Raw genomic sequence first — 131,292 nt, 5'->3', positions numbered from 1 at the left:
CCGTGGACCTGCTCGTTCGGGTGTTCATAGGACTGTGTACACAGGACACAGTTACTCTTTCGTGGAGAAAAACCGCCCAATTCACACATAAGACAGGCTTTTAACTTCACCCACACAAAGTTATAATTAATACTCTGCCATCAAGAGTGAATATTTTCATGCCTTTTTAAAAAAAAAATCTCACATTGATTTATCCTTTCTTTCCAAGGAAGTTTAGAAGTTGTGGGAAAGGCTTTACGTCTGCTTGCTTTAAGTTCACATGTAATAACTGGGGGTGTCCCTAGTATGGTATACCTTGGGACCTCACGGGAATCCTGAAAGGAGAACTTAGCCAGCAACCAAACACCTTCTAGCTATGGACACTGGAACCCCTTTTCTGGCAGACAACTATTTCCTGATGTCTGCAACACCAACATGCAATTTCAGTCCCATACACTCCAAGTCCATGTCATTGGAGGGAAAAAGGTGCAGGGTGAATTACACAGACAACTTCACAAGGCTACAGGATGACACCTCTCCAACGTACCCGCTCTCTTTGCCATGGTCAGAGGATTACTGTGGGCATTGAAGGAGACTTGACTCCTTACCTAATCACTGATATCTAAAGTTCCTATGTCCTGTTCTGCCAGCTGAAGCTGAGGTTCCATTTCCTCTGAGGGAGCCATGGCAAAAGTGACAAACCTTTCATGTTCATGATGACCTGCATCCTTGAATATTGCTTTGATATGGCCATTCCTCTCTTCTAGGGGAAACAGTGAGGGGTAACATCCTCTGCAGGTTAAAACAGCAGCCTAGAAATCTTGTGGAAAAAACTCTCTCAAATGAATCTGAGCATTTTATAACACTGTTTTTACACCATTTACCTCATTTTGTTAAATTACATACTCCATTCATCAGAGAGAAATTGTCTTGGTCCTCTCTGATTAATTAGCTCATTTTGGTGAGTATCCAAAAGCTGTGTTTTATGAACCAGTGCTGCATGAGACTTACAAGTATCTAATGGAATTGGATCAAAACAGGGTAATGCACTCACTATGTGTGTCATGATAAGATGAGAATTGGAAATTGGAACTGCAGTTACCTTAGCATTTCCTATTTTTTTAATATTTTCCAATCTTCCATTCAAGCTTTTGCTTTTGTCCCCATTTATAAAAAGAAAGCTTAAGTTTATGGAAGCATAACTGCCTGTGAAATTCACATGATACAAAATTTTGTATATTGCTTTTGTTCATAAGGTCTTCCCACTTCATTCATGCTCTTTGCAGAACAGTCTTCTAGGAGAGAGAGGGTTTTAGTCCCATTTCTCCAGTACCCTGAGACATTTTCCCTGGCAGATAGCAAGTTAACCCAGTTTTCTGCTCATATTTGGGTTTTTGTAACTGCAGTTCCTTCATCTGAAATTACCACTGTTCTTCCAAATGGATTACATGCTTCTTTTTCTGAAGTGGGGCAGACAGTTGTGGTTCTCCTTTCTCTGCCAAAAAGAGAAGGAAGCCCTGTCCTCAGTTCAAGTCAAGGGTAAAAGTCCCATGGATTTGAGTAAGGCCCAGATCTCATGCAAACTATTTAATAATGTCGCTATTGAATTAAGCATTTTTTCTACAGACAGTTCCATCTAGAACCTCTCCACCATCACTGTCTCCTAGTTTGTGTATAGTTCCCATTGATTTACATTATTTTTGTGTAATTTGGTATTCCAGTTGTTTAAGCTATTTTCAGTTCCCTGTAAATGAGAGCTATAAATATGCTATCACAATAATCAGTTCTCGAGCTTCATATGTGACATGATCTTTCATTTCCGAGCTGGCTGAGGCACAGGATGTGTAAGGGAGGGTAATTCAGTGCTCATGTAGTATTCACAAGTGTGCCCGTGTTGCTGTGGCACACTTAGGAACACTCAAAATACTGAAGGCACAGGATCCCTTGGTAGGATTCAAGCTGAGCAATAAAAATATCCACATTCTGCAAATGGGTCTAGCTTCTTTAGATGAGAAATTTCTTCTGTTCCCACAGGTCTCCTAAAGATACAATTTTTTGATTCCTAGATACAGGGTGGATATCCTTTTCAGAAAGCTGATCTAACAATCACGACTATGTACCTGGCATTCTGAAAAGCAAAGAGCTCGCTGGGCTCTTCCTCTCTCTCAGTGTTTCTGTTCTCTCCTTTTGTTTGGTTTTCACTATTGTTGTCTTCTGACACTCTATTTTATTTTAGATATAATTTTATTGCAGAAAACCTGCCGTTCCATCTTTTAAAACTATTATACTTCAAGGTAGTTTTCTCTCTATTTCCCATGGCAGATAGTATTAAATAAAATATTCAGTACTGTGATTTTCTCTTTTTTCCAAGTAGAGATGAAATCTGCATTTTTTTACTCCAACAGAACTGTGCCATTTCCCTTATTTTCCCCATTTGACAAATAACCAACCAGTTTCTAGCTTTAAATGTTATCCAGGAGTTTAACCAAAAGAAGCTTGGGGGAATTCTTGGTTTTTACACTTGAAACAGAGAATTAGTTTTTAAATCTCCTGACAAATCGAGATCTAATGTAATTATAATATCACTGGATATAAAATGTTAAAGGTGAGCAACTGAGAAAAGACAGGATTTAAAATAATTTTGTCAAACAAATCCTGATTGACAGTATTTGTTTTTAAAAGCTACTTAATCTGATATCTAATAAATAATTAGGACAAAAGATCTATTTGCTTAAGATAATGAACAATCTTGTCCTTTCAATTAAAATGTCAGAGCTCACAATAAACATGAGACCTTCAACAAGTCCTCCAGCAAGACATCTGATTTCTAAGAAAGAAAAACCCAGTTTTCCTCTCCAGTCTCCTTCAGAAATAAGCCAAAATGATAGGATTGCTTTCTGTGTCTTTAAAACAAAAAACCAAAAAAAACCCAAACCAAACAAACCAACCAACCAAACAAAAAACCCCACAAAAACAAAAACAAAAAAAAAAAAAAAAAAAAAAAAAAAAAAAAAAAAAAAAAAAAGTGGGTGGGGGAGAAAGTAATTTAGAAGCAAATTATCAATCTGTTTTAAAATGGGGTGCATGTTCTCTTATTATTCTTTGCAGTTTGTTCTTTTATTTACTTAGTGCAAGGAAGCAGCTGTCTATACTGGAGTTATAGAAGGTTCATGCCCAATTTCTACCTCACTTTTTAAAGAGTTGTCCTGTGAAATATGTGAGTACCAAATCAAAGCAGATGTTTATGTAAATGCAAAGAGCTGTCACTGTCACACTGTGGTATATGTTGCCTTCTCAATAAAGACAAATGTAGCCCAACCAAAAATAATTTTAAATAAGACCTTAGAGAGAGAAGACCAGGACACATAAAGATAACCAGCCAAACCAGAACAACGCCCTACAGTCACCACAGGACTCCAGCCTGGATGTGAGTACCCAGCAAGGTGTTGAAGGGTACAAAATCGTGAGAGGCTGATAGAATGTGAGATGCTGACCACTGGCAGAGTCAGAGAGCATCTGTCAGAGTTAATACACAATAGGACAGATGCTCTGGGCATCCTTTGTACTTTGGTCTGCTAGAAATCCAGCTTGGCACACACCTAGGAGTGCACACTAATCCTGAACATTTGTAGGGGTGGTCCCACACTAGGAGCAAACCTTGTTCCCTTATCAGACATTTTTCTTTGTATTTACTAGGTAAGACAAACAGATAATGCTAATTCTCCTTCTTAATGTTTTCATTGATGTAGACACTCTGATTATGTCCACTCCACTGTAAAGGAAAATAAAATTGGTCACCTGACAGCTTTTTTCTGTATGTAGTGGGTTTTGCTGCCCTGCTCTGGAATCATGCTATTTAAACTGGTTTGGCACTGGACAGGCTGGGACTCTGCAGAGTAGATGAGGAGTGCTGCATGTGAGTGTCCTTAAGCTTGTATTTGAGTTTATTTACTCGTTCATATGCACCAAATAAATACTGCTTTTTTGAGCACACATGCATGAATGAAGGTCTTCATAAAGCTGCTCAAAGGCTTTTACAGGTCTCCCAGATGATGAGATGGATCCTGACTTGCTCCTCAAAGATGTGCCAAATATGTTCAATTTTTCCCTTCCAATATGCAGTGCTTTGCATTTCATATGGTACTTTAGAAGTTATCAGCTTTTTCACTCAAAATTTATTTTGGGGGTTTTCTTTTTAAATCCCTAGAGAAGAAAAAAAGGTTCCATTTCATCTGCAAATACAGATTTTGACTATGGTTTCCTTCCAGGCATATATCATAAAACTCCTTTTATTTGCATTTTATAAAATGAAAGTTAGGGCAATCAGGCACCGATTATGCAAACAGGGTAGATTAATTTTCTTTTAAACTAATTCAGAACAAAATTGTTGGTCCTGGCAGGCCAAATTATACAAGAGAAAGGAGAAGGAAAGAACTATATGTCTTGTCTGTTAGAAACAGGAATCTCATATTGCGACTTGGCTGTCACAATCATGGTGACAGCCAAGGCTGCAGCAGAGAAGCAGATAATAGGAAAGGGAAAAGATATTCACATTTTTGGTGAAAAAAGCTTAATTTTCAAACATGCAGAATTGTATGACCATACATTTCAGCAAAACATTTTGCTCACATGTAAATTTTCTTGTAGCTCTGGAGTTTTTTAATTCTCAGGCCCTTTCTACCATCTGTAACTCAATCTCTATTTTTTAAAGAAATTGCAGACATCTGTTTAAATACCCATCTCTTCCGTCAGATGGAATTTTGGATTCAAAAAATCTAAGCTCAAAAATAATACCAAAGTTGGATTTCATTTCCAAGCAACCACAGAGTGGCATTTTCAATGCTGCCTTCCCAATGAGCCCCCTGTGCTGTGCTGGCTGTGTGGGGCTCTCCAGGACAGCAGCAGTGCCTACTGTGGGTCTGAGCTGGCCGAGGGGGTCCTGCTGCAGGGGGCAGAAAGAGGAGGGGAGCTGGAAAATGTCCCCCCAGGCTCATTGCATCTCCTCTGGAGGGCAGAGCAGCAATAGCCAGGGGAGCAAATGACAAGGAAATGTGGGATGATCTTGGAGACTGTAGTCAGAAATGTGTTTTTTTCTTTTTTTCAGCCTGTCCTTGCCCTTCTCCCAGGGTCTGTGTGCCAGCAGGCAGCTCTTTGTCCCCCAGCTACCTCTTGAAGGGTCACTCATCACTGTGTCCCTATTGTCTCAAGAAAACACTATAGAGAAAGAGAGGCTGATGCCAGACATTTCAGAGTATTTTAGTTTGCTGCCTTGCCTGCTTGTGGGAATTTGTACCTCAGGCTGGTGCAAAATACCTCATTTTTTGTGTTTCTTTGGGACTCATTCATTGGTGGACTTCAGCCCATAATCAGCTCCTTGCTGGCCCAAATGGAAAGGGAAGACACCCCTTTCCTGGGCACACCAGAGGTCTCATTCATTTCCAGGAATGCCCAAAGGCTCATGTATTTCCCTCTGGGCTGAGGTGTGCGGATCCTTTGCCTGGATGAATTCCCCAAGGACTGAGCAGCACTGACAGTGCCAGGTGGGAATGAAGGCACACAGGATTTCAAGCCTATTTACTGAACCTGATGGTTGAGGTGTAGTGGTCAGTACCTCAAACAAATCACCTGAGTTCTTAAAGACACAAGTAGAACCACAGCACAAGGTTTTTTTTTCCTCCAGTTGTGAAAAATACCTTGACTTCAGAGAAGTCAGACCTGGCTTAGAGACTGGAAGTTGGCAGGGCCCAGGACATCAGCTATGGGTAGTTTTCACAGCCAGGGATAATTTTCATTTGTGAAGAAAATCGTTTGTCACCACAAAAGCTATATTTTGCACCATTCTCAGAAAAAAAGTGTTGAGCTTTTCACCTTGAAGACTGTCCTATGGAAAGAAATTGAGATGCATTTAGGAAGTAGGATAATGTCATTATGCTTCCAAAATGCATTAGAAATGAAAACCAAGAAAAACCAAACCAAATAATCCCCACAAACACAAACAAACCAACCAACCCTACTGTCCTTAATTTATATCACTTTCAAATAAAGTTAAAGAAAAGTTAAAGACATTGACTTATACCAGTCTTTCTGTCTAAGTCTTGCTAAACTACAATAATTAATCAATGATAAAAGTGAAGCCAGAGGGCCATAAATCATACTGGTTTTACTACACTAAAAACTCAGATCTCTAAAAGTAAAAAAAATAGCTATTTGACAATAGAATAACAAGATTACAGCTCCTGTAAAGAAAGGTGCCAGGAATACCTTGATGAGAAAATGCATTTTAAAGCCCTCAATTGGGTTGCCAGTTGGGCTGGGTATCTTCTTGAATAGTTCAAGGAGAGTTTCTGCATTCCTAATTCTCCCCAATGTTAGTTTGTTCTGCAACAATACCTGGACAACAAAATCAATAAATGCTACCAATCAGTTAAATAAACATAATTGGTTTTTTTCTTTTTTTAACTCAGAATTTTTCTTAGAAAGAAGAAACCACTGCTACCACTCTTAAATTCAATCTTGCAAAATTCTATAATAACAGAAATTATAAAGTTCTTGTATCTAATGGTAAACACAGATTCCACTTTTCTTGGGAAATGTCATGGTCCTTGAGGGGATGTAAAAATCCATACTCTGAAAAATCAGAGCAAAACTTAAATAAATGGAAATATTTTTTAAAAACCCCGAAGATTTTAGAGCCGTGTTTGCAGCTCAAGCACCCAGAGGAGTACTCTCTAGATCCAGAGTCCTCATCGGGGTTTAGAAGAAAAAGGATGTGAGGCAGCAGCAGCCATGAGTAATATTAAATCAAGTTTTTCTTCCACAGTTCTGTTGGGCTTTGGAGCCAGGGGAGGGGTCACTGTGTACTGCTACAGGAGATGACACCAAACAATGCAGGTTAACACCGTGGGACTTGAGCAAAGTGGAGCAGAGCACTTACAACTTCCAGAAAAGCTGTTAACTGTGTTTTGCTTTAATTTAGTCTTTAGCCAACAGAGAAATATTAATATACACACATCAAAACCTTTTCTGCGTACTTGAGAAAATGAAGTCAACACTACAAAGTATGGATGACACATCTCCTCTATTTTTCATTTACTGTTTCTCTGCAGAAGAGCACATGATTTATGTTGTGAATGTACCAACATTTTTCTAAGTTTAATTTGATAGTTTTCTTGCAGGAATAGGCTAATCTTCATCCGTACCCACCTTTAATAATATTTATTACTGTTCTTCTCCTCCTCTGTTTGTGACTGAATATTCTCTCTACGTCCATCTGGTGAGTACGCTTTTCCCAAAATAGTTCATGACCACTCTTTCCTATATTTGCACAAGAGATGTACTATTATTATATTTGCATGGAAGAAGTTAGGTGATCCTCCAAAAATGTTTTTCAGTGATATCATTTGTCCAACTTGTAAGTGGATTTACAGTTCTAAATGTGACATCATAAGTGGCATGTGACAGAAGATCTAAGCAAAAAATGTTTTGCAGTCTCCTAGAAATCTAGCCAGAATTGCTCTTTTTTAGATCCTGTTTGTTTGCCCAAAATAATTAACACTTGGTCATAGAGAATAACCTGCAGCCATTGTTGTTCAGTATTCAATGTTTTCCCAATATTTAAAGCTGAACTGTTGCTGGATTTAAGAACATGGCTTTTGAGATACAATTCCACAGCATAAACTGTTCTGGGAAAGAGCAGAAGCCAGCCCTGGAAGCATTACAAAGTATGTTTTGAATGCACAGGACATGCAAAGCCACAAATGCCAGGCAGCACCACATGCTTAAAGCCACATTCAGCAGACCAGATTTTCCTTGAGTACAATGCCTGCTGTGCCAAATAACTAAACTCTTGAGGAAATAGCTGTTAAAATGCATTCTGCTCTCCAGCTAAAGGAATTCTCACTACACAGACACCTTCAACAAGGTGATGCTTTGCATTTTCCTTTGTATTTACCTGCAGGCGTCTCAAAGAAATAGCATCCACACAGAAGCCAGCCCCATGATAACCATGGAAAGAAACCCTGCTTTTGACTTCACTGGGATGATGATTTGATCATAATTGATTAATCCTCATTCCATTCCTGTGACACAAGGAGGGATACAAAGACGTCACACATCAGTGCAGCACGGTGTTTCTGGAAAATATCAGCTGTTCCAAAAGACAGGAGCCCAGCATGCGGTTTGAAACAGGATGCAACACTATCTCCATCTGGAACAATACAGGAAATGCTGAGTGGCACCACTTATAATAGATTTTGGCCAGCACACAGGGATTAAGAGACTTAATTTTCAAAAGATGCACTGGGACCTTAAATAACCATAAATAGTCAGGACTTTGTATTGATGCCTCACTGGGAGAGTGGCAGCATACGCAGTGTGGTGGTTCCTCATGCCATGGGAACACATTGCTTCCTTGCTGGATCATCTGCAGTTTGAACAGGACCAACGGGGCTCCCACGTCCAACAGAGCCACTGCAAAGTCCTGACCCTGCGGAAGGCAAAATCCCAACAGTACTTGGAACCAGTGGAACAAGGATTTCACTCCCTGGAAATAGTCTGTGAGATCTGGCAGCAACGTTTCCCATCAGATAGCAACCATGAGATCTTTGATATCTTATATAACTGCTATCCTTAAATAAATCATATATCTAGTTCATCGTCTTTTTCCCTGATTTAATTAGAATCGTGCTTAGTTCTTCAGGTTGGTGAAGTCTTATCTTGCAATATGCTGCAGATGCTACTGCTTGGAGATTAATGTTTGCTTTTTAATTAAAGTTTTTACTTGGGAGGTTTGTGATATCCCCACACTACCATTTAAGACCAAGAAAATAACTGTGTATTATTCTTAAAATGGGCAGCCGTAGCATAATGACAAACAATCATATCCAGCATATCAGCAAGATCTACTATGTGGTTTTCATTTATATGTGAGAGTTTCTTAGCTTGTTTTTAATGAGCCTCCATCAGAAGCTCCATCAGAACTATGAATTTTCCATGATAATATCTCTATATTTTTTTAAGTTTAGCCTGCCAATTAGTCAGCAAGATCTGCAGCAGCTCCCCACCAGCATCAGGAAGTTGAGCTGAGCACTGCCATGCTAAGCAGCTGATTGCCCCCACAGCAGAGCTCTGCAGGTGGAGTGGGGACAGGGAAGAAACACCTACAGCTCAAGAAAGCAGGAAAGGGAGACCTGAAATGTGGAGGGTGAGCAGGACCACAGGAACAACAGCACTGTGAAAAGGTTCCAGGAGAGGAAACTGCTGCACAAGTCTGGGGCAAAGAGGGAGAAGGAATTACAGCAGAACTAAGGGAGGTAAGGATGCTGTGCCTCGACATCTGAGGCAGAGGGGTGCCCTGGGAGGGCAGGAAGGGATGCAGAGGGGTGGCAGCCAATACATAATCTCCTGAAAGATTAGGAACTCTTGTTTGCTGGAAAGAATGATCTCAAGTCCTAATTTAGTAACAGGAGGGAGAATTATTACTGCTTTGAGCAGTGTTGGCCCAGACCCCCAGAAAAGCACCAAGCACCACACAGCACAGACATAAAATGAAAAGATAGTCCCTTGTCAAAGAGTTTCCAGGTTTTGTGCCAGGGCAAGGCACAATGCAGGGATGCACAGAGGAGTGCTTCCAACAGGGAGCAGACTGCTCATTGCAGCTTTGCAAAATCCTGCAGGGTCTCTGCAGCTCACTAATTCACTTATACCTTATTTCACAGTAGAACAGTGTGGTCTCAGTGCTGATTGGTATGTCTGGAAAATTCAGATTTTCAACTTTTAATAACAGTTACTTAACACTAAAAAGACACTATCAATTTGAGTTAGTACAAAGCTGGCCTGTAGTTCAGCCCTTGCTTTCTCTAATGGCCCTTAAACTTCAGAGGAGCTGCAAAGAGCATTCAGGAACTCTCCTTACCCGTGAAGATGAGAAAGAAGCAAGACCAACTCCTGTGCTAACAGCTTCTTGGTAAAGCCATTTGGGAAGAGCCATGTTTAGCATCTGATGCAGGGAGCATTACTTACACCAGTTCCACTGACCTCAGCCTTGAGAGGGAACAAGACCCTGAAATGCTGTTCTATTTCAGTGCCTTTAGCAGAATGTGAGCCCATGCTCATGCACTGCACACAGGATGACAGGTGGGAGCAGGGGCTTCATGGCCCATCTACCAGCAGGTTTTAGACCTGGGCCTCAGAGTGAGCACGGGAGCCTCAGGGCAATGCTCCAGTCCCCAGGGAATGTCACCCTTCTGAGAAGAGAGACTCTGGGAGTACGACAAGAGACCTAGGTATCATCTTTAGAGGTTGAATATTTGACTTTGTATCCGAGGCAACTGATTGGAGTGCAACAGGCAAACTGCATCAAGTGTCCAACTCAGGAGAAACACTAGACCTTTGCTGAAAGGCATAACCACTTCCCCCCTGCTAGATCCTGGGCTTTGCAAGGATCTGAGTTTCTGATTTAAACACAGCAGCAATTGCTACCAGATGTGCATGTCAGGGCCCTGAATGCACTGACAGCCCCCTGCCCCAGGCGTGGGGGCCCTCGGTCCCTGCCCAGCTCTGCTGGGCTGCACATCCAGCCCTGCTGTGCCTGTTCATCTGGGCAGTGACCCACGTGCTGACCTGAATTTCTGCCTTGCCTTGGACTTGTCTCATCCCTGTGAACTTGTCTGCCCCACGGAGCTCCGTCGGCCCCCAACCCTGGCCAGCCCTGCTTGGGGGCTGTGGGATGGGCCCCTGCTGTGCTGCCCATGCTACCCTCCTGTCCCTCTCTGCTCCCTGACAGCAAAGAGGAACGCTCTAAATTCCCCTTACAAACTCACATGGGTGCTACTGATTTGTATTTGACTTACAAGCTGGTGTTTCCATACTGCAGAGGATTTGAACGTTTTAGACTGGATATGGAGAAACAAGACAAAACTGCAATTAAATATCCAACTGTAAAAGAAAACCGAGTATGAATAAAATCTACTGCTAGAAACTTCTGCAAGTACCTACTTTATGTTTTGCAACTGTCTTAACAATAGGTAATCCATGGTAGCACTGATTCACACATCCCCACTTGCAGAATTACTTGACATCTAAAAAGCATCTGAGTTGGAGTTGAGACAGCCTGACGATCATGATGAGTTTGATATCTAAGCATTTGGCTACTCCACTTTCAAGCAGTTCCACAGAAGTACACATAAAGTGCCTGAATATTCCTCCCACTTTTTCTCTTATTCTTATTTCTTTTTCCCTTCCAATTTGTACAGTACCTCCATCTAGGAAATGACATAACCTGTGCACCAGATGTGCTGTGTAAAACTTCTGCCTGCCCCCCAGCCCCAGCATGTGTGCCCCACAGGGTCTAACCCACCTCCACCCCAAATGAGGAACATATGGAGCACCATGAATGGCAGAAACAAGATTTTGCTTTGAACTACATTCCTCCTATCAAAGGGTCCTCTGTCTTGCCTTCTTCTTCTCCATTCCTCTGGGTAATCATGAGGAAAGAACCGAACATTCAGAAAAGCCTCCTGGGGAAAAATTCATTGCTAGCGTAACTCTGCTGAAGTTAATGGTGTTGCACCTTGGATTAAAATGGCACCATAATATTAAAAACCAGAGACAGCATACTACCCTGTAATTACTGTCTAAGACAGAAAAAAAATAATAAAAATGATTCATTCTTATAGACCCCAAAGGGCACAGCTGGCTCAGTCAGTTTAAAAGGTGAAAATAAAAGAAGACAGCTAGAATGTAGTGATTTTAAATTTGTATATATGTATATAAATAAGGATAAATGACAGTCAGATTTTAAGAACAATATGCTAGAAGTATAATTTAATGTGACTGAGTTTTAAAAGACAGACAACAGAAGTAACTCTTAGGAAAATTAAAGGCCTTTCATACCAGCATAAATGAATACATTCCTTTTAATCAAGCATTACACTATTGTAAACTTAATGCAAAGGAATTGGGCCCCACAGCACCAAAATTGTTATTCTGTAGCACAATCAAGCACCAGGAGTTGCATTTTCCCCCTTTTAAAAAAGGACAATGTTATTTTTTTAGCCAGTTAACATTTAAAGGTCATTGTTACGGGAAGGAAACATTTCTTGTATTAAGTTTAGTGAAGTAGTTAGAAACACGCAGTCTGTTCCTTTATGGACTTCACTTTACAACACCATATGGAGGTGTGTGAAAAATACTCTGAAGCTCAGTGGTACTGTACAGTGCAACAGCAAAGGCAAGGCAGAAATCTGACAGAAGAGCTGCACGGGCTTCAGAGGCATTTGTCAGCAGCAGCTGTTGTATCTCTGTCTTTCTTGTTATCTAAGTAAGGTTCATCTAGGCAATAATCCTTTCCAGCCAAAGGAATAAAATCCCATGATGAGAGCTCATCTTCTGAGCACAGGAGGTCCTAGAGAAAGAGCACAACCCCCAGTATTTCTGCAGATTGGCTGAACAGTATCTCTGCTTACCTGCCTCCCAGTGCAATGAATGATCGAGCAAACACTTGGCGCTCATTATTGCTCAGATGTCCCCTGGTGGTCTTACAGCCTCTCGTGGCCACAGAAACACAGCTTTCCTTTATGTGTAATCAATAACAAGGCTGCCACGCATGCCCTTTGTACCTGCTGGAGCCAGAACACAAAGTCTTGCTCTCCCTAGCCGTGCCAGACATCACCATTTCCTAGAATAAATTACCTGGGGAAATCAGGTTTCCTTGTACAAACAAACCAGGCTTCCACTTACACAGTAACTGAGACATTTAAAAAAAAAACCCAAAAAACCGGGGGGAGAGGGAAATTGTCTGACAGGAAGCCACTGAGGAGTTTCAGCACGCTAAGAAAAAAAGGAGAGTTTTGAAGACAAATTTTCACCAAAATATTTTCCTATATGTTACTTTGTTATTAAAAATCCCCAGCAGGATCCATTACCATCTATGGGGGTTTTGCTGCTTATTCCTTTCTAGACAAACATTCCCTCAAACAGACAGGCACCAATTACAAGTGATGTTAGTTTCTTAGCTGATTTCTCAAAGTAGATATTAACACTAGAGGAAAATAATTCCTCCTGTTTAAAGATACAGAAATGCCCAAGAAAAAAAAAAGTAGTTCTCCTTTTCCCTTGCTACTGAGATAGACACATGCTGACTTTTCATTAAAAATGTCACAGCTGTCAAGTTCTGCTGAGACAGAGCAATGAACACAGTCTTAAAGACAACAGAAAATTGCAAAATATATATGATTTTAAATAAATAAAATTTGAACATTTTCCTTTTGCTCCTTGGAACAGGCTGGTTATCTTGTAGAGCAGATTTACCTCTTTACCCAAGAAATATCAGTAATAGGAAGGGCTAGGGACTAATTTTCCAATGGAAGTTGAGTATAATAAAAATACATGAGTCCAGAAGCTGGGGATTTAGGCAAAATATCAAATACAAAGTCCTGGGACAGAACAACAAGAGTTATCAAGGCTAAATAGCTATAAAAACCCCTGTAATTTTCATTGTTTCAAGGCAAACAAGACTTTGCTAGTTTTAGCACATCCTCCTTTGTTCAGCCAGGAAGATCCATTCTACAAAAGCTTAATTAATTTCCAATAGGCTACAAGGAAAAAGTCTTAGTTTAAAATTTAGAAGATAAGACTTTATCTAACAGCACATTATTTAACATAATGAAATTAACAGGAAAAAAGCGAACCCTTTGAGGTTTTATCACACCGCAGTAGACTTCAGAGATGCTGATTATGAGATTGTGTTCACACAAAAACAACACATTAATTACCCAGAGAGCCTTGAAGTGAGCAGAAAGATTGTAAGAGTGGCTTATCAATTTCTCTGTCTTAACAACACTTGGAGCTTGACCTTTTAAGCACTCAGGCACCTAGTCTGTAGGTATGTGCTACGTGAGGCATTTAGTGGGTGTTGAAAGTTCTGCGCGGTGACAATACTCTTTTCTGAGTGCCTTTATTCCTTTAAAAATCATCTGTCACTTCAGGGTTTTTATATGCAGTTTGAATTTCAGAATAACATCTATGAGAAATCTTAGAATATTGCCTGGATCATGATCTTCTTCTTGATATAACCCAAAGCAGGCATAAAGACATGATGAAAAAGAACCAAAGTGAAAGTATAATGTATATATATATATTAAATATAATTTAATATGTAAACTCTGGTTTAGCCATTTTAATATGCCACTCTGGTTTAGCCATTCCCTGGTAATGTTTTTCTATGCAAAATATGCTGATGAGAGCACCTTTCCAAAACTGTATAAGCTTATAGTATTACAAGGGGCCCATGACATCAACAGAACTTATATTTATGCCTAAATTATGTACATGCTTAACTGTATGGATGACTTGAGTCTATAATTAAAGGTTTAATATTAAGTTTGATCTTTTAATGAAAAATGTCACCCATGAAACAGCAGTCTAGAGCCTCAAAATAAAGAAGTGTGTACCTTTTATTAAGAATCATCTCCTTAACTGTATGCATTAAATCCTCTGTAGACACACTTGAAACTGCAATATCCAGTGATCAAAATGAAACATGTCTGGAGAAGAAATAAAATCCTACTTACTTCTGCCCATTTCAAAGAGACAGTCAGTAGGAGAGAGATTATAAGGGGAAAACTTAGGCAAAAAGATATTATTTCTCAGCCTCAGTGACAATTAGTTCGGCTTAGAACTAGCTATCCAGGCTAAGGTGTTTGCATTATGCTATTTGGATTGAGGTCATAGTTTCCTATTCTGCAAGTGACAATACACACCTGCTGTAGATCACACAGGAGAGCAGATCGCAATTATTGCTGTTCATATCAAACAAAGGGCACTTATTCGTTCTAATATTTTTAGAGAGTTGGATGCTATTGCTGTTGCTGGGGGATTTTGTTTCAAGTGATCTACCTGATTATCAGTCTCTAGGCTTTGCTAGTGCCTACGAGCAATAGATTCTCTAGCAGAGCTTGTAAAAACCAATGTTTTCTGAAAGGGTCCTATAAAACCCCCATTTCTTATACCCAGCACAAGAGACCGTGTAAAAATCATTGGCTGAAGTGTTGTGGAAATTGGCCAGCACGGCAAAGAGGTCGGCGCTGTGGGGACCAGGGACACCGGCACCATTCCTGCTGCGGGAAGGTCCTGATGCCACCAGCCCGAACCTCACCCGTATTAAAGGTGACAAGCCTGAAGTTCTGAGGCTCTGACATAACCTCATCTGTACTAAGGGTGACAAGACTGACCGCTACCTACAGCACCGGCACCATACATGTGTTGCTGGAGCAGGCACCAGCACAGCATTCATTCTGGTTTACACGGAGTTATTTCCCTGCCAAAAAAGCTTCACATCATCTTACCTTCCTCACGTAGCAGCCAACACATCCCGAAGCTTTTTTATACCAGAAATACACTTAAATGGCATTATAGGCAGCCACGCCATGCTGATTTCACCTTTTTTTATTTGCGCCTTTCGGTTAAACCCCAAAAATTTGAGATGTCGCCTCCTCAAAACCAGCGTGGCAGCCAAGAAAAGCGCCACACAAGCCTCAAACTACTCCGGCCGACGCGCTTTGTATACAACCCTAACCCGAGGGAAGGAGCTTCCATCCCTGCCCGTCCCTGAGTCCTGTGTCCCTCCCCGGTGTGTCCCTCCCCGGTGTGTCCCTCCCCGGTGTGTCCCTCCCCGGTGTGTCCCTCCCCGGTGTGTCCCTCCCCGGTGTGTGTCCTGTCCCTCCCCGATGTGTCCCTCCCCGGTGTGTCCCTCCCCGGTGTGTCCCTCCCCGGTGTGTCCCTCCCCGGTGTGTCCCTCCCCGGTGTGTGTTTCCCCTGTCCCTCCCCGGTGTGTCCCTCCCCGGTGTGTCCCTCCCCGGTGTGTCCCTCCCCGGTGTGTCCCTCCCCGGTGTGTGTCCTGTCCCTCCCCGATGTGTCCCTCCCCGGTGTGTCCCTCCCCGGTGTGTCCCTCCCCGGTGTGTCCCTCCCCGGTGTGTCCCTCCCCGGTGTGTGTTTCCCCTGTCCCTCCCCGGTGTGTCCCTCCCCGGTGTGTGTCCTGTCCCTCCCCGGTGTGTCCCTCCCCGGTGTGTCCCTCCCCGGTGTGTCCCTCCCCGCTGTCCCTGGCCCGCCCGCGGGAAGCGGCGGGGCCGGGCCCGGAAGAGGCGGGATCGCGGCGGTGTGTGCGGCGGCGGAGGCGCGGTGAGGGGCGCTGAGGGGCGCTGAGGGGCGCTGAGGGGCGGCGGGCTGAGGCCGTGAGGGCGGAGGGACGGGAGCGGGCCCCGCGTCCTGCCCGGGCTCCGTCCGGCCCGCTGTGAGAGGAGGGGGCTCCGGCCCCTCCGTCGCTCTCTGCCTGGCCTTGGGGGCAGGAGGGTGCCGGTGCGGGCCCCCGCGGGGGGAATGTGGCATTAGCAGGATAAACTGCGATGGGAGCACCTCCAGCTGCTCGGGAGAAGCTGTAGCGGCGCGTCCCCAGGGCAGTGCTGCCCCCGCCGCCCTCGCCCCGACTGCCTTAGACTTGAGGAGCGAAGTTCCTTGGAGACCGCCCGTAATAAAAAACTAACGAGGTTAGCTCCTGGCAGAGGAAAGGACGAGTTATTCCTGCATCCTGCAGGGATAACTCCTACAGCTGCCTCAGGGAGCCGTGCGCTGTATCACAGGCGGGGGAAAGGCGGCTCTGGAGGCAGCAGAATGAATGTCGGAGGCTGCCGCAGGGAGCCGGGGCCGCGGGAGCCCTGCGAGGATTCCCCGGGAACACCTCACTTAGCTGAGGCCCAGGCTGCTCATGTACAGCGGCCTCGGTCACTGAGAGTGTATATTTTGTATATTTCGTATGTTTTAGCTCTTGGGGTCCTGCCAGCAAATCTTTGGGATACAGCAGAAGGGCTTGTTCTGGAAGTCCAGAGGCAGATACTCTAAGTGCTCTAAATTATGTGGGGCAGATACCGTAAATGCCCTAAATTATGTGTTAAATATGTTTTAACAATAAAACGTAATATGTTTTATTGTTAAAACAGTGGGCTTAGAGCCTTTCTGATTTGCTGTTAAGACCTGATTTTGCTGATGGACAGTACCAGTTAACATCAACATCTGAATGGCAAATGCAAATACAAAAATAAGGAAATTAAGGCCTTAAACACAAATGCCATCAGACAGGCATATTATGAAGCAATTTAGCATCCTCTTAGGTGCTGACCTTTCCCTCAATCAAGTTATTAACACATAAATTACTGTGAATAAATCTGATTATTTTGCCTGTCTTGGTGGTTATGTGTATCTGTAGGCTTTGCATGATATTCTATCTGAGCAAACTTTTGAAGTTAATTATAGGAATTTTTCTCCTGTCAAAAGTCAGTATCAGGAGTAGATGGGGGCATGTTCTGAAATACCTTTTTCTATGAGGCATCTATGCTGTCTTCCCACAACCCAACAGCTGTGTTGATCTGCGTGTAACTTTTCCTTGTGCTTCATTTTCACTACATGGATTTTGGCAGCTGTTACGATGAGTGTCTTCATACGTTGCTAAAGCCACTTTTGTTGTGTTCATGTTTCAAGTTTTCAGAATGGCCTCCTTGGCTGACATGCCCCCAAATTATGAAGAGATGTTTGCTCATCGATTCACATCGGATGATGGAGAATACCAGGAATATCTAAAACGCCCTGCAGATCCCCCTCCTATAGTTGAAGAATGGAGAAACAGATCTGGTGGCAACCAGAGAAACAGAGATCGGTACTGCTTTTTCTTTTTAATCGTGGTCAGTTCACAAATACAGTTAAATGATAATTGATTTCAGAAGAAGTGTAGGAGTCTGTTCTGTTCAGTCAGTCTGTTCTTGTTACTTTGTAGATAACTATGTTTAAGAGAAATATAGTCTTCTCGAAAAAGTAATGACTTTTTACATTTTTTCTGTATTGATTGGCAAAGGTTTTGTATTGTGTATACAAGTACTAAATTACTTGCTTTTTAGTAAAGGATGAGCTGGAACCACTGAACCCATTGTCCTGGGGTTTGTTATTGCTCAGCCAGAAACATTTTTCCAAAGGGGAAAGATGAGATTTCTGCAAAACTAAGCAGCCTATCTTATGTTGGATGATAACTGGCAGGAAGATGTGCAAAGGAACAAGCTACTAGTGTGATTATTTGTTACTAGCTGTCCAGAAAACATTCATTTGTAAGCTAAGTATTTGCTGTACTTTTTAAGATTACCCTGTATTTCTTTTATTCAGTAGAAGTGACTGTAAAATCAATCATCCAGTCTATCTGGCAAGTACAGTGTTACCTGCCAAAGCAAAATACTTTGAATTATTTCTTCAAGATGTAATTGCAGCTTTTTACTGAATTTTGGACAGATTTTTGTGTGACTGAAAAACAACAATTACAGCATATAGTACATTTGGGAATACTAACATCAGCCTTTAATACAAAGTAGTTAAACTCAGTCCAGCCAACAATTGGGAAACCTCTATAGCTAAAAAATCTAAGTAGGATTTGTGCCTTATCTGAAGAAAAAGAGGACAATAACTTTTTCTCGCCTTAGAAGCTTGTCATTAAATTAAACACAGAATCACAGATTAAAAACAGGTGATTGTTTAAGATGTTCTTAAAAACTTTGTGGCTCTTTGAACTGATGAACTCTTACACCTACACTATGGTCACAGAGTGAACTTTTTGCAAATGTTGTGTGTTTGCACCACACTATTTAGAAACAAAATTACTATGAGGAAGCTCAAGCATTGATAGAAATTGAGATAGGTCTGAAAGGACAAAATTTAGACTGAACAATGGCTAAATACCACTGATAAGGTACAGTGTCTTGCATGTACCTTAGCAGGCTTTTAGCAGTAGCATGTATTTTAGGGAATACTCAAATTCCAGGACTCAGTGCTGTTAGGTAGCTGTATCTGTACTGAAGCCTGCTTTGCCAAGGCTTTTCACCATGAAGCTGCTGCATGGAACCTGGCTTTGATGCACTACAGATGTGCCTTGGAGTTGACTTTTAGATTTATGGTCTGTCCAAGTCTCTCTTAAAACTTCCAGCAGTTTACCTAATGCCCGGGAATACTTTGTTAGGAAACAGACTGTCCAAATGTTGTGTTGGGTAAGAAATTAATGAGTGATCTCAGATGACTGCAGGTATGTTTTCATAAGTTTGTCATATAAACATATAAATATTTGAGTGAATTAACAATTACATGACAGTTTTCATGAAAACTGCCAAATATAAGAGTTCATTATACTTTATTATTTTAGACTTGATATAATTTATGTCAGACTTTGGTGTATCTTCTTGTTGCAGGTTTCAAGATGGCAGATACTTCAGAGGGGACAGATACAACTGGCAAGGTGACTACAGATCTAATCAGAGGCCAGATAGAGGCTGGGGTAACAACTACCAGCAGCACAGACAAGGACAATCCTACTCATCCCACTACGGACAATATGGCTACAACTCCTACAGCCCGGGGCCTCGGTACCATCCCTACTGATATCCTTGTAGGCTGAAAGTCCAGTGATGCTGTGTCACAAATTCAGTTAGCTTTTAGTTTTCTTATTTTTTCCACTGTTTTATAGGTAACTGAAGAATCAGTGTTACAGTCCAGTGCTTTTTTTGTGTAGTGTGAAGTGAAAAAGGGAACTCCTTTTACGAAAAATAAAAGCATATTATGTGGAGTTTGTTTAGAGTCTGTAGATTTTAGATTAAATTTTTATCTCCTTCTTTTGTCTGAGTATGTATTGTGCACATTTTTTCTTCCATCACTGAGATTTCTCTGTGTTAGATTTTAGAAACTAAAACAGGTGAGGGGAGGATAGGATAGCTGTGGTTTGTATGCAGCCTGTAGCAGTGGCACATCGCCTTAAGACAGCCCTTTTTGAAAATAATACACTGTGTCTTTCTGTGGAGAGAATGTCTTAGTTTGGCTTTTGACAGTGAGAAGCTCAGTTTGGTTTGAATTTCAGATGCCTTAAAACTGAGAAGAGAGATCCTATTACTGAAATATTTTATGGGGTCCACATAGTGTCTGCTGACTCAATAGCTTCAATATATTTGCAGTATTCCTCTTAAAACGTGGTCTGAAAGTTGGATTAAAAAAAAAAAAAAAGTAGTTAAATATCTATCTTCTTGTAGGAGTTAAGTGATATATAAGTTTTACCTGAGAAGTAATATCAAACTTAAGATTAATCTGTGTCATCTTCAAACAAAGTCAGTGTGTGCGTAATAAATTTTGGAATTCCCATTTCAATGAAGCTGTAAAACTTCGATGCTATTGTAGTTCGTTTGAAATAATTTGTGCATGTTATAGAAAAAAATACCTATGATCAGTACTGGTCTGTACTTTTTTCTGTATGGGAAAATAGCATAAAAAATGCAGAGTGTTACTCAGTTCTTAGAATTTAAGATATATGGGGTTTTTTAAGCATTCACACAATAAAAGTATAGTTAACATGTAAGGATGTTTCTGAGTATTTCTGAAACCTACTTTGGAGACATTCAGGATTGCAGCAATGTCTCCTCAGCCAACAGCTGGCCAAGGATCTGGACTGACAGATAAGTGCTAATACTGAACAGCTATGGGCTTAAGTTGGAGGAATGGCCTACTCAGCTCCAATCAGAAGGATGAGACACATTGTGATTAATTAGAAGTCTGAAGTATTAATCCACAATCCACATTCTGCTCTAATGGGGTCAGAGTTCCCTGTTTCCCCATTTACGTGATCAGCTAATTTGTATCAAGGGAGCAGTGCGTGTCTTTGTACTTGACATTTTCTTCAGCTGCTGTGCAGAAACAGGGCCCCATCCCTGCTGACTGCTGTAAAAGTCATGGCATTATGTGATAAGGAGCACAAATTAGTGCATCGTGATTTAAAGACAAAGTACAGAAGTCAAAAGCAGAATCGCCCGGCTCATCAGGTAATTTTAGGAGCTAAAGGGTGTGTTTACACAGGATCAGTCCCTATGCAGCTTTACATAGGCTGTGATACACAGGGGTCTTTGCCTACCTGCTTAAGTATTTGTTTTCTGCTTTTCATATAATACTGTTAGCTCTGATACAGGTTTTGATATCCTACTCCCTGAAGTATTTGCCTCAAATTCAGTTAGAAATCTTTTCACTAGAGGTGTGTTTTTCCTCTAAGGAGTTCTACTGGATGAAATGCACCCCTTTGAACCCTCACTAATAAGTGGAGCCTTTACAAAGGGAGATACAAGATCATGCAAAGTTCTTACATCTGCTCTGTGGAGAACCTGCAAGTCAGTACCCTTGGTGTAATTCCCATTTAATTCAGAATCATGTGCTAAGTGCCAAATACCCCAGGCTCCCCCTCCAAGAAGGGAGTGCATCTCTTCCTGCAAAGAGCTGACACTGCCAGCTATGCCACGGAAGTCAGGCTGTGCCAGGATGTTCTTCCACACCATCTGGAGTAGCATCTCAGGTTGAAATGAAACCCAGCAGAAAGAACAGATCTGCTTCATCTGTTGCCTTTCCTCAAGCTCAATAACTATTTCATTATTTTGATTATCTTTCAGCGAGTGAATGGAGTCCTAGAAGGGTCTAGTGGAAAAGGGACCTCAAAGCTCATTTAGTTCCAACCCCTGCCATATCTTCCATCAGACAGGTTGCTCAAAGTCAAACTTGGCCTTGAACACTTCCAGGGATGGGGCATCCAGTTTCTCTGGGCCATGTATGCCAGTGTCTCACCACCCCTGCAGGAAAGAATTTCTTCCCAATATCATCTAAAGCTGCCCTCTTTCAGTTTGAAGCCATTCCCCCTTGTCCTGTCACTACATGTATTTGTTAAACTCCTTCTCCAGTACTCTAAAGTCTCTTAGGAAGAGAAGAGCACCTCTTCTAAGGAAGGTGTTTCAAGGTGTCCCCAAATTCTTTCCCAGCTCTCTCCCTGTCTTCATGACAGAATCATGAATCGCACTTTGCTGGCTGTGCAGCAAAGCGTGCCCAGAAAATGCCAGGTGGTGTAGTATTCCAGAACATGGCAAATCCAATCTACAGCATTGTGGGTGAACTGCAGAAGCACATAGATCAGGATGATCTAGGAAATTATGGATTATGAAATTATGGATTAGAATCACACATTTCATGGTCTTGGCTCTCTTATTCTGCATTTCTTGATTGAGATCGGGAGAGAGACAGGCCAGTGCAGCTTCCAAGTTTGTGTTTTTATATTCATGATTCCCATATGCTTTACCAGCAGAGCTCTCAATTCAACTTTAAGGGTTTGTATTATTTACAAAACTTTTCCTTGGAACAATTATGGCAAGAGTCTAATTTGGGGAGGGGAGGGGGAGGTAATACATTGCTAAATACATGCACCAGACAGCAAGATAAATAAAATTCAAAATATATAACCTAATCTTCCACTTAGATTAATTGTATGATGATAAAGTCCAGTTTACTGCCTCTGTCAAGCTAAATAAAACCAGTTGAGTATTGCCTGCAATTACAGTTTGTGCATTACAGTCTGTTACAGGTGATAAAACTGAAGCTGGGTAAGTTTAATATTTGCAACTTCAAACATTACAGAAATTGTTTGCTTTAACTATGCTGGAGATTGCAGTGTAAACATTAGAATTCAGTGTCTCTGGATTCTGACTTTAGGAGATCTCTTCCATCTGACATTTTCTCAGACATCGTTATTATCATGAATAAAACAAAGGTGTTAGGTATTAAAAATGACTGCCATGTTACCAAAAGTGTGAATGCAAAGTTCTGAATAGGGCTTTGCAGTAGTTCTAAATCCATTCCTGAACACATACAATGATTTTGCATCGATTGTTAATTGATACTGAAGAATAATCATGCTTAATTACAGGTACTGTGGCAAATAACTAAGAAAAATCAATCGATTTGATAAATCAAAAGATCAACCTTTGATATAATTTCATAACCAGCATTTTAAAAAATGCTAGAAGCTTTCAAATCACAGCTAAGCCCTAGAAACTTGAATGCAAAAGAATGTGCACAGTAAAAAAAATCTCACAGTGATTAGTGAGATCCAGTTTTACAAGTTTTCAGTGCTATTCAAAATCTATTTTATTCTGTCTGTGCAGCTGGGAACAGAAATTTGCAGATGTGCTTTGAAAGGTTACTTAGAAGCTGAACTACTTTCAAGAATCTCTCTAGTAGAGATTTCAGACTGGGTATACAAATGTCATTTGCAATATAAATATAATCAACATTCAACTCCTGGAACAAGGAAGATATTTAACCTACTGTTTAAATATATTTTAATATATTGTAGCAGTTTTACACTGGAATATATTTAAACTCATACTATTAATTTGCTAATCAATATTCTGCTTAATCAAGGAACAAGTCCACATTTGCTTCATACTGAGATGTTGGAAGGGAAAAGCTTTTGGTGTCAAATTAAAGAGGTTTTATCTGCCACCACCCCTATTCCTTAGGTGAAACAAAAATCTCTGAATTACACAACACAGGGAATTTTTCTGGCTGGTAAAACTGTGCTGTCACACCTTCTCTAACATTCAAAAAAGAGGAGTATGAACATCAGGCAAGGAGGAAGGGAAAACAGGACTGCTCCCCACTGCAGGTGCTGACCACCATGGGAGCAATTTGGCAAAACTGCATCTCCTTTGCCTTTCATTTGCCAATGAGGAAAAATTGCTATAATCTGTCCCCTTGTCCCTGAATGTTAGAAGAGAGCTACATAACCCTGCTTGAATTATGCACAGCACTGATGCTCTAATGCCCAGAAGCTAAGCAAGATTATAGGGCAGATAAGGTTTTCCTGAAAGCACCTAGGAAAAATGCAGCCTGATTCGAGAAACACAGAGGTAAATCTAGAGATCAAAACTGAGTCCAGTGGCTCCAGCACTGCCAGGAGAGTCAGTGGCATCTGTGCTGTGGTGGTGTACAGTGATCTTGCCTCTCAAGAGGCTTATTTTTCGATTAGGCCCTGCAGGCTGGATTGTATTTTTGTGTTTACCATGGCCTATATTTTTCTTCAGAAAGCCTGGACTGCACTTAGTGGTTGTCAGTCCTCATTTGCTTGTGTGAAACAGCGATGCCAAAGTGTTATTTCTGTACAGCTCACCCCTGACTAAGTACCCTGCCCCATTAAAATGCACATTTACTACAAGAGATGGTGGAAATTGCTAATACCTGTGTTTTACTCCAAGTCTAATAAACACACAACAGGAAAATCATATCACCATCCTCAATGCATAACTTCTGTGTTATCTGTGACTAGCATGAAAATGAATGAAGTTGTCTTTATCCTAGCACAGAGATGCCTTTTTTAAAATCAAATCTTACTTCAGCAGCTGGATTTTACTCCCCAAATATGGGCTCCCTTTTTATTTTTGTTGTGTATTGTATAATTCTAACTTTGCTTCATTAATAAAAGGCATCTCAGTTACAAGGATCAAAACTGCTTCTGCTCATTGCTTGAAGAAAAAACCTTACCTATTCAAGAAATGAGATAAAGTAAGGAAAATAACTTCATTATTTCTTACAGAACTACAAAAAATAATGAACACTCAATGCCATCCATGAAATAAACAATCTTCAAGGATTCAAGCAGAATTTTCAGTTGGAAACATTTTACATGTTAGAAGAATGATTAAGACACTAAGCTTTTTCTTGCTTTTGTTCTGTGTGAGGAAAGGCAATATGGTATTTATATATCCACATAAATTAAATATTTAGGATTAAAATCAGGATTGCTGAGGCAAAAGTTAAAAGCCCAACTATATAGTAAAGACATTTTACACAGCTTTTGGCCAGGTTTAGCATGATCAGAAAGTGGATGCCTTTTGTCCAGAGTAATGCCTGAAGCTTGTTTCTGAAGAAATCATTGAAATTATACATTTTTCTATTGAAAATGTGCTCAAGAAAAACAAAATTACAGTAATAATTGCCAAAAGCAACCAGCCCCAAATGATTACATATTCTTTTTACGTAAGAAGAAAATTATTTTTTCCACAGCAAAGGCCTGGTTTTCAGTCATCATGTCATCTTGATTTATGAAGGCCACTGAGACCTAAACCAAAGTACATTTAAGAATACTGCTTCAGTGGTTTTAATGGTATAAGCATTTAAATACAGCATAAAAAACCTCTGGAGTTTAGATCTGTTTAGTGCAAGAGCTCTATGGGGACACACATTCTCCTCAGATCAAGCTCACATTACTCATTTACAAGCCACACACTTGAAACACAAGCTCTGAAGTGAGCTGAGGGAGCATCAAGCCTGGGGTACACATATGCTCCTCTAAACCCCAGCTAAACTCCTGTAAGAATGGAAAGGAGCTTTACCTTAAATTGCCAACATAGGCAAATCCTATTTCTCCAGGCTTGTGGCTCAGAGGACACTTCCATCAGAAGGAGTAATTTACTTTTATGTTCTCAGAGAAAATGGGAGTGGAGAGGTGTTGTTACAGGGCTGGCAATGAAGGGAAGGAGCACGGCTGGGCTAAAGGATTCTTTCATGGCTCTTTCCCCACGTATCCTGCAAAGGAGAGTAAGTGCTAAGATTTGGCTGCTGGTCATCAAGTGACTTTATGGCCACATCACAGCCTGGAGGGTGGGAAACAAAAACCAAAACCCAACCAAATTAAAAAAAACCCCAACAACAAAACAAATTCTTTCCTCCACAGCCTCCAGGGATCTTCCTGTCATAGAACAAGCTGGCAGAATGCAGAATCTGGAAGCAGTTAAGCAGCTGCTCATTACACTGGCATGGCTTAAGTCCTTAAGTAAGGTGGACAGATCCAGGGGACAATAAACAAATCACTGTTTATTACATATCCTGCAGTCTGGGTAAATCCAATTGAAGAAGCTCTTGAGACCCCACCCAGTAGGATTTTAGTTTTAGAGACAAAATGGATTTAGTGCTAGATAATAAAAGCTAAGCCTAATCTTACTTCTCTCCACACCTGCACTAGACATATTCTTACTACTGACCTAAAAATGTTTTTCAAATCTGATACTGTTTTAACTCTTGCCTTCCTATCCCTGTGAGTTCCTGACACCAGGCCACTTATTTCAGATATAGCTGTTTTACTAGCTTCTCATATTCTGAGCACTTCTGAAGACAAAAACTCTTCAAGCTACTTTAAAATTCTAAAAAGACAATTTTGCCACAGTTCCAGTCATTCTTCCAGAACTAAAAAGAAAGTGAAAAGGATGCTTTCAAAAATAGAACCAGACATGTGCGTTATATACTCAGTTACAAATCACATTTAATGCTTTTGTGTCTCAGCTTCCATCTGTAAAACTGTGGTTCTTTGCCCTGTTTTCCTCTTCTGTGCTCTGCATTTTGGCTACTAAAGCTACCAGGCAGCAGCTACTCCATATAAAGCATAGGTATGGTGTATAAATCTCAGCTGGGGTCTGTATGTGGCAACACAATGTATAAGAAACATTCTGGTGAACAAATTAATTTGTTGATTTTAAAATACTTCTTTAACTAAACTGAAAGGTACTATGAAGGCAGTGACTTGTCTTTATGTCACTTTATAGTTATATATATATATATATATATATATATATATATATATATATATGCACCCACCACACACACATATATATATATGGGATTCTGCAGCCTAGGAAGCTCTCAAAGCTAGACCTGCAGTAAGTGATTCTATTCCTGTGGGTAATAGTAGGCATTAAAATTTAAATAGCATAAAGACAGCCTCATCATAGCTAAGAGGTGTGAGTAGTCCAACTTGACAATTAACACTGAATTATAGAGGTGAATTAAAAACAAGGGGACAATCTACATTTCTACATTTCATATCAATAAAACTTGTGACAGTTACTGTATTGAATGTGCTATTCATGTATAATTGATTTTATAAACATTCTCACACACACCATACAGTGACAGCAAGGGTGACCAAAGTTCCAGCTTTAGAAGTATTACAGTGCTTGCTTTTTAAAAAAAACCCAAGTGGATGCAAAAATGTTAATACAAACCACTAAAATTACATAGTTAAACATCTGAGTTTCAAAAAACCTAAAAGGTAAAGCTGTTCTTTGCAGCTACAGGAAAAAAAATACAGTGGTGAGGGGAGGAATGGATGAGTCAGCCATGATGGAAGAGGGGATGTACTGGTGAACAAAAAGAGTGATAGATCAGCCATTGCAACAGAAGTCTTTTATGAGAAATAAAGTTTAATTCTAGAAGAATGTACTGAAAGGACAGTGTCCTTAGTAGCTGAGAAGATGAAGTCATATAACTGAAGGTAAAACAAAATCTATTTAAATGCCATCTGTAATTGATGAGAACTGGAAGACAAAGATGGCATCACAGACCACTGGCAAAAGAATTCCTCCATATGGCATCTATTTCTCATTAATGGTCTGGGGGAGGATCCTAGATATCCCAGCAGGTCCTGTCGTGACTTTGGATTCAAAGCTGTCCACACACTCAGCTGCTCTCTGGCTGAACTCCACTCTTGCTGCACATAATGCACACAGCAGTGCCAGGAACATGGGCTGATGAACAGCTCCTGTCTCTTTCCATCACACTTCCCATACTACGTTTGAAAAGGTGGAAACCTGTCCCTAACCATGCCAACCAAGGCATGGCTCAGAAAATCTTCCCAGATTCTTCACATTTTCTGCAGCTAGTATAGAAACCTTCAGGATTCCCTCTGCAAGCTGTTCTTTGAACCTCTGGAGCTCATTGCCAATTCCTTCTCTCAACAATAGCTTAAGCCTGAGAGCTCTTCACACACTACACTGTTTATCATCAGCTATGGATTGGTTATTTTGGGACAGCTTCATTGTGGAACAGTGTGTAGCAGTGACTTTGTTGTATTTTTGTCTGCACCACTTGGGATAAAAGCAGAGATCCCAGCTGAGTTCAGGATCCTTACAGCAGCTACCAACATCTCTATGCAGCACCCCTACCATTGCTTGTGAGAGACAAGTGGAGTTTAATCTGACAATCTCAGTAAATTACACAAGAGTGCCTCTGTTTCAAAAGCTGAGAGGAGGTTATTAAACAAAGAAAATTACTGTAGGTAATAAAAATCACTGACACCTCACTGGGAGTTACCTGGGTTAATACAGACAGAGTGGAGAACACTACAGACTTCAAATCGAGAAAAGGGTCCAAAGAGCAGAATTTATTTGAATTCCTATGGATTATGCTGCTAAACAAACCACTTTTTTTTTTTTTTTTTTTTTTTTTTTTTTAGCATAACAGATATAAATAATAGGGGCAGTCAGTCCACTGCAGCCTGCTGAGAGCCTAAACAAATGCTCTAACACATGAAGGATCTCGTGTGTGTAACATCTGCCCCCCGAGTGGGGTGGGGCAGTGCCACGCTGGGGACGCTGTGGCCCTGCCAGCCTGCAGGCAGAGCTGGCCCAGCACCCTTTGGGAACAGCAGCTGACAAACTGCAGATTCCCATGCAGTAACAGCAGGGCCTTCTGCTTTAACTAGCAAAACACTACAGCAGAATCACTGAACTGTAGTTACAATTTTATTTAATTCATTAAATGAAATCATAACTACAGATCAGTGTAAATCTGTGTCCACATCTTACTCCATTTCCAAGTCAAATTAACACAGCACTTTGGATTAGGATAAGCAATACATCCTGAATACTGATACAGGCCAGAATGTAATTTCACTTATCTAAGTTTATAAATCTTCTTAATTGACTCTTTGTCAGGAAACTTCGCTATGCACAGAAGGAAATAAAGGAAAAAAACCAAAGATGGTATACTGAAGAAACTAAAATGGGTATTTTAATTCACATTTGTAACTTTTGAAGAGCTTTCAAATTTACATGGCTTTAAATAATAATGATTTTGACAAAAAACATTATTTCCTCTGTGAAAGGTATTAACAAGAAATTAAAAAGCTCAAGGAAAATGAGGTTCCTTTTTTCACATTTGTGAGTGAGCCTACTCTTGACTGTGCAGTGGAAGAGGTATTTATCATGCATAGCCTGTCCTCCTCCTTGGATGCTGTCTTCCAGTTTGGACTGGAAGCACAGTGTGTTAGAGGATCATTAACCAGGGTCATGTATATCATCTCTCTCTCACAAATGAACACTGTCAACACTGCAACAGCCACAGAGACACTGTATAATCAGAGCCCAATGTACACATTGTGGCTCACACACGACAAAGCAGACAGACTAAACTACACAGAGGAAATCTGTTTTTTCCTGAAGCATGCCCACCCCAAAGCAAGTGCAAGGAAATGGCCTCATAGCTGCTGCAAGGCTCCTTGGAGCTGGTCTATCCTGCATGCAAAGCACAGAAACTACCCAGACACCTCTGGTCCTGAGGGATCCTGCCATCAAGAGTTGTCACAAAATTCTATTACCTGCCTTCCAGATGGACAGTGTCCTTATCCCTCGGATTACGCAAAGTTTCAAGCACGTGACAGGAGCTGTACACTGTGAACACATTATGAAGAAAGACTGGAGACAAATACCACCTTACACTGCCTTGTACAAATCATGGTGTAGTATTGTTTCATGGAGCAAAGATCTGGGTCATAGAGCCATAACACATACTCCTTTCACATCCACACACTCCAAGAAAACAGCAGCTACATAGATTTATAAAGCAATCAGATTGAATGGTGAGAGCTACAGAAGTATATGGAAGAATTGTTTTCTTCCTACTTACATTTCTGTCTCTGAGCATTGCTCAATTTACAGGAAACTAATCATTGAAACTGAATTAATTTTGTTAAGTTTTTCCCACACAATCCTGTCTCTTACACGGCACTCTTAACCTCTGCCATTCTGGAAATCATTTTAGGTTCCTCTTTTTGTCATAAAAGAGAGGAATGCAATGCAGTACTGAAGAAAACTGAGTAAGATTTTCATCTCCTTCCAGGAGTCTCATGATCCACTCTTAAATCTTTTTCCATTACTATTTAATGGTATTATAATTACTGTTATTCTCCAGTGTTCAGAATAATCACAAAACAAATACAACCTTGATTATGCTCATATTATTATTGGTACTACAGGGGCAACAAGAGATTTTGAGCTTTACCAAAGGAACAGAGGAATGTGCATCTCCAAGAACCCCCACCTAATCTAGAATGAGAATTTATAGGTTATTATAAGCAGAAAAGACTAGAAAAAAGGGGGAAAACACAGAGGTTGTTATACCTTATTTATATGCTCTTACTTTCTTACTTTAGAAGTCTGCCATTTTTCTTTTGAAAAGATTCGTTCCCTCATGTAAATGGACAAACAAGACATAAAGGATAACCAGCAGTCCTACTCCCTACAATTGGCTCAAACTTCATTGTTAAGGACAAATCCTTCTCTAAACCCCTTAAATGTAGTTATCTCCTCAGCTGCCAATCCAACATTGGCGACAGCCTTGATACTTATCCTCTGCTGCCAAACCTGCCTCCAGTCACTCTTTTTTGTTGCGACTAAGAAGTCACAGATTCATTTATCCTCGAAAACTGTGGGCTGTATTTATCCCGTAAAACTGAACAAGCATGTAGCAGTAGACCAAAGGCTCCTTTGTGGAGAAAGCATATCATCTGGAAGACAGACGGGTGTCTCCTCTGCTCGACACTGTTCACAGACAGCAGAGCAAAGTGTTTGATTCACTCTCTCATGCACTACACTATCAAGTGAGTCAGTTAATCAGAAAACCTGATTTAACCATTCTCAAGTGATTTCACTTAAACTGTGAAGTGTCATCCTCTTTTGGTGTTTGCACTTTTTCCAGCAGTGACAATCCGTGCAGCAGAAGGGCTAGGTCTGAAATTCAGAGATGAAAGATGCAAATGACGGGCATGAATTTTTCAAAGTTAAAATTTATCTTTAATTAGCATCTTAATACTGTCTTTTCTGACACAGAAGGGCATGTCTCATATTTTGAAACAATTTTTAATACGGTCCAGAGTTCTCTTCCCCTGCAGAGCCAGCTCACCATAGCCACTAACCTGCCGGAGCATTTCAGGCAGCAGCTCCTCCTGGTGCAAAAGGCTGGAGGCTGGGCTCCCAGGGCTGCCAATTCAGTGTCAGGTGAACCTGTGGGAGAACTGACAACAACCTGGACAAAGCTCAGCAGATAAGACAAGACCTGGGAGCTGCAGTTGGCCGACCCTGGTGCCAAGGAGATGTGCCAGTCTCTCACAGCAATTACAAAGTGTTAGCCCTGCCTTGCTGCGAGGGGTAATAGTTCAGTCACCAACACAAAAAAATATTGGCAAGATGTAGCTGCCTTTATAGAATCAATTTACCTAGCTAAGATGGGAAGGCAGAATAGATTAACTACTAATGAGCAGTTGATCAACTTTTTCATCTGAATTTGTATTTTGACCAACACAGCTCTCAACAACAAACACATCAATAGATGTTCTTTTTATATTTCACATCAATGGCCCTCACATGAACCTATCATTTCAGAAGATGAATCTTTTCCTGTAAGAAAATTTCAGATTGGCAGGACTCAGGAGTCACACTAAGAGGACCATAGGTAATATCCTTTTGCCACCTAGATTCACAGATTGCCAGTAAGAAATAACTGTGAAACTTATATTGCAAATAATTAGATTTACAGTCTTTGAAAAACTGACAGCTTTTTTCCCCATTCTGACTTGAGTGCAAAACAGCAGAGGAGGTGCTATAAAACATCAAGAGTCTATCACACCCTCTATTCTGTGTATCTTTAGAAGGACATGCAGGACAAGCCTGCAAAGCCCGTAAGCCAAGTAAAATTGGTTCTAGCCCAATAAATTATTCTTCAACAAAATTATTCCATGCCTCCCCAACATTTTTTTTTTTAATTTGAGAAATTAACCTATTACATAAACCCAGGAGTAACACAAATAAGGTCTGTTTCTTCAGATGGGCTGATCAAGGTAACATTGAATAATCACAGGGCAGAGACTAAAACCCAGCCTGAAAATCACTAAGTCCTGAAAATGAGCTAACAGGATTTGCTTATTTAAGTTTGGAACTCCAAGTGTGTAAAACCTGAGCACTTCACTAAATTCCTCTCCAGGTAAAAAGACCAAGTCAGTTCACTGAAGTGAGCAGGAATCATATGCAGCTGAGAAATCAAAGGTTTTCTATGGCTTTCCTGTGGAGGCGTACCTTACAGTAACATCAGTGAAAAAAAACCCTTTCTAATTCAGATTTGCAAAGCTGGCCCTATATTGGCAGAATGGCTTATGGCAAGCTCTGGTATTACACATTATTTTTGTCTTTAAGTGCATAAAATTCATACCAACACCTCCTCTGACAGGGTCACTTTACTTGTTTCTGTGTATTTAGGATTTATATACTTTTCAGACTACTCAAAGTAGTGTTTAATTAGATCTTACACCTTTTCTGCTTTTACACACACAGGTACTTGACTACTGAAAGACAGGCCTTGCCTCACATCCTCACGATTTAACAGCAGCTACTGTCAAATTAATGTTTTCAGATGTTCTATTTTTGTATTTATCTTCTGCCAGAAATATTGTCCAGCATGGTATTAAAAAATGGAAAAAAAAATTATTCTAGCTGACATGTCACAGCAATTACAGCAAACGGAAGTCATAGACTTTGAGAACATCATTATAAGCTGATCATCTTTAAAAATATTTAACAAAAAGCTGCTGGGTCTGCTTTAGCAGCTGAACCTGAACTCAGTGAGGAAGTGACTGAACAGAATCAGACATTCTCATTAAGTAAAATTAGCCAAGTGCAATTTGCCTGGCTGGTTCACTCTATGTATTAGCATTTATATTCAGTCAGTGATGAGCTTAATCAGGTTTTTCAAACAAAAAGGAACAATCTCCTCAAAACCCAGAAACCTATCAGGTTTATTAGTAACAGTATGCACTTCCATTGTAAAAAGGCAGTTAAGAAGCTGAAGAAAATTGCCTGCTCAGAAGTGTATCTGGGTAGCTACCAGCAATCTTTCCTCATAGCAGGGACATGACCTCACATACATGCTGCCTGATTGCTGTCAGATTTACTGAAGACAAAAGGAGACATTTCATTAAAGGGCAAATGCCAGGAGGCTACAGAGAGCTGCCATAGGGCCTCACTGGAAGGGACAGGTTTGTCCTCTGATTGCAAAGATTGTATCACAAGATCTTGTCCCTCCTTCCTCAATGAATGCATCTCTAAGGGCCGTCAGGCGGAAAAACCTGAAAAAACGAATGCAGTGGCATCTAAGGAGATAAGCATCAGCAGCAATGCTGATGTGACTAACAGAGAGCAGAAACAACCCCGGAGAGCCTGGTCCTGCTGGAGGGCACTTACCTGCAACAGCAGCAGCAAAACTGAAGGTGAGAGCCTGCAAGAGTGCCCAGATGTGGTAGGAAGGTGGCTGCTGGGGCTGACCACCCCAGTGGTGGTGATACCTCTGTATGCTGATGTCTCCACCCAATGTAACCCCCACAGACCTTCTGAACATCAGAGAGGAAGCAAAGAACTTAGTAGATTTTAAGCCAAGCTATGGAAAGTAGCACTGATGGAAAAAAATTGTTCCACACAAATAGATTTATAAAATTCAACTTGGCAATGCCCCTGTCAGACAGCTGGGCACAAAGTATGTCCTAACACATGTTGAGAGCTTTGAAATTTTTTATAAATTATGCCTCAGTGCATTTGCTAAGCATTACAGCAACAAAAGCTGGCCAAAGTGACAGCATTGCTGCAGCCCTTCCCTTGTGCACTGCACACCTACGAGGTATTAGGAAAAAAACAACTTAATGACAACCACCCCAGAATTATAATTTGTATGCCCGGTTATTCTCTTAAGGCAGACAACTGCTTTATTTAAGCAGCATGAAATGAGGTTTTGACCCTCTGTTCTTTTTTCCTTGGGTCCATGGCTAACTGCTCTCTTTACAGCACATTTCTATAGTGATCAACTGCTGAACTGATACTCAATATATTTCCCTTCTCATCTGCCATACTTCAGATTTGGAAACTCAGGATGTTATTTAAACAATATTCCAAAAACTTACCCTCAGGCTGTAGTAAGATGGCACAGTGGATACTTCATCACTCTAACTTCCCTAGCTCTCGAAAGAACAAATAAATGCAGCATTTATAGATGAAAGAAAATTTATCACAGCTCAGTAACAATTACTTGAGAAAACAATATATAAGGGACCAGGAAGAAACGAATTCCCCATATCTCAGAGAAGTACCTGACTCCTCCTTTCAGGCAAACATTTCATTTCATCAGCAGCTTTTTTACTGTGCATCAGTTTTATTAAGAGCACTTTGCCTCAAGTGCAGCCCCTTCCTAGGGAGTAACAACCAGGACAGGTTTTCCAGGAGGATAAAGCACTATGTTCCCCAAAGGAGACAGGGGAGCCCATTTTTAAAGCCATCAATATGGCAATGAATCATCCTCCCAAGATAAAGGCTAAAACATTAAGACGGGAATACAGTAGACAGAAATAATACAGAAAAAAATTTAAAAACTCAGCTGTTACAAGTCTTACACATGCAAATAAACATTATGAGAGGGGAAACAAGCATGAGATGTCAAGTACTGAGCAGGAAGATCAGGTGTATTTATCTTCCTGGAAGCTGGAAGCAGGAAGATATTAAACTATGCTTTCTGCTAAATTGCTGCTGCCAGTTATTGACAAAGTTGTCAATTATCCAGGATTATTTAGACTGATGATACCTGAAGAAATGAGGATTTAGAAACACTTGGGACTAAAAGGGGAGATAGGAATGTGCTGCAGATGATAAGTGGAGTGGATTGAAAGAAAAAGAGCAAAGAGGCAGTTTCAGAGGGTTTAATTAAATATTCTTAATTAGTATATTACACTACTACAATGAAACTGACTTTCAAAGCTGGATTTTAGAAAATAAATATAACTGAGTGGATGAAAGACTAAGACTCTTCTATGCCATAAGACTGGCATAGAATTTATTCAGATAACTTCTATTTTGCTAATGTTTAAATAACTTAATTATACCTAAAAATTGCACTGACTGTGCAGGTCTTCAAGCAGTCAGATATTAAATCACCATTAGATGGATTTTACTGAAATTGGTCAGACCATGCATTAGGGAAAGTGGACAATGTTTGATTTCAATAGTTGAGTAATCATGTATCTTAATGCACATGGATAAAGCAGGTACCAACAGGTAAAAATTATGCAGGAACTGGCACCACACTGTTTTTAAATTGGTCCAGGAATAAGAATTTATTTTGAGCAGGGATTTGTGAACTGTTTTGAAATTCTTGGAAGAAACTTCCCACAATGTCACAAAGCTCTGCTCTATTAAAATATGCCCTGCTGGAGTAAGGAATATTTGCTACCACAATTTTTTCAATAGAATGAAAGGCATTTTACTGTGTTCATGAAGAGACAGGTCAGGATTTCAATGCAAGGCTTGCAGGAGCCAGGCCTAAGTCACAGTTTTGGCATTGTTTGGTCACACACATTTCTTAGCTCTTCTCTACCTCTTTTGATATACAATGCACCAGCAGTTGCTCCCTCTCAGGCGTTCTACCAGGTTACAAAAACCCACAACCAAGGTATTAAGGATATAATTGGAAGACAGCACAAAAAGCATTGACAAAAGAAACGGTCAAGAAATTATTCTATATGGCAACACCCCAGTGTTACTTATACAACCATTCTAAAATCATTTTGGTTATTCATATGACATAAATTGTACATTCTCAACATGTAAAGGCTTTATTTGCTACACTATCAAGAATTCAAGTTACTTCATTGATCAAGAAGAAAAGATGCAGAATGGCAGCTGAAGGTGTTTAAGAAAGGTTATAGAAGCCAAGGCAGAGCCAGCAAAAGCTAGGCAGAACACCTTGACAAGACAGAGAGGGCACTGAAAAACTAAATTGCCAATTTTAGGTAATCAACACTGAAGATCAGTGTACTTCAGAGACTTTATCTGTATCCAATTCCATACGTAATTTATAAATACAGAATTTCTCAGTCTTTTCATTGCTGTTTTCTACTTATGATAAGAAGTTTAGGAAATAAAGAGGAAAGAACCCCAACAACAAACCACTAACGTTTTGTCTTGGTTTGCCTTGCCTTTATTTTTCTGTGAGACACTGCATCCCTCTGCTGGGCGAGAGCAGATCTAACAGCAGGGAGGGGTGAGCCAAAACTGATGGAACAGCAGAACAAAATCAGCCTGTGCAGACTGAAAAGTAAGGAAAGAGGACTGAGGCAATATATGGCTACCCAAATGCCTGAGAAAATAAGGGGCACAGGTACAAACCATTAAACAAACAGAATTCAGAATTTAGATTTATTTCTCCAGAAAATAGCATTTTTCATAATGTCTTTAAAATGAGCTACCTTGAAGGAACTGTCATATTTACAAACACCAGTTGTTTAATTCCAAAAGCAACGGTTGCAATATTTAGGAAAATAATACACTGAAAGAGTTCCCTAAAGCAAAAGATTGTTGCCCATGAAAAAGCTGAATTATGAGTGATAAAGCCTGTACTGCATCAATGTGGCAATGCATCTGCATAAATGCTTATGCATTCATAACACTGTTTTCCAGGAGAATTATGACAAACCTTAAGCAAACCTTCAGAATAGTTCATCGTTTTTCTTTTAGCCATTACTTTCTTTTTAACATGACAACCTTAGGACAAATACAGGACAATTTCATACACTAGCAGTGATGCAGAGAAAAAAACAAACTCCTCCCAAAAATGTGTAATATTACACACATTTTTGGGAAACGTCAGTTAAATCTTACTCTGACCTCTGAAGCATGATAAACAGAGAAGTTCAACCTTTTTCTCATAAGCCCTGAAACTGGAGTGTAGCTGCCCATTTTGTTTCAGACTTCTTGTTCTGTTCTACAAATGACTCTGCTCAGTTCTCTAGGGGTTGCACTACTATTCATCTTAAACCAAACAAAGACTGTAAAAAAAGGCTGTTTAAAAGTAGCATTCTATGAAGAGACTTCTAGGAAACATGCTTTTTCTTTGTTAAAAATATATAAACACAAAACAAAGTTTGATTCTATTTTTTGCCCCTTTTATTAAAAAGTCATTACAGGTGACATACAATTGGCAAAGATATATATGACCATATCTCTAATTTTAAGGAAACTATTTACAGACTTTTACCAAGTGACCCCAACTCTGCAATGACTGGGTTCTGCATTGGTTTTTCATATTGAAAACTTCTGGTTTTCTTTCAGTTGTTCAGGTGATTCTACTTTCAGTTTGCCTGTGTGATCAACAACAACACACTGGCTTCAAAGACATTTATTTTAGATATCTCTAAGTGCCCACAGTGAAAAGCTGCACACAGTACCTGCTGTGAGACATCAGAGAGAAGAGTCTCCTTTATGTCTCTGCCGTCCAGATCTGTCCTTTTCACTTCCCACATGGAAGGCTGTCACTCCAAGCCTCTCACTTTGTTTGCTTCACTAAGAAAACATTTCCTAAACCATTTGTTTAGGGACCAGGAAAGAGGACAAATCTTACTCACAGGAAACTCTCCAGAGCAGAAGGAAGTCTGTACTGACAGAAGCAGATACAGTGTCTCAGTTTTCTAACCAAACCTACAGGAAAACGTCAACCATGCAGCACCTATATTAACAAGGGGGGTTAAAGAAGTATCTTCCTATAGTCACTACCCATATTCTCCACAGCACCACATGAAGTGAGAAGGAATATCAGTCCATATACCAAGATGCTTTTTCCTGTTTCCTGCTCTTGTTTTAGGTCAGCTGGAAGCTTCTTTTTTCAGTTTTTCTAAAATCTCATCTGGTGTCGCTGATACCAAAATCTTCACCACTTTATCACGTGATTTACCCCCCTGGTTTAGACAAACACAGAAAGTGTAAGTTCTAGTACAGAGAAACTCAAGGCCCAGCTCCAACTCAAGTGCTTACATATGCTCTTGCTTATGTGTGACAGTTAAATGTCAGAATCTTTTGATTCAAATACAAAAGCTATTTTTTTAAAAAGTGAAAGTCACTAATAAAATGCACATTCTCAGCAAAACACATTTTGTGAACTCATTTGACATGAAAACGAGAATCTTTGAAGAACACAGAAAACATGAACTACAGGGATTTGCAGAACATTACCATAACTCTTCTGATTAAAAGATCTCAAGATCAGCCATAGTTCTTCCTACACTAAATTTGTTCTCAGTGAATCATTCCACTAACTCAACTAAACTTTTCGAAGAGTCAGATTCAACTTAGAGCAGCTCCCTATACTCAATGTGTAAGTGTCAAATCTTGACTTTCAGCTGCAGTGGGGAAAAACTGAAAGGAAAAAAGAAAGTACCTTCTCTAAAATAACCTCACTCTTCTTCACTTGGAGCACCTTAGAGAGGTAGCGACACAGCTCTGCATTTGCCTCCCCTTCTGATGGAGGTGCAGCAATAGCTACTCCTACTGCCTCAGCCGTCACATCTGTAACAAACAGTTGGAGGATTTTATGCTCAAAATATTCAAAACATCTAACCACAGTTGCCTAAAAATGCATATTTATCCTTTCTAAAGCATTTAAATTTAAAACCAAGTAAATGTATAGATTAGTAGGTGATGGCATTTTCACATTTCATAAATTCCCTTGACTGTAGGCCAGTACGATCAAATATAAACTCCTGACAATAAATGCAGTGAAGCCTTCATGCTGTAGCAGGGTGCAGTCACACACCCTTCAGCTGGTAATTGTTAATGACCAATAACAATCGCACAATTCTTGTGCAGGTGTTGTCCTATTCGGCACCATGTAACACGGGTCAAATCACGTTACCCCCAACCCCCCAAGCCGGTTGTTAGATCGGTCTGCTCAGAGAGTTAGGCTGTCAGTAAATTCCCTGTGTTACCCAAGGGGCCCGGGCACTGCCCCAGCCCGCGGGTCTCGCACACACGCGGGATGTGACAGCAGCCCCAGAGCGTGCAGGCGTAAGCCCAGGGCTGTCCAGGGAGAACACGTTTTATTAGATCCAACTTTTACAGCTCTAATTAAAACCGCACACACCCTTGAGATACGAAGAGCCCGCACGAAACCACAGATGCCAAACTGAAGGATTTCGGATCGGGATTTATCCTGTGCTCACCGCGCCACCCAGCGCTACACAGGGGGACGCGAACCAGCTACTCCCGGAGAGCCGAACTCGCTTTTCGTTTTCGGGTGGGATTTTCTGCGTTTCCTCCCTCCGCCCCTGTTCCTCAGAGTGCGGCGATGCAGCGCCCGGTGCCCGGCCCACAGACCCACCTGTGACGGCGCTGCAGCGGGCGCCGGGCTTGGCGCGCACCGCCACCCTCACGGAGCCGCCGCCCGCCGCCACCACCGGACCCGCGGCGGCGCCCGGCTCCGCGGGGCCCTTGGCGGCTGCTTTTCCCTGAAACAGAAACACAGGCACGGTCACCGCGGGCACCACCCGCCCCTGCGCCCCCTTCCCTCTCCTGGCCCTGCCCGCACCTTCCCGGGCATGGCCCGCACCGGAGCCGCCCGCACACGCAACAACCCGCCGAGGCTCGGCATGGCCGGGGCGGCCCTTCCGGCAACCGCGCCGGGCCCGCCCCGAGGCGCCTGCGCGCTCCGCTGGGCCCGGCCGGGACCGGCCCTGTGTCCGCACGGACCGGCTCTGGGCCCTCGCAGACCGGCCCTGTGTCCGCACACACCGGCTCTGGGCCCCCACAGACCGGCCCTGGGCCCGCACACACCGGCTCTGTGCCCGCAGCGGCTGTTCCCGCTCGGTCCTGGGCCCGCACGGACCGGCCCTGGGCCCGCAGAGACTGTGCCCGCCCCTGGGCCCGCACGGACCGGCTCTGGGCCCTCAGGGACCGGCCGTGGGCCCCCACGGACCGGCTCTGTGCCCGCAGCGGCTGTTCCCGCACACACCGGCTCTGTGCCCGCACGGCCCGGCTCTGTGCCCGCACCGCCCGGCCCTGGGCCCGCAGAGACTGTGCCTGCCCCTGGGCCCGCACCGCCCGGCCCTGGGCCCGCAGCAGTTTCTCCGGCAGAGCCTCAGGAGCGCTGAGTGCTAACAGGGAGCGCTGGCAGCGTGTGCACAGACCTGGATGTTTGACTGACACTTGTTCTACACATGGTCTTTGGACACCGCAAACCTACGTAACCCTCCCCCCCTTTTCCCCCTTAAGAAAGAAAATTTCCTTACTTTGTCTCCTGCATTCTCAAATTATTTCTTTAGTATAATTTGGGGGAGGATACAGGTCTTTGTGCACGAAGCCGTTCTGTTACTTACACGGTACATACTGCAAGACACTGAATACTATAGACATAGACCAATTGCATATAATTATTGTATGCAATCTCTAAAACTCGTTGCACACCAATAATCCTTAGGTGTATACTAATTTTTTTAGTACTAGAGTATCTAATGGTAAAATAACATCATTACAAGTCTCGTATTCTCATTTTCACATTATACATTTTTATAGGCACATATGTATATACAGTGGCTATTTGCATAACCGGTTCTAAATTCCAAAACAGCCCTTCTGAATTAAGAGAGATTCTAGAAAGATCTGTTTGTTGCTGAATTTGACTTAACATTTATTTCTTCAGTGCAGCTGCAGATGTTCCTTCTCTGCAGTGCAAAGTCCATTAATTCTTCATGGCTCTTGGAAAATGTCAAGATGATGGCAATATGAATGCAGCTTTGCTGATGTACTTCAAAAAATATAGTAGCAATCCATGTCCATATGGTCAATCCAAGGTCATTTTGGAAAGAAGTGCAAGATAGGACTACAGCAGCAGCTTTACTGTCTTTTAAGGACAGATCAGAGAAAACATACACAAGCTGTTCGTAACAAGTAAGGATTTTCCAGTTCAAAAAATAAAATTTACTACATGAGAAACAAAGGGGTGAGAACACAAAATAATTAACCACAAAGTACTACTTAAAACAAACTTTTCAATATACAGAGTACTTATTCCACTTAACATTTTGTTTAGAGGAAAAGCTAAATTACAATCTACCAATAACAATGCGGGAAAAAATAGCTTTTCTGGTACCCCTCAAACAAATTAGGGGTTTTTTTACACATTAAAGTAATTTAACAGAATTTTTTAACTGCTGCCAATAGTGAGCTGAAGTCCACTGAGACACCAATCTGCACATTCCAGATCATCATGTGAAACTAAGTATAAAATATTATTTCTGGTATCTGTCCGTCTTCTATTGATGTACCATTGTTGTTACCTGGTGAACTATAAAAGACAAAGCATGTTTTGCTAGCAGTAGGAGATTCGTGGATCACTTTCTTCAAACCTTTGGTTCCATAGTGGGAATCAGGACCCTGAAAAACATCACAGGAGATTAGCAACAGAATGGAAGTGGGCAAAACCCAGAAATGGCTGATGGTCAAACACAACTGACTTGGACTATTTTAGCAGTACAAAATTTCTGTACCCACATCATATAAATTCTATACAAAATCACAGGCAACAGAAGCAAGGACCCTATATATTTTGTCTAAATAACAAAATTATATATTTTGTCTAAATAACAAAAATATATTTCTCTGACAGCAGACTTAAACCAGTTGTTTTTAGCCAACTAGTAATGAATACTTTCTAGTATTTCTCCTTATCATACAGGTTGTCTGTATTGTTACCTTGTTCCCTGCCTTAGCTGCTTTTATTGTGCAGTATTTTTTCCAACCCACCAAACTCAAGATTTTTGTATTGGGAATTATATATATTTAGAAGAATATTAAAATTTTTTGAGAAATAAATCTGTCCACAACACTAAGGGGAGACTTTCTGAGAACAAGTAATTTTTGCCTATTTTTTCAGCACTAGTATATAAAAGGAGATGAAAAAAGACCTATTTGGTTGAATTTAGCTAGTGGTTAGAATATCCTTGATAAAAGAAATCAAACTTAAATTTTGATAGAGAGCTGCCAGATTACATTTTCTAGATATTGTTTTTTTTCCCACACAGTACCAGTGACTTTCATTAGAACTCATTCTAACTCCTACATCAAGCAAAAAAGTGGGAAGGCACAAAGGATCCAGTTATGAATTCCATGCTGTGGCACAGAAGAGATGCAACAGTCTTACAAATTACAGTGGAGTTTTAACCATGCCCCTCTTTAGCCCTAAACTTAAAATAAATTCAAGATCTAGAAGACACTTTCCCACCAGAAGACTGATAAAAGAATAACTCTTGCATCAAAGTAACACTTTCTTCTGTACTGTCAGACATTCTTACTTTCAACGTTGCACAAGCTGTGTAGCAAACGGTGGGCAGAATCTCTATGGGCTCTTTGAACATAACTCTGAAGGTACTGGCTGTTCCATCACAGCTGAATCCAGTGTCGTTCTGTCCCAGCGTCTGATTCTTCTCGTAATCAATTATCTGGACAAAAGCATGAACATTGTATTTTAATGTTTACAAGCGTGAGAAAGGTTCTGACTGTATGCACGTGAGAAGGTTACAAGCAAAACACTTGCCTACCCCACCCAGCCTAACTGCAAGGACAGTGCAATCTCGGCTGGGAAGGAGCTGTGATTTCCTGATAGCACTGGAGCTGACGCAGCAGCTTGGAACGACGGCTCGCGAGTTTTGCACGGGCTGTGGGCACTGCTCCAGCCAGGTTAAAGTCTGGGCTTGGGAGATGGAGAATAGCTCTCAGACCTTCAGCTTCTGACCTTCATATACAACATCTAATCCTGTGCTTAGATTTGCTGATCTCTGTACACCTTCACAGCCCACATGAGGGGATCTCATTTGCTGCCTTTGGCTAGATTAGAAAACAAGTTTTTACAGATAATGTAGGCAGTCAATGACACCTTCATAAAAGAAAACAAGAACTTGTGCTGTTATGTTTTATACAATTTATTTATAATCTTGATTCGGTATAAAAAGTCTACCTAGATGACACAATATTTATTTTGCCTTCAATTTCAGTGGTGAGTAAGAATCACTAGTTCCAATGTAATAATAGCAGATTCCTTCCCATGTTGGGTTGCAATCCTGCCCAATACCTCTTGCAGAAGTTGGGTATCAGAGCTTTGTGTCAGAGCACTTGTTGTCATTACTGCACTAAGAAGAATCCTATCTGTTTTTATAGTTTCTTATTAACTTGCCATATAATTTTTACTACTACCCATGCATAAGATGAAGCTTTATTCTAGGCAAAGAGTACTCTAGTTTTTTCCCCAGCCATCATCAATAGAAATATTAACAATTATAATGCTGAAGACTTAACCCCTTTTCACATAACAGATGTATTTGCAGTATAAATTATCACTATTTTATGGCAAGTTTTAAATGTTTAGCTCTCTGAAGCCCTGCTAGTACTGATGCAGAGCCAAAAAGAAGGTTAGGGTCACAAGACTTAAGTAACTGTCTGAAAAGGTTGTGACAAGAATGTTTCAGATTCATCATTTATTAGGGATACTTCCAGGATAAAGAGAACCTATATAACATGGATAGCCTTAATATGAACCATAAAGTTTTATTTAGCCTTTCAGTTTGAATTGGGAAGATCTTTTTCAAGTGAATCTTCCAATCATTCCCACTTAATATGCACTGGTTGGCATTGAAAAAATCTAAATTCTTTTCAGATTAAATAAATCCAGCAAACATCCTGAGGGAATACACCGAATGCTTGCATCTGCTAACAAGAATTCAGCTGAGAGGTTCAAAAAAGGGTTTATTGTGAAGTAAAAATCCCCAGGTATGTTTAGTATAGCTGCTAGGTTCCCAAAATCAACACTTTTGTTCTAAAGATTCTGTCTTAGTGCACTATGCTACTCATTTACATGGATGTACAGTTTGACAAAACCAAACTGAAGATACTTCAAATAGAAGAATTTGCAAGTGTGCTTTTAAAGTGAGGGATGTGGAAAAGCCAAATCCCTTCAAAACGTCATTCCAGATACATTCTGTTTGGAACATTATTAAGAGCAAAGGCACAACATTTTTTCCTTAGGAGACAGACATAACATCCCTATCCTTAAGCAGAGTAGTCAGATAATAATATCATCACATAGGAAGCAGAAGACAATTTGACATTTAAACAGAATGTCCACTAATGAACTGAAACAGCAATTCCAGCACATGCTAGAAGTCTAGAAAGATACAGACAATTGAATTTCTGCCCCTACATGAAGTCACAGACTATTTATTTAACAAAATTTCTCATGCACCTAATAAATCAATGTGACATTATAGTACCAGGATATGAAATACACAGCACAGGGTAAACCTGTTCCAGTCATGGAATTCTAGTATCTTGTTAGAAAGCTTTGAATCAAAGCAAAACTAATCTCTACAAGAAAAAGAATTCAAATAGACTGAAATTCCATACTCAAAAGGAAAAAAAAATACTGCTGGATCAATACTACTGAAAGACAACCCTGATCACAATATGCTACGGGATATAACAGGCTACAAGAGCAGGAAATACAATTTAATGGTGTCTTCAATTACCTACTGGGACCAGGCAAGGGTCACACCAGGATATGAAGCAGGGGGACATTTTTAGATGCTATCACTGGCCACTTCATAAGCCTGCTAACCAATTGCTCAGCAAGAAGAAATGCAACCCTTGATTTGGTACTGAGTGATGAGCAGGATCAGATTCAAAATTTCATAATGGAAACACTATGTAATAGTGTCCATAATATACTTCAGAGTCAGCACACCCACATGAACAACAAAAGCAAATCCCCCACAGCTGTGCTAAATTTCAGGAGGAGGAAAGCGAGAAAGCTTGTCCAAAAGAAACTAAAAGGAACAATTAACGAAATCAAATCTTTATAAGAAGCATGCAGGCTACTGAAGGACATAACATACCCAAGTACAATATCAGTACATATTTCCTATGAGGAAAGGCTTGAGAAAAGGGGAAAAAAAGCTGGATGTTGGGAAACACTGACACTGAAAATGACTGAAGGACAGAAGAATACAGCAGAAAGGGAGCAGAGTTCCACAGTGTTCTTCTTTTGCCCAATCACTCACTTACACCCACTTGTGACAAAACACACCTTAGACTCCTGGCCTATCAATTGCTCCCTCCCAAATACAGACCAAACTTTTTGCAAGTGCCACAAGCGTAGCTTCCTTTTGCAAACTCCTACAAGTGTACAAGCCTATTTAAACATAATATACTGTACCTGTATATTAACTTGATAGTCTGTGGGTCCATGAATAGATCCATATAATCCAAATCCCACTATAGAAATTCTTCTGTTAACTGTGAACCTGGTAAAACACAGAAAGGAATTCAAACAACTGTGGTGAGTGTGCTGCCTTATTTCAAGTAAGAAAAAGACTGCCACTGAAGAGCAGGGAATTAAACTGAGAATGGCATTGCATTTTTTAAAACCAGCATTTCTTTAACTCCTCAACACATTCAGTATAACTAAACAAAACACAACCAGATACTTAGTTTTCTGTATCTCCAAAGTAAAAACAGATCAAGACTTGGTATTTCAGAAAGAAATATACAGATAACACTCAATCATTCTAGAATGCACCCAATCCTCCCAAACCTTGTTCTTGTTTGTATTTTATGTATGCAATAGCCTAAGTTATTTTTAAAAAAAAAGGAAAGATCAAACCTGTGCAACAGAGCCAGCATGTTTGCTATTGTATGTTATACCAAAAAGTCAAAGTTGATTTGTTTCCTTTCTCCCCACACATTTCTGCTCTACTCAAACAGTTTCTGAAATCCTACCGAATCCGGTCGCTTGTTCCACTGTAGCCCCAGCGACTCTCCACCTGCTGGAACCTGTTAATGCTGCATTCTTTTCCTCTAAGGCAACACCTTGGTCGGTCAATATAATCCACTTTAGGTTTAGGATTGACAGTAAAGTGCAGAAAGAGATTTACTACTTCCCGATCCGACAAGATTCCAGATTGAGCAGGGCCTGTGAAAACATAAAAACTTCTAAGATGATTTGAAGGATTACTTCAGCTGTTGTATTTAAACCACACATATTTCACAAACTGAAGACAACAGTAATATTTTCTAATGGCCAGAGCATAATCTGCAGAATGTTTTGTTTTCATTTGTGCATCACAACTCTTATTAGTACAATATTAATAACAGAACAGAGTGCTAAACAACGCTGAGAGATGGTCTAACAGTAAGACAAAGAACTCCAAAACTCACCTGCTGCAAACTCTTCAATGGTCATTAATGGAAAACGGATTAAGGAAAGAGCTCTTCCAAGGACTTTTTGTTTGTTCCCGAATGTCACTGGCAGTTGTTGTCTTTGACATTCTGCTTCTGCCCAGCGAACAACAGCTCCAAAGAGCCTACTCTCTCGAATGCTCAGAGTGTCCCTTTCTAGAACTGCACATAGTGTGTCTAAAGAAAAAATGTTAGCTGCTTTAGATCAGTTTTCATCCAAGACAGTAACAGTGCTACATTATGTAAGCTTAAAATACTAATGACACACTAATAACATTCATAACGGGACTGTTAGCCTTGTCTTATTATTGTATGTTATATATATGTATATATATCGCAGATAATTTATCTTAGATAAAAAGTAACCTCTCAATGACACATAGATTTCAAACTAAAAATTAATTTTCCTACTATGAAGATAGGATATGAGTCCTTTCTTCTTGATTCCTAAGAGCGTAACTAATCTCTGTAGTGATAACAAATATCCTGAAGAATTTCCATTGCTAGGGCAAGATCAAAACTGAAAGTGACCAAACACTGAATGCACACTACTAAAAAACCAAGTTACTCATGATGACAGTGTCATATTCTCATCTGGGCAGCCACCTGCCCATCTGGATCAACTACAGCCACAAACAGGAGTGGTACACAAAAACCAGTTTAAAGATACATGAAAGTCATCTTAAGTACTGACATATTTGCTACCCAAAAAGCTGGAAGGTGGAACACATGATCTGAGGCAAGGTACAGGTTTAAAAAGCAACTTATCCTGTACTTATTACTCCTTCTGACCTTCTCTGAATAACAGGTATACACAAATTATCATAGAATACAAGTCAAAAAAGAAATGCTTTATACTATAAATCTTCTGTCTTTGGGAATTTTTATTTCACTTGAATTTAAGTAAGGCATGTTTGCAGTTATAGAAAATAGCATACTGGAAAGTCAAAACAGATTGAGACTTACCAATACTAAAGATCACTCACAGTCTGAGTACAAACCCTACTGAACACAAGTTAACAATGGCTTTAAGATTTCTTTATGCAGTAAAACACCTTCCTTTAGTCTGAATTTTTCCCACACTCTAGCTGAATTGGAGTAAAACCTTAGATACACATAGTAGCAATGAAATTGAGTAAGTAAATTTACAACTGCTAGCTTTTGATAAAAGATTAAACAGACAAACCTGCAGTGCATGTATTCATTTTTTAAAGCAGGTATCATTAATTGTACCTGATCTGTGCAACTTTGAATACATAAATACCAGTGTGGCTCCTGTTGCATATGAAAAGCAGCTATGGATGCCTCAGGGATGAGGCACAACCCTCACTGAGTGAAAGCTTTGGCTTCAGTGAGGTGTGGTGTCACCACAGTGGGACCCCTGGGACTCCACCACTACTCAAACAGGGACAAGGTGCAGTGGAACCAGCTCAGGAGTGCAGCTCAAAGGAAAGCACTGCAGGGGAGGATGGCCAAGAAAGGAAGAAGTACTTGGGACTCTGCATACTCAGATGGGGGAAGGAACTTTCCTGGGATACTGTCATTTCATGCTTAGGACACACAGTGACTTACCTATATCAATATCTGTAAAGCCTTCTGCACTTATGGCATCCATAGTGCTTTTGTCTATTGTGTCGAGACAAAGACTAGCAAGCTGAGGTTCATCAAACAAACGAGCCTGGAAAGATAAAGAAACACATCTTAAGCATAAAGCTGACAAACTGCTAATCTTAAAAAGCAAGCATTTTACCTCTAGTACAGACATAAATTAAAATAAGTTGGTTTGTCTAAGTACTCTTTGTGTTTATACCTTAAAGAGTACTTAAAATCTCAAAGGAGTACATAATTAAGGAGAATTAGTAATTCCCCTCCAATTAGGAATTCTCCTAGTAAATCAAAACTAAGCTTAAATTTACCTACTTGAGTAAGCAGCATAAAGGCATTATCTGCTCGGAGATGCTTTGTTAGGAAATCCACACAATGTGCTTCCAGGGCAGGGACTGCATACTTTTTAGCAGTGTATAAAGTAGTCATGACTGTTTCTGGACCAATTTGAACTTCATCTGAGTAAAGAAACCTATAAATCAATACACAAATACAGATCATAAAAACATATCTTTAGAGGGGCAGCCAAACACAACAATCTCTTTGCATTTAGAAAACAGGCCAAAGATTTGCACTGTGAACAGCGCAACAGCTGACCTCATTGGATTTTTATAAATAAAGAAGGTAAGTTAAAAGGTTCAAGAAAGACTATTATGTTAACCTAATGGCATACATTTGTTTTAAACATGTATTACTCCCTAGGACTGATCTGGCTGTCCTAGTTATACATAGCTCCCCAACTGTAAACAACAGCTGAGCTGAATTACTTAACCTACGAATGCATGCTCTCAGTTCATCAGGAAAACATCAATGCACAATCCTCTGTGGCTGTATTCCTGAAGTTCATTTACTGACAGTACACACTGGCTTCCCCTCCATGAATACTGAATAGTGACAAGGACTTTGATTGTGAGGAAGTCTTATGTCAAAGTTACCCCTCTGTAGTATTCAGAGAGGAAAGGGAGTACATTCTAGCAGATGACCTTGACTCTTCTATTCCTGCCACGGCAAAACACTCTTGCTTGTCTCCACTGCCTGAGGCAAGAGGATTGGTAGTGATTTTAGCATAAACTGTGAACCACAAGATAGGAGCCTCCACCAACATCAGGAAAAAAACCTCCTGTTTCCTAAGCAGTTCTTATTTAAGACTAGACAAGGTAAGATTTATTTTAAGGTTCTGTATAAAAAAAAAAAAAAAAAAAAAAAAAAAAAAAAAAAAAAAAAAAAAAAGACTTTTTAAAAATAATTTTTCTTACAGGTGACATTTAAGATAATTTTAGCAAAATTTCATCAGCCTTTCAGATAACAATCACAAATAGTCTGTGATTTACAAAAATATATTTGTCCCCAACACACATAGGTAATTTAACATAATAAACCAGGGCACATTAGCAAATGCAAGAATTCCACAATGAAAACCAAGTATTTCCTTTATATTTCTTAATATTTGTTTTCCAGAACATCCTGGAAATTAAAGAGGCACAGGCAGGCGTGTTCAGAAGGGTTTTCAAATGTAGCAATCAGCAGTTTGTATCTAACAAGAGAAACACGTGAAAATAACAGACTCCTTAAACTTCCTTGCAACATGGAGAATCGAAGTTTAAACCGAAGTTCTTCACTGTTTATATTTCCTACATTCCAAGAAAACTCAAATTCTCAGTAGTTGCTAACACACAGCTAAATACGGTGTTCAACATTAAATTTGCTGCCACAATACACCTGTATTACACCACAATACACCACATATTTATCATTAAAAGACTCCAGTCTACTCAAACAGCCAGCTTGCACATCACTTTGCAGATGTGAGAGATGCTCTAGATTATTTTTTAACTGGATTTAAACTGAACAACATTTAGGAAGAATTAATTTGATTAAATGATAACTTTTTTTTTTTAAAGTAAAAGTTTCCTACAGTTCAGTTAGAACTGATTTATGAAAGCTATGAACTATTATTACCTGTTGATGAAAACGATGGGCTGACTTGTTCATCCTAACTGCTGAAAAATGTACTTTTAAGAAATGAGTATTTCACACGTACACTTTTGCATACTAAATTGACAAGCTCTTCATCAAAGCACTAGAATAGTGCATCTACATTTAGGTTCTAAGATTTAAAATAATCAGTTTAAAATGGCGTAACTTCTGTTTATGACTTTATAGGAGCTTAGGGTCCAAATCACATGGAAGTTGATAAACAGGTTATAAAAAAACCCAATACTGCTATGCAAAATAGAGTATGCATTTTACCTAATAAAAAAAACAAATCCCAAGCTGGATTTGGTTTTATGCCTTAAGTGAATCCAATCTGAAGCCAATGAAGTGACACACCAGAGAGGCTCGTCTGGCTTGTGTTTTACTTTCTGTTGTACCTTCCAAAGAAACAGGGTGCAGTCCTGGGTGTGTCTTGCCAAGAGCTGTGTCTGTGATAACTCTCTCCTCTGTGGCACGCCTGAACTAGCACAGCTTTATGTTCACACCACTGCTCCTCCTCCACTTAACTCAGTGGGACTGACAATCACTTCTCTTCCCCTTTTCCTCTTCCCTTCTCTATTTCCCTTTGAGTCAGAAACAACCAAATTTTACTGGCATCCAGGATGAGGGATGAGCTGTTCCAGCTGGGGGGTGTATGTTCATAGTGGAAGAACATTTTTAGTGACCAGAACAAACAATTTTTCCAAGTGACCATTCAATTATTCACTCTATATTGGCCTCTCATACATTTTATGCTGCTTTTCTTTCCTCTCAGGTTAGCACTTAGTTCTCCCCTTGTGTGAGCATCCTCTCAGTAGCTGAAATGTTTTCACCATCGCAGAATCATACAGGAACCTTTTCTTCAAGTCAGTCATGATTACCCCTTTATTTACTGCTTGCCAAAATTCTCTGAAAAGATTTTTGGAAGATAGAATGCTAACTTATGCCATATCATCACTTTGCTTTATTTTGTGATCAAAGAACAAGTTAACTTACTGTAAAATATGAATGAAAATTAAAAAAAAAAAATCATCTTAGTAAAACCAGCAAAAAGAAACCATAAAGCAGAACCCTATTGAGACAGCTTGAATTTTCTTGATCATTGGTATTCAATTTGTAGTTAGAAACACACACACCAGTTGTTTCATTGGGAAATAGATTCAAACATTGTGACTTTGATATCATTTCAGCTCCTAAGGATTTATCTGTCAAACTACTTCATTTGTTTTCATCAAAAAAATCTTTTCCTTTAATTTACTAGTAGCATTTGTCAGTAGATCTGTATGAAACACATAAACTACAGACATGATTTAACAAACCACATGAGTAAATAAAAAGGAAATGAGCTGAGGAACATTAAATAATTAGTAAATTATACCTAGAAAGTTTTGCATTACTTAAACATTTCCTTTACTTGATGCTCATTTGCTATGCCTATTCAAAGATCCTGACTTAATTTCTAGCCAACATACCTCAAACTGGTATTTGCAAACATTAAAGAAATGTCCTGTGAAAGGTAACTATCATTATCTGACTGATTTACTAATGACAGAAAAAAGAGGCCAACAGTACAAGGTATCACTCCTGCCTCTTTCACTCAACACCAGGAAAAGACCCCATGCTGTTTCCAGTATGGAAAAAGTCCATTACTGGCACGTATTACAGAAGTTCTCCCTAGATATGCATTTAACAAGGTGTTGCAATGTATATTTATTTCAATATAAGCTCAAAGAAATATACACAGTACGGAAGAACGTCCTGAAGAGCTGGCACAGACAGCAAACCTGAGGTGTTTCAGCAGTCCACCAGTGTGGTGATACTCAGACAAGGTACAAGCAGGACACAGTCAGTTCACTGACGCAAGTCCCGTGGCCATTACGCACTGGCAGCCCTACCAACACAAGATCCTTTTGTTTGCTTCTAACAACATCTCTTCACTCGCTTCTACAGTGTTCAAGTACCATCCATCTTATCTTTACTTAGAAATCTCTGCTTCTGCGTTCTATTTTTACCCAGACAAACTTCTCTTATTATATCCACCTTTCACTGTCCAGCGTTTTTCCCACACAAATACAGACAAACACATATATGTGCAGCACTGTCATTTACTTTTAACCTTTGGAACCCATTTGCTTGAAACACACTTCCCACTACCTCTCAGTTCTGTGCACAAAAAATCCATGAAGAACAGTTTGCTAACAGCAACAGAAAGACATTGCTGCTGCATGGGGATTTGTTGGGTTTTGTGTTCATCACTTGCTTTAACTCCTGTGCCCCTGACTACCGTGACTCTTCTAATTGTTCCTCTCTTAGGCCTCACCAAGAGAAGGAAGTTGCCAAGATTTTGGAGTTTTTCCTGTTACAAAGAACTTCAAGACACTGCATATTTATTTCCAGGCAATAATATTGCTCGTTTCCTAAATGTTCATTACAGGAGAACTGTTTTATATATTTTATAGTTTTTATTTTTTGCCTTTCAGAGTGGTTTCTTTGATAAAAACCTGAACGTTATGTAGTTTAATTGTATTAACACACCACAGCCCAAGGCACAAATAAACCCTTAATAATTGTTTCTATCAACACCATAAATTTTATTTGCCACTACACTGAGTAAAGAGAAATGGTAGGTAAAGTCATCAGTTTTGTGAGCATGAGAACTAGCAGATCCTATTCTGCTCAAATTAGGAATCACTAACACACTTTATATCCTTTTTGCTATCACTGTGCTCCCAGTCTCCCACTCAGATGGTCTGGGAGTAAAACTCAGCTGGTTACTGCTTTCTGCTGCATGTTCCCTCTCTGCCCAAGCACCATTACAATGGGTGTTATTATGGCAAAAAGATGTTTTAAAGCTTATTATGAGCGCTGAGAAAGGAAAGTGAACAGGAAGATGACTAAGACTTCAAAGTAAGTATCGAATTTCAAGGTAAGTATCAAATGAAACTAAAAGCTTGGAACAACAGCCTCTGTCCCGTCTTAGTTACTATTAGAAGACCGAGCCATAGTTGCAGCACCAAGGGGACCCATGAAATCCCATTACTGTGCTTTAACAAACCGAAACACTGAATCCAAGAGCCCAACCAGACACCCACCGAGTGCTTCCCTAAACGGACAGTCAGCTGCCATGGAATTAGGGCACTTCTCTTGGGAAAACAGCGCAGGGTAAAGAGCAAGAAGGGACCAAAACACGTTGTAGGGGCGGTGTGACCTTGCGCGGAGCCCACACGGTATTTCCGCGCCTTCCCGCATCTCCCGGCAGGGCCGGGCGGCGGGGCCAGGGCTCTGCGGGACAGCAGCCGGAGGGGCCGCGCAGTGAGGGAAAGGCCCCGGCGGCCGAGCGGAGCCCCTCCTTCCTCAGCCGCCCCCGCCCCGCGCTGACCTGAGGAGCGCCAGGAAGGCGGCGGGCTCCACGTCGGGCAGCTCGATCTCGGCCGAGGTGGTGGCCATGCCGCCGTTGAACATCGCGTCGAACACGGCGCTGCCGGCCGCCAGCACGAACCGGTGGGCGGGGATGCGCTGCTGGCCGGGCCCGGGGGCCGCCGCCCCGCCGCCGCCGCCGCCGCGGGCGCTGCCCTTGCCCACCACGAAGTGCACGTCGCTGAGCAGCTCGTTGGAGAAGAGGAAGGCGAAGCGCTCCCGCAGCGAGCCCTTGGTGGCCTGCCAGTTGTACAGCGGCTCCCGCTGCAACACCGCGCCGGCCTCGGCGGCGGCGACACCCGCGGCGGTGGCGGGCGGCGTCTCCGCGGGCGCCCCCGGGCCGCCCCCCGCGGCCGCCATCGCCCTCGGGGCCGCGCCGCGCCGGGCCGCGCCGGCCGCTCCGTCAGCACCGCCCGCCGCCACCGCGGCCCCGCCCCGCGCACGCGCCGCTGCCCGCGCAGGCCCCGCGGGAACCGCCGCCCGGCCCGAGCCGGGATGTGCCCGGGGTGTGCCCGGGATGTGCCCGGGGTGTGCCCGGGATGTGCCCGGGATGTGCCCCGGGATGTGCCCCTGGATGTGCCCGGAGTGTGCCCGGGATGTGCCCGGGATGTGCCCGGGGTGTGCCACGGGATGTGCCCGGAGTGTGCCCGGGATGTGCCCGGGGTGTGCCACGGGATGTGCCCGGAGTGTGCCCGGGATGTGCCCGGGGTGTGCCCCGGGATGTACCCCGGGATGTGCCACGGGATGTGCCCGGAGTGTGCCCGGGATGTGCCCCGGGATGTGCCCCTGGATGTGCCCGGAGTGTGCCACGGGATGTACCCGGGGTGTGCCCGGGATGTGCCCCTGGATGTGCCCGGGATGTGCCCCGGGATGTACGGGGATGTGCCACGGGATGTGCCCGGGATGTACCACGGGATGTACCCGGGGATGTGCCACGGGATGTGCCCGGGTTGTGCTGCAGAGTGTGCTCCGGGATGTACCGGGGAATGTGCCACGGGATGTGCTCCGGGATGTGCCCCTGGATGTGCCCGGGATGTGTCCCGGGACGTGCCTGGGATGTGCCCGCGATGTGCTCCGGAATGTACCCTGGATGTTCCCCGGGACGTGCCCCGGGATGTGCCCTGGGATGTGCCCGGGATGTTCCCGGACCGTGCCCCTCGCCAGGCCCGCCAAGGCGTCCGGGGCCGGCCGTGCACAGGGAACGCGCTTCCAGAGCCGCGGCACCAGGGAACTGATAACGCTGCCCGTGGGAGCGAATAGATTGCAGCGATTGTGCTTAGGCACGTGAAATGCAAATTCATGTTCATAACGTTTCGCTGTGGTAACAGGGAGAACAAGGGCTGGTGGCCTGTTTTAAATATTTCTGAAGTGAAGTTGAAAAACCGGCGGCTTTTACACCTTGCAGTCCTTACGCACGTACTGCGTGTCTCGACATTCCGTGTTTTACCTTCCGAGGGGAGAAGTCAAAGCAGAGGCCGCTTGTGCCGCAGCAGCACTGGCACGATTCTCCCCTTGGAGCAGGGGCGCAGGCAGGTGGATTTACCTTGGCGGCTGTGCTTTTGGGGAGGAAAGAGGAAAGGAATGAGAGGTGTTTGCGTTTTGCCGGTGCTGTCAAACCGCTGCAGAACTGGGGCGATTCCTTTTGCCATCTGCTGGGGTTGTGCTGTAACCGCAGCGGCGATTTCCACGGCGGCGCTGAGAGCTGTTTGTCACCGCTCCCGACTTGTCAGCATTTATGGAAGCGTGCGGCTAAAAGAGGAATAGAACATGTCACCGCTCTGCATTCAGGTTTATAATTAGGACAAAACTGAGACCAAGCAAATGTGGTCCGTTTCGCAGAACAAGTTTTTGAGAACCTTTAGCGAGATGGAAGCAATTTCAGCAGGGTAAACGATAGTGGGAAAGGGCACCAGAAGATATAGTGTACCAACCAGAAAGCAGCAGCTAGCTTTGCACAGAGGCTATGTTTAAAAATAAAATCATACTGCTGACTTAGAAGAATGAAGGTATCATCTCTGCACTTTTCTTGTCCCAAGGTGGACAAAGAAGGGAAGGAAGGAGAGCCCCACATTCTCTTGATAGCTTAGGGACAGAGATGTGAAACACTGACACCTTGGGCACAAATGGATAATTTTTATTTAAGTGGGACTTTTTTTTTTTCAGTGATGAGATGGCCCGGGTATTAATGAGCATTTCTGTCAGTGCTGTCTTTTTGCTTTTATTATTCCATGCTCACTCACAGGTTAATCTCTCAGCTGAGAGCCAACAGCCATGACTGCTCTGCTTAGAGAGAACCTTGTTTGCAGAAAGAGTCAGTAACACTCGAGAGGAGGTTAACAGGGATGGAAGAGGGCTGAGGAAAAAGGGAGATCTAGAGAAGTAAGAGGAGGTCGGCTGGGGCAGACAAAAGTTTGTAGGACAGCTTTCAGAGATGAGAAATCAGTCATAAGAAGGCAAAGCTGTGCAACACAGGAAAAAAAGGGAAAAACTTGTGTGATGGTCTGAGAAAGAAAAGAAGAGAGAAAATGAGAGGAAAGAAGCAGAAATAAAATAAAATGAAAGTCTAAAAAAATTAAAAAAGGAAAGAAGACAAAGGAAAGGGACAAAGAAAAGGAGAAATGTGACCTGGATGTTGATCTGATCTGTTCAGCTAAATGCCAAATGCACTACTTGAAACAGTTTTGAAAGTGAGAACTAAGAAAATATTAAGTAATGTATTTCCTTTTGACACTGAGCTTGTGTTCATGTAGACAATGAGCTTCAGACATTTGTTTCACCTTATAATCTTTGTGCTAGCTTCGTTAAAAAAAATCAGCCAGCTTTTCTATGGCATTCTCAGTGGGTGGATCACAGCCATTTTTAAATGTGATGTCATGGGATTGTATTTGCCAGTCCAGATCAGAAATAATACACAATGCTTTTCTTTAGAGGGCTACACATGAATGTAACTAAAATGCCATCCTATTATTTGCTTTCTTAGTGTGTTCAGGTTTTGTCTAGGAAATGGAGCAGAAATTTGCATATAATAAAAAAAATTTATATAACCAGTTCAAGAAGACTTTTTTTTGTTTGATCTCACGTATCAAAATGGTTACAAATCAAGGGCTGCAAACAAAAGTTCAACAGTATTATATTATGTAGTTGTGAAGGTTGTCGTGATCTCTAGCCAGCAAAACAGAAGGTCAGGAAATGTCTACACTTTTGAGCAGCTAATTTTCAAGCTCCACCTAATAGCCTGAGGAAGCCCGTGCTGACCTAGTGCTTTTTTTTGTGGAAATTCATGAAGGAAGAACTCTCCAAGTCGTGAGGTTCCTTTACCTGCCAGCAGGGAGAGAGAGGACAAAGTGTGTTTACATGTACTGAAGAAGAAGAAGCAAAGAATGCTGTGATCAAAGTGCAGAGATTTCTGAGATACTTGTGATTCCAGGGATATCCCAGAGACACAGAATTGCCTGCCCAGTGGCCCTGGCCTCCCCTGCCCCTGAAACTGGGCCAGTTCTCAGAGAGCCATCAAAAAGGTTTAGGTTACTAAGAGTGTTGTTTTCAACCATTTGTTCCTGAAATGATTTAAATTCTCCTCCCTTTCCTTCTTTTCCCCACATGAACTCAGCTTTGTGTATGCTCCAAGGAGCTGTTTGTTGTTATGATCAGAGTTTTTGAGCTGGCACATATTTTCACAGTGATTAGCAATTGTTCTCATAAGCAGTGAGCATCCTTTCTCTGCTTCAGGAGGGAAGGGAATAATTCAGAATAAATCACAGATTTGTTTCTGATTAGGCTTCCTGGCTGGGGCCGTTTGATGACATATTTTCCTTTCCATGCTCAGTTAAATTCTCAAAATCCCCTACATCTGATCCATGCCACTGCTGTGAATGACAGACATGCATATTACTGTTTCCATCATTGACTTGCCAGTAGCATTACAGTTGCTCAAATTTTTGTGTAATTTTTAATAACTACAGCTAATAAGAACCACAAAAACAATGTTGTCTGCCTGGGCTTTTTCTTGGGATTGTTATGGTTATCTTCTCTCTGGCCTGTACTGTTGGGATGTGGGATCTGTGGGGTCTGTGGCAGATAACAGATCCAGTTTGGGGAGCACAGCATCCACTCAGGCACAGAAAAATCAGTCTTAGATCTGAGTAATGCTAAGGGCAGGGATTAAGTTTTATTCTTGTGTCTTGTAAAGTGCTTATATAATGTTGATTTCAAAAAACCATAATAAGAGAAACTGGTATTTTTTTTCTCTGGGATAAATTAATCTGTATTCTAAAACTGATCATAGGAATGCAGCCGTCTCAGAATTTTAAAAATCCATAATAACTGATTGCCTTATCACTTATACAAGTAATTCTTGTATCTGAGCGTTTTATTTTGCATTTTCAGCTGTGCTGGCTAGCTGCCTTGGAGTATTAAGGTAATTATGTATTAATGTAATTTTCAGAATTGTGATTTAGAGATGTATACATCTGATACAAATGTGACATAGAAGTTTTTGAGGACTCCAGTTGTGGAAGTGGCTCTTTCATTTCTCATTTGGCACATTTATGCATTTCAAAAACATGCAGTAAGGGGCAACAGCAAAATTTATCACGTCTTTTCTCTGAAAGTAATTACAAAACAAAACCAATTATTTAAGCCATAAAAGATTCTACTCACCACATACCTATTTTACATATAACTTCAAATACTGACATGACTGGTTCTTTGAAAAATGCTATACTTTGACATATATTTTAAAGAATTAAAAATATTCTGCTACTGCATAGCTGAAGAAGCAAAGGAGAGGAAATTATTTTAGTTGTTATTACCATGATGTCTTTATGACTGACCAGTGGCTATTTTGTGAAGCTATTTACCTTTCAATCCCTGCTAAAGGTGTTGAGGCACAGCAGTGTTCCAGACAGGATCCTTATTTCCTGCACTTCTAGTGTATCTAGCTAGAAGCTGAATTTCCACATAATTAATGAGATTCTTACTGAGAAATTGCATTTGCCATTTCCAGTTTAAGACAAATAGTACAATTGACACGCTCTCTTTTAATATAATGCCTAGTAATTTTACTCTACGTGTCTTTTTTTCCTCTTACTGTCATTTTTTGGTGAATAGAGAGGTTGCAGCACAAAAATCAGCTCTGTTTTTGAGGTACTTGTACTCAGATTTGTAAGTGGAATGGTCATGGATCACTAATTCCTCTTTGGATTCTGCTTTGGAGCTGTGATTGCTGTTGGTGAATCCCCTGAAATCCTCAGCAGATCATCAGCACATGGCCTCCTGACCCACAGAGCACCCTATGTGAGCTGCATTGTGTTGCCTCTGATGCACCATGCAGCCTGATGCACAATACAGCCTCACTTATTACCTGATACACCCTCAGCTAACAAGAAATTCAGAAACAGAAGAGGTTGCCTTTAAAGTTGTTAGAGGATGGCAGCTGTGTGTGGTCTAAGATGCTCTGTCAGCAAATTAACACATTAACGAAAGACCCAAACATGAAGCTTTTAATTCATCTCTTAATTCACCTTTTAATCCACCATCTTTGTCTGGACTGTTGGTTACTGACTTCTCTTGCCTTACAAACTCACTTGCATATACAGGAAAGTAGAGCCTCCAAAATGTATCAGCTTAGTTCCACAAAAATTGAATGACACAAGTTGTTTTGTAGCAGGATGGCATTTTGTAGCTGGCATCATAATGCAATGAAAGCTTGCTGCTTGGCAGAGCCCTGTGTGAACACATGAGCAGTGCTTCCAAGAGATATAAATAGTGTCTCTTAATCCTTGCATTGATCTTCATGAGCTTGCTTAAGGTTCAGCTACCTATGTTTGTTTAGGTTACTGTGACGTTGATTTAAAATTAAGACACCTATGTTTTAATATAACGTTAAATCCTACAAGTAGTCATGATTTAATGGGCAGTTACTAAAGGTTAGAGCTGTTTCTCAGGCTAAAAGTAGACACAAAGACCTAATGGCCAGTTAATCTCCTACTTTGTAGCTGACCATTAATAAATTACCTATTTTTATATTCTCCACAGTATTCTTTTGCTGGCACACTTACAAATGCCTTTTCAGTCTTGACATCAGAACTGATCTGCCACCATTTAGTACAGAGACTGGAAAGAAATAACCTCCATATGATAAGAAGTGATTAATGTTTTAATCAAGAAGCCAACAAACATCAGCCCAAGCATATTTACTGCTCCTGAGTTGAGCTTTGCCCACTGAGGGGCCACACAAGTGGAACTGGCTTCTTGCTGTGGCCAGAATTCCCAGAGGAATCTGACATTGGCATAAGGCTGATACTTGTGATTTGACAGAGAGTTGGGTTGTCTATTTTAAAGTGACTATTTAGGCAGAAATTACATAGCTTCTGACACAAGAATGTTGCAGTGTGGTCAAGGATCACCAGTTTTGGCACTGTGCTGCTGAAGGGACTATCTTTCACATGAAACATAAGTTCAGAACTCTAGGAATCTCTTGTCAATAAATATGATCCTCTGACAATTTCTGCATGGGAAGGAGTCTCCGCTTTCATGTTTTCATTACTCCATTTTGCTTTCCTAAGCTTCACTGCAGTTTGTATAGGATATATATGTATTTTTCAATATTATCCTGACATCTAATATTGCTAAATAGTTAAATAGTTGTTTGATTTTCTACAAATTAGGGCATTCACATGTCTCATGATGATGTTACCATCTATAAAATCTGGGGAGGGGAAAAAAGAAAAAAAGTATTTTGCAACATCAAGAAATGAATATAATTGAGTATGTGACAGGGAGCTGGGAGGTTACATTTATTCTGGTGACAGCAGCTTATCAACATTGCTTTCATGTAACACTTCGATTAGTAATTGTGTTGTTAAAGACACTCTATTCCTACCTTCATTTTTATATCACTGTTCTGGTACATGTGAATAGAGGGTGGTGTTACAAGCAGTTGAAGTTGAAGTTCTTCTTTCCCCTTCCTCCTCCACAAGAACACTTGGAGTTGTCAAAAAATGCATGTGTTAGTTTTTGAGGACTCCTGGTTTTCAAGTGAGGGTGTTGTTTGATCAGTGAGATTGTGTGCTCTTTGACTTAATTTCTAACTTAAGCCAAATTTTGAACTATTTGCCTTTGGGGAAGTTGGTCAGTGGTTTTGGACTGTGCCAACCAAGCAAGTTTTCCTTTTTCTCTAGAACTGATTTCATCTGTAAAAATAAAGCCATCAAGAATGCTGGTGGTTTTATTTTCTTCCTAAAGCCTGAAATAGAAGCCAGGATACTTTGGCATGGAGCAGGAAGGCCAGAGTTAGAAGAAACTGTAGCGAGAAAAGAAGAGATTTCTGCTAGGGGAAGCGTGGCACACCAGAATCCATATGTTCAGCACTATCATGGCTGGACCTGGGGGCCTCCTCTGTCAGGACACAGAAAAGAATGATGGAGCTAGAAGGCTCACTAATGTCTCCTTCATAGGGTGAGAGATGAAAATGAAAGGGGAAAACATGCCCTTTGAACAAACATTTCAAATATTCCGTTTCAGGGATATCTTCTCCTGTCAGATGCTCATAATTATTTTTCTAATCAAAAGTGGATAGATCTCAACACAAAAGACTCAAACAATACATCTCTGCTGTTGAGTTGCTATGTGATTACCACAGGATGTGCCTTGACATTTTCTACTTGGAAGTTTAAATAGGACTTGAGGAACAAGCTGGATGCAAATCAGAGCTGGAGTATGCTGGCAGAGTGGTAAGGAAGAAGTTTTCCATATAGTGTTTGACTTCAGGGACACAAGAACTGAGAAGTGAAGCTTGAGACATGAATCTTGAGACTGTGCTGTGGCAGCTGCACACAAATAGGCAGCCTATACATTTGAAAGCTTGATAAGTAAACCGGCTGTGCATTGAAAGGTAGGCATTTGGAGGTGGTAAATTTAGCCCTGACTCATCCAATGGCAATTTTGACACTTGGGTGGACTAAATTACTTTTAGGAGTTGCATCATGTTTTTACCAGATAGTTTGATTGAGCATAGTTTAAACTCATTTGTATACCCGTGGCCAGATTCTAGATCTTTCTCATTTGAAATTATGATGCAAGAATTTGCCTGTATAGAATATATAGGACATAGATATGTTCAGGGTCACCAAGTTCCTTTCAGTGAGAGGCATGATATCAATTAGTCTATTCCTTAAACTGACCAAATTTTCTGTAAAATACTTAGAATACCCTTTATTGCTCATAGCTCTTTCTGAAAACTAGTGACAGTTTCTTTACAGCTTCGTCCTTCAAATTAAAGAGTTCTTTCCTCTCGCTGGTGTTAACTCCTCAGGTATTTACAGAGAGCACTCTAAGCCAAGCTCTTCAGCCTTTCCTGACAGACAGGTGCCCTGTTTCCTCAGCCACGCTGGCAGTCCTCCTTTGTATCATTTCGACACGAGGGAGTCTGAATTGTGCCCATTAATTGCAGAGCTTGCTTTTACAACGGTGTTAATTCTTCCAGAAAGAGCTTGCCTGGCACGCTAGAAGTGCATTTGCTGGTATTTTCAGGCAACACATTCTCACTTGCCAATGTCCTGGAATTAAACGCTCAGTAACTTCTAGGAACAGCGGTTTTCATTTCTGTTTGCCTTGCACACAAGGCTCCTTCTACCGCCGACACTTCAGTGTTGATATTGAGCCATAGGCAAAGTTTAAAGCCAGAAAGAAACGGCTGATGGATAAAGTCAAACATGTACCTTGTTTTTGCTAGGCTTTTTTGGCACTTAAATGGAAAAGATGAACTCCTTTTCCCCCCTCCCCAGCCTTTAAAAAACGCTGATGTTCTTTCTTAATAACCCAGCTAAAGACTGACGCGAAAGACATGCGTATTTTTTTTTACGGGTTTCCCAGGGAGTTCCGCACTAGCCGGACCAAGGGACCCTCTCTCCATCCACCATCTCCCATGAGACCGGATCTCTTCGTGGGGCCCCGCGCCTGGGCTGTGGCCGCCCCGGTTCCTCGCCGTGCCTTCAGCCCGCGGTTAACCCGCGACGCCTCCGTCGCGGCGCTCAGCCCGGCTGTCGCGGCAGCCCCTTGGCACGTCGCCTCTGTCGGTCACCGGAGCAGCGCTCGTCCCGGCGGGGCTGGGCCCTCACCCCCCGTCCCGAGAGAGCGGCATCGCCCGTCGGGCAGCCCCCGAGCCCGGGGCAGGGGCGAGGGGGAGCGGGGCGAGCCCCGGGGCGGGCGGAGGCGCTCCCCGGGCCGGCGGGGGAGCGCCGGGCGGCTCCGGTTTCCGAGGCGGATTTAACCTTGGGGGGCGGCGGGCGATGGGGCGGGCGGCGGGCAGGGGCCGGGGCGAGGCGGCGCCTCGGGCACGGCGCGGGGCTGGGCCGGGCCGGGGCGCGCAGGGCGGCCGCCGCCTCCCGCCGCGGGGATGAGCGCCTCGGCGGCCACCGGCGTGTTCGTGCTCTCGCTCACCGCCATCCCCGTCACGTACCTCTTCAACTGCCTGGCGGCCACCGGCAGGTGAGCGGGACGGGCCCGGCGGGGTTTGCACCGGCGGCGCGGGTGAGCGGGACGGGGCGGGCGGCGGAGCGGGGCCGCGTCCTCTGACGGCAGCCGAGCGGGATGCGGCGAGCCCGGGACGCTGTGGCTGCCGGCGGCCGTCGCCCGGAGCGTGTCCCGGCCGCTCCCGTGCGCGGCTCCCCGGGCCGGCCGTGCCGCCGAGGGCGCGGAGCAGCGCCCGCTCCACGCTGGGACCCGCGGCCTCGCCTCGGACATTGGCAAACAAAATGCAATCGTGTTTGAAAGCGAGAGGAGAAGCGGGCAGCCCCTCTCCGCAGAGCTGCCGAGCCGCGGGCTGCCCCGGGCACCCTCAGCCTGCGCGTACCGCTGGAAATGACCCTGTGCCCTCGATCTGCCAAAAACCAGGATCCCGGGAGAAACCGCAGGTCTGGAAAACGAAAGTCTTTCCTCATGGCAAAACCCGCTTCACTTAAAGGTCTGTGTGGTATTTTGTGATCCCACAGCCCGCGGTGTTTTGCAACTTTAGTGCACAAATATTTGCTTCTTGTTTTTAGGGCTTTGCTACATCTGTTCCTTCCTCATTTTCCTCCTTCTGGCCCATAACTGAAATTTTTGTTTCTCATCGCTAAAGTAATGTCAAATAACACATGGTGACTTACTTGATTAACTGCCAATATTTATTTCAAATTGATAGACTGCAGTGAAAAGTCACTGCCGTATTAACAGCTGTAATGGTGTGAAGAAATTCATCACTGGGAAAACAGACTAGCAGAAGATTCAAAGCATAAAATAAACCAACAAGCTAGTACTGCTCATCCTGACTTAGCAAGTATATGTGCATATTTTCTGAAATATTTGATCTTGCAAATTCTTTGCAATAATCTTAAGTCAAGTTTCAGTAAGTTTGATATTGTCACAATATAATTTGTTCGTACACAACTTGTTTCTTGATACAGGGTGGTACTATGTTTAAAACGATGTCCCAGATATTTTTAGCTTATGCTTCTGGACTTTACTTAATTTTCCCCTCCATTTTTTTTTCCTTGCACAAGGACAAAAGTGAAGACTGAGGAGGAGAATCGTACCTTAAAGAAAGCTAAAGATAATTTACACCCTTGGATCTATGAAACAATTATAAACCGATTTTTCTAGCTTGCATTTTCTTGGGGAAGGAGACAAATTTGCTTTGTGCCAAAGACTTTTTGTGCTTTATGCCACTCCCACCGCTCATGCAGTAACATTATAGCTCCATCTCCAGGGAAAAGATCCTTTTGGCTGAGCCCACCTGCACTGATCACTGAACCCACCCAAGTGGTCCTGCCTTGTAGGGCTGGAGAGACCTCTGAACAGTAACCCAGATCCATCAGGGATGCCCCACACTGCTACTCCTATTCCACGGGACTGATGTGATTTATTTTTGAATTTGTAATTTCCTGAGTAGATAATTTATTGCTGAGGTTAGACAAAAAGTCCCAAATGATCCTTTCTGGCCTTGAAACGTCTGTGGGTTTGATCCTCATCTTTCATTTCCCTTTAATTTTCCCACAGCTTCTGTTTATTTTACTATGAAAACTGATTTTAGTCAGACAAATCTAGATTTCTGGTTATGTTATCTAGTTATTTTCGAATTTTCTTTTTTTAGCTGATCGCATGTGAAAAGAGAGGCACATAAATTCTGCAAAACTGTAGGATGAATACTATGACATACTATGCAATAAACTTTAAAATCTGTATTTTAAATTATTAAAAGTTACTTTATGAGTGTGTATGCTTGAGGACAGCTAGCTGACAAAGCAAAATTCTGGTTTTCTTTTAAATTCTATTTTTTTTTCTTTTTTATTTACATACTATTACAGTTCCTGGGTAATCGTGACAGTTGGATTGCTGGTTCTGGTTCTTATTGCTCTGTTGGCTCGTGTTCTTGTCAAGAGAAAGCCACCCAAGGACCCGCTGTTTTATGGTATGTCCTGGTAAAGCTGGATGTCCTGGCTCACTCACAGCTTTGCTCTAGGCTGCTGTGGCTTGTGCACTTCGCCTTGCTCACCTGCAAAAGTGACAAGTCATGTTTTCCTCTCCATCTCCTTTCTGCTGTCCTTTCTCCTTTCCAAGTGATGACCACAGTCAAGGCTGTAGACTTCATGTGCCCAAGATTTTTGAAAGGCTGCACTGTCCTTTCTGCAAACACTGACCTTCCATGGAGGGTGTGTCTGCAGCTCTACAGAATTTCACCTTCCTCAGAAAATCTTCCTAAGAGCTGTGCTGACCAATCACTAATTTAAAAATCCTGAGCTATATGGGAAAATCATGCTGTGTGTTAAATATCTGTGACCTCAAACTTGACACATCCAGTTCAATAGATCTCTGCCTGACAATTTATTGGACTATGAAGCAACTATGTAATTCCAAGTATTTATTAATTTATTTTTTCCCCTTTTTTCTTTTTACAGTTTATGCTGTATTTGCCTTTACCAGTGTAGTGAATCTAATAATTGGACTGGAACAGGATGGAATTATTGACGGATTCATGACTCATTACTTGAGAGAGGTAAATAATAGTTTGGCTTACAAATGTAAATAAAATCTTCACTATAAATAATTTGGTGTAGTAATTATCACCAAAAAATAGCCACTTACACATTCAAAATGGTCTTCTTGATTTTTGTAGTTAACCTGCTTCGTTATTGTTACGGATAAAACCTTCATTGACTTGCAATCTACTGACTCATTTGGGAGAAATAATGTAGCTTTCAAGCTCCATTGTTGTTACACTTAACTTCAGTAACACTCGTCTGTGTTAACTTCTGTGGGAATTGAAGGGACTGCACATGATTGCAGAAAACCACAGATAGCACTCAGGCGTGGATAAGTTACCACACCAAAATGTGTTACCAAGAAGAAAACAAAATTGCTCCTTTATTTTTGCCTAATCACTTTACTAAAAGGAATTAAAGTAGAGTTAAAAAACGATGATGCCAGATACCCAGTCAGCAGAATCTGTTGGCTGCTAAATATCAACATCCACCAAAAATAGCTCAGTAAGAGCTTGACAGGAAAGTCACTGAAGTCATTGAAAAGATTCCATGAACTTAAGCATGAAATGAGTTGGGCCTTAGAAGGTTATACGTTGACATCCATACATTCAGTACTGCTCTGGATCTCTAGGTTGCTAAATATATCTGTATTTGTTCTATGCTAGATCTATCTTTATTCTGTAGTTTTTTAGCACTGCAATATGAAAAAGTCACATTTTCATAATGTGGCAGGGTAATGCTGACAGTCAGACACAGAGGAGTTTTCCCTTCCATCTTGCACCCTTTATTGCAAATGTAGAACTCACTCAGTTACGCCTGATCCTGCCCAGGTCAGGTCTGTGCTTGGAAATGTGTATTGTCAGTCAGAAGCCATACCACTGCTTGAAGGAGCGCCAGTAACTTTTCTGAACTTGTTTCTTGCTGTTCTTTCTGAACTGTTGCTCTTGCTGCAAGTGCTGTATCTTTTCCCAGGGTGAGCCCTACCTGAACACGGCCTATGGCCACGTCATCTGCTACTGGGATGGCTCCGCACACTACCTGATGTACCTGCTGATGGTGGCAGCTATTGCATGGGAGTGAGTCTCATCTGGGCCCTGCTCACCTTGCGTTCTCAGACAACCTAAAAAGGCCTTCCTTTTCCATGCAGTATTTAGAATTTTTATTTCGGGGTGGTTTCATGTTGTAGGCCAAAGCAATGCTGTTGAAATTTCATTACTTTCAGGGATTCTACCCTTGTCAAGTTATCCTTCCTCTCAGCTGACTAAGCCCAGAAAATGCACAGAGATGTATCCTGTCTTCACCCTGCAGCAGAGTGTAGCACATCTGCATGGCTTTGTGTTAGCTAAAAGCTGAGAGATGATGTGCATTAAAAGCATTTGTGAAAAAAACCCTTGTTTTTCAAATAAAAAATTTATGATAGGAATAATGTATTGCTTAGCACCATGATGATCTCTCATCCCTATTACATGAACTTTAAGAGCAAATGGCTATTTCTAGAGATTCTTATGCTTCTTGCTGTTGAATAAAGAGTTTGAGGCAATAAGTAATTAAGCTCCTGAGGCAAATATACCTGCTGGTAATAGTAGCATTAACAGGATGAAATTAATTATTAATTGGTTTATAGTCCCATATAGTTGGCTTTCAGAGGAGTGTCAAAATGGTAAATAACTGAGTATGCCCAATGCCTGGACTGTCCATGTGATAACCTTGTCCCACACAAATGCAGATTTCTCCATGACCCCTCTCAGAGGCAACAATCCACTCTTGACTTGTGGTACAGATTTTAAAAGCCTCTGCTTGCTAAAATACAACCACAGAAATGAGTATAATATATAGGGTAGGGAATTTTTAGAAACAGTTCAATAATTATGTCTTCTTTTCTTTTGTAAATAGACAAAGCTATAGAACCATTGGTCTCTACTGGCTGGGTTCCATTATCATGAGCATCATTGTCTTTATGCCTGGAAATATTGTGGGTAAGGAAGCAATTTATATGACCAGCTTTTTCCTGTGAAACATTTTCTAAATTCAGCATTGTGCTATTTATATTTTAGTGCAGTGTTGGTTCATTTCTGTGATAATATGAAAGAGGAATTTTAGGAATATCAGTAAAGAGACACAAGATATTCTAAAATCTAAATATGAGGAAGAAAAGATGGCGACTGGGGGGAAAAATACCCTTTAGATTTACTTTGCTTTCAAGGAAAAAAAGAAAATATTGTGTTTTGATAAATCTAGAAGGCTTTCATCTAAACCAGGTTAAGTCATGAGACAGTAAGGTCTCTTAGTATCATAAAAACATAAATCTTACTTTGCATAAAATTTCCAATTTCCTTAGAAGTCTGACTTCCCAGCAGCTAACAAGAGGCACTCAAAAAAACTTTTAAAAGTAAAACCTGGAAGCTATTCTGTTTAAATTTAACATTCCTGATGTTACCAAAACATTGATGTGTCCAAATCCTGCAGTCAGCTTTTGGGAAGGTCGCTTTGGTCCTGCCTTTTATGCCAGAGGAGGAATATCCATGGTGCAGGCTGGGGCCAGCCCAGCTCCCTGCTCTGAAGATACACTCACCACAGGAAACAGCAGGTTTAGTGTGGCTGTCCCTTCCTCTTTCCTCTAAGAAAGCCTCCCAAGAGCATCCTGCCACCTTCCTTTCTGACACACAGAGTAGACAGTGTCAAAGACACACATTTTCCTGGTTTACCTGAGGCTGAGGAGAGCTCTCTGAAAGTTTTGTCCTCAGTACAATGCTGTGGGAGAAATCAGCACTTTGGAAAATGAATGCAGAATCAGATCTTGAAAAATTGCTACATTTTTTCCTCCATTTCAGAAAGAATGAGGTCTCTATTTGAAGCAGGTTCCATTGAGAGATTGGAAAGCTGTCCCATCCTACAGGATTACCCAATGCAGAGTGACAGATGTGGCTTCCCATCTTCTCAAACAGTCCCTAATTAAGAAATGGCTTCCTGTCTCATAGGCTCTCTGTAACCTGTGTCTCTACTTCTGTTGAGCATGTGATTTTCAAGAGGATTTGTGTGTTAACAGTGATTTCTAATGTTTTATGTTTGTTTACAACATTGTTATAGTTGCTTCAGGTTTGATGTTACACAGAATATTTTTAAATCCTTCTGCAACAGAGCTTACGAATTCTCATAAATCTTGTAATATTTTTTTTTAAAGGTAAATATGGAGCAAAAGTGTGTCCTGCTATTTTCCTAAGTGTACCATATATCTGCCTCCCCATATGGGCTGGGTTCAGAATTTATAACCAACCTTCAGTGACTCACGACACTCCAGTCAAGGTAATCCTGTTGTATTTCAGTGCTGGCTACAGTGAGGGCAGCTGAAATCTGCTGGCTGGTTCTGGTGGGTTTTATGGGTCCCTGGTGAGCAGGGAATGTGCTGTGACTGTTCACTCTTAGGACGATTGCTGTCTGGCTCTGAAGACTGCAAAAATATCTATACTGCAGGACTATTTCATTATGGAGGAATAAAGAAAAAGGAAAAGAACCTCGTGTCTAGAGTAAAGAACCCATTCATAGGTGTAATTGTGTTTCTGCCTTCTATCTATTCAGTTTCTGTCTGTTTCAGTTTCTTAACTGATGAAAATACTGGCATTTACCAGCTTCATAAAGCACCACAAAATCCTGTAGAGACACTGCAGGAAAGCACTCTTCTGCAGATGGCTTACAGATTTCATGTAATTTAATAATTTTTGTATGTGCTTTCTGTAATATTAGATTTTAGAGGTGAGATACTGTACATAAATTGATATAAAAATTCCTTACACATTTCTTATAAAAAAATCTGTAAAAATGTTTACTTAAAACTTTTTAGGCTTTTACCTTTGAAATAACTAGATGGGTTTCATAAGATTAACTGAGCCATCAAAACAATGCATTGTTTTATGCACTGTTTTATTAAAAAAAAAAAGTTTAAAAACAATACTACAGAGATAGACATTACAGAAAGCATGTGATGAACTTATTACTTGCTGAAATACAGCCATGTCTCCTGGGCTTACCAGGAGATAAACTGCTTACCTAGGCGTGATATTTCAATTTATTATGTATTTCAGAGAAACTTAGATTTAATGTTCTATTTCAAAAAGAGAGTGCAGGAAAAGCTGGTGACCTGAAAATTTAACATTGCACTTCTTTGTGAACGCTTTCTTGGAACCTAAATATTCTTACCCATAAGGTTATAGAAAAAGCCTTGATTCCTTTCAGTGGGACCTCATAGCCCACCCAAGCTGTTTGTTTTTCAGAAGTTGTATTAAATCTTCACACATAAATTATGCTCCATAAATGAGCATGCCTTTAAATCTTAACTCATGAATTTTTCATGCAACTCTTTCAGTCCCAAATTAAGAATTGTTTCCAAGAAATAATTGTGTTTAATGCTACTAATCAGTGAGCTAATCATTGTAAGTCCTGAACGTATCAGTAGATCATTTGGAATTAACTGTAAAATTTAACTTTTTAAAACATAATTATACAGAGTTGGCATTAAAAGATTTAGGAAGAAAATGTGACAGTGGCTTTAAGCAGGCTATTGTTAGTATATAAGAAAATACTTACATGAAAGCAACAGAGGCAAAGTGTATTCTGTTGGCCAAGGTATACATTGCTGTAACATTATTACAAACCAGTTAGTTAAAAAAATAATCACTGAGGCAGAGGTGAGGTATTCAAGTTTTGGTTGTTTTCTAATAGAGGGGAGTGGAATGGAGCTATGCCCTCATTTGGAATCAAGCCAAGCTGTGCTGCAGTCTTTACAAAGCCCAACAGATTTATCTGCAAGTATATCAGCTCAGACAATTTTATATAATTTAAAAGTCTTCAACAGAATTAATACACAAATTCAGATTTGTACATGAATTCTGAGGGGACTGACTTTTACAGACTGACTTTTACAAGATTATTCCTTAAAACTGATGATGTAAGAAGCCTCTCAGAAGTTATGGAAAATAGCTTTTTCCTGGAAGTGAGAGAAATTGCAAACTGTGCCTACCCACTTCCTTGCTGCACAAAAGAATCCCTGGGGCTGCAGAGATCTGTGCAGAGTTCAACATTGTTTGTAGTACATGGAAAACCCGTGGCAGGCCAGCTCTGCTTGGCCACTGTTCTTAATATCTAATTCAATTTAGCATGGGGTGATGGGGCTTTGCTGGGTAAAAGAAAGGTAAGGAAAAACTGCTCTGTAGCTGAGGCCTGTCAGCAAAGTGCATCCTGTCTTTCAAATTCTTGCTTCTGCTTTTTTTTACTTTTTTTTAAGCTTTGCATTTTCATTTTGTTTGCATGCATGCATAAAGAAAAAAAGGTGTGAGTTTTCTGTACCCTGGCAATTTCACAAACTAGTATTTCACCAAAGGTTGCTTCTACTTACATTGGCTTTGTCTCCAAATCCTCTAAGCCCAAAGTTCTATTGCAGCTTTGTGATTACAGGAAATATGCACATCCATTTAATATTTAAAGAGGAATATTGAAATATTTGAAAAGAGGAGATTATATATATCTATAAGCTTCATACATAGTCCAAAAGGGAAAGAAAACATATCAGCTTTCCATTATCCTAGGTAGTCTACAATTGAAAATTATTTATAACTCAGCCATAAGTGGCCTTTTTCTTTAATAGGAAGAAATATTTGAATATAGGCATTCTTTGCAGGTAATATTAAAAATACTCCTACACCAGTATTCTGAATACTGTGAAGTGACACCATACTGCCAAAAACTGTTACTTGTGTTTGAAAATCAAACAAAGGTGTCCCTCTTTTTTTTTTTTTTTTTTTTTAAAGATCCTTTAAAAGGAAATCAGAAAAAAGTGTTATGACAAGGATGGCTTATATGTTTGCCACAGCCTTATTTTTGTTAATCTGTAATCCAGATCTTGTAGTATTTACTCAGAAATGGTGTTTGCAACATTGGTTCTCCTGTTTCAATAACTTTGTTGTGATTATCTTAATCCTGTGTGCTTTTAACTGTGCCCCTGCATCCTAATTTTTGTTTTGCACTTTGGAGACAATTCCACAAGTGTATAACAGGAAGGAAATCAGGTTTTTCTTTTGCTGTCTGCACGCCAACAAACGACCAATAAAAAGGAAGAGGAAATGAGTAACAAATATACATGGGGAAGTTTTCCCTCTGAACTACAGAAAGATACTCTGATGTGTTTATGATTTTGTCTGTGACTACACAGTGCAGAAAGTGTAGCTCAGATTATTTCTATGGCCTCTGTAGGTTTTACTGTGTAGGCAAAGTGACACCTTGGGTTCCCCATTGGACATGGAAATGGTCTTTGCTCTGCAGTGTGAACCCTCCCCTTGTGTCCCTGCAGCAGGGGAGATTCCTGTGCTGAGGAAAGGAGGCACAGGATCACAGCCAGGTGTTGGAGGTGCCTCAGTGCCATCCCAGGAATTCACAGTGTTCAGTGATGGAAGGGGAAACGGGAGGGTTTCCACATTCTCCATCCACACACATTTCATTCTCTATTTTTGCATTGTACACTAAGGTATAGTATTTGCTCGCTGAACTCAGCAGAGGACTCAATGAGCCACAGAAAAGCTTTTATTTTATGCCAGTGATAGTCCATTAATTTTAACAGTGTCACAAGCTGCTGAAAACCAGCATTCAGTAATGAGATGGACTCAGTCCTTTTACAAAGCATACTAGATTCAACTTCAAATGCTTGAGACAAACCTACATTTCCAAGGCTTTTCTACATACGGACATTCAGGAAAACAAATTATTTCTAATTACAAAAAGACAATTTTGAAGAAGTTATGCTGCTTTAAAGCCTTAGGTGATTGCAGAGTTAGTGTTCATTTGATTCAGGATGCTTGATATGACACTAATCTGTATTGAAATGGCTTCAGCTGGATCCATCCATTTCTAGAGTTTATTCAAAGTAATTTTCCTCACTACATCCTATAAAGCTTGGAGCCACCTTTTTAGGTGGAAATCTTTCTGTCTCTGAAATCAGTGGATGGATGGGATGTTTCATGATGTTTCACCACTCCACTTTCTTTGCAGTGGCTGATCTGGAGTTAAATACACGTGGAATGGAACCAGGATGTACCTACTAAACACCTTCTGTGTTGCAGGTGGTTCAGGAAGTCCAGAAGAAAGGACTCTTAAGAAGACCAATAGATTTAATGTTAGCTGCATACCTCATTCTGGCCACGGGGTTTTGCATATTTAGAGGCATGGTAAGTTGAACATATTTTAATAATTTAAGCTAATTTTCAGTTTTAAACTTTTAAATTTAAGTCAGGATGAAAAAGCATGTATATTGTGCTCAGGGGAAATCCCGTAACATTTGGGTTCAAATAAGCTTGAGATATAAAGGATAAATTGTATATGATAACTATTGGAGTTTTGCTTCTCCATTTTCTGCTGAGTGCAGCATGTTTTTCAAAAAGAGGTGCACAATCACCAGAGTAAATAGCATCCCAAGAGGAAATCAACAAGATCTAAAACTGTTTTCATTGGTCTGTTTTTCCATTTATGGCCAAGAACATGGAGACAAAACAACTAAAGTAATTCTGTATTCATGTTTTTCTAAGCAGTAATGCATATTTAAAATTATATACAAAACCAACTTAGCTTACACTGCATGAGATAGAGGAGAACATTTCCACCTAAAAGGAAAAAAAGAATTATGCACCTGAACAACACACATTGTTTCTACTTACCAAGAGACAATTTTTAAAAATGGTTGCTCTCTAAGCATAGTTGATTGAATCAAAATTTCTGAGGGGAGGAAGCCGTACTGAAAATACTTTCAGGAGAAAATCCAGTAGTAGGTAAATCTATTCCCTTGTCAGCTCTAATGCATTTTCTCTCTTAAGCAGAATGAAACTTGTGTATCACGCAGTGAGCACAGCTCAAATGTTTAGGCATCTCAGATGACTGCCTGCTTGCTTGATTTGTAGATTTGATCCTTTCTAGAATAATTCAAGTAGGAGGTGATGATGAATACCCAGCAACATTTTTATTTACCTAGTGCAGATTGTCCTTTTGTAGTTGTGCTGCTCACATTCGTCTCTCAACTCCTGTTTCTCTTAAAACTTGCCTCTCAGAGCAAGTTTTTTTCTTCTAATTTGTCAAGATTGCTTTATTTCTTATAGACCACGTTACTTCAGAGCACCACTGATACAGGTTAAATCAGCTGGTTTACCTGTAATTTCACTGTGGAAAATGTTGGTCTCATGGTCTTACTTGGTTCTGCAGTCCCACTTCATTTCTCAGAGGAATTTTTTTTTCTTGTTGATTTTGAGACTGTGGTTATTTCCTTATATATTTCCTTCACCAAGCAGGAATTGCTTACTGGCCTTGCTTATACATGCAGAGATCAACTGAAGATCTCTGTGTAAGGTGCAGGAACCATAATTTTGTGCAAAAATTCATAGAACACAATCCATTATAGTCCACTCAGACCTGCTTCTTGGATGCCCATGTTGGAAAGGAACAGGGAGGAATATTGACTGTAAAGTTTTGCATTGCCCCCTCAGAGTGTCAGAATAAATGCACATGCAATCAAGCTGTGCAAAACTTACTGTTCAGCCCTGTGCCTCAGGCATTACTGATGCCACAGGGAGAGCTGCTCACATGCATTTCTAGCTCAATTTAGAGCAGAATTTTTTGTAGTAGTTTTAAGGCCTACCACGAAAAAGAACTATTTTTGCAATCTCTTTTCTTCCTATGGGAACGTAAAATCCAATAATCTCTCCTTTACTATTAAAAATTACTACCTTAAGTATTACCTGTCTCATGCATTTCTCTCCACTGCTACCTTGTCCCAGTGCAGCTCTTTTCTTGGACTATATCCATAGCTTGCTATCCTAAAACTAGGTGCTTATCCTGAAGTTTCCATTCTTAGAGCAATTTTCTATTGGAAAGTTCATTTGGTGGAATCAAAGGCTATTTACCAGAGCAAATCAATGGCAATTATACTTTTACAGCAGCACAGCCAACTGACTAAATTCTCTTCCAGTTAAAATGTTCAAAGCAGGCTGCCAGCATTTCCTCACAAACCCACAGAGCAGGAGCTGAGAGGAGGCTGCATTTCACCTTTAAACTGGTGATCACCTTTGCAAGCTCCAGGGTGGCTGTGCTGCAGACCATGAGTGCACCTCTAGGGCTGGTAACACGTGTCAGTTGGCTGGTTTCAGAACAAATTGATCACTGTAAGTTTTAAAACTCCTTCTCAGATTGCCCTGGACTGCCCTGCTGAACTCTGCCGGCTGTACATCCAGCTGCACGAGCCCTACATAAAGGATCCTGCTGCCTACCCCAAGCTTCAGGTAAAGCACTGACCATGGAGTGGGGTAAGCAGTGATCTGTAAACTGGTGCAAAGATGAAGCCATGACAAGATCAATATGGGAATTATCATTCATGGCAAGTTAAAGGGTATTTTCTAGTACCATTTGTAGCCATTGTAGGATACCAGCTCCTTGTTGTGATAAGATTAACTTAGGTTCAAATTGGTTACATGGTGCTACTCATCCTAGTTACTCAGGGTTCTTTTAACACAGCCCATGAAACAGATCTGCATGTTTTTTATGTTCATTTCCCTTCCTTAGAAAAGCAAGACTTTCAGTCTGGAATTATGGAGCAAGAAGGGGTGTAATAGGACTAGATTCCTTAAGCTCACATTGCACTTCCATCCCCAGTGACACCCTCTCAAAAAAGGGCAGTTCATACAAAAAGCATTGCAGATGAGGGAATGTTGTGCTTTAGCTCTGTAGCATTTGATGTTGACATCCCTTTGCAAGCCTGCCTGCTGCCTGGGGACAGGGCCCAAAGCAGTCAGGGGACACAGGGGTGAGGAAATGAGCAGAAACCCAGCGTCACTGCTGGATGAGTTCTTCCTGGGAAGGGAGGGGCATGGATGTGTCCCACAGCTCCCAAATGAGAGTGCAGTGTAGCCTGACAAAGGCTCCCTGTGCTGCATGGACAAGGAGTTGAGGCAGGCCATGCTTTCTGGGATGGCCTGAAGGTTGTAAGGGACAGAAATAGGTGTCCTGGATGAAGTGGATATGGATGGGGCAAGGAGACAACAGCCACCAATATCAGGAGAGACCTTAGGAAAGCTGGATCCAGTTAATAGTATCCAGGTGTGACAGAAAAGCCTGGGAAATCATTGCTGCCAGAAGTATGGTTTTGAGTAACCTCAACTTCTCAGTAAGCATCTGACTGATTTTTAGATGAATACCCCTCACACTGCAAAGCAACTAATATTTGTGTTTGAAACGCAGATGCTGGCATACATGTTCTACTCAGTGCCATACTATGTGATTGCTCTGTATGGCCTGCTGGTGCCTGGTTGTTCCTGGATGCCTGATTTGACCCTTATTCATGCTGGAGGACTAGCTCAGGTATTTCTTTGAAAAATGTTCACTTTTAATTACATAATAATAAGTAGAGACCTATGGAATCAATAAGGGGCCCAGAGCTTGATCTTCCCAGGTCTTGCAGGTTTTGTGCTGATGTAACCCAGATCACCTTTTGAATCTGTAAAAAACCCTTAATTTAAGAGAGTGAAGAATCAAATCTACTACTCTCCAATGACCAACATTCTTGCTTTAGCAGACTTCTCTCCTTCTACACAATGTTTTTATTGGGCTCATTTAAACCTTATTAAGCACCATGCACTCTTTAGCTGGGATCATGAAGGAAGCCCATCTTAAAGCTATGACAGTCAATCATAAAAAAACCCCAACAAAACCCAACCACAACACAACAGCACAATACATTGTTTCCACAATATGTGTTGGCCAAGTAGGTAGTTTGAAATATGTAAATGGAAAAAGTATCACCTTGTCACACAAAATGCAGTATCAGTGGATGAAGTTGAGAGAACTCAGGGAACCTCCTGGGCCACAAACACCCAGTTGTGTTTGTGTTGCCAAAGACAGACAGTGATCATATTTCTTCTACTCATTCTGTTCTGGTTCTCTTAAATAAACAACTGTAGTTAATTACTAAATGGGGCTGATGCTTAGGAGAAGACTGACCAAAACAAAACAATTAAACAGGAAACTAGTAAATGACTTGTGACAGACAGATGAGCATTAAACAGATGAGACACAGGGACAATTGGTTTGTTCTGTACATAGGAAATGAAATGTGTGTCCTCAGAACATCCAGACAATGCAGAAAATAAGCACGATAATCCTGCCACAAAAGTGACAACATAGGGACACAGCAATAATTGTAATTCAAATACCACTATGAGACAAACACAAACCAACACTTGGTTCCTCAGGTCTTAGATAATTATGGATAAAAACTACAATCCACTTTAACTGCCCAGTAAGAAGGGTAAAATGACATTTTCTATCTGGGAGCAGTTACCACAGAGAATAGGACTTCTTTTTTCTTCTCTATGAGTTTATAGAGAATCTTGAACTATCATGATGTTTAGTCATGTGATATTAAAACAGACTCTGGAAAACATTCATGAGGAAGTTTAGATGCTCAAAAGGTTTCATAAATACTGTATGACTGAGATCATAAATCTAATGAAAAAAACCAAAAACAAACAAACAAACCACCCCAACCTCCCTCCCCCCAAAAAAAACCCCAAAAAACCCAAGCTAGCTAAGTAGGCAAGGCTGTGTTGGGAACTTTCCTCTACTGACAGATTTCTCAGGTTCCATAAATTGCCCAGACAATCAGGAAAAAAAAAACCAAAAAACCACTCCTTCAAAGATTTTTTAACAGAAGACAAAGTAAATCAGAAGTCAGTGTGTGCTGACTATCACAACCTTGCAAACTTACCAGAAAGCTCAGCCTCCCAGTCTGGAGGTGATTTTTTTGTTAGGTTTTTTTTTTTTTCCCTTTTATATGTTTCCTGTAACAAATAATCACTTTTTTTTTTTTTTTAACAGCCCTTTATACTTTTTAGATGTGTGAATGCTACACTTAGTTGCTGAAGTCTAAAACCCTTCTGCTGTTCTTTGTGGCTTGGCCTCAGGATATCCATTTATAAATTAGACTAACACCCAAAATTTCCCATTTCACTATTTAAAGCTCATCCTGGCACCAGGAAATACTGTGGGCTGGCAGAAACTGATTAAGAGTTGCTGTGCACTCTTCATATTTTATCTTGCTTCAAAAAACAGTTCTTGACATTTGGGAGGGTACTTTTTTGTCATTTTTACTTTAATGCACTGCAAGATGAACCTCAGTCATCCTACAACTGAAGATGATTTAATTGATTTGACTTGGTAAACTGTGAACAAGCTGGGATGCAAAATGCACGTGAGAAAGAATTGAGGATTCTTTCTAGATTATTTGGGTGTTTCGTCATTTTGAGGCAAATAACACATTTACAGGTTTTTCTACTGTTATCTTAAGTTAAAACACTTGTTTAATTGATAATTAAAACATATGTAGTTACCAAAACACATTTTGCTTCCTCTCACACACAAAGGTCCAATAAAGGTAAGTATCCCATGGTAGAAGCAGTGGGCACTGCTCCCTGGGAATGAACACTGCTCCTACAGATGGGAAACATGGAGATTTTAATTATTTTTATTTCTATCATTATGATGTACTTTTTACAAAAACAAGTCACAAAATACCATGTGATGCATCTAAACTAAGAACCTCCAAAGTGCCTACTAGCCTTTCACACAGACACACATTTACTGATTTTCAGAATTACAAATAACTCTCAGCTTGAATGACTCCATTACTAACATTCAGACTCCAAAACCAGTTGTGACCCAATAATTACTAGACCTTCTGAAGCTTCAGGAGGAGCTCTTTGAATTTCATATGAGTGAAGTACCAGGAGTTTTGATTATACAAAAGGGTCATAACAGCCTCTGAACTTAATGCAATTGGCATTTCCCTATGTGAGTGAGCCACGTGAGAAGGGATGAAGAGCCACAGCCTTGCTAGCCAAAATCATTCTGTCTCACCAACTCTCTGCAGCCCATTTCTCTGTTTTCTCAAACGTAGAAAGTTTACCTCCACTCCCTCATAGTGTTTTTCATAATCCTGCCATTTTTGGTGGCTACTTTCTGCAGTGCTTCTTGTCTACCAGAGACCCTAAACCCAAGGAATGTATTTTTCTATGTTACTCCCCCTCTATTTGATGGCTTTGTTCAGCTTATGAGACCAGGTCCAAACCCTTCCAAGTTACAGTCTTTGCTGATTTTAGTCAGTCTTAGAAGGCACAGAGTGAAGAAGGACTCCTAACCTTTTTCTGGGTCATTCTCTGTCCTTAGCTGCAGGGTAAAAAATACTTGAAATATTGCCTATGATTAGGCAACAAGGCAAAAAAATATTGTCCCAAGTCCAAATGCAGACTGCTTTGCACAGACAAGCAGGTCAGTGAGAAGCAGGCAGACACAGACTGCAGGTGCCAAGCTGGGCAGTGCCACATCCAGCACCAGCAGCTTCCAACTGCTGCGGGAATGTCCCAGGAGCAGCGTGGCCAAGGCTTCAGGGTAACAAAGGCTGGATGTCAGGCATGTAAGGCTACCTTAGAAGGTCACCTGCAGCATCTCATCTGGTTGATTTCTCAGCCAAGGCTCAGGCGTTTTGTTGGAGCTTCAAAATTCTCCACTTGGAGAGGGGGTCAGTAACAGAAAGCACCGAGGAATGGCTTATTTGCTGAGAGACCCGATGACGGCGAGGTAACACAACAGACTCAAGGTTTCTCTCCCTGAGCAGCAGCCTACTGCACACAGGCACAGGGCTCTGCAGGGACTGACAGCTCAGAGTTAGGGGTTTGGTGCCAGCCTGCCTGGTCCTTGAAGGAAGAGCAGGACTGGGCTACTGGTGAGTAAGGGATCTGCTTTTAACACATACGCCCTGCTCCAAGTAAGAAAAAAAAAAATAAAAAGAGGGGAAAGAAAGAAAGAAAAAAACCCCAAAGAAGTAGCAGCAGAGAACAGTCATGGAAGAGAAACACAGGAGATTAAAGACATAACACAATTTTTACAAAGGCAAATCAAATAAATTAAAAAAAAAAAAAAGACTTTACAGACCTAAATATCCTTGTCAGTAATGGAAGCAGCAGCCATGTGTTACAGTGCAAAACAAGTCTAACAAACAATAACTTCATTATAGGGTGCATCATTAACTACTAAAAATCTTTGTAGGCTACAGACAGGACATCATGCTACTGCTTTTTGGTTTTACAACAATTAATGCTCACTAATGTGCCACAACTCCTGTAAGAGACAAGACCACACAGTAAGGCTTAGATACTCAGGCATCTTGGAGGCTCTGGGAGTTCTGAGTCTCTCAGAAGCATCCCCTTACAGCTCCTTCTGACAAGGTTTACTATGAATTATGAGAAATTTATTATCAACTTGCTCTGATGCACAGCCAGCCACTCTCACAAACAGGCAGGCCTCACAATCCTTCACAGAGAAGTAGCAGCTTTGCAGCTTGTTCACCCCAGACAAAGCTCTAGAATCCAACCCAGAGGCTCTCAGTGTCTGGAGGAACATCAGACAGCCCAAACCTCCTGCCTGCAGCCTGCTGGTGGCTGTCTGTCCCTCTGTCTGGGAGCTGCTGCCCTGTGCTGCGAGGGCTTTGCTGCTGAGCTGCTCTGGCTGCCTGGGCTGAGAAGGCTCCACACCAGGAGAGGCAGCAGGGATTTGAGCAAGCCCACCCAGGTGCCAAAGGCAGGGGCTGCCCCAGGCAGGTGAGAACTAACGGGCTGCAAGAGGAGAGTGAATTACCAGACCAGTATAAAAAGGCTGCTGACAGTGTGCCCCTGAACATCTGTTTGCTGTGCAATAGCTATTTACAGAAACATGCTAAGTGGCACTCTGCTGAAGTGTGTTTGTATTTGATTTCGTTGATTACTTTGTTTCCTGGCTCAGGTTTGCTCAATGAGCTCTCCCAATTCAGTTGAGGTGGTTGGAATCACCTGAAAACCAATTTCCATTTCTGTTTTGATGGATAGTCTCAGCCTAACCTTTTGCTAGGGTGGTGTATTGAAACACCTGCACTTTACTTCCCTTCTACTTTGCTGTGACCAGAACCATGTTCTTCATGAGGCCAAAATGACTCCTGCTGAAGCCAGAACAGAGGATGTGATTTGGCCATAGTGTACTCCTCTGTGTTCCTAAAATCCTGGTGTCTCAGTGCTCTCCTTATGATCAAATTGATGTTTATCTTCTCAGATCTCCTCCATTGCTAACTAACTAAATAGTAATAAAAAAATTGGACACACAATAGTTAATGTGAATGAGCTGTGGCTTGAAATAGCAGGTAACAGATGGAAACAAAAGACACCAACTATCCTGACACTTCTATCTTTAAATGTTTGTTTATGCTAAAAATATGCTTCAGGCCAGCAAGCTTGTCTGTGCCTATAACCTTCATTGTATGCTCAGTCTATACTTCAGAACGGCTCCAGCTTGAAACCCAAACATTGCAGACATTTTCTGAAATCAGCAGGAGTTCTGGGATCAGAATCTGGAGCTATCTGGGTTTAAGATGAAAACATCCAAACCCAAAGCAGAACTAACATAGGTTCCAAGACTTTCCTTTCTAACTTTACTCAGAGTGAGTGTCTGGCTGCTCCCACTGATGCCTAACTCCCAACAACCCTCCCAGGCAGGTGGGTGAGAGCCCTCCCCATGACTGGGCTCTGCAGGGATGTGGCCACTTTTCTGGGGAAGGATCATGAAGTCTCTAGCACAGATTATGATCCAGAAAGCTAGGGTGGAATCCTGTACCTGATGAAATGATCAATGCCACCATGTGGCATAAAACAAACCTCTTTACCATGCCACTGATGGTTCCAGTTCCTCATACACCGATACATTAATGATTTTAGTTTACACTGTATTTTTGTATCACTGTGCAAAAGTATGATGGATAATTCTGAAATAAGAATAAGGGCTGGCTTGGAAAATGTCACTGGAGATGCAGACTTGCATGCAGATTATGCCATCTTTCCAAAAATATACATCAACTTTACCTTTTTTTAATATATGTGTTATATACACACCACAGGCTCAATTTTCCCATATTGGTGCTTCTCTTCATGCTCGAACTCCTTACATCTACAGAGTCCCTGAAGAAGCAAAAGAATTTTTCCTGATACTGAACATAATGTATGGGATTCTTCCCCAGCTGTTCGCTTACAGGTGTGTCAACAAGCCAGAGTTCTTTATGAAACCAAAACAAGAAGAAAAAACAGAATAGCAGAACTGTGTTCCAGCTCCTGTCCTTGGCTATGTATATAACTGGGTTGGGATGTAACTGAACTGCTCAAATGGAGCCCAAATGAAGCGTGTAAGATGTGTAAAATTGCACAACTGTGTAGTCACACGGCCTGCTTTGTTTATCCTACTGAAAAGGGGAAAATAAAGACGACTGCCTTTAGCACCACTTCTCAACATTGTGACTTTGCGCGGCAGTGGATTGCCAGTTCCCACAGCTATTTTTAAGTAAGCTGCTTTGACAGTTTTAGAAATACTGCATGAAGTTAAATAATAATAATGATGTCAGTGTTTAGCCTCCGCACGCTGAAGAATAGCAGTGCCAGCAGTCCCTGCACAGAGCTACTGCACAACATGAAGGTCACCATTGTGAAGCATGAAAAATTAACATACATAACTCTGTCACATGCACATGTTTTATTTGTCAAAAAAAGTATGTCTTGTGGGGTCAAACTGGTTAAAAATCCCAAGAAATCTTTTAAGAAGCAATCAGCTCTTATGGTAGGACTCCATATATGATAAGCAAATCATATAGTTTTGTTAATTCTCTTCAAGATTCACTTCTGCAAGGACTGCTCACCTGCATGGAGCTGAGCAGGTGCTCACCAGCACTTGTGGGCTGGGCACAGAGGGCTCAGGCTGCTCGTGCCTTTCCAGAGAGGAGGGGTTTTGGTTTTGGCTGTGTCCCTGCAGCTACTCTTGCTAATGCTGCTGGCTCAGAAACAAGCAGCAGCAAACACAGCGACCTTGCTTTGGGCAGTTTATGTTTCTATTTGCAATTACAGCTATTTCTATGCCTTCTATGTGTATTTATATTAAAAGCAGTACACCTAGTGCCTTTCTCACAGATGAAACTAGCTGATACATTTTAACTGGAAACACTTTATTTGGGTATGTTGACTTCTTGTTGTTTTGATTGAAAGAATTTTATTTTTAAGCCTAATCAGTAACAAGGAAGAAGTTCACATGCCTGTGTGTTGCACCCTGCACGAGGGGACCTTCAGAGCACTGAGAAATTCAGGCTGTGACTCTCTCCTGCTGAACACTGCCGTGCAGTTCCCAGCAGCAGTCAGAGGAGAGGCTCCAGGTTTTACACCTCCAGCCAAAGGGGCAGGTTGAAAAAACCCACAGCACACCTCAGGCAGTGCTTGTTGGCACTCAGCATCCCTGGTGCAGCTCCAGGCTTTGGGACAGCTCCATCCCAGTGCCTCTTCCCAGGGAAACAAACCCAGCACTGCTGGGCTGTCACAGGATGTGCTGGCTCACAGACAGGTGTTTGAGCCTCTGATGTTGCTTCTGATGTCTTTAAAGAAACTTTGAATACATTCAAGGTGAATTTAATGACCTCCTGTTATCCAGAAAAGGCAAAGTACAGAAAAAAATAAAGATCTCACCTGCACTTGTATCTATTATGGTCAACTCATGTTAACAGAATGTTTTGCTTTAATACTTGACTTACATTAATACCTCACATTATTACACGTATGAAGCCAAATATGACGCTAACTTAGTTGCTTACAACCTCAAACCTTACTCCCAATACACATTCCAATAAATTTATTCTGTAAAAACAATACATTTTTTTTGTTTCCTTTTTGTTTTGTTTTGGTGGTTTTTTTTTTTCTTTTGTTTTTTTTTTTTTTTTTTTTTTTTTTTTAGTTTTTTACAGTAAACTCATCAACTACAAACCTTGAATACGCAAAAGATGTTCCAAGGACAAGCATAACAAGGATTGATAAAACCAGACTAAATATGTTTTCACAATAAAAGCTGGCATAAAAATAAATAAAAATCTCTATTATCACAATAGCAACAATAATGTACACAGAGTAATGGATTTGGAATGCTTACTTACTAGTCTAGTTCTATTTCCAAAAGGAAAAAAAAAAAAGCCAGAATGACAGCATCCTTTTTTAAGCCTTTCGTTATTTGAAATTGATGTTTTGTTTTGGTTTCCCATAGGGCTGTATATCACAGTAAGCTTAAAAATGGAAAGCATCCAAATGAATGATTTCAAATTCTGTTGGCATTGGAAAAATCCTTGTATTAATCTAAAGAAACACAAAAAGACTTTCACTAACTCCACATATAGGAACTAAGTCAGATAGTGTACATTACATCATGGTTTGGAGAAGTATTAAGAGTATAACTAGCTAGGTACTTCTAATAAGGAAAGGTATTTTATTACATTATTGAACTTGGCGGTGATTTCAACTGAAGAAGAATTTTTCTTTTATGTTGTAAACTGATCAAAATCCAAGAGAGAATGGATATAGGAAAATTCAAAATTATGTTTGTATGTAGAAGATTATTGTAGCATTGTATGAAGGGGACTCATTTCTAAGATTTAGTTGTGTTTAAAAAATGTTGATTTAGAATGATATAATTTGGAGTTATGCCTTTTCTGTCTAGAAAAGGAATCTAAAACATGTTCAAGTATGCGATATCTTCATAAACCTCAGCCACTGGAAAAGGGCAACTTCATGCAACCAAATAATATGAAAATCAAAAAGGAACCCTTAGAAAAAAGGGTAAAAATGTCATTTCTGCAAACACAACAGATAGGAATGTGAATAATGTGCATACAAACTGGGATGCTGTTGATGGTACTAATGAACAGATGTGGTGACTCATATCAAATCCAAGAATATTAGACAACCAAACATGTAACCTTCTTGTGTTTTTCCCTTAATATTCAGCAGTCATTATGTTGGTTAAGTCTGAAAGAGAAAGAGAAAAAAGTCACATTTAATGTAAGAATTAACAACCTGCAACAAACTTGGTGTAATTGATGTTCTATTTCCACACTTCAAAGTCACAGGTACAAGTAATCACAGGTACAAGTAACCACCTGGTCTGTTCAAACAATTTTTTTTTTCTAGAGGAAACTTCTTTGTTACATCAACAAAACATATCACTAAAAAATAGTAATGAGCACAGTTTTAAACTAAACTTTTAGGGCTGTATTCAATAAGCAGCTCCAGTGATGTATGTGAGTGGGTTTTCCCCCAATCACTCCATTACAAACCCTGTAGCTCACTTCAGGCACAATCAAATTTTGGTTTTTTTCCACTGCACTAAATCACTGATACACTTCATGCAGGAGCTCAGGTACTGCTGCACTCCTGAGTGTCCAGCCACAAGAACACCCTCTTGTTCAAATACACGAGCACTTAGCAAGCATGAGCAAAGATAAACATTTTCATCACTAAGAGATCCAAGTGCTGCTTCTGAAAAGGAAACAGTTTGGCTCCAGTTCACTGTAAGGTGATGACAGAAAAAGAAGGAACTCCCACTTCCACAGCTGAGTCAAGGTCAGCTCTTGCTTTCCCTGACATTAGTGGGATCCGGATCACTGTCTTTACATGATCACGGCAAATACCTACAAGTGTCAGCTTCCTCAAGTTGAGCAGAGATGGCAAAATTCACCTGACAGCCCTGGGACATGTTACCTTAGGCAGCAACATGACAGCATGCAGCACACCGTGACCTCCCACCTCTGGCCAAGGCACCCCTTGTCCTACAGCACTACAGAATCTTCCCTGTGCAGCTCTCTCCGAGGACAAGTGGTTGTGAACAGTAAAAATGGAAATCTGTGCTTTCCGTGTGGGAGGTCCTGCTACATCCTGACTAAGGACACACAATCAGGGTTATTAGCAAGTGCTCAGGCATGCAGTGAGAGTTTACAGGCACTACCAGAGCCCTGACACCCCCAAAAGGTGTGTAGCCATGTGCTGCCCATCCAGCACACCACACTCCGGAGGCCTCTCTCCTGTTTCAGAGTCAGTGAGCTCATACTTAGAGATGCTTTGGAAAGTTCTCTGTTGTTGCTTTCCTTTCAGACTCAGACACCCATTAAATCAACTACATGTGATCAGTCAATCAGACTCTGCTTTCTGCTAAGGTTCCCATTGGCAGCTGCTGCCCAGCACTGACAGGTAGGATGGGGGTAACACAGGTGGTTCCTATGCTGTAAGTCTCAGATCCAGTACAGAAAGATGTCTTTTTGGAGTACGAAACATCTGCAGTTATTAACCACAATTCCCTTCTGGGCTATGTCCAGAAGATTGTGTAGGAGCAATTGTGTAGGGTGCTGCGAACATCACTACTTCCCCTCCACACTGTCTCACAGATACAGCTCTTGGGCCACACTGTGGCATGGGAGCGACAACAAAGACACAGATTGCAAGTCATCCTCTGGGGTTTTCACAGTTTCCAGAGCCACGTTCCATCACGGCACACATTCTGCCTCCTGGGTGCACTGCCAGGCGCCCCAAAAGTCAGCAGGTGCCTTGTCCCCAGAGGCAGAGAGCCCCAGGGGCAGTGTGGCAGCTCAGGCCTGGCTCCCAGCCGTGCCCTGCAGCTCCCAGAGCCGCTGCTCGGGGCTGCGGCAGAGCTGAGCACAGCCCCTGTCGCCATGGTTTCACGTCTCTTCAGAAACACATCAACTCTCAAACATCTTTGTTTGAACAAGTCTCTCAGCTTCACTGTAAGCTGCGGTATGACGTGTGCCATGCTGCCCAGCACTGCTGCACACAAAGGCAAGAGCACAGGATCGGAGTGATTCGAGTGCAAACGCAGAGAAAACAGAGCGGGGAATAAAACTAAATCCACAAACTGCTGTCTGTTTTTCTGGCACTGAAAATTTCTTCCTTAACAATGTCTGGCAACTAATTCAGCCATCCTGTACTTTAAAACTGCATGGGCAGAAGGATAATTGTTTACTTGCTCTGTACAATAGTTGTTATTCCATGTTGGTTTGAGGTCAAAGTGGTTACAGCATTCGATATACACAGAGATGCAAATATTTAATCTGTACTGGCTGCTTGAATCTCAACTTGCATTCAGACATTTATGTTTTACTCTGAGTTACATCCCATGTCCTTAGCCAGCAGTGCTGTTATCCTGAGCTACTAGAAGGCAGCAGACAACACAACTCTTTACACCATATACTATATCACTCTTTGATTTTTACATGAACATTTTTACTGTGCAATAATTAGACACATTCTTACAAATGTTATCTTTTGCTTTGCAGGGTAGATTTTAGCATTCCTCAAATTGCAGGAAAAGAAAATCAGACAGGAAAACAAATTCGGTTTTCATAATTTGTACAAAATGCTTTTACATTGAACCAAGCCCTAGATGCTATGCTTTAAATGCTGATAACCCCCTAAACCTGTTATGCAGCCTGACCAATGTTATTCTTGATAAGTAATGAAGAGCAAAGGAATCAAACATCTCAAAACCACATCAAAAGGACAAAGTGAATCTGTGTTTGGTCATTACACTTGTGCTGCACAGCAGTAACTGGGATTGTTGCTACCCCACAAGAACACCACAACAAGAAAGCCTGGACACAGGCTGTTTTAAATATGTTCTCCCAAATGCAATGGTGTCAGATGGCAATAATTTTGGACAAGATTTTGATCCCCTTATTCATGCTGGCAGTTGCCTCCACAAATAGATCCACTGACTCAGTTGTAACTGATTGTCAGTGTGAGTAAAAGGATCACAGCCCTTTTCTCCATTTTAATATTCAGGTTGTACCAGGAGCAAGAAACTGTATTTCTTTTCCAGCAAATTTATTCTTCTCTGAAGACAATAAAATCATTCACCTCCTCCACCTGTACATCAAATGCCTCCTTTACCAACACACTGCCCAGACTGTCACTAAAGTAGTGAATACCAAAATGAAAACTTGCCACACACCCTGAGTGCTGACCCTGACCTTCAAACACTCTCTAAGAAGGTCAGAACTACAGCCAGCTTTCGAACATGAGTACGTGGCCATCCAGAAAGTAAAAGTATAAAGCAGTTTAGGTGTTCAGTTACAAAGATTCAGAGTTACACCAGCCAAGAACTAAAGACACAAGTCACCACAGATTTAAATGAGGAATGTAAATCTGCTGCCATGAATTAACTGATTTATGAGCTAATTTAATACCATGAAAGTAAACAACATAGAGCCATAAATACCTTTCCAGCACAAAATTCTCTTTAAGTGGTATTCTGAGAAAGCCAAAACAATTTAGTATTTAACAGCAGAGAACAGTTCTGGGGAGATTCTGTGACTCAAGATTTGAGCAAACTATGGGATGGGCTGTCTTAGCTAATACACTATTAGTTAATTAATACTGGATGATAAATCCCTGAAGCTCGGGCTCTGCATCTTTCTGGGGAAGCAATCAGACAAAGAACAGCAGTTAGGGAAAGAGCAGGTAGTGAAAAACAGGTAGTGACAGGACACAGCTACCAACTATGGTTGGGACTGAAGAAATGTCTCTTTCTTGAGAGTGCCTGTAGGACTCAGGAATAGCTCAGGAACTAAGGGATGGAGATAAAAAAGGAAAGCACCTTTGTCTACTCAAGGGATTAAAAAGAAAATCACAAGCTGAGCCCTTGAACAATATGAAATTGACTGAAAAAATATAACAGTGCTGAAAGTACTTTTATTTGCTCTGGGTTTGAGTCTTCAGGAAGCCATCACTTCGGGTTTTCAAGCTTACCTCTACCACCTGGAGGTTAGAATTTTCATTAAAAAATACAGGCGAAGGTGCTCCTGCAATCATTTGACTTTGGTTGTTAGCCCTTCAAGAAGATCCCTAAATGCTGAGGGTGTAATTAAAAAGCAGGATTCCATCTGATCTGAGGAGATGTGTCTTCAGCCTACAGTCCAAGCATTATAAAAGGTAATTACTACCTCATTATTAGTAGTATTATTAAGAGAAAAGCTTGTCTCCTCGAGGCAGCTCCTGCACACTGGGAGGCCCGGGAGGTGCGGAGCAGGGGCCAGAGGCACTCAGCCCATGGGGACCACCTTGGGTGGGATGGCCAAGCCACACGTGCCTGCCAGAGGTGGCTCAGCCTCCATCAGCAGGCAGCTCAAAGCAGCCGGTCACAGTGGCAAAACCATGGGAATGAAAACACCTCTGTCCCTGAGATCAGGGCCCCAAACCCTTGTTTTGGTTGTCTGTGCCTTCAGGGTATCTTTCTACACCAGATTTTGAGCAGCCCCGGTTTGTGCCCCGTGCCCTTTCCAGAGGGTCCTGGCGCCATCTCAGGGCCACACCAATGTCCTGGCGTGGCCAATTTGGGGACAGTGGTGGGCTCTGCACACTGCAGGGGAGGAAGCCCATCCTCTTCACACTGCCTGCTGCTGGCCCAGGGCTCTTCTCACGAGCTAAGTGATCCCAAAGAGACCATTATCTCATCTATGGTGGTGTCTTTTGGCAGGTTGAGACATTCTTCTGAATTCATGTGTGTGAACAGAAGGATCAGATCCCAGCCCTGCAGGATCACATTGGTCTTTTTCAACCTTCCTTTCTATAGCAGAGAAGTCCAGGAGTGTGGGCTGGAGGAGCTCAACCCCTGCAGCAGAGCCTTAGTCTGGGTGTCCTGCAGGACAGCTGGCCCTGCGCCCCAGCACCAATCTGGACACGCTGTGGGACTGGCTGTTTAACACCAACTGGAAAAGAACCTGCTACTCTTCCCCCAGCTACCCTGTCTTCTAAAACGACACTTGGTCTGGCTTTGAGGAGCAGCAGGAGATGGAGTGTCCCCTCCTGGTCCTCGAGGAGAATTGCACTACTGACAAAACCTCAATGAAACGCTGAAGGGTAAGACTGTTAACAGTATTTCAGTATTTCAGCACAGAGGCTAAAATATATAATTGTATATTGTATTGTAATCCTAAAAATCCTAAAATATATATATTGTAATCCTAAAAATGCTAAGAAGCACCACGATGTTGTAGCATGCTGGACTCTACCTTCCAAGCATGTCACAAGCATGTCACAAGCATGTCAGATGCAGAAGAGCGAGCCATGTGAATGTCGACAGCCACAAAGCCAACATCCTGTGTGACGTTTTAACCACTTAATCTGTGACTGACCTAACTCAGTAAGCATTTTGTCCCTACATGGAAAATGTGCCAGAAGTTCACAGACATATCCCCTGTCCCTGCCAAAAACACGGGAAACACTGCAGGCCCTGCTGAACCTCCTGCTACCTCAGATGCATCTTACAAACAGTTTTCTCACTCCAATACCTGTTTGAAGACACGGATGTGTCACAGGGTTCCCTAGGCAGAATGTGGGCCACGCTCATTGGCCTCTGGCACTCTGTAGGTGACAGGCTGGGAGGGCACAGCTGGGCACAGCTCTTCTTGCATCAGCCTCTGGCTCAAGCCAGCAGCTTGTTCAGCGTGAATGGGAGACACTCAGGGCACATTTTCCTTGTGACCACGCGGGCCACCTATCAAAGCCTTTATAAAGCAGAGTCACAAAACAACTACACTGCCCTGCAGAGAGACACAGGGGAAGGAAGCTCTGGGAGGAGGTTTTTAGCAGGAGACAACAGCAGCTCCCCAGAGGTTGTGTTTTGTGAGAAAGGGCTGTGGCTGAGCATGCAGCTGGGTGCTAAGGCACCTCAGCAGTGTCAGATGAGAGGCTGTGCTGGCTGGCCTCCCCTCACACCTGGGGATTCGTGTCACTCAGCTCCTGCCACAGCCCAGCCCGGCTGCTGCCCACGTGGCAGAGCCCTGGCATGGGAGCTGCACAAGGACTGGTTCTGAGCTGGAGCTACACGTGCTGGAGCAGAGAGGCTTGTGCTGCTCCAAAGGCTCAGGAATAGCAGGGGTTGTTAAAGGTGGCTGAGTAACCAGTTGCCAGGCTAATCCCCTGCACAGCAGCCTTCCCATCTTGTTGTTGTGGTCACAATGAAGTAATCTTGATATGAACACACAACTGGCACAAACACAGAAGGAGATTGTATGAAGCAGACTGTATATCCTGTCCTTGGAAGGTCATAGCTCAGGGCAGCATCTGCCCTGGAACCTGCAGTGTGCAGAGTGTGTAATGTGCTCATGAGCTCTCATGAACTCTGAAGAAGACCCTGGGACCACACAAATTGAACAAGTGTGAAAGGGTAAGCAGGCTCCCCCTGTTAGTGAGCCAACATGCATTATGCAAACAGTCTGTCTCTGCTCTCACATCAATTTTGCATCATTCCAGCTCATGGTTTTCAGTAGCTCCTCTCAGCTGACATCTAAGCAAGTGTCAGAACAAAAAAAATGCTCTTTTTCAGTCATTTCTCTAGAGCAAAATTTGTACCATGTCCATGTTTCTGTTCTAGACACATTCTGAGCACTGAAATGTAACCCAAGAAGGTGGCATGTGGTACACACAGGTCACCCCTGGCTCCAAAGCCCCCCGGGAGCAAACTACATGGGAAATGAATGACAGGAAGAGAAGATTACCCCTTCACTGGTTTTCTGCAAATCTGAAGAAGTGTTTCTTGTGTCATTGCCTGCGTCCCCAGCATCAGAGCTGCTCTTATTTTCTTCCTCTTTGCAGTCCTTATCATCTTCATCTCCAGGAGATTTCCGTGACTGCTTGGAGGATTTCTAAAATGATTAACAACAAAGTTAAAATTAAAACCTAAGCTTCAGCCATAGAAAGACACTTCTGAAATGTATATGGAATTCTGTCTGATCATGCATTTCTCTGTTCAAGGTGAATATTGGGAAGGGTATGTGGGGTGAAAAGCATTTTTCAGGGGAAGCAGCTGGAGTTACTGCCACCAATGAAGGCAATTTCTGTGGATTTCTGTGTTCAGCACAGGTTGGCAGCTCAATTGACTGAAAGACAGACACAGTAATAGGAGCTGGGTATTAGTGTTGGGTCACCTGTAGGTTTTGTTAGTTAATGAAACAGATGGTGCCAGCTTGACAAAAGTTTTGATTAAACACAGAGATGTAAAATGAGAATAACATTAGCAGTGCTGCTTTCCATACTTTTTTTTTAGTGCTGTCAGCTTTAATATATTAACATTAGAGCCATGTGGAACCAATACATCTTTTCTGTTCCCTTTATGTTATGCAATTCTAAAGTACAAAAGGATAAATTGTGGCATTAAGCCACCATTTTCATAATCCTCTGTTTGCACAGTCTTCTGGAAAGAAGATGGTAGTCCAGACCTGAATTTCTAATGTAAAACACACAAAACGGGTGAAAATACATTTTGTTTGGTAAATCAACCACAAAAATTCACACTCTCCCCCAAACTGTGCCTGGATCAGATTGTTTCCTTGCTTCTTCTCCTTTCAATTAGTTTTCACTTTCAGAGAAGAATAACATGATTGTGAGTAAATTTACTCTGCCACACTTTTCACAGTTTTTCAGGTGAAGAGCAGCCCTGGAGGCACATGCAGAACCAGAAGAAGTGACCATAATGTTGCTCCCCTTCACCCAGCTGACAAGTGAGAACCCAAAGGTGTCACTCCTCAGGGGATTATGTTCACCAGCCACTGTGAGACAGACATATTCATTACTCTTAACTTCCTGATCTACACTGTTACTTAAGACATTAACAGGGCTGGTAGGTACTACAGTGCAGCTCTTACATCTACAAATTGAGCATCCTAGTCCCTGCTTAATGAATTAGCTCTTCCTCCTTCCCATTCTGTGTCCTGGAATGAAGTATTTTACACTCAGCTACAAGAGGAGCAGCTGAGCACATCTGACCCTACAAGATCTTTCTGGGAGATGGGAGAGGGAAGCTTCAATTCTCCTGGACAGGAACCAAACCTGAATCCATGACTCTCAGGAGGCCCACTCCTAAGGCTTTTTTCCCTCTTCTTGGGGAGACACCTATCTGAGATGATCAAACCTATTACTCCAATTTTTGCATGAATTTTCTTTCCAGCCCTTCTAATCTCCTCCCCACAGTTTCACCTTCTTCTCAGTGTGTGAGCTGTTCTCTGTAGAACAGGGCAGAGTATCTCAGCTGGTGTCTCACCAAAGCTGTCTACAGAGCAAGAGCACTTCCCTTTGCCTGTTTGAACACCACAGTTATGGTATCAGAATCAAAATGCTAAAGGAGGAAGAAGAAATTTCCACGAAGTGAACAGTATTCCAATTATAAATGTCCATGGGTAACAACAGGAAAAGTCAGAAGATCACCTTTGAAGTGTAGGATTTTTTCCGTTTTGAGCCGGCTTTTTCATTCTTTCTTTTTCCTTTTCCATCCTCTTCTACCCGATCACCTTCCTCCTCACTGCTGGCATCTGCTGTATTTCCTCCTTCTCCTTCAGTTTCTGATGAGCTCTGTTGCTGAATTGCCTTTAAAATAACAACAATAATAACATAAACAATAAAAATATCACTAATACCTATTACTTGATTTTTGTTTTGCATTGAAGATAAAAATAGTGGAAATGGACACCTCACACTTCAATTGCTGTAGTTAGGAAGAGCTCAGGTTATTTTTGCAATTATCAGGAAAAAGGGCTGCAAAGGCAATTTTCTCAGTCACCATTTGAACTCAGTTATCAGATGCAGATTCTGGGATAGCATGTTCTGAAGGGTTTACACAGAAACAGAAGATCTGATAACAAAAATGTGTTTGCTGGAGGAGAACTAAGGGCTGCTCAGTGGAGAGACCTGGCATGTTTTACTTTGGGAAAAACTACTGAAACTTTTAGACTTTGGCTGCAATAGGAGAGACTGTTTTTGTGAGAGAAGATGGCTGTTGCTCTCTTCTCAAGGGGGAAGACCTCTGTTTTTTGGAAAAGCAAACCCTGACCAGCAGGCTGAGCACTCTTTGACATCCCATCTCCCACAGACCATTCGCTGGACTTTTTTAAAATCCCAAAGTGTATGCAAAACATATGTAGGGCTGAAAATATGAAACAGGAACTGAGAGAGGCAGCAGCTTTTCTGCAGGTGGTCTGTATCTCTGGCTTGTAGGGTTTTGTGAGAATAATGTAATAGGTGTTTGTCTTCTTTTGGAGGTGATTCCTGCCTTCAAAGGACCACATTTTTTTAATGAGAAAAGCTCTTTGTTTTATACAGCCCACCAACTACTCTTCTCCCCCTCCAGCTTCACTGACTTTCTGCTCTGGACACCCAACAGGGAGAGCTGTTGTACAGCAGCAACTGTCTCCTAACAGCAGCTTTACCCTCCACCTCCTCATTCCTCTTAGCTTTGGCACTGTGTGTTATACATTACCAATGTAAAAATCAAAAGTGCAATGACCTTAAGGTCTGTGTAAAATACACAGAGCCTGATATAAAAATAAACATCAGAAAGAAGAAGTCAGAAATTATTCATGTTTGTACAGGAGTAAATAAAACCATCCGTTTTTAATTTAACTAAATGTGTTGCAGAATTTTCCACTTCACCACCCCAGAATATCATAGAAAGCAAAAGGCTCTGCAGTATGATTAAAGTTTCATTTGTCACAGAGTGTGAGACCACAGTTGTCTTTACATTACACAATTACCAGAGCTGTGAAACTTTCTTGCTCCATCAAAACCAGAACCTTACACATCACTCTCAAAATGCTCACTTTGACAAGCAGTAAAAGAATAAAACAAGAAAGGTAAAGAGGAATAGGTGTGAAAGTCATTTACCTGATATCCAGTAAACTTTACTCCAGGGTTGTTTTCTATTTCCCACAGGCCTTCATTAAATCCTTTTCGCTTGTTCGATTTCCCAAACTTATCTTTATATTCTTTATATGGGAAAAGGTCTTTGGGCCCCAGGAACGCACTGCATTTTAACAGAGGTAACATTCAAAAAAGGACTTACCACTCTCCTCTTCAAAAAAATCAAAACATTACAGTGAAAATGTTTTCCCTATTCTTCTGCTCATTCCATCATTTCTTTTCTAGTTTTCTTTCTTTCTTTCTTTCTCACACTGGCTTTGAGTTACTGCTGTGAGTCTGATTTAATGGATTGGCTCACCATCCTGATGTTTGATGTAGTAAAATCATGCTGGGTATCTCTAGAAACAACTGAAACATCTCTATTTTATTAAATACTGCTGGGAACTGGCACTTGAATAGTTTATGAAAGTTTATGAAACAGTTTATGATGTCATTGCTTGCGATAGCAAGGAACCAAACTTCCAATCCTAGTGTTATAAATCCAGAAAGGCCTCAAAAATGCCACATGAAAAGTTAAGCATGTAAGGAGTGCCTAGGACCCATGAGCCAAAATTTATCCCTTGTACTGTGGGACAGAAAAAGCAGTGGCATTTATTATTATCTATACTGCCAGTAAGCCTGGGAGCTGCTTTCTTGGAATTAGCCCCCTGCATACTAAATTCTGCACAAACACAATAAAAATGCTCTTTCCCAAAAATCTCATAATTTCATACGGGAACAAAAAACAATGGATGAATATAGGCAGATGAGTAATACAAGGAAACAATGAGACACACAGGATGCTTGTGGCCGAAGAGTTTTTTAGACAGCACAGCAAAGGAGGGATTTTATGCTCGGTGCTGCCTAAGTCAGCTATGCACTGGGCCAACTAATTTCAGGCACAAGCATTACAATACAGAAAAAAAATAATTATATAAAAAAGAAGAGTGATGATTTGTCCTGCCTTTTCTACACACATTACAGTAAAATTCCTTCTTAACTTTTAAACTGAAGAAAGCACAACTTTCTTTTTGTTGGGTGTCTACATCTCTGCATTCTGCATGGTGACGTTCGGATTGTAATCACAAGCTAAATTAAAACAATGAAGGCAAAAAGACCCCTTCATTCCCACATGTAAAGATTCTGTGTCATCAAAGACCAGAGCTGAGCAAGTCCCAGTCTCCCTCACCATAATCACTATCCTACTTTTCTGATGATCTTCACAATTCATGTTAACTCTCTGGTCTCCATTACTGTGGGACTGTGGATCCAACACATTTATTATTGTAACCTCACCATGACATTGGGAATATCCCCTTTTTTGCAGATGGGCTTCTGAGGCACAAAGACTTGTCCAAGGTGAAACTCAAACTGATAGTAGAGCACAGAGGAAAAACCAGCTCTCTTCAGTCTCAGTCTAATATCTTAATCACAGGATCATATTTCTTCCTTTCTGCAATCATTACTTCAGATTAATGCCTGATTTATGCCCAGCATTTATGAATGTGTGAAGTTCCATTCATTTAAATCATCCCACTGGCCAAGCAGTTTGCCATTGCAGAGCTAACTGGTTGCTAAAAAGGCATCAGATGACAAGTCCCTGAGGAAAGAGCTTCCTTCTAACTCATGTGAGACAGCACAGGATCCACACTCAGCTGGATATTGAGAAATATCGTAATTATATAATTATAAAGCCAAGAATGCATTTCTACCTGAAAGCCAAATGGTGATTTCCAAACTAACAGACATCATGTTAATATAAATGCTACACTGAATAAATTATGTTATCTACGCTTTTGCTAACACCAGGAGATGTCTCCTTGTTGTCACAAATACAAACAAACAATTCCAACACAAATAACAAAGGAAAACTGTCTGAAACTTAGTATGTGCTACCTTAACTTAGCTCAACAGTAATGTATGGAAATGTTTCTACAGCCTTTTATGTAAAGTAAACACTGAAAAACTGTCTACATCTTTGCTTGAAGTACATTCATTGCCACTGGGAGAGTATAAGTTTCTATTGCTCTGCTATAAAACTAAGGAGCAGCAATCTACAGTTCATTTTTAACAGTTAGGCTTTTACATTTATAAGGTAGGAACTACAAACTGTTTTCCTGTTTCAGATGCGACAGTGAGATCATCAGCTCACAAAATCCAAAACAAAAGAGATTATCAGTTTGGGATTCACTCATTTTGGAAGAAAAGTGGTCAGTTTTTTTTTTTTTTAAATGTTTCTCAAAAATGATGCTTTCATTAAAAAAATAATTACATTTTCATTTCTGATTTGAAAGCTTTGTAAGCTTATTTGAGCTTTATTCTTTTCAGATTATTTTGTGACAGTACTAGTAGACAACAATACATCAAAGTATCAGGTTGTTTCATTCTAGCAATGGGAAGAACTATTTTAACTAAAGAGAGGCTATTATGAACTTTATAAAGCAGAAACTACCTTTAAAGATTTTTTTTAAATAAAATGTGATGTATGAGCTGTGGAGCTTACCATATTCTGGAATAATATTAAATTCTAAAATAAACAATAAATTTTTAATAAAGCTTCAAGCCTCTAACATTGAATTTAGAATATCATCAGAATTTAGTTTTTTCCAGTTTTAAAGGAATTCTAGAAAATGTGTTACCTGCAAATGGGGAAGGAAAAGTTTTAAAATTAAAATATTTCATGCAAAATTGAATGGAGCTTATTTTTTAGCTACCTCAGACATAGTTTAAACTAGAAACATGTACATTATAATCTTGAAACTCTGCACTTTGTAGCAATTATGATGAGACCTAACTTACCTCTTGTGCTCCGATTCCTTTCTTTCCCTATCAGCTCAGCCAGCTCAGTTCTTCTATCACTTCTGTGAGCTCCATCCTACAATATCCCCAGCACAAATCTCCCAGGAATGTTCACATTTTAAAGCTCTGTGAGGACTGCCTGAGACTCTGGGCTCTGCTTCCTTTCATATCACAAACTACCAAGTGAGTTCTCACACAGGACTCGAGCTCAAACATGTCCAAACACAAGAGCCTGATCTCAGCTATCAGGGACATCCAAGTAAAAAATGTTTGCCCCTGCTTCACAGTTCAGGGTTTTTTCAGACCCTTGAATGAATTCAGGCCAACACATTTCTTTACAGGAAACACAGGCTTTTAATTCTACCTCATGGTAGACCATGAAGGCAGCAGCATTCCCAACTACTTTCAGCTTTCATTCCCACTTGTTAATACAAATGAGTTGGGCTTGCAGGACCTATCTCTAGGCTCCCAATGGCTTCAGTAAGAATTTGTTCCCATAAAATCAGAGGAAATTATGTTAGCTGCAGTGGAAGAAGACATTTTCAAAGGAACAGGTCACGTTCATTCACTTACGTTTCATGAGTCCCAAAAAAGAAGATGGGGTATTTATTTGCTGGAGGCTTCACGGCTCCTTCAGGAAGTTCATCAATCTGCAAGACAGAAAGCAGTGGAAAAAAGATTATTCCCAAATATGGTCCCTCATCCTCTACCAAGCCACAGAGGTGCTAGCACAGGTATCCTGCAGCTCTGGGAGGTCCCACTGTGTGCTGGGCTGGGGAAGGGAAGACAGCTGCTGGTTTTTCATGCAGGCAGGTCATACAAAGTCAGCTTATGACTGAAATACTGCAGGGAGACAGCAGTAGACCCAGGAGCACACACAAAGTTTTAACAATTTCATGTGCATTATAATACACAAAGGCAATAAAATCAAGTCTGCTTAATTTAAGTGTTAACTTCAGATGCTGCCTCATCCAAGGCATTGAAGCCCAGAGGGTAATCCTGCCTGTCTCACATAGCCAATAACTTCTGCAACAAATGGGGAACAGATAGTATCTCTGAGACTGCAGCTGGAAAACCGGACATTCTCCCAGTGGTGCTTCCGTGGTGATGGTGGTACAGAGTGTAAAATGTGTAATGCATGCCAGGGAGGAGTGCCAGGGACTCTGCTTCCCCTGCAACACGCTGGGAACTGGTTTTTGGTTACCATTCCCCTCTCTATCCTCTCTCTTCTATCACATTTTCATCCTGGCCTCGTATTTCTCAGGATACAGCTGCAGAGCAGCAAAAGGAGGGATGCTGAGGGTGTTCTACTGAGACAGAGCTGGTATTGGAACAAACCCCTCAGGCTGAGCAGTGCCCAGACCCCTTCTGCCAATGTCTGAGTGAGAGCATTGGTTGTGAGGCAGGAGCTGAGGCCCAGGGCTTAATCTTGTCTATGTCTAATTTCATAGTCCTCTGCAACAGAAATAAGAGAGTCCAGGTGCCTACCCACAGAAAACTAGAAACACAACAAAGCTTTAAATAAGATCTAAGAGCATGCCTTCCCAGAAATGGCACTTCTGAGCATATGTGGGTGTAGTGAAATTAACTGCCCAGAGAACTCTGGCTAAGAGAGAACCTAATGAATTTAGGTATCTACAGGGCAGCAGAGAGTGCAGGTGAATGGCTTAGTGCCTGGTCTAAGGCAACTCAGTCTCAACATAAGCACATCAAATCCTGCCAAATGTCACTGCAACTGAGAGCAAAGTGCTGACATAACAGTGCTATACAAAATCTGCTCTTCAGCAGAGCACAGGGTTGGAACCTGCAGGTTTTCACTCAGGAGGCCAGACCCCACATGTGCTTTCCTTCTCTTCTTGCTGAAGGACCCCTAACACTGAATTCTTACTGATTAATAAGCACCAGATTGTTTTCAAAGGATGTCCTCTTCCACGGTAAAGCATCTGCTTGGCTACGTAGCTTTCAAAGGAGTGTGAGCTTTTGCAAGAATTCAAACCCTTTTAGTCTTTCTGCAAGGACATCCCTTGGGGATGGAGAAACTAGAGCCACATGTGGAACTGTAACATTACAGGACTCCTTTCTGTAGAAGAAATGGATGACTACCTTTTAGGTTTAACTGGAACATTCTCTGAAGCTGCACCAAAATCTGGAGATCTGAGAGCACTTCCAAACCATTCCCTCAGGGATGTGTGTGGTGGGGCTCTGGCACACTGGGTCAGCTGTCACCATGCACCCACTGCCCAGCACAGTTTGCAGGAGACAATCCAGGATTGTCATAGGTGTCACATGCCTTGTGGGCACAGCAATTATCTGTTTCTTGTACTTAACAAAGCTAATAATTTGATAAATAAAAGGACAATCTATTATTTAAATGCACATAGAATGAAAATACACACTGGTGGAGGATGAACACATGCATTCACTTTTAGCTCAGCTGAGTGAAAAGAGGAACCGAAACAACACGCCAAGCTTTTTGGAGTCCTCATCACCAGGAGTACATAAGAGGAAAGGCTGTCGAAGATATTACTTTAGAGCTCTAACATCAACTATTTGTATTTTAAGAAAGAGTCCATAATGTTGCTATTTTCTTACAATTTATTATTTAAATACAGGTATTAGACTTATTATAAGAGTGATAAAAAGACTGCAGGTTAAAAACACCACAGCTCCCTTTCCAAACTGATAGCAAGTCAGGGAGATACTGCATGTCTGCAAAACACTTTATGCCTCCTTAAAGATGGAAGTACCTACATGTCAGAGCAAAAAAGGCTGTGCTGGCACTTCACCAAGTACAGGGAGAGGTAACACACCTCGACTGTCTGGATGCCATAGCTATCCTCCTCTTTACCGTGACAAGGAAGATGTCCAGATACCAGACCCCAGAAAAATGTGGACTCCTTTGACTGAGATGAACAGTGTCTGCTGGGACTTGAGTGCAAATCTCATTTGGCCACTTGAAATACGGCGCCAGCTCTGGGCTGCATTACAGAGCAGCACAGGCCAGTTACTGCCTCAGCCCCCTCGGAATCTCTCATGAAATAAAGGAAACAGCTGTAAATGATCAGTAAAGGGGGGGAATGAAGACATGCTTACCAGGGAATGCTGATCAGAAGGGATTGGGGATCTTACATCACACAATGTGCTATGCTCTAAAGCAGTGAGGATCTCCTAAGCAACATCCCAAGTGGAGTTAAGCCTTCTGTCTTATTCCCAGCACTTAATACTGTTAGCTAAGGAGCAGCACCAAATCAACAAAGGACAGAACACACATCTGTCACGCAGCTCACCTGCTCCCCATTTCATGGCATATCTCTTTATTCATCCAAGTATCCCTTCTGACTGTGTATCATCACAGGAAACCATAAAAAAGCTTTTCATAGCTTTTGGGAGTTGGCATACACATACAAACACATGCAGTATAAATCTGCACCAAACAGCTCAAGGAGAGACTGTTAATGCTCCCACTCTAACATTTCACTCTGCAGCTGAGGTCAAGACTTTTCCTGCCTTCAGTGATATTGCTGTGAGCTCCCCAGCTCTGGGGCTTATGTTGCTAGTACTGTAACAAGGTTGGATATAAAGTGACAGTGTTATCTTAAGGCCACTGAACTCTGCAGCAAAAACTCCAGGGAATTTAGTGAAGGATGAGACCCTCTCTGCCATTAGGAAAGATCTCTTTCCGTTTTACCTCTTTCACACAAATCTCTGCATTAGAGGCTGTGAGAGGAGAGCTTTGCCCAGTCTCCCTGTACCCAATAAAGCCACCTTAGCCCTCTGTGGAGTCCCTACGTGCTTATTTAGCTGCAGAACAACCCCAGCACTCCATGACAATTGCTGCTGTTTTGTTGTAGCAGAAAGCAAGCAGTACAACCATACTGCAATCTCCTGCTGCTGCACTCAGTCACAATTTATTCCCATTCTACAGGATGTTTTGGTTAAATATGCTGCAGATTTGGATCCGATATTTTTCCCCATATCAGCAAGATCAAAGACAGAGAGAGAGAGTGAGGGAGGGAGAGAAAGAGAGTGAGCGCATGAGCACAAGAGCGAAAAAAGCATCGCTGCCTTGAACCAGGAACAAAAGAGGGAAGAGCACCCATACTAGAACACAGTGTTGTAGTCACAGAAACCTCACTAATGACTAAAGCATCTGTCTATCAGAGAGCCAGACTGCGACTGTGTTTTGCTCATGGAAGGAAACAAACAGATTCTCAAGTACCCGCTCTAACCTGCAATCAAACAGGAGCTCCATCCCTGTCTGAACCAGAGTGGGCTGGAGCTTGCTGCCACAGAAATCAGTGTGAGCGGCGCATGGCGTGCAAACCTGATATGTGCATCAGCAACACCACGGGCAGCCGCTTCAATTATGGCTAAAATTAAAGCAGGTGGTTTCAGATTTCGAGTTTTATCCCCTTAGCTCCCGTTGCTGTCATCTGCTTAATGAATAACAATTGCTTTCTTTTTGCACAACCTCAGCAGAGCTGCACTGCCCAGCGTTTCTTTGCCAACCAAGCAGCAGAGCTTTAAAGATGTAACTCCGAGGTTTTTTCCAGTAAACAAATGCCAGGCTTCTAGGGTCAAGAACACTGAACAGAAAATTCAGCTCGCTCCTCTCCAACCAGAGCGGGGCTCTATCAAACTGTGTTGCTAGTGACTACCAATGTGGGGGGAAGAAATCTGTCAGGATCCTTACATTGTAGCTCACTGGTTAGGATGTGTGTGCAGCCCCGAGTGTTTTGCTCTCGGTGGTGCCGAGCAATCGCTGACTTGTCAGGGAGTGTTCCCCGCTGGCTGTCACAGGGCGGCTTTGGCAGCGCTCTCTCTGCGCTCCCTCCCCGCTGCCAGGAGGTCAGGGAGCCCGGGGAGCGAGGCGAGGGCTGGGTGGGCTGGACCGGCGCTGCTGCAGAGCCAGAGCCCAGCCAGAAGGACAGCAGCAGTGGCTCCCACAAGCACAAATCATCCCCGCGCCTGCCTGTGGGATAACGTGGCATATTCCTGACAGGCGGAGGAGCTCGCTGGGAGGGCTGGTGCAGGAACAGAGGAAGCTGCACCCCCTCCCGGGTGTTGGGCTCTGCAGAGCTCTACACTCCCTGCAAAATGGGAACCATGTCTCTGCGAGACGCGGAGAGCCCGGCACGCTTTGTCTGCGCTGCGCCCGCACAGCCGCTTTGGGCAGGCTGATGTTACTGCAGCGGCAGAGGAAGGGGCTGCTCTGCCCACCAAGGCAGAAGGGCATCCCGGAGGCATCTCCTTCCAGCTGGAAGGGCAGCAGGTGTCATGTTTTATGGCATCACAAAACCTCTGTGCCGTGCATAAGCTGCTGTTCAGAAGCACGAATTCCAGGCTGTCAGGGTGGCTTTCCACCAGACCCTGTCCTATTGCATTCCAACAGAATTTTAGACCAAAATGAAAAAGGTATTATGCAAAAATATATCTCTATCAGGTCCCCATTTATAGAAAAGGAAAACTTTACATCAGCAAGCAGGGACGCTTATGTGGGCACAGAAACCACAAGAACAAGTCCATTTATTGTGCAAAAAGAGGGAATTAAAACTGCAGAGCAGTAAGCACTGATTGTTTTGACATAGTGTAAATGCCTCTGATTGGCAAAAGCACACAGAACCACTGCCGAGATCTGTATCTCCCACTGAAATCCCTGGACTGCACAGCAGTCGAGCAGGGGCCTACAGGATTTGCTGGAAAGTGGTTCAAGTTGCTTATTATTGCCCAACACATGCAAGCAGCTTGATCTTTTGCAGTCAGCTTATTAGCAGAACTCTAGATGGATAAAAGCAATACTCTTCAAAATCCATTATTAAAATAGGATATTTTGCTTTACTACAACATTTTTATTCCAATGGATTTATTATGCTTTTTAATAGCTAATGCTACTGGGAGTCAGCAGTATAGCAGTATCTTTTCTAAACCATTATTTAAAATACTGTTCTGTAAGATGTAAAATATTAATTCTTTTTTTCCCCCAGAGGATCCTAAAATGTAAAAAAATAATTTGAAAAAAATCCAACCTGCTTCAAGCTAAAAACTGTGACTCAAATTCCATAGTGCTTAAATTGAAGAGCAATCCAACTAAAGCTCATTGGAGACTGCTGACTTTTTCTCTCATGTAGCAGGACTGATATTTGAAGCAGAGCACTGCTCCCCAATGTACATCACATACCTGAACTCATAGTGTGGAATGCTGGCATATGCACTTTTTCACCCATTAAAAAAGATAACCTTGTGAAGGGTGAGACTAGGAGCAGAATCCAACTTAATAAGGTGGAATTGCACAGCTACAAAAGTAAAAATTAAAAAAGTCTCTGGGCATGGAAGAGTGCCACCAGCAAAAACAAAAAGCAAAACAAGATTAAAACCAGCAGAGCATACTTTTGAGCACTGCTGAAAATGGCTGAAGGGTATCCTGCAGACAGCCAGAAATGACAATATAAAGACATCAATCCTCCCTTTTTTTTTTCTGTGCATGCTCAGGACCTCAACAAGATAGAAGACAATGAAGGGTTAGTTGGAGTCTAAACAATGCTGGCAGCAATGTCTCACTAGGAAAGATCAGCAGTCTTGTAGCTGAGTTCAGCCCCTTTACATCCCTAATTAGCAGCATATTTTTAAGACAGAAAGTTGAAATACACTTTCTGCAGAGCTGCTTTAATCTCCAATATGAAAATGGGGCCAGAGCTTAGTTCTGCGTGACTGGTATCTATATGCATGACTTTGTAGATAACTGATCTATTCATGTGATTCAAGCCCTCTCTGCACTTTTGGGGCTGGATGGAAGAGTGTCAGAGGAGGAGACTTGGGGGATACAAAGACAAGTCTCTCTCTGCCACTGGCCCCTGGGATGACCTTGGCCACATGAATCTCTGCATCTCCTTTGGTCTCACTTTTATGAATGGGGACTATGGGACTGATCCCCCTAAAAAGCGCTTGAGGTCCACTGCATAAATGAGAGGAATTCCTACTAATGCATACTTCCAGCTCTGTCAGAGTTGCATTTCAGGTTACCAAACTGTAATCCTGCCAGTGAGCACACCCCAAAGTAAGGCTGCCACAGAAATGCTCTGTTTTCTCCAAATGAAGTGTTTCCCTGCTACTGTGAATGAAGCAATGGTGCTGCCACTAGGATTCTTTTTTATCCCGGTCTCTTCCCTAAGGAAAGAAAAGGATGTGATTACACTGTTTTCAGTCTGACTCCTACCTGCAACAACTCAGGGACACATCAGACAATTTTGCCAAACCAGACAAAAGGAGAAAGGCCAGAGAGATATTAAGTTTCCCCGTGTTTTTTGATAAATAGGCTGTCCAACAGAAGATGGGCAGACAAGTAGTCCATATGCTGAGAGACAGCTTGCAATGCAGGCTGAATCAAAACATCAGACACTGGGAAATCCACACAAAGGCAAGCCAGAGAAAAATAAACTTCTTAAGTTTCATGGCTCACAAAATTACTTTTTATTTGTGTATGGGTTAGGAAATCTTGTTTATTTTAAACAAATATTATCAGCTCTGAGGTATTTAACATTTACTTTTCTTCCCTTTAAGCACAGTGAAGGCTTGGTTCCCCCTCATCTGAATTATTCCTCAGATATCAAAATATTGTTTGCAATGTACATTCACCAAAGCAAATCAGAGTGAGGCCACTAACACCTAATGAAAGCAGTTCCTGATGACAAAATTTGGTTATACTACTTTACCATCTTACCACAAATATTTTTGTCTTGAAATACACAAGTGTGCAAGAAATAAATGCACATATTGACCTGTCTTTAGAAGACATACAGCAAACAAAAAATGATTAACCAGCCAAGACATCAATAAGTGAGAAATTTCAGGGACTGGACATGCACAAACATTGTATTTCTGTCTTCCTACTCTCTTCTTAAAAACCAAGAGACATGAGAAGTCATATAGCCTTCCTCCTCAAAGTGTTCAGATAAACCCTGCCACCTTCAGATCTCATCTGCTCAAAGGAGTGCATGGATGGTATATGGAATCTTTAGACTGAGGAATGTTTTTTAGCCTCTCAATATTTACACTAGAATGTTACTACTTCATTGAATTTGTTTAGTTTTAAGGAAGAATGAGGTAGGATTCATGAGGTAAGATTTTTTTGCCAGTTAACTTGATCAAAACACTTTCAATTAGATGCAGCCGGCCTACAGTGTTGACATTTGGTCAAATACACACAACTGAATTTATACTTGGGGCTCATTTGTTCCACCCAAAGTTCCATATTCCGCTGTCCAAGCTTTTATTAAAAGAAGTGTTGCTAGTCCTTAAACTCCTATCAGCACACTTAAAGCCAAAAGGTAAGCAGATTTCCAGAAGACCGTGTTCTCCTAGACTTGGCTGGTTTAATTTCCTTTCTTTTCCAGTATAATTTTTTACCCTAAAAAGTCAGTTAAAAAATGGATTTACACAATATTTCCAGGCTAAAGAATACAGAACATCCCTGTGTGGTATTTACTGTGGTATTTACAACTTCCCAACATATACACAAAACCCCAGTGACACTACAACTTGTGGCTAAGATTGTTTTGGGTAAGGAAACATGGTTAGTGGAGAACACAACCCTCCAGTTTGTGACAGGGGACACACACACACACACCAGAGACAAAGAAAGGAACAGCCTCCTTCAATTACTGCAGCCCCTGGCTCCTGTTAGGGAGGATTCAAACTTGAGACTCTGGAGATTCCATAGAAAACCCTAGTGCTTGTTTCCTCTGTCACCTGTTTTCTTGCCATAGATTGCAGCTAAGGGTATAACATTAGGGCCTGAAACACTCCTTGCCACTGAACAAATGCCTGCATACAGAAAATGCTTACTGTTAACCTGGGTAAAGAACCCAAACTCCTTGTCCCTTGAAAACACAGAGCATTTTTAGTATCCTGCAACCCTCTGAGGTTCAGGTGTAGCAGCAGAGATGAGACTATGAGTGTCCTACCAGTCCTCTAGAGGGAATGGAGACACAGCCAAGCATGTATTTGTCTTCATTATGCTGCTCTCTGTGGACCCACAGAATATAAAGACTCATGGTCTTAATGTGTTCACACCAGAACATCTATTTGCAGGATTTAAGCAGCTCCTTCAAACATCAAGTTCTGTTTCCTGGGCTCAGGAGCTGATGTACCCTGTCACCCACCCAGCCCTGTGCAGGCACAGGCAGCCAGCACTGGCTGAGCTGCACACACAGCACTGCAGCCACACAAAAGCATCTCCTGCAGGCACTGGGGCTGCTGCAGGGGACTCCACAGCCTGGGGCTGACTGCAGTGCCCAGCCACGCTGGCACCTACCTTGCTCTAGGGTATGTGGTGGACTGGGAAAAGCCTCAGTCCATATTTTGGGGCTATGGAAAAGTCCAATCACCGAGCACCACTGACACACAGGTCAGTTGTTTTGCTGTGATGCAAGTGACACGTAAAAACCAACAATGTGTAGGCAGGCTGGGGGAATGAGAACCAGTGAAATCTAATTGCAAAGGCAAGGAAATGGAGTGATTTGCAATAATTTTGCAAAGGCAGGTTTTTCTGTTTACTCTGCTGCCAAACTGCAAAATTGTACCTGCAGGAGGGCTCAGGATGTCTGCAAGCCCCTGGTCACTCTAAACCTAACAACTGCCTTTAAATAATTGTTTCCATTACTCCCTCAGCCTCAGCCACCCTCTCCTGCACAAAACAAGCCATTAAACCCGCAAACTATTTTGCTAAGATGGAACTTTTACCTGTGTTGACTGGGCTCCTAAAACCACCAAATGAAAAAAGATTCATGGAGTCACAGTGGTCTCTGTGCAAGCACTTGGACCCAGCGTTGGTATTTTTACTGGGTTTGCTTTCAGTCTCTGCTCCTATTTCCAGGAGCTGCCATTAGGGAGTCAAATGCCTTCTTTGCAAAGCCCCCCAGTCTAGGTTAAACTCTTAGGAATTTTAATCTTCCTGCCTAAAGAGACTCGGGAACAATTTTTTCCAAGTCAAGTCATACCTCTTCCTCACCTGCCCATTTTTCTGCTTCTAAAACCTCAGAATGAGAGTTTTCATTTAGTTTTGACTCTAAATATAATGTTGCTGAAATTTACTTAGATAGTCCCTAAAAGAATAACGACCTTATTTATTAAAATGAACATTTTCCTCAAATCCAGCTCCCCAAACTCAAGAAGCAGCTTACAGGAATGAAACTATATTAAAATATACAAAGCACTCCATTATGTATTGTAGACCTATGAACTTAAATCCTAATTACTAAACCATGTTAGAAAAAAAAATAAATCAAATGAAATAATGAAAACATGGAAGACAAAAAGAGGTATTTTTAGAAATGTAAGTGGCATTAATGTCAGAGACAAGATAAATACATCAATATGGTAGTGACCAGACTTGCTAGGCTGGCAGCCCATCATTATAAAGAATATATTTTACATCAAAACCACTAAATCTGAGTTTTAAGCATGTGAGTACTCTTAATTCGCATGGATTAATCATGGGCTTGAAATTGCCTATATGTTTATATTTGTGTAGGATGAAGAGTTACTTTTTAGCATCCCTTGTTTCTATCCAATATATTACACTGAAAAGATGTATCAAGTATGTGACAGTATTTTGTGTTACTCTCAAAGAACCTCTCAGAATATGGTGCTGCCATGAACACAAGTTACCTACAAAACCCAGTAACTCAGCTGCAGTTATGTCATGAAGTTTACTCCAGAATCTGCTTTCTTCCTCTGATTTTCTCTGACTTTCCATCTCTGTACCTTCTGGCCATCACTGTTGCTCATTTCTATCCCACACTTGGAGAGATAACCAGAAGATTAATTTTAAGGATCCAGGCTGTCAAGGAACAAATTACATGTGTGGAACTGCACTAACTATTTCCCACATACATTAATATTAAATTTTTAAAACCTATGAATCAGGGATGGCATCCATACTAAGCATGTTTTAAATTAGGTTGCTTTTTAGTTTTATAAAGCAGCTATAAAGAAACAGCATATTATTCTAACTCATGTTGTGCAAATAAATGGAAAAGGCAAATACAACTAAAAGAGGACTTGGTTAGTGATACTCATATCTGGAACTAGGAAGGACATTAGGGAATACTGCACCTACAGATTTATACTGGGATCCAGATAGAGTGCTTATAAAGACCTCACACAAACCAAGAAAATCTAACCAAAAGCCTTTCTGTTAGTATTGAAAATTTTAGTTCTGTCACTTGCCTTTACTCTCCAACGCAATGGTGGTGACACATGATGTGTCCAAACCACAGCGTTTTAGCTCACACTGCTTTTACCTGTCAAGATCCCCAGTTCAGTCTCACATGCAGCATTCAGGATGGTATCATTTTCAATAAATCTGCCTTGGTTCCAACCCTGACACCCCTGTCATTATAGCAGGTCACTGCCTAGCTAACATTGACAAACAAGCAAACTAACACCATCATCTAGCAGCAAATGTTTCAGAAGAAGTATAAGCGTCTCATTAAAAAATTGTTCCCCTTGCTCCCACATCTGCTAAAGAAGCTGGCATTTCTTCTGAACATATTGCCACTAAAATTTTTATTATTATAGTCTTCTAGAAACTTAACAGCTAGAGGCTTCATCCAGCAAGCACAGCTGGGCATACAGTTTGGCAGCAAAAACAAAGCCATTGTCTTTGTATGATCAGATCCCATCCAGCACAATAACATGGCAATTATATACCCAGGTGAATCCATTTCTTTGTAAGGCAGGAGATGGCATAAAGCATCTTCTAAAAGATAAGGAGCAAACATTCACAGCATTTTAATGCTGAAGAGCCCCATCTGACAAATGCGTCTTCTCTAATCTGTTTTCATCTTTTAACAAGGAGCTATTGTCATTTTAGCAGAAGTACCAATTCAAAAAATCTGTTCACAATACTGACCCACTACCTTACAAACATTAAGAAGCAGAGTTGCACAAATAAATACAAAGAAAACAAAATATTATCAGTTAGAACAAACTTTCTACTTTGCAGACATTAAAATTCTAACCATGAGGTTTAATAGCTTTATGCTACCTTCTTCTACAAGCTGTGATAGAAATACTGACTGACAAGAGGAAGATTTTGAAAAAGAACTTCTGATAAAAAGCAGCAAAAGGGATACCTGAAAATGTGCACATATGCAAGTCACCTGATCCAGACCCCATATGAAAAGAATTATCTTTTGAGTTTGCTGCACCACTAATATCTTTCAAAAGTCCTGGTATTTGGAGAGGCACTGCAATAAGGAATGTCAGATTTTTTTTCTTTTTTAAGATGAACGTCTGCCTTTTCCCTTAGGCTGTGGTCCTACTTTGTTTCTACAGGCATGGCAGCACACGTGTAAGCAGTTTTATTGAAATCAAGGAATCTTTATGCAGCCAAACTCATTCTCTGCCCTTGGGACATGGTCTTTAGAGAGCAAACTACTGGGATAAGGTATCATCTTCCTTCTGCTATTCTGTAACACCCAGGACAGCCATGCAGTGGATCTGTGCAGGGCAACTAACACATGGAATTCCCCAGCCCTTTCCTACTGGGGGATAATGAAATACAGCAGTAATAGTATGCTGCTAAGAACACAGGAACCTCAGTTCTGCAAACACTTCCACATGTGATTAATCCTGAATGAACGCTACTTAATTGGATTCCAGATAATAGAGTCTGAAGAAATCCTTACAGAAATACAAATTTACACTGCCTCAGATGGAAACTATGACATCTGGGCTGAAAACCAACAAGCAAATAATTAGTTTAAGAAAAAGATGACAAAACATCCCACTACAGTAGGACACAGTGGCATGAGAAGCTTTGCTTAGGTGCATTTCTTGCCAGGATCTGCCTCCCTCAGCACCTTTTTCCATGTTCTGGAAGTGGCATTTGGGACAGCAAGGTGGGAACCTTTGCAGATATTCCAAGGTAGTCTCAGGCTCACAGGTGTGTAAGCAAAAATGTGCAGTCAATTCCCTACATCCAGTGATTGTAAACCCAGTGACAAGTGACTCACAGTCCTGGGTCTGTGAGAAATACGAGCTGCACGTAAACTGAAATGCAGTCTGCAAAAGGAAAAACACAACACAGCTGGGAAAAAAGGATTGGCAATGGCAGAAAGAGAAAGCTGGAAGCAGCAATACTACAGGAAGCCAATAGTGGACCACAAGTTACATTTGAATAACCAGTGTGCTGCAAAGGTCATGGCACTCTGCAGCAATCCCATATACAAACTCATGCCCAGCCAGCAGGGGCAGAGAGCCCCACAGGGTGCAAGTGCACCTGGAGAATGATCCAGCCCTTGTGCAGGACATGGATGGACAGACTGGGAACATGTTAAAGGAAGCTAATGAAAAATACACAGCTACTTAGGGCAACGACCACACCAACAGCAATTAGTGGGGCTGGTGGGATTGATTTAGTGTTCAGCAACCAATTCCATCCCAAAAAAGGAAGGAGGCCATACATGGACAGCTTTGCTTTTCCCAGGGGGTGCCAGACACAGCTCTCCATGTCTGCTGGCTTTGGAGCCCCCCCTCAGCCATCGTGCCTGGCTGGTCTCTGCACAAGCAGAGGTAGGAAAGAGAAAAGCAAAACTCAACATAAGAAAGGATACAGATCTCCTTTTGAGGCACAGTGCTCTACTTTCTGGCATCACCTTATGCTGCTGTGTCAGGACAGACAACCCACAGCACATGGGAGTCCAAGCACTGCTCCATGGGTGTCTCCCTCCCTTGCTCCCACCCCACAGAAGATACCCACAGAGCCACAGAAAAGGTGAACTGTAAGTGCCTTACATCCAAACATCTCCCAGAGGATTAAGTGGAAGAGGACCCGCAGGAATTAGCTCCTAGTTACCATACAGTGGGTTAGAGACTAGGGTAACAATCAGGAATGGAGACTAGGATTCTTGTTTCCTACATGTGGAAGACATTCCAGATGAGGAAGACACATTGTCCTCTAAGAATTAAAAGAAAGGGTTGACAGTAACCCTTTATGGATGTGTAAATGCTGTAAAATATAAGTTTTGTGAAGCTGAAGGAAAACTAGCAAAAAAGAGTTGCTTGGTTCCACTGACTTTGTATGCAAAACACATCAGCATATCAAGGAAATAGCAGCAACTCCAGAATTGTTCTTTGCAACTACAGCTTTTGCTCCTCTCTTTGCACTTTCCTGCTTCTCCCACCTGGACTGCATCTCCAGACTGATGTTACACATCTCTGTAAGGTCACTCCTTGTGTTATTATTAAGTTTCAATATGTACTTATATTTAGTACATTCAGTAATCCAGTCTGATATGGGATTGAATCCCAGAAATGGTTTGTATTATTGTGCAATTGTATCTTGAGCTCTCCCAGACTTGAAGTTTCTTCTACCCATTGCCTTTGGTGTAGTTCCACTCTTTGTATTTTAAGTGGCTTCATAGGTAGGTGCCTTCCAAGCCCGAGGAGGACAAAGTTCCTGACTTTAAAGGCTGAGACACACTGTTTCCTAGTTGACATCAGTGACACCACAGTGACATCTGTAAAGCCCCTACAGCCTGGAATTTTTTCCTTCCTCCCTAGCCCTACTTACTCTGCTGCATGTAGGATGTTTTGTTAACTGATGATCTTAAGGAAATTCTTTGGTGTATGATATTCCTTGCCCTGTTTTTCTCCTTTTGTTATATGATGTCTTCTATTCAAGCAGCCAAACCAGAGCTGGCAAACACCCTCTCTCTAGGTTTTTTACACATTGCTGCAAGGCAAAATAAACAGTTGTTTCCAGTTTGCATTGTCAGGCCTACAGATGTATGCTAATTAACCTTTCAATCTGCTGATGGAAAGCTGAAAGAGATTTAAATGTACTTGTCTAAGGCAGAGACCAAAGTCTGTGGACACCTGTCCTTTCTAATGTTGGGCTCTGTGTGGCCCAGAGCAGAGTACGTCATGTCCTCCCTTTATGTTGACTCTGAAGGCATTTTCAGATTTCAGTAGAGCTTTACAAAAGGCCAGGAGGCAGAGATAAAATCCTTCTGAAATTCAAGGACATTATGTATCTTTTTGGAGAAACACTGAGCCAAGGATAATATTTGGGTTGACCTGAGACCCCTTGAAGGATGGGGTACTTCAGACTGGGGCAACAGGAACTACTTCATAACATGGGAAGTTCATTGTTTTGTTAAGATGTTGCAGTATTTACTCAAACTTCTTAACTCCTTTTGTTTTCTAGAACCAAAAACCCCACAAACAAACAAACAAACAAAACCTATCCCCAAAGTCAGGTCTCATATACCCTTCAGGCAAAAGTATTACCAAGCCTGTCATGTCAAACAGACTGAGCAGAAGAAAAGAAAATGAAATGAATCTGCAGTTTATATCCAATTTCAGTATCAGGTTTAGAACTGGCTGCTACACAAATGAATGAAACAATCTCAGATGTGCAAAGCCAGTACTGCAGAGACCTTCCCAAGAGGAGGAAGCAAGGATCTGTTTCCTTCTTTAAGTTTTAAAAGCTTTACCTCATGACACCGTCTTGTTTGCCAAATATTTCTTGGAATCTTTCAAATAATGGTTCATTCTCGTTGCTCCATTGTCCTTCAGCCAAACTACTGGCTGTTGATGCTGCCTCTGTTGGAGTCCAGAGTCAGCTGATGTCCTGCCCATGTGCTACACCTGTGTTTTAGGCATATAACCTTTTCCAGGGGAGCACGTGTACCTGTGCACAGGACAGGTGTGTCTGCACACACATGGGCACATCCATGGCAGGTAGGGATCAGAGATGGATGCCACAGGGGCAGCCTTGAAAAGTATCAAGGTACCTAAAAATCAGCACAGTACCAATGTTCAGCTAACTCCTAACACCTTTAAAAAGCCATCTCCACAACCTCGTCCTGCCTGCTCCACACAGACTACTTCCCAGTGTTTGTTGCTATATTTATCCCTCAAATTACAGTATTACTGAGAGGCCTCAGGCAGCCTCATTCTCCCTTCTGCCTCTCAAGTACACAGTGGAAAGGTTTTTACTGCCCAGGCACCACCATTTGCAACAGCTAAAATGTCCAACCTCTCCCCACTGTTATCACTTCTCCAACGTTATCATGAAGTCCTTTCATCTATCCTCGAATGACAATTGTATATACTTACTGTCAGCAATCACTTGCTTACAAGATTTTTATTACCCTAAATGCAGGAAGACTTGTTAATGTGTTATGATGACAGGAAAATCAGGAAATAAAAAGTTAAGCCTGAAAACTCTGTCTTCATTTTGCTGTCTACAAAAAGTTCATTCCAGTTGGGGGTCCTAAAAGGTTCTTTACTCAATAAAAAAAGAGATCTGTCAATTAATGAGGGGAAACTAATATTTCTCCTATATTTTTGTAGTAGCAGATTGAGTTGACAGGTTACAGATTTCACTGGAAGGGGCAGTATTCCTTCATCCAAAATACATATCCAATGATTTCCATGAGATCAGTTGATGAAAATTATTCAGTGGCTTCAAACTAAAAAGGAAAAGTATCTAACAAAAAGTCTGTAGAATATGTGTATGAAAAACTTTAGTTGCCTATTGCCTCAAAACTTCTGAGACAACTGTATCCTGCATTAGCTCTATTTGAACTTAAAATTGTGACACTGCAGGAGCAAATGTATTCATCTATTGTCATCTGCACAAAAAGATCAGAGTTGCACATTTGGAGCTAATTATTTAAACTAATTAAAGAGGGGAAAAAAACAACAATTGAGAGATTTATAGAACCGAATGTTAAAGATGTTTCCCCATATACCCCTGCTGTGCAAATATGAAACATGGAACATCTTGGCCCCAAAATGATTCATTTGCCAAACAAAAGCAAAGGGTTTACTATAAGCTGTGGTTCAACCTCATGTATAAAATGATGACATTTTATGTTATAATCCTCAGATGAAATCTTTTCAATTCATACTTAAAATTGATTCCAGGAGGACAGAAAAAGACCATCAACTACTTAAGCTGCCTACTTTCCAGACAGTAGGAGAATAAATACTTCACTCTTCGTTATTTTTGTTTTAGGAAATGAAGGAATCAGTATTCAGTGAACTGATTAAGTCACTGAAAATGCATTCACCTCTACTCTAGGATATGACCAGGTATCTGCAAATAAGTTTAAATGCTTTAAGTTTAAGCAACATGTGTCAACATGGTGCAGAAGAATTAGGAAGTACAAACAATTCCATGAAGGACTTGTTGCCTTAAATGTGCTCTATTCCCATGCACCACAGGAGAACTCATGGAAGTGTTGCCTGAAGAAGCCACGACCTCACCATCAGTTCCCAGGATAAGGCAGACCTTTGTGATCAGCAAATCACGTCTCATCTCAGAAAGGAACAAACAGAGACCTGCTGGGAAAAATTGCCTGCAGATCTCCAAGGACTGAAGCATGAGTGAGGTACATAATTAACGAGGGAGAGAGACTGAAGAAGCCCTGAGCTGGTAAAGGAGAAGCCACAGGGGACTCATATTTAGTAACATGGCAAAAGTGAGGTCATAAACCAGAGCAACCGAAAGGGGGAAAGGAGAAAAGCATATGGTAAAGGACTGGACAGGTCCCAAATGACCAAGGAGAAAAGCTCAAAAGACTGCAGACCAAGTTTTGGCAGAAAAACACAGAGAAAGATCTGTTGTCTATTTCGATGGACCCTTTGAAGTTTTCTGGATCTAATCTGATTTTTGTCTGTTATTCTTTGCCAAAAAAGATAAACCCTGCCAGGGAAAAACCCACCTTCCCTTATTCTTATATTAATAAAAAAACAAATGGTCTGTTTTAAATATCAAACACTTAAAATGCAGAACCTTTTTCTATGATGTGTTGGAGAGTTCGATATTCGCAAGCTGTCATACTGGCCATTATAACAGACTGAAGTTGTTTCTCTACCTTCCACTTTATCAAATGCTGTCAGAACATAAGCCTTGGTCCTACACCTACACCTGCACCACAATCAACCCACTGGCTCCATCCACACTTCACCAAACTGGAACACAGAGGCTTATTTACTAAAATGTATGCACAGGGGTGTCCAAAATATATTTTTGAAAATTTTTTTACTGATACTGAAAGTCTTCTGTTACTCTGTAGTAGTAACTTTTTTAATAATGTCTAACAATACATTACATTACGGTACCATAGAGTTATGAGCCTTTCTAGGCTGTCATCTAACAAAGTCTTTAGGATGAACCCTTCCCTTGAATTATTTTAGTTCATACTTTGAGGTGCCTTACTTTCATGCCTTGTTGGAGGGGGGACACAGTCAACAACACTGAAAATACTGAGCTAAAAACTACCATGTAATCACTACATTATGATGGCTCAGCCTGCCACTGATACTAGTTTCCATTAAAATGACAGCATTTACTGTCTATTACTCTAAGCAATATACTCAAAATTTCACATCCATTTGTAACTAATACATTGAAGTGCCTCAAATCCCATTCTGCCATTGCTATTGGCAGATGTTTTCTAACAGTGGCATTTATAGGAATATTGTTAGCTAAGTAGCAAATCTGGACTTAAAGTATGTGTTAATTCAGAGTAGCAATAAAGGAAGTGGACAAGACAAACAGGAGTCCAGGAAATAGGAACTTTGCCCAGACAAGATAGTAAATACACCTTCACAATGGTGTGACACCAACACTTTAAAGGCTGTGTTCTCCTCCCAGCACAATGTGTTCTAAACAGCTTTAAATATTCATTTGTTTTACATTAAAATACATCGTCTTACCTGCTTGGATCTCTTGTGTTATCCCAAATAAACTTTGCCATCCCACACAAAATCCTGCTGCTTGTCCAAATACAGTTCTTGTCTCCTCAGCTGCACAATTCTAGACTTCTGTTCAATAATGGCATCAGCCATTTATTTGGGCATGTTCTTATTTTATTGAGGTCATTCCAGACTTTTTCTCCGCTCCCTACAGTTGCATTAACAGCTTCTTTCCTATTTTTAAATCAACAGCTAATTTCAGCAACTAAGTGCCTATTGTTTCTTCAGGGTCACTCATAAAACAAACACCATTATTGATCTTTCTGAATCTACCACTAGTTTTTCCCTTTTATCTCATGTGAGTGACTATTCAAGGGGCAATTTCTCAATAAACCAGGACATTTATCCTGGATAAACTAGGGTATCTGAAGAAAGAGATTTTTCTGTGTATGGTGTGCTAATACAGCTCCTATCACAGCAGTATCAAAGAAAGTCATAAATGTTCAGGATTTTGTCTCCACAACACCTTTTTAAAGGGACAAGATTTGTTAACTGTCTCTTACAAACAAGGAAGTAAGACACAGGGAGATTTAGTGCTTCAAAGCCAAAGAGCACTCATCAAATGTACAACAAATTAAATTCTTATTTTCTACAGTTTAATCACAATGGCATCTTCCCTCTCTTTTTGCATGCTTTCTGGATACACAATTGCTTATTTGTTGGATTGATGACTTGGCCAGTTTGTTTTTAATTTGCATTTTTGATGAGCATCTAAAGACAACAGACATCAGAGACAAACATAAAAACCATGTTAAACCAAACTGTATTTCCTTTACTATTATTGTTAAACTTCCATCCAATTCTATTTGTTGCCCTCCAGTCAAGATAAAGGAAATTTTGGTTTTGCACAAGAAAATGTGATACCAAAATGCAATGCAGCCCTTCCAGGTAATAAGAACTAAGTGACCTCTTTCAGCCATCAGGTACCTGGGCATGATTGTTTTGGCCAAGTGTGGCAAATTCCGTCCTTCTCAAATGAATTCTAGACCAACCTACAAAGAAATCTTAAAGGCAGTTTGACTGCTGGAACACTCCATCAGTTATCAAACACAATTTTCCGACGGTGTCCTGGCGTTTCATCGCTATTTTGCCACCTTCTGCATGTTTCTTCTCTCTTTACTCACAGGGATGGAAGTCAGGTTTGTCAGACTTGTTCCTACTGATCACTGGATCAACACAGCTCCAAAGAGAGGGGGTGGGAAGCTAATGTAGGGATTGAGAGGGTTTGCCTGTGCTGTGGCACCAGGAGCTGGCTGAGCCCACAAGCACTGTCCCTGTGACAGACAGGAGTCACTGAGCCGGGGGCACATCTGCATTCTGCTTCTGGAGCCTCTAAGATCTGAGGTACCCCCTCTGGATAACACCACCCATGTGCACAAAACCACAGGGCTGATTCTGAGCCAGGTCAGTTTTGTCTGTGTGTTTCATTAAAGGGCAGGCAGATCACTTCTGTCTGGGTCTAACACTTCGCAGGTTTATTAAACACAGTTTAAGGAGTTTGTCCCTAGACAGGAAATTCATGCCAAAGGTCTCACTGATGCCAAACACCACTTGGTAGGGGCAATAACACTGACATTTAAATGTATTGTTACTCATATTACTAAAGCTGCTATATTAGCATGAAATATGTAAGTTTTTATGAGAATACAAAGATCAAACACACTAATTGCATAATGAATAGAGAAGTAGCTAGCAACCACTCAAGGATCTGGAAGCAGGCGAATCCCCTGGATAAAAGGCATTCAGTTAATCAGAAGTATCTGAGTTGCATTCTCAACTCAAATATTTCTTTTCTCCTTATTTGTATGCCACAGTGTTTCCTGAGAAGCAAAATAAAGACAAATGCTCTCACTAGGTTTTTCCTTCATTGAAGTAAGTGTACATCAGGCAAAACTTGACAACCAAGGCAAAGAAAAGTCCTAGCAAAGGTGGCAGGAACTGTTAATTTTAACAAGGTTCAGGCAGACATCAGCCTGATCTACCATGAAGTTGTATGTAACAGCATCACAAGTTACAGGAGCATATTCTGTGCACCCTCTGATGAACTAACACCCAGTACTAGTGCTCCCCTCTCCTGACAGCTCTCTTCCTACCTGATGGTAGACTCTGGGCTCTCTACAGGTTCTGCTTCCACTTGCTAAGTCATGTTAAAACTAGAGACTGCTTTGTCTTCACTTGAACTTTACATCCTGTTAGTCTGCACAGAGGAAGTGAGTTATGTGAACAGCACACCTATTTTTTCCTAGTCAAGATGTACTTCATTGGATATTATTGCAATTCAGGTACCTATTTAGTAACCCAGTCAAAAGCTATGACCAGCTGCATAGAATATAATGATTTTTTGAAGGGAAAAAAATGCCATTAAAACAAAAGGTCCTGTTCTGCTTCTGAGTAAACAAATGGGAGTTTTACAAAGGCTCAAAAAGGAAAGGGATTAACATGCTTCAACGTGGTAATGGTCTCAACTGTTCACATTAAAATTTTCACAGTAAATTAAACCATGACAGAGGTAGGAAAGAAGTCAATTTTCAGTGGCTCATGCTGTTTTGCTGACATAAATTGCCATTTTTTAGGTAGTATATCCACCAACCTGTATAATGATAGAATTACAAAACCACAACCCGTTGTTGATTATGTTCAGCCTTTTGCATGCTAATTTTAGCCTGCTCTGCCAAAATAATTGCATGCACCACCTCATTACCAGGCTTCTGGATATTTAGAACCCTGTCGCTATTCTTTTTTCACCAACCTTTGCTTAAGCCTGCTGTGTTGGCCTTCCCTCCTTGTATGGTGTCTGCTGTTCAACAGCACTTCTTTTGCTTCCCAGCTCTGCTCAGGACACCTTTCCCAGCACTTGCACCCATCCTCTTCTAGGGCTGTCTTGCCAAGGGTAATGCTAAATGTCAGTCCATCTCTACACTGCTCATCCATGTTTCCCTGCAGGTTGCATACAACTCTTCACTATCTTCATGTTCTTTACAGTCTATAAAGAGCAGCAAGTTTCCTTGACTAGCAAATGATGGCATGAAGCACTACCCAATCATCCCGGCAAGGCCGGGGAAGACAAGTAAATACAGACTCACTGGTTGCTGCCTGCCAAGAGTTCCCACAACACGTGTTACTTAAGTGAGTTTACACAACAGTGACCAAAGAGGAGGGAAGGGACAGGCCATGTAAGTGTGCCAGTACCAGACCCCTCCAGGGAACGCTCTGCCCTGCGTTATTGTGGCGGCACCAGAAATGGATGTTCAAGTACAACCAGCGCTTATCTGACCGTCAAATGACCACGGTGCCTTTGCACCTCAGTTGTATCAAGACAGTGTAAAACAAAAAATGACAAAGGCCTGTGAAAGGAAGTCAACCTAGTAAAGGGCAAGGTGTGGCAAGAGGTGCGGGAGACCCAAAAAGCCTGGATGCAGTGGGGGGCCACCAGGGCTGGGGGGCTGCCACAGAGCCAGACCGCGATTCACCTCACCCAACCTCCCCGAGCCGAGCCGATCCCGCCGCCCCGGGGACACCACAGCCTGACCGCGGGCCTCGCCCCTTGCAGACCTGGCCCTGCCCCGGGCCGTGGCCCTTCCCCGCAGGTCCCCGGGCCCGGGCCGCAGCGCTGTCCGGGCCGGTCCCCGGGCCGCGGTGCCGGGGGCGGCGGCCGCCCAGCCCGGCCTTACCCTGCCCGGGCCGCGGGGGGCGGCGGGGCCCCTCTGCCTCCCGGGGGAGCCGGGGGCCGGGGCGAGGGAGGGCGCATAATAAACAGCATCGTTTTCATGCAGGCAGGGCTGCCGGCTCCCCAAGCCTCCTCCCCGCGATAACAACCCAGGTACAGCCCGCGCTCGCCCCCCTCCCTCCCCCTTCCTCCTCCTCCTCCTCCTCCTCCACCTCCTCCTCCTCCCGGGGGGCCGGGGAGAAATCTACAGATCAAAGAAAAGATGCACAATAATAGCGGGGTGGGCGCGCACCGCGGCCCCCCGTCCGGCGGGGCCGGAGCCGGGCCCTCCGGCGGCTCCTGGCCGCGGCCCGGCCGATGCCCGCCCGGCCGCGGGGCGAGGGGGGCGGCGGCGCGGGGCCGGGCGCCTCCGCGGCGGTACTCACCCGGGCCGGCCAGTGCGGGTACCCCTTCATTTTGGCGAACACCAGGTCTCCAGCCTTGTATTCTCGGGGCCGCGGACGAGCCATCGGGAGCCGCCGCGGGAGCCGCCGTGTGTCCCCCCCCGCCCCGCGCACGCCGCCCCGGGGGCAGCCGGGCGAGCCCCCGCGGGGTGCGATGCGCCCGGGCACGGGGCGCAGCCGGGAGCGGGGCCGGGCCGCGGGCGATCCCCGATCTCTCCGGCGGCGGCGGCGGCAGGAGGAGATGGGGTGCGCGTGTGTGAGTGTGAGTGTGTGTGCGTGTGTCTGTGTGTGTGAGTGTGTACGCGGGGGAGGGGGAGGCCTTGGACACAACCCCAGCAGCCCCCGGTACCAGGGAGCGGGCTGGCCGGGCGGGGGCGGCCGGGGAGCCCTCGCCCCGCGGCGGCGGCGGGCGCGGCGCTGCCCGCGGCCCCCCCGTGCGCGCTGGGCTACGCCGCCCGCGCCGCCCGCTCCATCCCCGCCGCAGCCGCCGCGGCCCCGGGAATATGGAGCCGTCTCCGACGAATTACTCCTCGGGCAGCGACCGAAAACAGGATCTTCTTATCCCCCCCCACCCCGCCCGCGCCTCCCCCCGCGCTTTCCCTTCCTGTTATTTTCTAGGTACACAGATCGGTTTCTATGAAAATAGGAGAGCAGAGAGCGCTCCAGTCCCGCCCGGCCCTCCCTTCCCCGCTGAAGCATGACATGGTTCTTTATGCACGCCCGACATGGAGGCAGGGCGGCGAGGAGAAGCCGGCCGGTGTTGGCAGCAGGGCGCCCGTTTTCCCCGGCCAAAGGCGCCCGGCCCTTGGGCCTGGCAGTGCCCTGGCCCCCGCTGTCACGGAGGTCCAGGCCCAGCACGGACCGGCTCCTCCGGTGCCTGCACGCCCTTCCCGAGCCCTCCCCATGCCAAGCAGCCTGAGCAGACCCTCGGCAACGGCCTGGCTCCCAAGCACAAGATTGTCCCAATTTCTATACCCATCCTCTTCTCCACCGCCAGACACTCCACCTGCCTTCTCAGCTTATAACTAAAACCCACATCCACCAAGCCATGGACCTGGGGGCTGCACAATGGTGACTTCCCCTCACAAGGGTGTTTGGGATCTCTGGCTTGCCAGGTGATGCCAGTTTTTTCCCCCGAGAAGGAGAAGCCCTGGTAACTGACAAATCCCAGATATTGCTGCTTTTGCCATAATGCTGTCAGTTCAGCTGTAATGTTCAAACATCAATTATTATTGACATTTATTACACTCAGGTACCTTATCTAGTAAAACTAGATAGGCACCTGCAAGGTGGGTCACAAGCAGCAAAGTTTAGAGAAGGTTTTTCTGCAGGTCTGGCTGAAACTTAGAAATAGCTTCCCCAACCACTGCCACATTTAAGATGTCAGCTGTCCTCTTTGGATTTAGGGAGACAGCTCTGGCTGGTGCTTCTCTGACTCCCAAGAGAAGCACCTGGTCACAGGCAGTTCCTGCTGTTGAAGAAGGAAATAAATGGCTGAGGACTGTAGGGTCACATTTTTGGGCAGGGAGTAGATGGACCATAGAGAGCACTACCAGTCTGCAATGGCTGGTAATGGCAGAAAAATAATATAAATAAATGCTTCTTCTAGCACCTGTTCCTGGGCTGGCACAGGACCAAGAAGACTTACTTTTTATGGTACCCCCAGATGTGGCTCTGCAGCCCAAATGCTGCTGTTGCTAGTATATAAGTCAAGAAAGTTCTCGCTCTGGGCCATAAAAAAGGATAAGCACTTCACTGCTGGTGGAAGCATTGCTGTAAAATCATTAGCTCAGGTATCAGCAGCAGACTAATAATGGAAAAAGAATTCCAGAAAGCTGGATAAACATTTAGATAATGAGCCTGCATGGTGTTCAGTGCTGTTACCTGTTCTGAAGTACTGATCAGTGACAGGGTTGCCAACGCAGCCACCTGCAGTATATACATCTGGCCAAACAGCTCACTTTCACTTTCACATCAAGTAGGATTTTGTATCCTCTTAAATTGATACCTAATTCCCTTCAGAAAAATGTAATAGAGAATCTCTGAGTACAGGAGCTGGGGACTCTCATTTGACTCTCTCCAGATTTATCCTGTGTGCTGTCTTACACACATTACCTCCCCAAACCAGCCTTCCCTCCAGAATACTTACTAGAGAGGTGGAGCTGCTTTTTTTTCTTTTTTAATGCATTGTTTGCTTTTCATCTCAGATACAAACAGCTCTTTCTAGTAACTTATTTAGTGACCTTAAATCAGAAAGGAGCAGGATGTGTGCCAGTTTCTTGCAAAAGGAAACTCTACACTTTATGTACACACCCAAACAACAGTGTATTGCTAATATCAACATAGCAACATTTGAAGTGACTGGATACAGAATTGAAACATCTCATTGCAATGTGCACATTTTTATTTCCTTTTGTCCCTACACTGGTGTCTGCAGAGAATGCAGTGAATTAACAATGTTCCTAGTCTGCAGTGAAGATAATAATATACTAGAGCTCCAAAGAAAACTCATCCCATGGACATGCAAGGATGCAGCTTGCTTTTCCTCGTGAATAGCAAAGGATAAATGGGTTGCTAAGGTAAGAACTCTGTTCAGGTTTGGCCAGCTGAAAACTCTTAAAACACTCTGCAGATAGTTCCTCCATCAAGCTATGGTTAAGATGCTGGGAAAAGATGGAGAAGAAAAAGCAAATTCCCTTGCTGACAAATGAAAAACCAAATCAAATGTTCCACACATTAAGAGGAAAGTAAAGAACACTGGCACAAAACACAAAGGAGTTTGGTAGTGTGCATAACCCCCTCAGCCACTCATCACAGCATACAAAGCCGGAGATCTCCTGCTAGGTCACCTGCATTCTGTTCCTTTCTCTTCTCTTACAAAGGAGAGTTCATCTTCTCCTTCCATATAGAAGTGGAAAAGAGGAGTGAAGAGAGTTTCTTCCACACATTTCAAGAGCAGTTTCAGATCATAACAGTGACTGGAGGGGTGCAGAGGCTTGCTGAAATATGCACTGCATGTACACAGGCCTAAGTCTAGAGAAGCCAAGAGCTGTGTCTGCTTTGGGCACAAAGATCAGCAGGTCACGGAGGCAGCAACAGCCATGGCCTTATGGAGCACGGGAGACCTGCAGCAGGCATGGGTGTCTCCTCCTCCCTAAACTCTTCAGAATGGTCATAACCAAGTTCTCTCTCACTTCTCCCCGTGCCAGACAGGTGCTCTATTCCCAGAGCAGGGCAGCATACACAAGTATGAGCAGGGGAGATGGTAATGACAGAGGCCCAGCAGGACTGCAAGGGAGGTGGCAGGGCCAGCAGCATGGTCAGCAGTGGAACCCTGAGTCACCCAGGACAGATGGAATCTGAGACAACTGCTCTGAAGTCATCACTACACTGACTTCAGAGAAATTTTGCTTTCCCACTAATTCCCAGGAAACAGTGTTCTTAAGATACTGAGAAGCTTTTATTTAGTTTCTGATAATTTCTCCCCAAATCATATGAGGAAAAGAATAGCTATACATTCCTGGTTGAAAACTTTCATAGTGAAAGGATTTCATTGATTTGAAAGTGTAGATCAATATTTAAGAGAGACAAAAAATGCCTAATTTCAAAAGAACATTCCGAAGTCCTGAATAATTTTTTAAACATACCTAAGTTTTGCATTCAATACTCCATCATCATAATTTTGCACACACTTATTTGCATGCAGACAGTCTGGAATGTGAATCCTGTTCATGCTGGTATCTTGCACTTGCCATTTTTTGAGAAGCTGCCTATACTGTGTCTGTTGAAACCACATGGATTATTACATTTGCTTCTAACATTTTGTCCCTGGCCATCTTACAGCTTTTGCTTTCCCTGCTGAAATATCTTCTGAGATCAGACTGTGAATGCTCTGCAGCATGGCCACCTATACAATCAACTTTACTGTTAGATAATGAAATAAAACTGGGTTTTTTTTACTTACGTACTGATATAGTTTGATATATCAAACTATACCAATATAGCATAATATAGGCTGATATAATTTTCTTTCCTTCTGCATTTCCTTTTCCTATATGTAAAAATGTGTCAGTAATGATTACTATGATTAGTATATTGCCTATGTCCACAGTAAAGCATTTTGATAGGAATTTTTTCTGAATCACAACTCAGCCGTTCCCCTGTGCAAGACATGTCTGACAGCACTGTCTGAAATCACAGAGCTACTTCATGTCAGGCAGAAAGAGGCCATCATGGTTTATGTCCATCCCAACATGCATAGAAAGGCACTTACCATGCCCATTAGGATATTCTTAATTACTGGAGATAAGCAGCTCACCAGGGGATCTCAAGCTTTCTCTTTAATAAGCTTAGAAGAGAGAAGGGTGTGTATCATAGCTGGAGCAAGTTATCTACACTCAGTTTCATGAATCTTCTTATGTTATACACTCCTAATCATATTAAATTAGACAATCTTTAAGGTGATTGCTTTACATGTTGCAGAGGTGTGAACATGTATCCTAGAGGCAGAAGAGATAGAAGCACTTCAGTTAAAATTAACTTTCTCTCTGGTTGGGAGCTTTCCACTCTAAGCTGGAAAGGTTTGTATGGGATGGAAATTTTATTAGCAAGTATGCATTGCTGCCATTCCTCTACAGGCATTTCAGCTAAAGCTACAGCAGGCAGAAGATGCCTACAGTCAGTGCTGCTTAACATGTTCCAGTTCAAACCTCTGCTTCTAGTTTCCTGCATATCTTTTATAATTTAACCATTAGAACTGAAATTTTCAATGACTTGGAACTCTTCTGGCAATGACAGTAAAAGAAATAATTGTAAAATTACCAAATTTCCAGGTACCATATAAATGTTGCTTAGTTTCAAGTGTTTGAAAAGCATTTGTACACACTCAACAGGGATTAATAAACAAGTCTTGTGTTCTGTCTGGACTAAACATGCTCTAGGCTAAAGTGAATGTGATTCAGCTCATGCTGGAGTTGACTGTGGAAGCAGAGCTCATGAGAGGGAAAAATGGCTCCCTGTGAGATAACTGGGGAAAGCTGGAAGGGAAGCAGGAACTAAAGCCTGGAAAGGATGTGAGAAAAGCAGAAAGGGATTAATAAAGAGAGGTAAAAGCAGACATGTATAAGAAGACAAAGATTTCAAAGTATCTTAGTATAAATCAAGAAAACCTGCACATTATCTAACAAAATTCTGTTCCCCAGTACATCTCATTCTCTGCTGGCAAGTTCTCCATACAAAGTCTAATGACCTGTCACTGTGCTGTCAGTTAGCTCATCAGCTTATGTGGAAATCCACACTGCATTCAAAGGTATTGGACTTTATGACCTACCAGTGTCTTGAATGGTAACCAGCCTGAGTTTCTGGGGGGAGAACAAATCAGAAGGAAATTTTTAAAGATTATATCACAAATCTACTCAGTAACCTAAGTATTTGACAACATTAACTACCTGACTTTGCAACTTCACTGTCTGAATTTTCTCTTGTGGCATGTGAAACTTTTTAGCAGCCATTTATTGAGAAACACTCATCAAAATCTAGTACTTCCATAAACATTACACATGATATGAAGATTATCTTGATGGACAGAAGTTGCACAATTTACTGAACTGTTCCCATAATTTTATGTGTTTGTTATAGACATCATTAATTACAATGAAACCAGTGACTCTCAGTTCCATTTGATATGCTATCTATAAAAGGCTTCTTCAAATGGCCAGGTGAGAAACTCCACCTCCAAAGCTATAAAGCTGTAATACCTAAGAAAGAAAACCTGCAACAGATATTTCTCCTCTGGAGAAATATTTTAGATGTGTCATCTAAAGTCTCAGAGATTTATTGGGTGAGAACTATGTTGAGAGTTGACAAGAACAATAAATTTAGTGCCAGATTCGTGACACTTACCCCATCGTAGTTTCCCCTCATAAATACTGGAGAAAAGGATTTCTCTCACTTGCCCTCTGGTACATTCATCAAAAAGCCTTTTGAAATGTGACTTAATGAATAATTACATCCCAACGTGGACAACAGAACATGTTTATTTAAGGAGATTTGTAACTTCACTTTTGTATTGCCTGAATGACAGTGTCAGAAGCCAAGAAACAGAAAGAAAGAATGCAGCTAGCATGCAGTTTCTGGAGATTGCTGCTGCTTTGTACCATAAAGCCTCTCTCAAGAGCAGTAGAGTTTGATGATGAGAGGTACCTATTGCTCAAGAATTCACAATTCTGGAACCCAAGCCCTGGATCTCATCATGTTGTACTGCAGTCTAATGCATAAGTGTTATCACAGGAAAAAAAAATTCTGTCAGCAGTTTCTTCCTGGATAGGTTGGCATCAGCAAGAGTTTAATAAAAGGTAAACTAAATGACACAAGACTGTCATCCCAACTGTGTTGAAATCAGCCGAAAAACTCTCAGCATGTCACCTCTGAAACTTTCTTCAGATCATCCTTCTCCATTCCATGGGCAACATCCTCAAACTCTCAGTGACTCAAATCACTAAACTGGGTCTTATGCTAATGTCCCTCCATGTCTTTTACCCAATCTCACTGTCTTCCTTTTTCCATAAGCATTTTTCATCTTTGTGAAGGCACTTTTCTCCAGATATGATCTCTGTAATCTTTCTTGACCTTTCCCATACACATGCCATCTTTCTCCAGTTCATGTGAAGCAGTGCCTTTGAGGACATGGCCATTCTTTACAAGCACTTTGCTTTGCTCAGGAGTCACTTGGAAACATCCTCTTCCTGTCATACCTGTGTTTTACACCTTGGCTTCACAGGACTGAACGTCCTGCTGCTTCTCTGTTGTGGGTTAACTCCAGTAAGCAGCCAAGTCCCAGACATCCCTGTGTGGTCAGCACCACTTTGGTCACAAATCCAAAACACAGCACCATACGAGCTGTGTTTCTTTATTGTTTCTTTATTTATTCTATTTCTTTACAATACAATACCATATTGTAAAGAAAATTAACTATATCCCAGCCAAAACCAGAACTTTTTTCTCACTTACCACCCCCATCCTGCCCAGACTTACTATATCATCCCCATGGCTCCTGGATGATGAGACCTCAAAGGGACCAGGGAGTAAGGACTGAGATACTATTGGGTTTGAAGCACTGAGGAGAGTTCTCAGGCTCTGTGGTTGTGGTGATGCTGAGGGTGATGACCACGTCGGGTGCCAGGATGAAAAGAGACATGAAGGAGTGCCTGGGGAAGTGGATATGGATGATATTACACCTGATGGGTTCCAGGGGAAGTAAGTCATTGCTGATCAGGCAGAAAATAGGGCAAGTTACTTTCTCTCCCTTGATCATTCCCAACAAATAAGGACTCAGCTCTCTGGATAGCCATTCCTTTCCTCTCCAGGGCATGATGGGAAGCTGGGATGAAGGGACCAAAGTGGTTGAATCCACCACACCACACTTGGTCTGATATACTATTTCTTAAACCTCATGGTGTACTCTTAAAGGTCAGCACACCACCCTGCACAGTGCAAGAACCGGTTCCAGCTGCCTCCTATGAGAACTTCTTAAAAGCACATTTCTTCACACATTCCGCATACCCTCTACCTCCAGATCATGTTTCTTGTGGTGGCCTGCAAGTCTGCCCCTTCCTACTTACCTCTTGTCATGTGGCAGCCACATGTGGATCGTTTCTCCATTAACCAGACCTAGTATCACCTATTTGTCTCTCAGAGATCTGCAGCCTGTACTCCTGCTCATGACATGCCCTTTTAAGAACTGTAACCTCATTTCTTTTGAATTCCTTTCTCAAAACTCCATCCCTCCCAGAAAATCTAGGATAACTGATTAGGTCTACCACACCTCTAAATGAGTGTAGGTAAGCATAGGAGCCTGCAATTAAGTGCTACAGAGGCTGAAAAGAAAAGGTCAGGAGTAGGTTGTGGAGGAGGAAAGGAAGTTAACATACTTAATAACAATTAAGATTAAAATGTATAATTAATATTACCTTGCCTAGCTTTTCAGTGATCCTTTGTTGTATAATGTATCTTTCTCCACACAGTCTGACTTTGTTTTTCTCAACACTGCCGCCTTCAAAGAAGGCCTCTTCTTCTTCTTCTGAGTTTGGAAAGTTACACATTTATAAATAATAAATATTACAATAAAACCCAGGGCTACTGCACTTGCTAGCAAACAGCCAATATGCACTAGGTCTCTTAGAAGTCAAAGGTCTGTTTCTGCTGCTGTTTGTGCCACTTTATCTACTTTGATGCAGTAAAGTTGCTCCTGATTTGTTTCACTGAAAAACTGAGCTACTAAAATGTAAAATTGCAGTAAGATACAAAACCAATATAAATATTACAAAATAATACACATCCTAGCAGATGTGCATTTGCAGAGATTTGCAGAGACATCATTATAAGCCAGGAAACACACATATTTCTAGAGAAATGACAGCAGTACTATGTCATCAGAACAAAGAAGCTTCATAAGGAAATGGCTTGTTTCTTTAGCTGTCACGTTTAAGTGGATGCTACCTTAGTGAACACGAACCTCAGTTCAAACCTTCCTGCTGCAGTTCAAGAGAACTACAATGTTTCATATGAAAAATGTTTTCAGAAGAAAAATTCTAACCTATCTTCACTGAATAGTATCAGCAAAGGAGTTAGTATATTGCTGGAAGACAATCATAAAATATTTAGGCTGGTTAGCATTAAGAAAGTCAAAGTGAATATCATGAGATGAAGCAGCCAAACAGAATTGGCAAGGATAGTCTTAAAAGGGAGAGGTATTAATAGACTGCTACTCCCACTGGACATGAGGCTCCTGTCTTACCCAGGCAAACCTCCCACTAGAACTTTCAAAGGGCATAATGACAGTCCAGAGCTCAGCAGAAACTTTGGGACCAAAAGTAATACCCAAATCTTCTCAGCTCATTCAGGTAATGCCTCTGTTAATTGCTTGTACTGTATCCTCCCTCTGCAACTTCATGGCGCCTGGCAGCTGGAGGGCTGGCAGCTTGCTCTAGTGGGCAGACCTCGGCCCTCTGAAGATAAGTCATTTTGTTGCCAAGTGGGCCATGGTGCCTAAAGAGGAGAAACAGTTTGAACATCCACAGCTACCTTTTGTCATCCGGTGATCAACAGTAAACCTCTGGAGCATGACTAGCAGAAGATGAGTAGAAAGACAAGAATTGATACAACTGGTTAGGTACAGCAGACCTTTAGTTAAATTGTGCTGTCACACGAGCCTCAGTTTAAGCAGAGCTCTGGACCTACATGTTTTTTTTCCTGCCACAGGAAAAAAAATCTACTTTTCCATACTTCTGTGTGAAGGACTAATCTCAGGCAGCAATAGTATGAAACTGAAATGAGCTGCAGTTTGCTTTCCCATTTAGTGTCCTCTTCTCATTCACAGTCTTCCAGAACAGTTTTTACCTTACAGTGGTAGCTTAGGGAAATCATAGGATGTAGACTTTAGCATCCAATATAGAAGGATTCAAACCAACATAAACTATTTACATGGATATGAGTATTGTCCACATTACATAAAGTTAACATTGTTAACAGAGGATAAGAAGAATCAAGATTCAGAGTAGTAATATAAACAAGTAACAGCAGTCTGTTCTACAACCACAAGCTCTAAGTTACTGTACATCTAGTACTGGTCATTATATAAACTTTATGCAATTTGTTTGTCTGTTTTTTTCAGCAATGGGATTTTAAATGAACAGGCAAAAGATGGTTCTATTTTGTGTTTATTTCCCCAGGTTAATAAAGTGTCAAATTAAAGCAAGGAATTAATTTATCATCAAATATGTAGTTTACAATAACTGTAGCTGTAACAAAGGTCAATAGACCAAATGGCCCTGTCTTGGTGCAACTTTGCTGATGGCAATACAAGAAATAATTTGCCCACTGTGTATGTGGTGCACCCAGTTCTCTGCTGCACAAGGCAGTGGAAGGAAACACACTCACACAAGCCTGCTGTATGTAAACTTCCATAAATGCTCACTGCATTCTTGCACAACCAGCAAGATTCTGCTTTTGAGTTCTCTGGACAGAATTTCAGTCTTAATAGTACAACGGAGTTCTGCACATTTATAGACTACTAATGAAAAACTGGGAGGTGAATTTATACTACGTGTTGCTTAAACTGTATATATGTATCATGTAAAATGGTTTGCAGCAAAGTATACACACAAATATAAACCCTCAGACATTCCTTTATTTCACTGAATTTCACTGAATATGAACTCATTTTCTCTCTCACACACGTTCACACACACACACTGTAAGGATCCTACTGGTTCACACTGAGCCCCAGCATTCCTGGGGGGATGGCGAGGTCCAAAGAGCCGTCTTATAGTAGATCACTCTGCCATATGTTTGCCTTTCCACACAAACATTTGCCAGGAAATCTATCACCTTCAATGCAGCACCATCATGTGACATGACAGTAAAAATGTTGATGTGCTGTCTCTCTCAGTGTTTTGCAGACAGGAAAGTATCTGTAGGAATGAGGATACTGCAGTACCCTCTCTTTTAATGCCTCCCCCTTTTTTTGGCAATAGCTTTGATCCTTTACAAGTGTCCTTCTTCTGTCAGGAACCACTCTGGTTTGGATTAAGGACAAATGCTCCATTTCCCTCATTTTTTTAGTGAAGCGCTCCTGCAAGCTCTTTTGTTTGAAGCCTGTGATTCAAACACTTAAAAACTAGGGCTTTGCTTTCAGATTCATGGCATGTTCATTGCTAGGCATGTCAAAGGCTACTGCATGGTCAGCTCCAGTCTTCCATGGAATGGGCAGTGGCATTTGGAGATGCTGCTGCACAAATGAGCAGAAGTCAAGTCAGAACATGTACAATTACTACTGCAATTGTTGAGAATCTAGGTTATGCTGTGATGCTCCTAAGGCCTGGAGCTGTATTGTTACTGTCTGTCCTTATACTGACTGAATCACTCAGATGTCCTACAGGAAACTCCAGGAATAAATGACTGAGTAGAACGAATGCTGTAGTAGAGACATCTCCATATGAAACAGCCCATGGAGGCAAATCAGACATTCTTACTTCAAAAGGCAGAAGATGCCATCTCTTGACTTTGTGTCACCATGCATTGGGATATGCCTGGGCAGTGTCAACAGCTGAATCTCTACTGGATTTAGCAGAGTCTTCCCTTTCCCGGCTAACAAAACTGCTGGGAATGGGTTTGCTTTTAAAATGTTAATTTATTCCACTTTAAAGGCTGACTACTCCCAGTGCCGGGCTTTTGTTTTCGAGCTGGTCTGAATTCTTCATCTAGGAGGTGTCAACATGGTGACAAAACTGGCTTAATGTCTAGTCTGTAACATCTGTACAAATCACACAACTCTGCCCTATATTATGGCATACACACATGAACACTTGACCCATGGCTCTTGCTGTTCAGAGGGTAAGGTTTTTCTACATTTTGGTGGGTTTTGCACTACAAGTCAGGGAGGCCCAGCTGAGGGCTCCTGCACTATTTAAAAGGATACCGCAGGACTGTTTTAGTGTAAAAGTAAAAACAGATGACACTATGTGAAAAGAGCTTCTTACTTGCTTGCCAAAATCTCTACAATTTCGAAATTCAGCTATGTATCTTTTAATATTCACTTCTGTGATCATTTGTAACATACAAATGCTTTTAAAGTAGCCTCCATGACTTTCTAAATATTCTTGCTTTCTGTTGTACTTCTAGTCCTCTTATTTGTAGGGTGAAAGGAAGATACTGTTGGCTTTCTCTAAAGCTGGCTTACTTTCAGGAATATATGTACTATGACTCTTACTTTCCTTACAATGCTAATGATGTGCATAACAGGTAAAAATACTCATAAAAACAACGGTCTTTTTAAGGATTTGATGGGCTACATGTTCTTCCATCTGCAATCTCCATTATTTCATCAGAGTTGAGCACAATAATGCGAGTAAA

At 41.8% G+C, this 131,292-nt stretch overlaps 5 protein-coding genes across 7 annotated transcripts; 2 read left to right on the top strand and 3 right to left on the bottom strand.

Annotated features, from left to right (window-relative positions):
* The first annotated feature begins 16,085 nt into the window (after window positions 1–16,085).
* RAMAC (RNA guanine-7 methyltransferase activating subunit) lies at window positions 16,086–20,404 on the top strand. Of its 3 annotated transcripts, none has more exons than XM_066328360.1 (3): window positions 16,086–16,155; window positions 17,509–17,683; window positions 19,251–20,404. In XM_066328360.1, the coding sequence occupies exons 2-3, from the start codon at window positions 17,517–17,519 to the stop codon at window positions 19,438–19,440; spliced, it is 357 nt and encodes a 118-aa protein (XP_066184457.1). In that variant the 5' UTR covers window positions 16,086–16,155; window positions 17,509–17,516; the 3' UTR covers window positions 19,441–20,404. The 3 variants fall into 3 exon arrangements, with proteins under 3 accessions (XP_066184457.1, XP_066184458.1, XP_066184456.1); XM_066328361.1 differs by lacking the exon at window positions 16,086–16,155 and adding an exon at window positions 16,367–16,520; XM_066328359.1 differs by lacking the exon at window positions 16,086–16,155 and having other exon boundaries at window positions 17,499–17,683.
* A 16,511-nt stretch (window positions 20,405–36,915) lies between these two features.
* Window positions 36,916–39,420, bottom strand: C13H15orf40 (chromosome 13 C15orf40 homolog). Its single transcript, XM_066328358.1, has 4 exons — window positions 39,352–39,420; window positions 39,145–39,271; window positions 38,206–38,333; window positions 36,916–37,726 (listed from the first exon to the last, which is right to left on the bottom strand). Exons 1-4 carry the CDS (start codon window positions 39,412–39,414, stop codon window positions 37,634–37,636), a joined length of 411 nt encoding a protein of 136 aa, XP_066184455.1. The 5' UTR covers window positions 39,415–39,420; the 3' UTR covers window positions 36,916–37,633.
* An 884-nt stretch (window positions 39,421–40,304) lies between these two features.
* On the bottom strand, window positions 40,305–53,413 carry BTBD1 (BTB domain containing 1). The gene is made up of 8 exons (XM_066328357.1): window positions 53,005–53,413; window positions 47,967–48,123; window positions 47,619–47,724; window positions 46,026–46,223; window positions 45,588–45,780; window positions 45,025–45,112; window positions 42,113–42,259; window positions 40,305–41,195 (listed from the first exon to the last, which is right to left on the bottom strand). The coding sequence occupies exons 1-8, from the start codon at window positions 53,400–53,402 to the stop codon at window positions 41,037–41,039; spliced, it is 1,446 nt and encodes a 481-aa protein (XP_066184454.1). The 5' UTR covers window positions 53,403–53,413; the 3' UTR covers window positions 40,305–41,036.
* An 8,998-nt stretch (window positions 53,414–62,411) lies between these two features.
* On the top strand, window positions 62,412–82,941 carry TM6SF1 (transmembrane 6 superfamily member 1). Its single transcript, XM_066328354.1, has 10 exons — window positions 62,412–62,531; window positions 64,388–64,491; window positions 64,979–65,076; window positions 66,035–66,138; window positions 66,956–67,038; window positions 68,244–68,365; window positions 72,169–72,273; window positions 74,278–74,370; window positions 75,326–75,445; window positions 81,060–82,941. The coding sequence occupies exons 1-10, from the start codon at window positions 62,440–62,442 to the stop codon at window positions 81,249–81,251; spliced, it is 1,113 nt and encodes a 370-aa protein (XP_066184451.1). The 5' UTR covers window positions 62,412–62,439; the 3' UTR covers window positions 81,252–82,941.
* On the bottom strand, window positions 82,590–119,798 carry HDGFL3 (HDGF like 3). Its single transcript, XM_066328356.1, has 6 exons — window positions 119,365–119,798; window positions 97,072–97,148; window positions 93,685–93,823; window positions 92,233–92,391; window positions 90,528–90,674; window positions 82,590–83,988 (listed from the first exon to the last, which is right to left on the bottom strand). The coding sequence occupies exons 1-6, from the start codon at window positions 119,446–119,448 to the stop codon at window positions 83,983–83,985; spliced, it is 612 nt and encodes a 203-aa protein (XP_066184453.1). The 5' UTR covers window positions 119,449–119,798; the 3' UTR covers window positions 82,590–83,982.
* Between the last annotated feature and the right edge of the window lie 11,494 nt (window positions 119,799–131,292).

This window comes from Sylvia atricapilla, chromosome 13 (genome assembly GCF_009819655.1).
Source record: "Sylvia atricapilla isolate bSylAtr1 chromosome 13, bSylAtr1.pri, whole genome shotgun sequence".
Taxonomy (NCBI): Eukaryota; Metazoa; Chordata; class Aves; order Passeriformes; family Sylviidae; genus Sylvia; species Sylvia atricapilla.
The sequence above is the reverse complement of the archived record's forward strand: the minus strand, read 5'-3'. Positions and strand labels throughout refer to the sequence as shown.

Excerpts from the sequence above, each read along its gene's own strand:
- RAMAC (XM_066328359.1), top strand. The coding sequence starts at position 17,499 with ATGTTTCAAGTTTTCAGAATGGCCTCCTTGGCTGACATGCCCCCAAAT. Across the intron at positions 17,684-19,250 it reads AACCAGAGAAACAGAGATCG|GTTTCAAGATGGCAGATACT; the intron begins GTACTGCTTTTT and ends TTCTTGTTGCAG.
- C13H15orf40 (XM_066328358.1), bottom strand. The coding sequence starts at position 39,414 with ATGCCGAGCCTCGGCGGGTTGTTGCGTGTGCGGGCGGCTCCGGTGCGG. Across the intron at positions 38,334-39,144 it reads CCGCTGCAGCGCCGTCACAG|ATGTGACGGCTGAGGCAGTA; the intron begins GTGGGTCTGTGG and ends TGTTTGTTACAG. Across the intron at positions 37,727-38,205 it reads GTGAGGTTATTTTAGAGAAG|GGGGGTAAATCACGTGATAA; the intron begins GTACTTTCTTTT and ends TGTCTAAACCAG.
- BTBD1 (XM_066328357.1), bottom strand. The coding sequence starts at position 53,402 with ATGGCGGCCGCGGGGGGCGGCCCGGGGGCGCCCGCGGAGACGCCGCCC. Across the intron at positions 42,260-45,024 it reads ACTATCAAGTTAATATACAG|ATAATTGATTACGAGAAGAA; the intron begins GTACAGTATATT and ends GCTTTTGTCCAG. Across the intron at positions 41,196-42,112 it reads CAGCTTGTGCAACGTTGAAA|GGTCCTGATTCCCACTATGG; the intron begins GTAAGAATGTCT and ends GATGTTTTTCAG.
- TM6SF1 (XM_066328354.1), top strand. The coding sequence starts at position 62,440 with ATGAGCGCCTCGGCGGCCACCGGCGTGTTCGTGCTCTCGCTCACCGCC. Across the intron at positions 65,077-66,034 it reads TGACTCATTACTTGAGAGAG|GGTGAGCCCTACCTGAACAC; the intron begins GTAAATAATAGT and ends ATCTTTTCCCAG. Across the intron at positions 74,371-75,325 it reads CTGCCTACCCCAAGCTTCAG|ATGCTGGCATACATGTTCTA; the intron begins GTAAAGCACTGA and ends TTTGAAACGCAG.
- HDGFL3 (XM_066328356.1), bottom strand. The coding sequence starts at position 119,448 with ATGGCTCGTCCGCGGCCCCGAGAATACAAGGCTGGAGACCTGGTGTTC. Across the intron at positions 97,149-119,364 it reads ACCCGCACTGGCCGGCCCGG|ATTGATGAACTTCCTGAAGG; the intron begins GTGAGTACCGCC and ends TCTGTCTTGCAG. Across the intron at positions 92,392-93,684 it reads TAAAGTTTACTGGATATCAG|GCAATTCAGCAACAGAGCTC; the intron begins GTAAATGACTTT and ends GTTATTTTAAAG.